Source organism: Pholcus phalangioides, unplaced genomic scaffold (assembly GCF_987345545.1).
Source record: "Pholcus phalangioides strain wild (caught in Gottingen) unplaced genomic scaffold, Ppha-v1.0 ptg000042l_1, whole genome shotgun sequence".
In the NCBI taxonomy this organism is placed as follows: domain Eukaryota; kingdom Metazoa; phylum Arthropoda; class Arachnida; order Araneae; family Pholcidae; genus Pholcus; species Pholcus phalangioides.
Window position 1 is genome coordinate 11,784,887 of NW_028301628.1, and position 124,147 is coordinate 11,909,033.

At 36.6% G+C, this 124,147-nt stretch overlaps 2 protein-coding genes across 3 annotated transcripts; both read left to right on the top strand.

The window, feature by feature from the left end:
- Positions 1-31,061: 31,061 nt before the first annotated feature.
- LOC149064477 (galectin-6-like) lies at positions 31,062-111,318 on the top strand. Of its 2 annotated transcripts, none has more exons than XM_089255364.1 (9): positions 31,062-31,310; positions 97,519-97,607; positions 101,749-101,959; positions 104,149-104,277; positions 104,435-104,523; positions 105,859-106,183; positions 107,089-107,163; positions 108,069-108,157; positions 110,454-111,318. In XM_089255364.1, exons 1-9 carry the CDS (start codon positions 31,245-31,247, stop codon positions 110,779-110,781), a joined length of 1,401 nt encoding a protein of 466 aa, XP_089111490.1. In that variant the 5' UTR covers positions 31,062-31,244; the 3' UTR covers positions 110,782-111,318. The 2 variants fall into 2 exon arrangements, with proteins under 2 accessions (XP_089111490.1, XP_089111491.1); XM_089255365.1 differs by lacking the exon at positions 31,062-31,310 and adding an exon at positions 90,865-91,408.
- A 905-nt stretch (positions 111,319-112,223) lies between these two features.
- On the top strand, positions 112,224-120,981 carry LOC149064478 (uncharacterized). The gene is made up of 5 exons (XM_089255329.1): positions 112,224-112,351; positions 118,451-118,623; positions 119,127-119,276; positions 120,504-120,620; positions 120,733-120,981. The coding sequence occupies exons 2-5, from the start codon at positions 118,501-118,503 to the stop codon at positions 120,979-120,981; spliced, it is 639 nt and encodes a 212-aa protein (XP_089111455.1). The 5' UTR covers positions 112,224-112,351; positions 118,451-118,500.
- The last annotated feature ends 3,166 nt before the right edge of the window (positions 120,982-124,147 follow it).

Sequence of the window (124,147 nt, forward strand, 5' to 3'; positions counted from 1 at the left end):
GATCACAACGCTTTGCGACATGTACTGATTCGTTAGAAATTCTGCAGAGGAATGTGTACGAGGTGCGTTTACGGTTGAGTGGTAGTGCAAATATGCTAGCAGTAAGCTATGGGCCACACTCCTATCAAGGCTGGCCCGATACTCTCCATGAGCAAATGGTGTGGCCGCTCCACCATTTGCAATGATCGTCAAATGTTGGAGGCTGGAAGGTATAGGAAGGCTATTCGGGTTGCTTCTAGCTGCTGACCCAACACAAAGGTGCGGCCTTTTTCCCGCCGTCTGGCCACACATGCAGTAGGTCGAAGAACACCAACAGTCACACCGCTAAGATTGTTCTGAAGAAACCGATTCTGTTCTTGTTCTTGACAAATATTGCAAGCCGGGCCAGTGTGTAGTCAGCCTATGCCGCTGCTGCTTCTTTGCATCAGGAAAAGGCAAATATTGGAAGAAAATATTTGTGAATTACTATTGGGCCAATCTAGACACGAGTGTGACCCTGGCTTCAGACGATTCTCATCACTACCCGACATATGTTCCACTATTCGTTAGAAGTTTCTTCAAAGTGGAGCATGTCCATTGCAATACGTAATTGTTTCAATAATAAACGTACCCGTAAGGAGATGCAAAATCTCTTCAAAACCCTGGATTGAGAGCAACTTTTAATACCGATTTCTCGCAAACGAAAATTGAGTCACCGTGAGAATGGCGTAACTCAAACCAAACCACTACTCTACTCCACGTGTTCATGCCCCATTGGCACGTTTATCTCTGGATCTAAATTACACGGGAGGAAAAATCTGATATTTTTCCACGTCCGTGATCTCATAACTAAACTCACTGACGTTTATCAAACATGCACACACTACACGACGCAAGAAATTAGTGAACAACGTCAAGGGAAACGTTGGGGGGGGGGGGGGTTGAAAGCACTATTAAGTTATAAAGTAATTTCTGTAGATAATGGTCTTGATGAGAGCTTAAATATTAAACCTCCCTCACTCACTCACTGAGCACAGTCGGCAGAATCAACGAAAAGTAATGGCTTTGGAAAACAGCGCCTCATCTCTTTCCGCCTTACGCCTCATCACTTCTTTTTTGGTTCCCGTTAATAAACCAAAAGCAGCGGACTTGGCCCCGAGGATTCTCTCAACATCACCAAGTATGCGATTTCTCTTCAAATGGCGCTCGTTAGCGGCTAAAAGAGATAGATGGATGCCGTTCATTGTTGGAAGGAGTATGAAAGAGGGGGCATCCAAATTTACTAAGTAAGCTGTTAAACATCATCGTAATTTTCATAGTAATCGCATTAATGCGATTACTATGAAAATTACGATTAAACGTGGAGTTTTGACGGTCGAGCGGCAAGAATAAGAAAAAAGATTATGATGGTGATGAGAGAGAGAGTTTAATTCTTGTATCTTTTGTTATGAAGCGCTGAAAAGAGATTGAGAGAGAGAGTGTGTGCAATCATTATGCTCCGTTTGTTTACAACAAAAAATGATGTTAAAACTCTTGAAAAAACGAACAAAAATCGTTAAAAAAAATTGCTTCGCTGTTCTGATAATAATCTACTTTTTATTTTCTTTTGATGACGAAAAAAAAATGGAAACTTAGTTTAAGGCCACTTAATTTCAACAATATAGTGCCATTACTTCTCTCCCCTTTTTAAATTACTGCCCGTTTTAGAAATTACTTTCATCGCGATTACGTAATTAGTGGTACAATCGTGTTGGTTTAATGTGATTTTTTTTACCCTTTACTTGCGAAAAATATTCACTAACTAATCGAGGTGCTTTTTAACAACCCCTAAACTAAGTATTTTCTGATGGAATTCCTTAAAAAATGTATGTACATTATTTTTACGAAAGAAAAAATGCATCGCGTGAAAATGAGCTTTTATAAGCTCTTATAATCATGTAAATTATTTATGTATTTTAATTCATTAAATACTATTCAGACAAAGTTCTATGTTACACTTAAGAACCACCATGTTTTTTGCCAAAAAAAGTACGCTAACCAATTCTAGTTCATTTGGAAGTTTTATTCCTGTTATATCTCTGTTGCTATGAGTACCTCAGAGGTATAGAATAACATGCCTAAAAAATGTAGATTTTACAAAAAATCAGCTTTTTTTCGATGATGGTTCCTTCGGCTCAGTATAAATAGCATCAATTCCATGTGTTATTGAGAGCCTGAAAACACTTTTTTAGTCTAAAGCTCAAAGGAGAGAGTAATTATAATTCTTTCAGTGACTAGAAATACTCAGTTACTCATATTTAAGCTTAATCTTTCATGGCATTGATATAATATGTGAAACTAAACTATTTAATATGAAATATTTAAATAGCAGATAAATATTCTAAAATAATTGGAAATGACCATGGTTTGAAAAATCGAGAAAAAATTTTTAAAAAAATTTACTAAAAAAATTATGAAAAAAAGGAAAAAACATTATGAAAAGAAGAAAAGGAAATTATGGAAATAAGAAAGGAAAATTATCGAAATTAGAAATTAAAACTATCGAAATGAGAAATTAAAACTATCGAAATGAGAAATTAAAACTATCGAAATGAGAAATTAAAACTATGAAAATAAGAAATGAAATTATGAAAATAAGAAATGAAATTATGAAAATAAGAAATGAAATTATGAAAATAAGAAATGAAATTATGAAAATAAGAAATAGAAACCACAAAAATAAGAAAAGAAAATTAAAATAAATATAAAAGTAAATTATGAAAAAAAGAAAACTATGCTCTAATAAGAAAACTAAGGTTTTTCTTTTATATTTCGTCTCTGAAAACTTGATCCGAGTCTTTTGCTTTCTTCGACGTTCCATCAACCATATTGCAGAAAACAGGCAGTCGTCAGTCATTTAACTCAAATATTTGTCTCTCATCAATTTCCTTTTTTTCACCTTCATTAAAAACTCGCGTCTTATTCGAAAAATCTTTTTCTTTTATTATGAATCAATTTTTTTAACAGGTTTTTTCTTATCTGGTTGTTTCCCTGGAATTAAACTTGAAATAATGTTTTTCTACTACTTATGTACGAAAAAACTTCAATAAACAGGAATAGTTTTCATTTCTGAAACGCAGATACTTTATTCGTATGGTTGTTGAATTCCAATTATACGTCAGCTATATTCATATTCAGCAATACAGTCTTATACAAGAGTTATACAAATTTCAAATTCTAGTCACACTACAAAACCCTCGAGTTTGGTGAAATAATTTATTATTTGGTGACAAGGGAATAATGTGTCAGTAGAAATTGAATTAATTTTGATAAATATCAACATCAAGTGCCATGAATTCGGGGACAAAAGCTCTCTTAAGTCCCACCATAAATTCCATTCGAGGACGGAGAAAGGGCAATTTCTTCTTACTTAAAAGTATCATTGAAAACATAATACACATGCTGGAAGTAAGGACACATCATTATTTTCTTTTCGCAAACACCTAGGAAAAGGAGGCGGTGAAAACAGTAAACCTTGGCGAGAGAGAGGTAGTGCGGATGGGACAAGACAGCAAACAAGAAGCAAAAGACTGAATTATGTTACGGTCTTCAGAAAATGCTTCGGAATGACGACAGGGCTTAACATATAACGTCAGTGAACGTAACATATGAACTCGGGGTATGGCTGTCAAATCTATCCCCGTGGACTCTTCGGTAGGTGGTTGAAGACATTACTGGAAGAAAAATCGTAAAATACCAAGAAAGAGAGATGCGCCAGAAAAAATGGTCCCTGGGACGTTAAAAGGACATGCTTTTATAAAATATCACCGGAGCTAAAGTCAAAAGCGCAAATGGGTTATTCTTTTTGTGTTTTGCTGTATTTTCTATTTTTATCTCCATCTAAAACTGAGAGAATTATTTACCATTGTTTGCGTTGTTATACAGTTCTCACATCTCAAGTACTATTCCCCGTGAATAGTACAGTAATAGACTTCTGTCACTTTTGAACATTTCTATAAGAACTATAATTTCTATAAGGCATCATCATGCAATGATTAGATCAACGTCATTCTATCTCCAGTCCGCAACATTTCGGCAAATTCTCAAAGCCACTACAAGATTCGGGAGCTGCAAGTGAGAAGGATGTTTCTGAAATGCATATTCACGTGGGAAAAAAATAGTGCAGCCCTGTTCGTAGTACAACCAAACAGAGGAATCAAATGGAAGTTGGTACTATGCTTGGTATCACAGAGAGAACGCTGAAGCTTGGTATATAAATTTCTTCAACAAATAAGTGGCAGATATCCAACTATTGAAATATTGTAAATGGCACACCAAAAAGAATTGTCGAAATTATGCAGCAAACATAAAAACATGGTAAATAATGTTGCGGCAAATTTTAACACCGGTGTGCAGCATAAAAATGAACAATGTATGGTATTATATCATTTATTCCTCAATTCACACTGCGCATCTTTTAAAAACTAAAAACCAGTTTTTCCCTTCACTATTATATAAAGTGGTTTTGTTTTCATTTGATAGGTAGCAGCAGGGAATCGTAGCGAAAAGCTCAGCATATTAATGTTACACTCCTCCTCTTAGCCAGATCATGGCCCACCGCTCTATCTCAACGAAGAGATATAAGCAGGTGGTCGAAGAATATCTGTGCCATACTGGGAACTGCCATCTACAAAAAATAATAAGTTTTTTAATGCGCATCGCAATGGATTGTCTGCCGAAAATATCTGCTTCCGTAATAATTCCAGGTTTAACTGAGAAGAAGTATTCGGATATTATACAGGGTGGTAACTATCGACCGCCCAATAATTACACACGTGATTCCTTGTGAAAAACTAATATGGAAAAGTGTTTTCCGTTTTTTGATCTGACCCATAATCAATGAGTTATAACGCTTTAAAAATTCATGACGGCACTTAAAAATCCGGCCAAATTCACCAAACGTACACCAAATGTATAACTTGGCGTTTTAGACAATGCTAAAAATGTATTAATCCTACTATATACAGAAAACGAAAGAGATATAAAAACCAGTTTTTTCCCCTCGCACTTTCCAGGAAAAAAAGAAAAAACTTTTTTTTACAAGTTTTGAACAGGTTGTTTACATCTCACAAAGCTAGCTTCTCAGAAGTTATAGATAAGCGTTAGTCGTTCCGTTTTATTCTCCAGGAAGTACTGCGTCTAATTATTTATTGTTATAATTTCTAATTTGATGGCATTTAGCACACAAGAATATTTTGACATGCACCTTATATTAGGTGAGCGCCACGGATCAGCCTTGCAAGCAGCAAGGTTTTACAGTCAACAGTATCCAACGCGAAAGCACCCAGACCATACAGTTATTTTGCGACTGGACCGCCGATTGTGCGAGTCAGGGTGTGTATTACCACAACCAAACGTAGACGCTGGGCCAGTATCGTCCGTAAGAACACCGTCTTTCGTAGATAACGGGTTGTCGTTGGTTGAATCGGATCCAACGACCAGCAGTCGAGCGATCGCACGAGAATTAAATTAAAGTCACGTCACGATGAGTTTTTGCATCCATATCATCGTTACACACGGGTAGAAGCACTTTCATCAGAAGATTATCCGCGAAGGAAAGAATTCTGTCAATCTCTGCTTCAACAACATTCCAATGACAGCACTTTCCTAAATAGGATTCTATAGACTGACGAAGCAACATTTACTCTTGAAGGTGTCTTTAACAACCATAACAGCCATACCTGGGATTTTTCAAATCCCTATGCAACACGTCCAAATGCTCATCAGGTTCGTTGGGGAATTAAAGTTTTGTGCGGCATTATAAACAACAATCTTCTGGGACTTCCTAGTACTTCCTAGAGATAGAAGGCCTCTGCACTGTTTGCCACAAACGTCATTCAGACTACCTAGCAAGTTTGCCACATTTTGAAACACAGCACCCTATTTCGTTTCTTCTTATTTTGGCGTAGAATCTTCATGATTGGCTTACAAATACCGCATAGTGATTGGATGGGGGGCATAGAAATCACCAATTCTGAGCCCGATCATTTCTTTCCTGACAACAATTATACTGGCACGAGCAGGGAATTTTTTTTCCCTGAATATTCTGAGGGAAAATGGACTACTTACTGACGTCATAAGCTGAGTGCGGTGGCCTTCTATCTATAGGAGGTGCTGGTTCAGCTCTCCATCCCACGCCGTGCTTCTTCATGTATCTCAATGGACGGAGCACATTTTGAGCACATACTAATGTAAGATGCAATCTTCCTTTTAGCCACTGTGGTGGTTGAGTGATCAAAGTGACGGACTCGCATCACGAGTTCTCGGGTTCAAACCCCACCGTCGCCACAGTGGTGGTCGCCTGTAGTTAGTTTTCTGTGGTTCCCAACTTCGAGGTGCGAATGCGAGCCGATCTCCCGTTAAAAAGTCTCGCAAAAGATAGCAACAGACCTAAAACGGTACAAATATTCAATCATTACACTTCACTCACAATTTGAAATATAGATGACAGCATCGAAACGTCAGACACAACGCTAGATACTCAATCAGACTGTCAGGCACGCACACTCACATTCCCGGCAAAACTAACTCGATAGTAAATTGGCCATAGCGATAGATCGAAGTTTAGATCGAAGATACGCGTTTTGCTTATGGTATTACCATCGAAATTCAACTTTCATTCACTCAAAAACTGGAGCCAATCTGATAAAACCAATGTCAGATTCAGAATCAGTGCTCCAAAAACACCCTAAAATCACTGAAATATCCTTGAGAAAAAAATTAGAGTTGAATAGCGTGAATCAACAGAAAAATTCGAAACCAAAAATTATTTTGAATACGTCAATTCGTAACGTAATAAGTTTGATTAAAAGTTACTGATTGAGTCGTTGTTATTATTTTACTGTTTCCACTATGTCACACCTTCGTCAAGCTACCATTTTTACATCCCTCGTTGAAGCTTTTTATAAGCAACAGTTTCGATGAAAGTTCAAAAAAACCAAAAAAAAAAATTACTGTCGTTTTATTGATCAATATTGTAATCTGACTAAAACGAAAACATAAAATAATGATCGCGCACGTACGCACTGTATGCACCTTCCCTCAGAAAATTAGACCTAATAGTGAAGGTAAAAAAATTTCACATTTTGGCAAAAAAAGTGTTGATTTGGCTAAAAAAAATTTCAAACAGATCTCATTTGGCTAGCATAGTGCAAATCTTGCGATAAATTTGCCAACATAGAAGACGAACCTAACACGTAAGTGATACGTAATACCAAGGTTATAGGATAACACTACATGCAGAGAAAAAGTGCCAATCGTGAAGGAAGAAGGCCGAACTTGGCTTCTAATGGAATTGAATATTTCAGTTCATTTTTAAGAAGTGACAACCCGCTGCTGGCAGTGAAAAAATTCACTTTGGTTCTGTGTTTGGCATATAACTGATCGTTAGAAAAATGACGTCACAAAATTTTAAAAGCTTATAACTCACTTAATATTCGTCCGTTCGGAAAACGGAAAACACTTTTCACAAGGAATCACGTGTGTAAGTATTGGGCCGTCGATAGTTACCACTCCGTACATATATATATCAAATATTCGAAATACAAATATGCAATTTCTTAATTCTAAGTAATTGCTAAAGACCTGCGGGAAACATAAAAACACAGTAACCGATATAACGGCACGCATAAGATTCACGCCGCTATGCAGCGTAAAAATGGAAAAATGTATGATATCATACCTGGTGATTGTTTTTATTTCATGCTGCACACATCGGTGAATAACCAAGAAACAATTTTGCTTGAACAATTATAATAAATAGTTTTGTGTTTATTTAAGAAGTGGCAGAGTAAGGATCACACACGGCTCAAGGTTATTCATCGTATATATAATGTAAGTAGAAGACTAGCGATGGAATAGTAGAATGAATGATCAGGGCACCTTCCTCGTCTTATTTTTTTCCCGCGTGTTCGCAAATTATTTTTCTTATTTATGCCGAAATTGTTCACTTGAAGCAAAGCAGAAAAAACGTGGAAGGACATTGGACTAGATTTGTATGGAATGATGCTTTTAGATGCAACGATGCAAGTATATAAAATGTCCTCTAATCTGAAAACAGTAAGTTGAAAAAAAAAACTGTTTTGTTTCGTGCAATAAAGCTAACGTGCAATAAATTTTGTCTACTACCTTGAAACCTTCTATTTCATTCCATAGTATGAATGGACATGTCACCGATGTTAACGTAGATCTATCAACGATGGGGCAACATGTGCTTCAGAGACATACACAGAGTAATTACAGTTCATTTAGTCTACATGCTTGAAATTTATATTGATTCAGATGCATTCAGATAAATATTGTGACACAATAAAGTGTTGCAGCTCTTACTGTTTTGATGCATTCGATGGAGTGAATTTTGGCCTGATACATAATTAAACTTGATCTAGTACTGCAACTACTCAATTTTTGTAGAATTAAGAGGAAAAATTACTGGGCAAAGTTTAAAAACTGCCAAAATATTGACACAAAGTTAACATGACTCGTATTATGAAAATAGATAATTGTAAAAAAAATTATAAAACATTATCCGAGAGAGAGAAGTCCCGATATTAAAAAACGAATTTTTTCCCATGCTATTATATTGGTCCGTTTTGTTCTTTGTAACGAAGTAACAACACCCGCAGAAGAACGTGGGTTGTTAATTGTTAGATTGTAATAAGCTGCATCGCGACTGTATTTTGTGAGAATTGCCTGGATGTCACAGTTTCTTCCATATTGAAACTCGTCACTCAAAGAAAATAAGATTTTTTCCAAAGTTTTATCGACCGTATTTTCCTGTGAAAAAAACATCCGAACTTCTAAGTGCAGATTATTTACCGCTGCGTTTTACCTAACTAAACTGCACATGCACCTCGCAAACACCATCTATAGCAGAAAGCCTCCACGCGAAGCTCCTGACGTAACTGAAGGAGTTATTTCACGTATATTGTCATTGGAAATACTGCAAAAAAATGGTAAAGATATCTCATGCGTCGGCCTGCTATATCCAATGACTACGGGTGAAATTACTTCTTCAGTGACATTATGGGGTTCGGGCGGAGGCCCTCTGCTATAGATGTGTTGAGCTCGCCTACTCATGTATGGGATTTCTAATGAATGGGTACATGTTGAATGTGCGTGGTTTGTTTCCGTTCAGTGCTTGTTATGTGTTACTTGTCAAGTGCTACCATCTGTCTTCCGAATTCAGAAGCAGATGAATTGACTAGCGTTTTGCTTGTCTCTTGCGTGAAATATTTAAATGTTGTTCTGATTACTGTCCATGGAGAAACTTTCTTAAATGGGAGATCGGTTAGCATTCGCTCCTCAAAATTGAAAAACCAACCACTATTATGCCGTCAGTGGGATTCGAATCTGCGAATCCTCGACGAGGCCCAGTATAGCAGCGAGCGTTGCTCGTAATGTAATAACATTCCGGATACCCCCACCCCCCTCATTTGATTAACAACGCTTCGGAAATTCTTCTCCTCCCAATATTGCAATGCTTGCAAATTAAAGTGCTAAACAAAATCACTGCAAAACCAACATAATTAAAATTCACCTTCATTAGATTGTAAATTGCTCACAACTAATTTGAAATACAGATGGTAGGAAGCAAACTTATAACACGATATGCGCACATTAACCAGGTGCATTAAAGGTTCTTTAAAACTTTACAAATTGATTATAAAAGAAACAAATGGTGATTAAAAACTGCGGTTTGAATGAATAGGATCAGAGTAAAAATTTGATTTTTTTTTTGTAAAAAATCAAAGAAAAATCGGTTCTAAAATTCCACAGCAGATTGCGTAGAGATGCAATAACCGATGTATATAAATTTATACAAATCAGGCCGTCAATAAATAGGATGGGTGCATCCTTCATCCGAAACCTGCAGCTTGATATACAACCTCTGACAATAAAGTTCGGTGAATAGTCCTGTAATATTAACGTAGATGAAATGTTAGCGAAGTTACCTTACTGTCCTTCGAAATAGTCACCTCCCATTACTATGCACCGCTGAGATCTCCTATACATGTCCTGGAAACTTTGCAAGAAGTCTTCTTTTGGGATGGAGTTCAAAAGCCTCGTCACGTTTCGTTGGATGTCAGGAATATCGTCAAATCTCTTTCCTTTCAAAGCGAGTTTGAGTTGAGGGAATAGGAAGAAGTCTGGAAGATTGAGATCTGTGGTATGTATGGTGGGGCTTTTGAGTATGGTGAATGTTCAATTTGCACCACCCCCTTTTTTGCCAGGAACTGTTTGACGATATTGGCTGTGTGAGGGCGAGCATTGTCGTGAACAAAAAACCATGAACCTTGTTGCGCGTACTGAGTAGACGTTTCATGAAACGGATCAAAATTTCAATGTACCTTGCAGCATTCATCGTCGTTCACTCAGGTACTTTAAATTGATCTTTTGTTCGTTCATTTTCCTGTTCTCAGTTAAGAACCAACGCACTCAACAAGCACTTTGTAAAACACGTATTTCACGGAACACAAACGACGCTCAACTGAACAACGGTGGCGGCAGATGGTCAATACCTGCCGCTACGCATGTGCAGCGTTTTGCTTCGCCACTGTTGCCAGATGACTTCATTCACCGAACTTTATTGTCAGAAGTTGTATGTATAGTCTGCTGTGTATGTTAATTCCATCTATAAATGACTCCATTGAAACTAATTTTTTTTTCTTATCGACAAAAAAATTACGATGTCTTTTTCATTTCACGCATGTGAACCACAACTTTCTGCCTTCATTTGTGTGCGTCCTTTTTAATTAGTTTTTTTAGTTTTAATAAGCTTTTCATGCACCCGATGCTATTTATTTTTTTAAATAAAGTATTTATATACGAGTTATATCATTACAAAAAAATTATAGATATGCAAGGGTTGCGGCGTATTGTTACTTACGGTACGTAACCGTACATGCACACACATCACGTACATATTTCCCCCGGAATTTCTTTCGATTCGGTACGTGCCGGAACGTATTTATGTTGTAAAAATTGATCGTTTTTCCCCTGTGTTTTCGCTAATACTGCCATCTGTCTTCCATATTACGAAGTGAAGATTGTAAATGCTTGAATTTGCTGCGTTTTGTATGCAGATATTTTTGAGAGAAGTTAGAATAGAAATAAGCATTATGTACATAGTAAAAAGTCATCTCTTAATGGTTTATAGATGGTACATACAAACACACAAACGAAAATTTCCCAACGAGGTGGCTGAAAAAGATGGCCGTAAAAAATGTAGATGTGAAATGTAACCAAAATACACAGCAACCCATTATGAAGGCATACAGTATATCACGAAAGAAGAAACTAATCTAATTTATACTATAAAAAATATACTGTCCATAAAAGTGTTATCGTTGTCTAAGTATGAATAGCTTTTCGATTTATCCCACTATGTTCATCATACTTCTTTCCAAGGTCTCCGGCTACGTTGAGAAAGTCATTTTAGAAGAAAATATCGATTTTCATTTTTTATGAAAACCTTGTTTGTTGTAACTCCAAAACGTCCTTGTTGACGAATAGAATATGACGCATAGAATCAAAGTTACGTCCACTTTAGTGTTTTGTCTTTACACACAAGTAATGCGTGAATAAAACTTTAAACGTGCTCTACGAAGAATACTAATTAAAACATTTTACTCGAGTTTAAAACATGACTTCTAAAAATGCTTTTTCATTGTATCATTACGAAAGTTTAATATGATATTCTTCTAATCGTGTTCCCATGCATTTTGCTCGAAGTTTGACATAAAAATAGATTTTTCACAGAAAATGACATAGCCAGTCCAAAATTTGTTATTGTTATCAACATTTTGGAACACTTTATATCAAAAAATATTTCTAAAGTTCCCTTCCAGTACTATTTCAAAGAAAAGTGACAAGGTAGTCGGATACCTCAAACTGCGTAAGAATTCACGACCCCCGAAAGTAATGTATTCCATTTATTAACAACCCTAGTAAAGAAAAACTCCCGGCGACATCGCAACCTGGAATGCCAGTAATAAATCAACACATTTTCTACTAAAACATCACAAACAACTCCTTCCATTCCTAAAGATTTCATGATGAATGTGAATTTTGCAAATACGGATTATACGAAAGAAATTACGGCAACAACTTAGAAATTCCAACAGTTGGTCTAAAATTTCACGTCCAAATGACGTGCCTCACACCCACCCATCTTAATGAAACTGGCATTTCTATAGCTTAGTAATATTAATAAACAATTACTCTCTCACGCTAGCAAACTTTTACGGCATTTCTGCACCACTTGTATCGCTCAGACAAAAATGAAACGGTAGCAGAGATTCAGAAGAAGGTGAAAAATAGGGTGTCTCGGACTGAATTATGTTACGGGCCTCACCTTTAGCTCCAGATGACGACAGACTAAACATAATGCCGGTGAAGTAGGGGCTGCGATATGCAGCATATGGTGGACCAAATGAGATTGTCAAATGTCTCCCTTGAGGAAGATACTTGCCTGCGAGGGAAAACATTACAGCGGGACCATAAAACCGGGACACATTACTTGGAATGGCTGTGATATCGTTGCTGAAAGATTAGTTTCGAAAATGAAACAGCGAAAAAAACAAGTTGCTTTTATTCTGTTCACGATACGTTTAGCTGCTGTCCAGAAAAATATTTAATAGCAACAAAAATATCTAAGTATAATACAGTAAAACCTCTCTTTTGCGGACACCAGTGAGACAAAAAAAAACTCGCCCTGACCGACAGAGGTTTTTTTTAAATGCATACTTTTATTACACGAGGAAAATTATTTTTCGGCCGTAAAAGAGGAGTGACCGCATCGGAGGGGCATCCGTTAAGAGGGGGATTTACTGTACAATTACAACAGCGTACATTTTCGATGCATTTGTTTCTTTTTTTAACGAACTAAAATCACGCAATAATAATATAACCCCGCTGTTTTCATTATTTTTCAGATATTTCTTAGTATTACGGTATACAAAGGTTTTTAACAACTAGCTGTTGCGAAGATGAATTTCTGGAAAGAGAAAATTCAACTGCCTTTGCGGTGAATCGAACCCACGTCCTTTCATTTTCCGGGTGAACGCCATAGGCTACAAACGCAACGAATCGCTGAATCTTTCCTTGGAACTCGTGTACACTGAAAGGGACCGTACATGGACGGCCGGACCTGACTCAGGCCAAGCTCACAACTGTTGACGCTGCCACCAGATGGCGACTTATGAAAGGACGACGTCACTCTCCGTTATCCATACAAAGGTTTTTAACAACTAGCTGTTAACAACCTTTGTTATAACAATATACATACAATTTAGTCCGTTTAGAATCTGTTGCTGATTGTGCCCCTGTATTTTACATTATTCCCCGCTATTTAACATGGCCAGCTGTAATATAATCTTCGCTCCCTGCCACTAAAAGAAAAAAAACCTAATGTCTCAAATACAGTGAAAAATGTAATATTCGAGTTCATGTGCTCTAGCAAACCAATTTAATGCATTGATTAAATACATTACATTTTCCTGTAAACGCAATGAAGGAAGGTCATTATATTCAGTCTTTCGGCTTGAATTACATTTTGAAGGAGTTGAAATGCTCAGCAAAACCACAACAAACTGTTTTTCCATAACATGTGAATTCAGTATGTAAAACTTGTATAATATTTCTTTAATTTTAATTCCGTATCTATGCAGTAAATATGTATTTTCATCGCATTATACGCATTTCTTATTGTCAGAATTTCATTCATATTCAAATAAAGAACCATTTCAGTAACTGTTAATACCATATAATACAATTAATACGGAAAACCCTCCTTCCCCTGATACGGCCACTTCTCTTTAACGGACATTTTTTTCTTTGTTTTGTCCCGTGAGGATGCGCATAAAGGGAGTTTTACTGTATTAGGACAGCTGCAACTGGTAATGTCTTCATTCAGAATTTCCAAGTATTCTTCACAAGCATCAACAATATTCTTCGAGACTGTATGTACTATTTGACCTCAGATCATGATCTCCAGTGTCGCACACAGATCGATGGTCCAGAAAACAAAGGATAACCCCCGAGAGTGTGTGTTTATCCTATCAGATTCATCCCATCTATTTCAGAGGTGTTTTTTTTTCTGTTTGTTTGTTTCTTTCGTACCATTGTTTTTAGCTACTGAAGCAGATCCTCCCACAATCTAATAGCGATCGATCAAAGTAACTAGTTTTCCGCACGTCCGCTTATTGATTAATTATATTCCCTGGAGTACCATTTTTTATCTCTTCTATCTCCAGCAGAAAAGAAAAGGTTTGTTTCCCGATCCACATTCAGCGAATTGTTTTCCCCCCGTCTGCAAGTATGTTTGTTCTGTCGCATAGAAGTGGAAAATATTTACTATTTGGCTTACAAAAACTGTCATTGGAGATTCGAGTAAATAAAAGATATTAGTCATATATGATAGTATTTTGCTTGAGAGAGATATATATGTCATATATTACTCGAGATTTTCCATAAAGATTTGATATGTGTCATTTATATCAAATATTTTTGATAGTTATCAGCCAAATAACTTTGTTGGAATCAAGGATAATATTTTCGAAACGAATATTTTATTTTATGCTATAGTACAATAATGTACAGAATGTCCCATAAATTTGATTCAAAATTTCATAAAAGTTGGAGGAATTATTACAGATGAGTCCGATTTGTGAAAAAATTATTCTCACGAAGGGAGGTTTTTGTTCTAATTTTTGTGGATAGAGGACGTGTTAAACCAGATCGGCAGAAGTTATTTGACCTAAACCTTTCTTCAGTCTCTTCTGTGTGCGGAAGGTCGTAAAATTTCAGCCGGTGATCCGTGGCCGAGGTAAAACAACTTCACCAACAGTGCATTATCCACCATTTTTCAACATCACAATGAGAACATTAATTAAGCGCGGTGACAGGAAAATTCAGCTATGAGCTCTCAATCATACAACCTAAATTTTGTACGACTCTGATTTGAATATTTCCAGTGATTTGGTTCTGTGCGGCGCCCTTTAACGACATTAATTTGAACAAAATTTTTTTTCTGTACAAAAGAAATTACCCTCGTGAGAATGAACTTTTTTTAGCAAACCGCATTCAAATCCACCAATTCCTCCAATTTTTTAGGAATTTTTAAACTATTTAAGAATTTATGGGACACCTTGTATATTACGGTAGAAGCCCAATTCCGGTAAAACTTATAATTTAAAGAAGAGGACTAGTATAATCCGAGAAACGCTCATAAAAATGACATGACATTATTACATAATGCACAGGAATGCTGAAAGTTATCTACAGGGTGTCCTGTAAGTGATATCACAGCCTTTATCTCATCAACCGTGTGACGTAGAGGTATGATTTCAGTTTAAAAAATGCTCAGCAGGTGTTCAGAAATTACCCTGTACCAGTTTTGAGAGTGAAAATATAGTGTCTGTATTTAACAAAATAAAAAAATCGAAATTTTCATATGCCCCCCCCCCGTGCCCAACTTCCAGATACAAAGTTGTTTCCCGGTCTCTCCTGATGCCAACAAAAAACATTCCAATTTCTTGAGTGCAACATTGACAGGGGTATTCGAATTCGAAAAACGGAGGAAAAATTTGGGAAAGAGCAGCATTAAATCTGGAATAACCGTTTTACCAATATTAGACGCGGTTCTTTCCCAAATTTCCTCCGTTTTTCGTATTTGAATATCTCAGTGAATGATGCACTTGAAAACATGGAATATTTTTGTTGGTATCAGGAGAGACAGGGCTACAACTTTCTGGTTGGATGTTAGGGCTTGATTATTTTGTGTGCCACACTGTATTTTCACTCTCAAAACTGGTACAGTCTAGTTTTTTGAACGCCTGTTGAGCATTTTTTAAACTGGAATCCTACCATGTGCTGGTCATGCCAAGACCGTGCTGGCACTCACAGGACACCCTGTATAAAAAATCTATAAATATATTAAACAAAAATCGATGAAAATCTAGATGTGAATTGGATTCCAGAATTGACAACATGATTCAGGAATTGATGAAAAATAGTTCCGTTGATTAATGAAAATTATTGTAAATTTTTGGAAAACTTTGTTTTTCAAATTTATGAAAATTATTCTAAAATTGATGGAAAATAATTTGAAATCAATTCAAGAAAAATTTCAGAATTCACGAAAGAAATGACTTCAGGACTTAGTACAAGCTTTTTCAATATTTTGGTAGCCCCTGTTTGATTCGGGGTCCTCTTGGTCCATCTGTTAAGATGCCAAAGACCGGTTACTAATTTCGAAAAATAAACATTTTGTTAATCAGAAATATTTAAAAAGACTTATAAATTGAAAATAAAAACATAGGTGGCCATGTTGATCGTGTTGATTTTGGGTTGCAACTTGCAAAAAGTTTAAAAACCCCCTGCGCTACAACGATCTACAAAGTATCGGTATTTCGGGATTTCGCTGTATGTTTTGCGGGAGAGAATCAAATCAAAAAATTGAACAATACGCCTTGAAAAAAAAATTGTCCTCAAAACTGAAAGGGAAACATATGAAAACATGATGAAAATAAGGATATATAAAAGAAAAATTCCGAAATTATATCATATAATCATGAAAAGCTAACATGATAATCGATGCGTAAACAGCTAAAATATTTGGTGTCAAGATTCGCTGTCACCATTTTCTTTCTCCGACTCGGAGTCGCCGCTTGTCTATTCTGATTTGGATGTTGAGACTTTTTTTTCTTTTTAACTCTGGCAAATCTCTTAAGTCAGTCAGTCGGAGAACTTGGAAATCGGGAAAAGAGAAGCAGGTCACGGAGTCCAGTGAATCCCTGGAAATGTCTAGTAATTGTGAATGACAGGATTCTCCGATACAAAAATAGCAACAAACAGGAATAAGTAATAATACTCTCAGGATTTGCTTGACATGTTCACTTTCAATGTAGGAATCAATCATTCAATACAGATATTTCAAGATAACATCATTATATTTTACCGATAATTTCTCAATAATGGGATTTTTGAGTGAAATAAATGAAATATTTTTTAATGAAAGTTTTAAATGTAACGCTTATTATTCCGCTGAATGTTCTTTCTGCTCTGCGACGTGTCATTTCTCGTTATATTTGTGTAGAACCTAAACAGTACATTCATGCAAGTGTCGTGAATTTTATGTGTGCAGGTGTTGCCATCTCTGTTCTAAGTTGGAAACTGAAGATGATAAATATTCTTATGTGTGTGCATTTAAATGTTAAAACCTGAATGCTTACTGTGGAGAAACTTCTTTGCAAGGAAGACAATTTCAAAAAGTTGAGATAGAACACAGCTTCGGCCAAGTAACGATTGATCGATTCACAAGTTTTTTGGGTTTCGGGCGCATGGTCTAAATGGGAATCATGCGTTTGGATCATAGATGTATCGTGGGCCCCTGGTAGGAAATGTCAGCATGCCAATTCATATACAGTAAAACCCACTCTTAACGGACACCCCTCAGATGTAGTCACCCCTGTTTTACGGCCAAATAATATAATTTCTCCTTTTATAATAAAAATATGCATTTCAAACCCCTGATTAACGGTCTCCTCTCTTTTACGGACGAATTGTTTTGCCCGCCGGTCACCGCAAAAGAGAGATTTCACTGTACTTACTCTAGAACAGTGTTCTCACCTTTATTGATATCGTGGAATCCCCTGTAGCGATGGTGGGTTTCGAATGACTCCCCCCCCCCCCGCATAAAATTCAAAAATGTATTGTTTTCTTTTTATAATTTTCATATCATAAAAATGAAGTAAATTTCACAGCCTTAAATGTGTCATTCGTGCGATTGTAATGAATGAAAATGATCCCGTGGACCTCTTACAAACTTGCAAATTACTCATGAACCCCCAGGGATTTGCGGACTAGGCCACAGTCAGCAAAACACTGCTATGGAAAATCATAGTTCAAAATGTCATTACCACTCCCCCTGCACCTGTACGCGGAACGAATCTTGTTCGTAAATCGGGAATCACGGTTTTTCCTTTTTATTTTCAACACAAACTGCAGCTCAAAATTATTATATTGATAGGAACCTATAATCAATGCCTGGATGATATTGTTCTAAAAATATCGTAGACAGAATTTTTAAAAATAGTTTAAATATTTTAAAAAATGCCCGGAAAATTCGGAATAATGCCCTAAAAATTACAAAACCGTGCATGAAAAATATCCTAAAAATTAGAAAAAATGCCCAAAGAATTAAGAAAAAAGTGCGCTAAAAATTAGGGGGAAATGAATGTGAAGAAATTATATAAATGCTATCAAAACAAAATTCTTAAAAAACGATCCTGCTCGAAAGCCGAAAGTAAACATTTTAGATAGCATCAAAATCAGTTGTAAATTTTTCAATCAATAAAATTGAGATTTAATCAAAATGGCCAATGCAATTTTTACCAATAAACAGTTTATAATTTATAAATTTTAATTGTACATTTTTAAATTAAGATTGAATCTAGGTTTACTACACTACTCAGTCTTTCCAATGCAGTCCGAAACTGGTACATGCGATGCTTCCGGAATATTGTTACGTCTCTAAGCTTCCTTAACGTTGAAAATCCACTTTTTATTCGACCAAAAATCACGCTTGTAATTCATCATACAAAGCCCATCATTGGTTATCCGATACATCACAGAGACTTTTGTCTTCAAAAGATCACGGCAAAAGCGTCACGGTGCACAGAAAAGAAGAAAATGAACTCAATACCCACCAGAGCCACGCTTAGGTCGGCAAATCAATGTCCAGGAAATTGAAAGCTATTGTCACAGAGAATTCTTTCAGAAAAGAAAAAGGAAATTGTCGTATTCACAAAATTAGTTGCTAAGACATCATTTTCATACATTTCCGTCCGAATATTTCATTATTCACGATTTTTTTTTCCTTGGACGATGATATTCAGGGTGTGGTTCACACTTGACTCTTTTTCTTCAAGTACATTAGGCACGAACAATAGGGGGAAATGAAAAAGAAACGCACACATCATTAGAATTTGCCTTCCAATTCAAAATATAAAAAAAATACATGAAACATAAAAAGAGAAATAAAATGAGACTTTCTTGAAATAAAATGGAAAAAATATATTTTTAACTAACCGTGTCTTTCAAAGAATTTCCATAGACCATAAGAAATGAAAGAATTATGTTCCTACTTCTTTCGGTGAATTTCAATTGCACGGAAACTTTTAAAGCTTTTTATTTTGAGAAGAAAAGAAATGCATTATTTTTTCGAAATTTAAACGAATAATGTTAGTTTTATTTTTGTTGCAAATTTTTTTTTCCTTTAAAGGAAAAGTTGGAATTAAGCAAACTGTGAAGAACATTTTCCCGCCAATGATGAAATTCCATCAACTGAGCACGAGCTGATGAAAAAGAAAAATTAAAAATACGTTCGATTCTCTTTGGCATTTTAATGTAAAAGATAAAAAGATCAAAGGATTCTGATGCTAGGCATCATCGGTGAATCAACTATGGTATAAAAATTGTATAGTAATTAACAATTAATGATTAATATTTATAAAGAGTTACAAATAACTCAAGAGGTAATGTAAAAAATTAAGTGATAATAAATAGCTAATAATTAATAGTTATTAATAGTTTATGTAAATACTTTTTTATAATTTACTTAATTGGTATATATTTATATATTAGGTTAATGATAACAATACATTTTTTTGATTGATACAATCCACCGAGGAGTACAATAATTTGCATTAGGTGGATTGAATTTTCATATGGATTCCGGCCTGGGAATTCTAGGATAGGCCTAATATATACACTTTTTTTATTTTTACGCAATATATTAACCAGAAAATCAATATAAGGAGTAAGCTAATATTTTGGCTTGGGTGCCCACTAAAAGGCTTGGACTATGAACCTTGGAGTGGGGCTATGTCAAGTTCATTACTATGAATTTCTATTGGGAGCATAGATAATTATTTGCCAGTTCTAATTCATAAAGGGAACATAGCAGTAAAAGGAGAAGATAAAAGTTTTATTGAGAAAAAAATCTACGCTCCGGCAAGGTTTTCGCAGCTATGTGTGCATCAATTACGGCGGGTGCTCGGATCGAATGAAAACATGGATTAAAAGTGAATAATTTCATGAAAGAGAACGATATTAGAAAAAAATTTGTCTGCTCAGTTCAGAGAGCTTGACAAGTTTTCTAAAGCGTCGTTCCATACGCCACCATTTTCACAATTAAACAAAGCGAAAAATAGTGACACCATAGAAGAAAGTGCAAATTCACTTGTGAAAGTGTTGGCTCTCATCGACGATGAGAATGATTTCCTATCCAGGATAATTTCTTTTTTTTTCAAATGTGGGCTAAATTTGTGTTCAACAGGGTTGATATATAATTACAATAAAGTATTAAATTATTAGAATTACCGTATTTGTGGGGTCAGAAAATCCGAATTTTCAACTTTTGGAGACAAAAGAAACATTCCCAAATCAATGCGTTTTGTGCGCTTTCACGCGAAATGTGTAGTCATAAGATGTATATGTATATATGTTATATGTATTTTGTGTATATGTATTTTTTGAATGAACAAGTAACCAGCACTAGCGCTTTCGTCATTTAATAAGTTATTTTAGCTATTTCTTCACTTTTTATCTTCATATATATATATAAACAAAAATTGTGGTGCGAAAAATCTAGAGATATGAAGATAAAGAATGAAGAAATATCTATATAAATAACTTTTTAAATGACAAAAGCGCTAGTGCCGCTCACTTGTTCATTCAAAGAATACATATACACAAAAGGAAAAAATAACCTTTTTGTATTATAATATATAATACAAACATTTACTTCGATATGCTGTATTTGAAAAATGCAGTACCAAAAATGTCACATTTCGGGTCTAGTGTTTTCATCCATCAAGGTGGGGCACCTGCACACTGAGGCAGCGACATTCGATCACTTTTGGACCCAACTTCCCCCAATCGGAAGCAATGCACCAATGACCTTTCCACCCAGATCACCAGATAGTCACTTTACTAGATTTCTGAAGATATGCTAAAGATTGCGTTTACAGTAAATAGATCCCTGATTTGTGCAAGATCTTGGCACCAGAATAGCAGATATTATTGTCGCTGTCAATCCGCAAACGATTCAGAGTTTATGTGTAAAATGGTTTGAATATCGTATATTCCTAGCGTCTTTCCCAAAGCGTATGTCAAGAAGCGTATGCACGTGTAGCTAACGCTCATGTGGTATCGGCTTTAGATGAACAAGCACCACGTCAGCAATCCGATACGCTTTCCAAATTCGAGGCGCATATGCGGGCTGATCCCCCCGTTAAAAAGTCTCGCCACAGCCAGCACAACAGGCCTGCAACGAAACAAGTATTCAATTACACTTCACTCACACTTAGAAAAACTGATGGCAGATGGCGGCTCTACACATAACAAGCATTACAGAGAAACATCACGTCAGATTCACAACACGTACATGCACATTCCAGCATGTTTTGATTCGTTAGAAGTTCCGCAAAGGCATTTGGACGAGTTGCATGTGTGGTATACTAGTAGCAGTCCAATATGCTATTGGCGACTTTTGTAGTAAGTTAATCTTCGCAGTTGATCCCGTTCATAACATTCACGCCGATCGTTTACCCGCTTGGTACGATTTATTTTCATGGTCTCTCAACTTTTACTAATATTCATCGAGATTTTCCGTTTGAAGCATTTTCCCGCTTGTAACGTTTTATGGCGGTTTTTTAAAAACATTATGTTAAATAGTAAGCGGAGTATACACAGTATTTCACCAAAACTAAGGCACCTACAAAGGCAGGTCAGAATCGTCGTCCTCTATCTTTGGAATGGCAAAACCAGTTACCCGTTCCAAGTGACGTCTAATCTTTAAAAATATCAGGATAGGGAACAGCGATTGGCTATAGTCATAACACTGACATCACACTTCGCTCAAAGATTGAAGACCAATCGTTCTGAGGTTTGAATGAGCTCTAATCAAAACGATACCGCTCGGGTATAAAAGGCAAAAAATATCAAGAATTTTCCAACTCTATCTTATGAATGTATTTCACAGAAACTAACAAAACCCTCGATACAAAAAAGCAAAAAAAATTACTGTTATGATATTTAAACGGACTCAAATACATGTATTCTTTCGTAAGTGCAAGAAAAAATGAGACAAGATCATGTAGTTTGAGTAACAAGAAAATTATTAGCATAATGAGGTTTTTTTCATTGCTGCTCATTATTTTTTTACCAGTAAAATCTCTTGCTTTCATTTTTTTGTTCTTGTAACGGATGATAACGTAACACAAGCAACAATCATTAATCTTATGTAATTTTTTCTATGTTTTCTCTGTGCCCATCGATTAAGCCGTTTAGTGAAGCGTTTTGAAAATTTACTTGCTGGTTAGTCATTTCAGCAAATATATTTTTTTCCCCTTATGCAAACAATTTGACAAAAACTTCTAAAAAAACTTCTAGTTTTTTTTTCCTTCACATATTTATTTAAGAGTAATTACAGAAAAAAAAACGCGTTTTTTATTGCCAGAATTTTTTTTCTCTACGATGTTTCAAGTAAAAACAGACATTATTCTTGGCTGCTTATAAATACTGCGGAAGAAATATGAGGTATCATACTTTGAATGTGACATAAATTATATTATGTTATATTAGTGGTTAGCAACTTGTACTATGTGGCCCTTCTTGCTGGCCTGGGATATTCTACGGTGGATGGTGCTGAAAATTAATTGGATAGGAAGCTACAACAAGTGGTAGAGGAGGTCCTACAGAGAGCTGTGAAGAAATAAAGCTTTCAAGTGAAATACGATAGGAATAAAATCCAAAAATATTACTTTAAGAATCCAATGGCAGTCCATAGAACCGAAGCCCATCTTAAAAAAAATGTGGCTATAGATCTTTCTTTCTTTTTTTTACTTTCAAACCGAGCACAACTCTGCGTATGAACAAACCTTACATTCCTAGATACATTATAAGGAATTTACCGCATCGTGATTGGTTGCAATGAGTAATGAACCATTGTGTCACTCATAGTGAAATAAATAAACATTTAGCGAAGTTGAGCGGTGTTTTGTTTTTTTTTTTCTCTTTCGATTAACTTTCTCACGTGGTTGCAGGTAATTTTTTCGAGTCTCGTTTTAAATTTCATTGTTTTATTTCGTTAATTTCAAATAAAACAATGAAACTGAAGGAAGTGAAACCCGGCTCACAGTGTCACGTTTAACGCATTTTAAACAGACTGTTGTACACGTGCCAGAGGTTTTTTTTCAGTATCTCTAAAAAAAAGGTTCTAGTACCCTATAAAAAAGCACAGTAGATAAAAATTTACGTACGATATTTTTTATTAGATTTTGTTCTGTTAGTTTTTATATTTGTAAGGGGAGTGGCCTTTGTAACATACTGAATTCGTAATAAATTTTTTGTAATTACCACCGCGCATTTAACACTAATTTACTTTTCAACTGCTCATTTGATCATTTTTGTCGCACCACGGTCATTTTCTGCACACGAGGGCTAATTAGACCGGGACCTACAATTTATTGCCGATTCCGAACGGCAGGCTTGTTTTTCATACTCATCGAGAGGTTGGTGCGCTAATCCCTCGATGGGGGACTCCCTGCGGTAGCAATTTTTGCTGCGGTCAAATCGCCGTTTTTTGTTGTACCCCTGTGTCAGGAAAGCTTTCGGACAAGGACGAACTGGGTATCGAACTCGCGACACCTCTAAACATCCTTTGGTACTTTAGGCGAGCATCTTATCGACCGGGCTACCGCGCCCCTTCAACTGCAGCGTTATCATTTTCTTAAATAACTGAAATTCGAAACGAAAATATATTTCAATTATTTTTCCCTATCATTTTTCCCAATAAAATTTTCGTTTGTGTGTGTGCGTATCCTCTGCGAAAATTTTAGAAAAGAACGAGTATATATATAAATAAATAAGTACATTAGAAAAGCATTGGATTCGGATATAACGAACTTTTAGCGACATCTATTGGATTTTATCAAAAGTACAATCTGTGACTAAATGTCTATTTTTATTATTCGTATTTCTGTTCACACATGATTTTGTCATATTTTTTCATCTCATTATGTATAATAAAAATTCAACTTTTTTTTCACTATTGCAAAGAAAAAGCATATTTTTTAAGTCGTTTATTAGTTTCATTACTTTTGTTACATTTTGTGGTTGCGTATGAAATGCGTTCTTGAATTTTCATACTTCACCTCCTTCAGACATAGGTTTACAAATTCCAAATTTCTGTGATAAGTATGCCACAACTTACCGAATTCATATTTTCTGAAACGATCTCAATTAATTTGACATATACTAACTCTAAGTACAGCATAGGCTGTAAATTTTATTATATTTTATTTACACGCCTCTTATACACGTTTACACTCTCAACTATCACATACAACAGTTTCCTAACTTCTTCATCCAGCTCGTATGGAGCAGCATCGAACAGGGAAGCTTATGGGAGTCGTAAAGACTCGGTACGCCCTGAGAAAATGTATCTATCTACCCCAGTCAGTCAGTTTATAATATTTATAAATCAAGTGTAACCGTTATCAAATCGATTGCATCATCTTACAGTCAGCGATTAAGCTGTATATTCTAATTCCGGTGAATTGTTTCGAGAACGAGTGCTACAATTTATAACGCTACAAACACATACACAGGCTGTCCAAATTGTGTGCACAGTATGTACTCTCTACGGCTGTTGACTTCAGAAACGGTACACTTTCGATTAAAAAAAGTTTCCAAATGGCATTTAGTTACTTAAAAATCTCAATTTTTGTTGGGGGGGGGGGGGTCGTATACATAAAAAAAATATTTCATTCACTACCTGTGTGTGCTAAAATTTCCACTTACTAAATGTAGATCTCACTCTGAAAAGTCATTTGCCAAAAATTTCCTATTTTTAAATGCAATATTTAAATATACAGTATAAAATGTTATATATTATAGAGAGAGATATATAGATGGCTTTTTCTCAGCCCAAGATATCAAGGAAACAGTTATATTCCGGATATTATGCTGAGGTGAACTCGGAAAGAAAAGTCATCATGTTTCCGCCGGGACTCGCACCCATGCCCTCTTGCATACCGGGCAAGCATGCTACCATCTACACCACTGGAGACATGACCCTGCCTTCCTTATTTCACGCACTGTAGCGTGAGGAGGTGAAGCACAGACTACTAGCCTCTCTTAACTTCAGGAAATGGGCTACCCCATAAGGGCGGGTATCGTGTTGGAGGTTTTCCTACTCTCTGCGGAGATACTTTTTCAAATGGTAGAAAACCACAGATAGCCAACTTCTGCCACCCACCAGTCAGGGCCGTCTTAAGAGCATCATGGACCCCCGGGCCATGTGGTTTTTCTGAGGCCCTACCTTGGATATTATAGAAAATTTCAACCGTATCTCATTTTTTGTGAGGCCCCTCTTCTCCTGAGGCCCCCGGGCCGTGCCCGGGTGGGCCCATGCGTTAAGACGGCACTGCCACCAGTGTGCCGCCAATGGGATTCGAGCCTGGATCCACACACGCCATGAGATTCAGGTAAAATGCCCACAAGATCGCAACGGGCAGCTCAGTCGCTATGATACAGAGCAGGGCCATAACAAGGAAGTTTGGGGGAGGGAGTAAAATAATTTTGCTGTGCTCACTCCTAAAATTTCATGGTATGATTTTATAACAGCATTTTGTACCCTCCTAAAATTTTCCGCCTCCAAAGTTTACCACCAGAGGCAGTTCTCCGCCCCCCCCCCCATTCCGGCTCTGATTCGTAGGCATTTCTGAGTAAAAAAACGTAAAAAATAAAAACACAGTTATTAATCATTTATTTCTCGGGGCATCTGGCCCGACGTCGTCGATGATCCATCGTTAAAGGGAAGGGGAGTAATCGATATAACTGAAAGAGAGAGAATCAATCGATGTATTTATCCGTCTGTGAACCAGAACGTTATGAAGTTTAATTGCTTACAACCCACCGCAGGTTTTAATAATTGTCCCTAAACTAGATAATAGATCGTTTCCATTGATTTATCTTTACCGAGGAGCAAATGAGATTTCATGTGCAAACCCTTTTTTTTTCTTATTCCATTCCAGTCCCTTTCCTTCAGTAAATCGCAAATAGTTCGAAAAATGCTTCGAATAGTTTGCACTTTAACTGATTGCCCGGCTAAAATCCTTGCTTCTCTAGCCTCATCCGCCCGCTCGATGATGAATCGCTCATCGATATACCGGAGGAAAACCGATTTCTATATCTTTTTAACTGCAAGAAATGAATCGATTATTCCCCCGCATTTAATTATTCAAAGGCTCGTTTTATTTCTGTAGTTCGCGTGACGCATTAGCGGTATTAAAGAACGTTTTACATAATGTTTAAATTGTAGTATCAAGATGTAAATTACTTTATTTCAAACTGTGAATAGGTGTCTTTATTCCAGTTACTCCGAATCAGCCGGGTTTTCTTTTTCCAGATTTCTTTCGTTCGGCCTCTGGCACAACATGATTTTCTTCTTTTTTTTTCAAATAAAGGCATCGTATATTTTGAAGCTCGTTCCTTCATTGCTGCTTCTAAGCGACTCTTATACATTCGATTTTTACTTGTGAGCTGTTCATGAAGTTTCTATGCTTACCAGCCAAACGGCTCAAACGTATACGTGCCTTCAATTTCTTGAAAAGCGAAGCAAGAACGATTTCTGACCTTTGCATTTTGGAGTAAAATACCATATGTGGAGAAGTCATATTGCTGTGAATTCTCCAACAATGATAAGAGAACAAGTTCGCAAACAATGAATGACGTGTAATCGATAGGATTTCTGGATATTATTCCGAGGTGAGCAGGACAAAAAAGTGCCGTTTCTCTTCACTGGGGAGGAGAAAAACTACACTTTTTTTTCTTTTCACCTCGGCATAATATCCAGAAAGCATGTATCTTATCCGAGAGAAAAATCATGATCCATCTCTAGTAAATGGCATCTTTAAACTATTCAAATATATATAAATCATATAAATACAGTGTGTTCCCTGAAGTGCAGCATCCCACATATTATTTTAAATATTGAATTTTTTTAAATATTCATGTAATAGCATTCAGGATACCCCTCATTTGCTCAATAAGACCTCTCAAAATTTTTGTGGAAATCTTAATGCATGCCAATCAAATGGTTAAAAACAATTACGGCAAAGCCAATAAAAAATTAACATTGATATTCATTATATTGTAAATTTCTCACTTATTATTTCAAGAGTTCGTCATTGTCCGCCGGATCGACTAGTCGCAACGGTTTTCGCTCCGTGAATAGCATTATTTCAAATCATCATTACAATGACGTGTGTTTTCACCTAATAGTTACGAGATTTTGCGTATCGTCACGGATCAACGTTCTTGCTACTTGAACAAACAGTCGTTGTCTTCAAGTTTCTGAAAGCTTTTCCCGGGGTTTGTTTTGGCTGTATGGTCTTGCCCAGATTAAAGACCTGGCCCTGACCATAGATGTGGCTCGTCAAGGGTAAGTTCTAGACTTTTCCAACTGCGTCATGCCACTCTGCTGTATCTGTTCCAATCCCATTGACAGAGCCCAAATTTTGGGGGTTCGCAGGCTTGCGGAAAGGGCTCACGATGACAAAGGGAGGGATCTCGAAACCTTGGCAGAAAATGTCTTTCCCTGGATTCGAGCTCAATATGATGCAGGCAATGATGGTTTTGTTGAGGGCTGTGAAGTTATTAGAGAGTTATTGGATGTAATTTCAGTGTATGTCAAGTATCTGGTAGAGCCATCGAATGAAGAAATATGCCGTAAACTAGTAATTGAAGCTGTCAGATTTTTTTTAATAATTTGAATGATTTGGATTGTATACATAAACTGGCTAGTGATTTCAAAAAAATCTTTCGCTTTGAAACAGATGGTAAATTGCCAGTAATTAGTAAAAATAGTACACATAAAGCAAAATGTGTTAAGAAAGATCAAAATGTTTTAGATGAAAATAGTGTTTTTTTTGTTCCAAATTCAAATAGTGAAACTAATGGTTGAAATTTGGTGTGTCATGCTCAAACCTCAGTAATTACTAACGGTTGTGCCTCTCTGACATGGTGGGCACTCCTTAAAATTCTGATGCTAATGTCAGTAATATCATAAGTAATGTTGAGTGCAAATCTGGCTCCTTATCTGAGATGCAAAATAGTGTGTAAAAAAATAAAACGAATAAAACTAGAAAAAATAAGAAAACAAAGAAAAATTCTAAAAATAATTTTTGTGATGAAAATCTAGCTAATGAATCTGTAATTGATTTTATGAACAGTCAAGATGTAAGCGCTGACTTGTTGGTCATAATGCGACATTTAAAGCAAATAAAAAGAAAAAAGGGAAGAAGAAAAAGATCCTACTTATAATTCCGCTGTCCCTGGTACTAGTGGACTTTCAACAGATGAGCTAAAAGCGACAGAGAGGAAAGGACAGATGGAGCTTATAAATTCTAAAAAAATATGACAATAAGAACAAACTGACAAACTCAACCCAGCTCTCTCAGGTGAAGTCTTCCAATAAACAGGATGTATCTACGACCCATCAGCTTGACAAACATAGGATACAGCTTGCTACCAAGGCTGCACTCATTTAAATGAATTTTCTGAAAAATATCATAGCACGGTTACTAAGTACCTAAATAAAAAGAATCTGGAATACCACATCTACCGACTAGACAGTGAGAGATCTCTAAAATTCGTCATCAGCGGCCTTCCGGCCAACACGAGCTTTGAATACATTAAATAAGACTTGATCAGCAAGGGTTTTGAGATCAAAAAAATCTCCAATATGAGAAATTATTCCACTGGACGTATTCTACCACTGTTCTTGATAGAAGCGCCTATCAGCAGCAAAGACATTGCTAACTTACTTGATATTCAAGACGTACGAATTGAAATAGACCGTTACATAGGTAATGAATTCCCTGTACAGTGTAGAAATTTTTATTGTTTGGACATTCATCACACTACTGTTTTAATTCACCAAACTGTGCCTTTTGTGCTCTTGGACGACAGCACCAGAGATTGCCCCTCAAAAGGGAATCAATCTAAAATGAAATGTATTATGTGTGGTGGTCCACACACTGGAACTTTCCCAGGCTATCCACAGAGACCTTCGAGTAGAGGTGACGGGGCAAGAACTTTCCTTCCCAAGCTACCTCGCAGCTTAAGGGGCTTTCCTTCCTTGAGGAAGAGTTCTAACAAGTCTGAAACAAGTCAACTACTTCACATCTTTCGTCCACCAACCCTCTGTGGGAATAACAAGGAAAGAACTACACATTTTGGGGAAAGGCAAGCCACAGCTCTCCATGGAAGAATTATCAGCGTAACTGCAGAATAAATTCTCAGAGACAGAGCGTGAAAAACTAGTTAAAGTCAAAGCCAGCAAAACAGGAATTGAGATATAAAGAAGTCTTAGATCTCATAACCCATCATGCTGTACAGGGCAAACTCGAACTGGAGTTAGACATGATGAATCAGGATAAAAATGTGCCTTCAACAAACTTCTCCCTTCTACGGCCATCACTTTTCCGGAAATATGACCACAACAAATGTTATCAAACTTACACCATAGTCGAAAGTGCAGAAGAGTATATAGACAGAGACTTACCAAATAATGACAACACACAAAATAATGTTTTTGTCCAGATGTTGTTTGGCAGATGGCAGCACTACACATAACAAGCAGTACAGAAAAACAACAAAAACTTCACGTCAGGTTTCACTACACGTACACGCACATTCCCGCATGTACCGATTCGGCGGGGTGCATGTGTGGTGTAGCAGTAGTAGGTAGGGCCTCCAAAACATAGCTCGGGGATCCATGATGTTCTTAAGTCAGCCACCTCGTTGGGCAATTTGCCTGTTGTGGCGTTGTATTTGTATTTGTATTATTTGTATCCATTGTGGATCAACTCTATTGCATTGAGTAACATTTTGATGAAGTACAGTATACATGGCTGACCTTTGATTATTGTAGCATTCTGATGGTAGCATTTACCGGACCGTATGTTTGTGTGTTTCGTTTTGTTTTTTTTTTCTTTCTATTAACTTACAAGCACGTCACGTCTACACAAATTTGTCTATAACCCCCTTCATTCATAGCCAGCAAGGGCAGTCTGTAAGTCGCGAGGCAGTCCCCTCTGGCGAAAAAATTAAATTCTGTCTGTCTGTCTGTAACCACTGGTTCAGAAGCACACAATCCAAACTGGGGGTTACAGAAAGTAACCTCCTAACAACTGCCACTAACGGAACCGTGCAATTGTGGTAGTTTTTGGGAGGTTACCACTAATATAGGAAATTCTCCTCTTACTATTATCACTTTTTTTTTGCCGGGTTGGCAAATTATTTCTCCCATTTATGCTGGGCCACGACATTGCTCATTTAATATCACCGGCCCGCTAGTAAAATAATGTTGAATAGGACAGCAATATACGACATCCACTCAAGGTTTAACGAACCTGGACAACATAAATTCCAGATCAAACTAGAAAACAAACAAATCCCAAAGAGTTGTCTCGACGAACGAACAACTTCCAGAAAGTCAACATCTTCCTTAATCTAAACGCATATAAACATGCCTTCATCTTTTTTTTTGCTTTAATTACTACCTCAACGAGAAAACAAACGCTTCGGATGCCTGGGATTGTTTCAGAGACTCGGGCTAACGTCCTGTTAGGAGCGGGTCATGACAGGAATTGAACAGCTAGAAGATATATATACGCACTCACGTATACATACATCAAGGGAGCTCCAACAAATAATGGGCCCAGCGTTAATACCATCTTTCTTGCCGAGTCCGCCACCACCACCGTCAGACACCACATAAGAGAAATAAAAAGGGCTCTTGGCAAACATTCGGTAGCGCTCTCTTTTCGGCAATGCGTAGGCTTTTCACGCGTCTGTTTTCCTTTTCTCTTGTCTCAAGATTTTTCTTTTTTTTTCTACTGTTAAAACACATTTCTCCAAACTCCCTCATCCTCCGTGTTCCAATTCCTGGGCCATGCCAAAAAAGCACGATGATTCCTCACTCGCTACACCGAGCACGTGGCACAGCCGGGTTTCGGCCTGCTTCTTTTAAAATTCCCATTTTTTTTCTCATATCACGGGTGTGAATCCGTAACTATTAGTAAGAAGTCGTTTTGCATGTAACTATAATTTGATATTTGTTTGCATAATTAGTGTTATTTATTGCGATCATGGCTCTTCTAAACAAGCTTGTGGCTCAAGCTGAAGGTACGCCGGGTTTGCATTACCGTAATCCAGTAAGTAATGGATGTTTTCCTTATTATTTGGCATGGACTGTGCATCATCCAATATATCCTCCGGTTTTGACTAATATTACGACTAATTTCAGCCTATGAGGATTTTCGTATAAACGTCGTTATCATCATTACTCTGAGGAACAAACACAGAATGATCACTATGAAAATCAATGTTAAAAATCTGAATTTACTGCGTAAATGCGGTAATTCAAAAATTTGCATATATTTTGCGAAAGTGGTTTTCCGCAATAATAATAATTTTATAAATCTAATCTAATTCTTCATTTTCGAAATACTGATTTCATTCAGGTCTCAGGGGTTTTTTACGCATCTCTCGTGGGCCAATTGTGGAAGTAGAATTTTTTTTAGTGGGGCCCGCCGACGTTTTCGTTTATGGCTTACATAGCTACAGAGTTTATAGAAATGCTGAAAAATTACTTTCAGCGGTAAGATGTATTCCACAATTGGGGAAGAAGTAACTTCAAATTTGCTTTTGAAAACATTTCAGTACTAATGAGAGAAATAATTTTAAAATTAATGAAAAAATACTTTTTGAGGTTTTGAGAAATAATTTTATAATTAATAAAAAATATTTGCTAGAATAAATATTAAATATTTTTTTAGAATTTAAAAGAAGTAATTTTAGAATTAATGGGAGAATTTTATAAATGAGGAAAGAAATGATTTTTCATAATTATTGAAAGAATGTTTTTCATAATGATTGAAAGAAAGTATTTTTACTTATACTTATTTATTTTTACTTATTTTCTTTCAATAATGAAAGAAATGGTTCCATAACTGTTGAAAGAAAGTTAGATAAATTGATAAGGGAAATGATCTTATTATCTTTATTGAAAGAAATAATTTCAGAATTCGTAGAAAAATATGTATTTAACAATTCTGGGGAATTCATAAAAAATATCTCCAGAATCATTGATAGAAATATTTTTTTCAGAATTAGTGAAGATTCATATTTAATGGAAGTTTCGGAATTGGTGGAAATTCATATTCAATAATAAAGGAATATTACAGGATGAATGAATATTCATATTTCATAAAAAATTATTTCAGAGTTGATGAAAATCCGCATTCAATGAAAAAGCAATTTAAAAAAACTGTCAAAAATATAGAAGCCCCTGTTTGACAGGCCATGGATGGGCCTCGTTGCACCCATCCGTTAAGACGCCACTGTGTCAATCTAGGTAATGAAGTATTGTGGGCCCTTGGGCTTCAAGGAAATTTTTTTTGGGCCGCAATGTCTGTCAGGGTTGAAAAACCCCGGGTTATAGAGATTAGAAGCTGAGAAAATACGATATGACATAATAAGCCGGATCTATATACGTTTGAGTTGGATATACATGCAATAAAATTTGTTTGGATTTTTTATTTATTTTTATCAAGTAGGAAACTTTATCTCTGTTTTATATTTCCATATTCAACGGTATCAATTCATATAGTTCATAACTTTATAAAACTCATGCAAATACAAATACAACGCCACAATAAGAAAAATGCCCAACGAGGTGACTGAGGAAAAGATTCCCATAACAAATATGGATGTCATATATTTCAAAAATACAGCAACCCAATTAAAAATGCAATTACAAACAATACATATACATGATAAAATATTATACAATGCCCATAAAAAATATTATGGTTGTCTTATTCTAAGTATAGATAAATTCTCGATTTACCCCAACATGTTTATCGTATTTTTTTTTTTAACGTGTCAATTGTGATAGAATGTACTATCTCCGGGAGTAAGCTATTCCATTTATTAACAACCCTATTAGAAAAAAATTCCCTGCGACACCATAACCTAGAATCAGTCGATTGACGGTGTATTAATAATTCTGGCTCATCCTATCTATCCCGTTGAAAATTTCGAACACTTCTATCATATCTCCCCGACACCTGTGTTCATCCAATATAAACATATTCAAAAAATGAAGTCTCTTCACTATGACGCAAAAAAACGGAAGAATGACTATGTGACCATGCACTTGTCAACGCTAAATGTCACGCTTTATTCATTTGCCCATGCTGCAATCCTGTTTAAGTTGGTCTAAAGCAACTCCGTATCACTTTGATTCCCGATTACCGCTATTAGATTCACGTCATCTGCGAATTTACTAGCAATTCCGTCTATACTCTGATCGAGTTTATCGATAAAAAATGAAAAGTATGGGGGCCAAGGACACTTCCTTCAGGAACTCCATTTGTGACGCCTGTCCAACCAGAGAATTCCCCGTTCACCATAACTCGTTGTGAACTATCTCTTAACCACGATTCTATCCAATTCAACAAGTTGCCCCCAATTCCAATCTCATGTAAACGCTTCAAGAGTTTACCATGTTGAACCCGATCGAATGCTTTCTGGAAATCTAAGTAAACAACATCTACATTTTTGCCCTTTATCAAAACCTTCATCACGTGATCATAAAAGCAAAGGAGGTTAGTCACACGACTTCCCCTTCCTGAACACATGCTGATTATTCGACAATATATTTATTATTCTCAGACATTTAATTATTCTCGTCTATCCACTGCACCAACTGCCTTTTGATAATAATTTCCAAAATTTTCGAGAGGGAACTCGTCAAACTCACTGGTCGATAATTGGGCACAGCTTCTCTACTATACTTCTTAAATATCGCAACAACATTGGCAAGTTTCCAATCCCTTGAGATAACACTACTCCTGTGTATCTGTGCAAAACTGGTCCCAACAATTCATTAGCGCATTCCCTGAGTACCCTGTGATGGATATCATCTGGGATGGATATCCTGGTGCTTTGCTTGCGCATATATTTTTTAGAATATTTAAGACTTTCACGTCTTCCACTTCAATATCGTTGGAATATATACTTACATAGGGGAAATTCTACTGTTAATTGAGTCATTTAAATTGAAGCAATTTTTCTTTTTTTCAATTTTCCATTTTTTTCATTTTTAACAAAAACTACTACTCTTTTATCCTTTACTAAAATTTTTTATTCTTCATTCAGTCGTTATTTATTTTCAATGAATTTTTATTTATTGCTGAAATCGGGATGAAGATTACTTCCCTAACTTATAAATTGTGTTATGATAATTTATATGATAAAATGACTATAATTGCAATCAATTATAGTAATAAAAATATTCTTTTCAATTCAAAATAAATGTTTATTTCGTGCATCGCAATTTAACCCACTTCAATTGGAATAGCACAGCATTTCCCATTATTAAGGATTTTTCAGTGATAAATGACAACTTAGCTTACTTTTTAACTTACAATTCTTAACCGTAGGGATAACCGTTAACTCATATTTTTCTCGATGAAATATGGTGAGTCAAAGTATACGCAGTCAAACTCAGTACGGCATCGAAGATTTCTTAAAATCTTGCGTTTACGGGGAAAATACGGTGATCATAAACACTAACCCATATACGGGGCATCAATAATTTTTGCCAAAAATCGGCAACATCTTAAGCAAAATTGTCAATTATTGCCTATAAATGTCTCTTAGCCGGAGATACAGTTACTACAACAAGTTAACAAAAAGTTTAATTATTATTTTTGAAATTATTTTACATCAAAAACAAAGTTGCACATGACAAATATCCGAGAACTCTTTTATTTATAGTCATATCCGAAATCCCAATTCTTTGACGGGCAATGGGGTAGCGCAACGTAGTGAGTTTTGTCTGAACTAGTGTGTATGAAAAACACTTCAGTAAGGGATGCCATCATCTTCCAAATAAGAAAGATTAAATGTTTAAATAGGCAATTTCGTTAAATATCGAGTACATTCGGTTAATCTTTCTCCCACTTGGTGACTTTTTTGAAAAATCTAACTCAAAGACCCTTCCACATGATGTGAGAGACTTTTTTTTTGTGACGACGACAACACCTACGAGTATTACTCGCATCAAAGTTGGATAACCTCAGAAAACCAATTTCAGTCGATTTTTGCATTTCAACCGCTGATATCAAAAACTCACGTAAAAGCGTCTCGGCTCCAATAACACTGCTATTCTGGCATAATATACACATAATTCTTGCAAATTTTAAAAAAAAACTACAATTTTCAATTAAATTCAAACGAAATATCTACGGTGATTAATACGGCCGAAAAAACAGAATCAATATACATTTCATCCAATAATTTTTAATTAAAATTCAATTTTTTTTTCAACTTCTCGCGAAACTTGGTATTTCGTGATTCCCTATTTAAAAAAAATAATAATAAATTAGAAGCGTGTATTTCGATTCGAATTTCGTTTCACTGAAATTAATACTGGCATGTAGAAATCTAATAAAACAAATATAATTCGAGTAGATGATTGTATAAGAGTATAGATTCGGACATTTTCCAAAATAAAATGCTTGAGGCTTAGAAAGAAAAGTCACAAAGAAATAAGTGAAATTTTTAACAGAGAGGAAAAGAAATGTATAAATGAAAAGTTCCTGTCAATAAAAGATTTCAGACAAACTTCAGCAGAAAAAAAATCACTGAAAACTACAAAAAAAGGGATTAAACTGAGGAACAAAAAAAAACCCTGAAATTACTGTCTAATGATTAACCGGCCCCGAAGCTCTTTAAAACATATGATGTTGAAAATGAGAGAAAAGAAGTGCTTTTTTTTTTAAAGAAAAAAATAGATATTCTTTTATTTTTCCGTATGATTTATTTTTTTAAGTAGTATATAATGTCTGTTCGGGCTTTTCCGAGACACAAAATAGCAGCAAAGGGTAGATGGATCTAAAGTCGAAACAACGTGGACATTGGGATATAAAAGGGAAAATGAAATGAAAGGAATTTTAGAAGGGAATTAGTGATGTGATAAAGAACGAATTCCCAAAGTAAATCGAAATAGACTTTTCTATAGAAATCATAAATCTACCAGGGTAGATCTAATGAAAAGATGATGAAATATACGAGTGAGTTAGAAAATATGTCCCATTGTTTCGACGGCAAGTATAAATCTTTCTGAAAAAGCCTATGGTCTGTGAGAGCAACTAATCCTTCCCAATGCCCTTCACTTAAGTATACGAGAATATCGCCATCATTCCGGATATTTTGAGGGGGGGGGGGGGCAGTGAGAGCAACAACTTCAAGTCATGTGGTGATATGTTCAGACTAGAGGATGAATGTTCCGGTACTTTCTGATGAAAATTTAGATTCTGTTATGTTTTTATGACACGTATGTGCAAGCATCATCCAGAGGCGTATTTATGGTCTTGCCTCGTGGGGACTATACAATTTTTGCCACCCTTCTCCCATTCTTGTCTAATTTTCTTGAGTTCATCCATTCCTCAAAATTGCCGCCCGGGGAAGGGGTATAGCCCGCTTCGTACCACACCTGTTTTAAAAGTCTCTGTAACAAGCCACTCTTTTGTGACTCTCACATGCGTGCACGCTGTTTTAGTCGTTCACCGATCAGTTCACCTTCAGTCTCCAGGTAACTCTTTTTTGGTTATTCACATGCTGGTGTACTGTTTTGGTCACTAACATGCTCATTTTTTGTCCCTCATCGACCTGGTTTCTCACTCTCCAAGTCACGCTTTTGATAACTCGCTGACCTAATCCTTCATTTTGTAGTTCGATTTTTTGTTCATTCACATGTTTCCACACGCTCTGTGTTACACTTTTGGTCACTCACTGACTTGGTCCATCATTCTCTAGATCACTCTTTTGGAAATCCACATGCTCGCACAAGCTCTAGATCACTCTTTTGATAACTCACTGGTCTGGTCCTTCATGCTCTAAATGGTTTAAGGAAAATTCACCACCGCAAAATTAACCGCCGGAAAATTCACAGCTAGGAAAATTCATTGAAAATTCCTGAAAATGATTCATCATCGCCGAGCCAAAACCGCTGAAGCTATAAATATCAAATTTTGTGATTAGTTTTGTTTCACGACGTGAAGACTCACTGAGAAATGTTTCTCCATATTCGACCCATAAGGTGGTCATAAGGGGGGGGGGGGTTCAATAATGGAGGGGGGTCATTCGTTGGAATCGCGCCGAGCCGAAACCGCTGAAGCTATGAATATGCCATTAGGTCGAATTGTAATATAGACAATATAATATCGAACAATCGCATTTTTTAATCATTTGTGACATTACCAGGTCAAAACTAACCAATTCACTCACTCACTCACTAGGTTACTCACTCACTCACATACTCACTAGGTTACTCACTCACTCACATACTCACTAGGTCACTCACTCACATACTCACTAGGTCACTCACTCACATACTCATTAGGTCACTCACTCACATACTCACTAGGTCACTCACTCACATACTCATTAGGTCACTCACTAACTGGATCACTCACTAATTGGATCACTCACTCACTGGGTCACTCACTCACTCACTGGGTCACTCACTCACTCACTGGGTCACTCACTCACTCACTAGGTCACTCACTCACTCCTCTCTCACTGACTCAATAACCCAATCGCTCACTCCCTCGCTAACTGACTCGCATCGAACTGTTGCCGGTGAATTTTCCTAGCGGTGAATTTTCCGGCGATGAATTTTCCGATGGTGAATTGTTGTGGGATATTGCTGGCGGTGAATTTTCCGGGCACGGCTCTAAATAACTCTTTTAGTCATTCACATACTCGCACGCTGTTTTGTCACTTACATGCTTGACCAAGCTCTAGGTCACTTTTTTAGTCACTCACTGATCTGGTTCCTCATTCTCTAGGTCACTCACTGACCTGTTTTCTGGCTGTCTAGGTGACTCATCTACTCATTCACTGACCTGGTGATCTCTCACTTTCTAGGTCATTCACTGACCTGCTGGTCCCTCACTTTCTAGGTAATTCACTGACCTGGTGGTCCCTCACTTTCTAGGTCATTCACTGACTTAGTCCCTCACTCTCTGGATGACTCTTTTGGTCATTCACTGGCCTGGTCCTTTGATCACTTGGTAACTCTTTTGGTTACTGACATGCTTGCAAACTCTTTATGTCACTCGTTTGGTCAGTTACTGATTTAGTCAATCGCCACTCCAGGCAAAGAGGGATTTATGGTTTTACCGTCTGTGGGAAAACTTTTCCGTCTTTCTCCCATTCTACTAATTTTCTAGATCACTAATTTGTCAAATTTGCCGTCCCACTGAACTTGCCACCCTGCGCTTTAGCCAACACCACCTATAGAAGAAGGCCTATAGAAGTTACCTACGGCACTAAGAAGTTCATATCACCTATATCCATTGGATATAGCAGGCCTACGCATGCGCCATCTTTAACCTTTTTGTAGTATATCCAATGGCTATAGGTGTGATGGCCTCCTTCAGTGACGACACAAGGTTCTTGCGGAGGACCTTTTCTATAGGTGGTGTTGCTATCGCCCGCTTAAACACGCCCCCCCCCCTCCCTCTTGCTCGTAAATACGATGCTAGCATCACCGTGTTATAGCTCTACGCCCACATTCAATTTTCCGGAACGAGTGAACCGAGGAAGTTAAGTAAAAAATTTTCGCGGGCCGGTATGAATGGACGAAGTAATTTTCAAGAGAACCGACGCGAAAAAACAATAGTATACAAATTTCCTATCCTTTTCGGTCTTATTACAACGTTGAGTTTACCAACCCCTCCCCTGCTGGTACCTATAAAATGAAAATAAAACTACCTGTTGTATTTTATTTCTTAGAGTGGAATTGGTTGCTGGTGTTCAAAACGGGTGTGCAGTATGAAAATGGCAAATGGGATGATAATGCCCTAAAACTTTTATGCTTCATAGCACTCGTTATTTTTTAACGTGAAACAAATAAGCAATAGGATATCTGCGACAGATAACCCACTACGATGTGCATTTTTTTTTAACATTTTGCAGGAGCTTTTAGGATAGCATTAATACTGTCTATTATTACACGAGGGAAAAAACGTTGCACCGAGACCCTGCTACTACCTATCAAATAAAAACAAACTAGTTGTTGTAAGACTTCTAGTAAAATTACGTTAGTTTTGGATATTTGTATGCAGCATGAAAATGATCAATACATGGTTCATACTATACATTGTTTATTTTCATCATTCCCTGTGGTACGAATTTTATGCTGGCAATAATAATGCTAATACCGGCAATATTTTTTTAGCCGTTAAACATCAGCTGCTTCTTGTTTAAAAAAACAGGATGTTATGAATATATATGAAAAATAAATCATAGGCATATTGTTAAAGCTGACGTTTTTAATAGCTTATATCAGGAGTTTCAAAACTGTAAGCTTTCGAAAAAATTGAATACATTATAAAAATTGTCAATATTTCTATACAGAAGTCATAGTTAAATTGTAAGCTTAGCTGAGAACGAGCAAAGTACTTGGTCATTGGCTAGCTAAAATAGATAACGCTATAAGTTTTAAAAATGCAATTTTTGAATCTTTTTGGATATTAGCTTTTTCTTAAACTTCTGATCGTAAAAACAAAGCTTGAGGAAGGTCGGTTCATTTCTATACATTTTTCTGAAATAAACACCATGGGGAAGGAGAATAATTTCAAATATGTGAGAAAATTCGACTTGTTTTCAAAAGCTTCAAAACATTGTAAAATATATATATTTACTTATTTCGAAAAGTATTTCGGGCAAAACTGTCCTCGTTAGGGATACTTCTTTTTTTATAAAGGTCAATCTGGATAAACCACACGTGGTTTTGGTTCTGCACACAGATTAATTGTACAGAATTGTGACAGTTTTCTGTGCAATGAACGTTTAGAAGATTATGAAAACTTTTTGAGATATAATTATATTCCTGACAAAATACACATTTTTTTCGTTAAAAATACTTGATATTCTCAATTCAAAGTCACGTAAATTCAAAAGTTTTGAACATGTATTAACTTAGTTTTCAGTTCATTGCACATTCAAAACTGTTTGAAATACAGTGGGAAAGTGTCATACACATATATTTAAAAATTCTTGACATATCAAGTTTTTCGTGAAGGGGAAAAGCAAAAAACAATTCCTTAGAAAACGCATTCAAAGATTTTATTTTCAAACTGAGATCACAATAAAGTCATTTTACCTAATTGGCAATAACTTTGCGTCTAGTTATTGTAGAGAGAAAAATGAAACAGTTTCGGGGATTCTAGAATAACTGTTCTTTTAAAATGAACAAATAAAACCAATTTCGAAAATTTTGACGAAATTCATCATTTGAAGGAGAATAGTTACCTTAAACATTTATACAAACAATCAAGACTAATTCTGACTACTCAATTCCATTCAATTTCCGAAAATTGATTATCGGAAACAAGATGGTAATTTAAATTTGAGAAATCACAGCCTGTTATCGAACGGAGTCACCGGTAAAGTGCTTATCACTATCATTTATTTAAACTCACGGCCACGTGGCACTATACATTCTTCATAATCATTAGCTTCTTGAAGGAAAGTACCTTCAAAGATAAAAATTGTACTACAAATCAAACATCCTTTTTTTACACTCACGAATAATTTTTTTTTTCCTCTTTATCAGAATGATTAAAAGAGGTTTTGGCATTCGAAGCAATTTCTAGATTATCTATAATGAACCCAATAGACAACTCATTGAATTTCGTATTTAAAAAAAATGTTTCCTTCGTTAACGAGAGGAAACTAATTAAAAACGTTAAGACCAGATAGGAACGTGAAAACAGCAAAGATGTCCATTGGGAACGAGGAAAAACAAATAAAAATAATAACAATCACGGGGATAAGCGATAAAAACTTAAGAAATCAAAAACACAAGTTAAATTAAAATTCCCGATCATCCAAATTTGAATACAAACTGGAGAGGGAAAAGTTGATTATTATTTTTTTTTATTTTTTTGTGATAAATATACAACAGTAAATGAATCAGAAGAGAAACAACGCAAATTTCATTTAAATTCCCTTGTGAAGTGAAACTTTTTCCTTTCAAAAATTAACATCCTAGACGATATCTTTAACATACAAAGAAGGAAGAAGAAATAATTTATGGGATATGCAGATAAATCCAGAATTTCACAATAAAAAAACCAAAAGATATCTTTTGTTACAAAACTCTCCTGAGCTCGAAAATGATGCAACTACTCTCGCAAATAATTCTTTTTTCCAGTTTTTGAAGAATTGTTTCGCGGATTTCGCAGTTTTTTCTCTCATCTTCTATTTCTCGGCTTATGTAATTGAAATTGGAAAGAAACTGTTCGAATTTCCAAAAAAAAAAAATTTGTAAAAAAATTGAATTGCCTGCGTAAATGAGATATAGGTAGTAAGATCGACAAGAATTTTGTTATCTCTTGGGTTTTTCTTGATCAGAGAATTTTTCTTTTTCTTTTTTCTAATATTTGAATCCAATTTCCATATTTGCTGAAAATTTTCTTTTCAAAAACCAATTTTAATACTTTTTTTTTTCTTTTCAGAAGAGAAAATTTTATTCTGTTGTTTGATTTTTTTTCTAATTCACGTGGAATAAGTTTACACCTTTAGGAAAGAAAATATTCCACCTTAAATTCATTTTCTATCGATATTTAAATGTTAGATGTGAGAAATCTCCAGATGAAATAAAATATTCAATGTCATTCGTGGATTTTTATCTAAGTAATTTTAAAATGCTATTATAATTATAATTAATATTTTAGGGTACCAAATGCAGTGAGACCTCGGCTAACGAAGATTTTCCTCGTGATTTTTTGCATCTGCTAACGAACGTTTTCGTTGATATAGATGCACGTGTTAACATGTAACAGCCGCGTCGTCAGCTGAATCGTATAGCGCCAAACATCATCGGAATTACTATAACTCGAGCCCGATTATCCCATGTGCGACTCATAATCTTTTGAAGATGTACCTGCACTTCTCTTTCTGAAAGTTTTTGAATCATTTCATGTAAAAAGAAAGATTCGGCTAGTAGAAAATGCATTGAAAAACAAAAAAAAATAATTCTGATTTCAGAGCACGCGTTTTTTCAGTGAAAGACGTATCAAATTCGACAGACTGAGCATTCTAGGAGCTTATGTTTTCCATCTGGATGCACAATAAAACCTGCGTAATTTGGACATCTATGGTTCCATTAAAATCTGTCCAAGTTAATGTGGTGTCCAAGATATTAAGGTGCCATATTGTGACACACTGTGTTATAGGATCAGTGGTTATTCGGTTTCATTCAAAACCGTCCAATGTAGGGAGTTGTTCAAGATACAGATGTGTGTCTAAACTGACAGGTTTCATCAAACACAGAAATGAGCTGTCCAAATCACAAATGGATGGGGACATCTATGAACTCGATTGTGTTGTGTCAACAATAGCTTTAGCAGACTAATGAGAGCTGGTGTCGGTTGTGTATATAGCGTGAAATAGAAATATCTTCAGTATCCCATCTTCTTATAAATTCTCGTTTATCCAATTTTGAAGCTGTTCAGGCCGGCCTTCAGTAAGATTTTTTTTTTCCAGCAATCCTTTGTGTTTTAAAAAAACGTATCTATAAATTTCCAGTCATATAACTGGAACAAATTAAATTATTTTACATAGAAACATACGGGACAAATCATCTTCGTTAGGCGATGTATCACTGTAATATATACAAGTATTTTATGTAATGTATAGCAATTGTAAGATATAATTAATAATAAGGAAATACTTTTGTTTTTGTTAAGGTATCAAACTACGTTGAAATCCTATCGTATCCCTCTTATGTATTTAAAATTGGAAAGAAAATTTTTAATTTCCAAAAAAATGTTTGAAAAGTATTGAATCGCCTCTTATTAAAGATATAGGTAGTAAGATCGACAGGAATTCAGTTATCTCTTGGGTAAGAGAATAAAGTATTTTTACTCACAAAGTTTAGTATTTACACAAATAAAGTATTTTTTTTTATTTAAATTCAGCTTCAACCATTTACTGATTTTTTTTTTGATAAACACATCTTTTTGCAATCGTTTCTTTTTTTCATAACAGAAAATTTTATTCTATTCTTTGAATTTTTTCGATTTAAATATATTCCTCTAGAGAAGAAAATATTCTGCGTAGAATTAATTTTCTAACGACATTTAAATGTTAGATGACAGGAAATAAGAAAATAAGAATCTTCATCTTCATATAACATACATATATATAATATCATCTTTGTAAGTTTGATAAATTTATCACTTATACCGGTGAATATGCATAATGCCCAAGCGTCGTTGGTGAATTGAACAAATACTGAAAACATTATCACTTTTACTGGAGATTATGCATAACAAACCAGTGCCGTTGATAAATTTGATAAACACTTGAAATTTATCGCCTTTATCTGTGATTATGCATAATACCCTAGTGTAATTGGGGAATTTGGTAAATATGGAAAAAATTTGCAAATGTATCTAGCATGTGTGATTAATATAGTCAGACCCGATATATATAATGATGACAAATTTTACAATCCCACCCCGCGTAAATTCACTTTCTTACAACTACTTTCTCTCTTTATGAGAATAATTTATAGGATATTCAAGTGAATATAAAATTTCGCAATAAAGCAAAACAAGAAAATCTCATGTTATGAAATTCTCTTGAGCTTGAAAATGGTGGAACTACTCGCGCAAATAATTATTATTATTTTTAATCTCCAAATAATAATTATGCTGATTCCGCCATTTTTTTCTTTCATCTCTTACCCTTCTGGTTATGTAATTGAAATTGGAAAGAAAAGTTTCAATTCTCAACAAAAAAAAATGTTTCAAAAAATTGAATTTCGCTTTCTTAAATGAAATATAGGCAGTAAAATCAACAAGAATTTGGTTACCTCTTCCTTTTTTTTCTCCTTTGATTAATTTTTTCCCCCTTTTTTCTGATATTTGAATCCAGTTTCCACATTTTCTGAAAATTTTCGTTTCATAAACACATTTTTTTTACATTGTTCTTTTCTATCTTTCCTATGAGAGAGAACCTTTTATTCTATTCTTTCTGAATATTTTCTCTTTAAATCCCCATGGAATAAGTTTATTCCTCTAGAAAAGAAAATATTCTACCTGGAATTATTTTTCTATTGGCATTCAAATTTTATGTGAAATAAAATAAGAAATCTTGTGAAAATGCCATATATTTTATGTCATTTGCAAATTCTTCATTTAAACAATTTTGAATGTTATTATTAGCTATAATTAATATTTTTGAATTCCGAAAACTACGCACAACAAATATATTATGTTTCTCTGTAGTAATTGTAAGGCATAATTAATTTTTATTTAATGCATAAGATATGTATAATATATTTTATGTATCGTTATATATATATTTTATATATGTTCGTTCTTATGCAATCACTTTCTCCCTTTAACAATCCTAGACGATATCTTTGATATATAGGACAGCGTTCGAAATCATTGGTGGTCCGAGACCACTGATTAAACAATCGGACGACCGAGAAAAGTACTGTGGTGGTCCGCGGGACCGGTAGCAAAAAAAAAACTTCGCTCCCCCGCGGTTGAATTGATCACGGAAGAATCTCCAATGGGAAAATCACCAATCCACAATGGACTATTTTATGACTTTTTCACTCCCTTGGTAATATATCACTCTTCTAAATGCTAATATATGAGAAAATTATTTTTTTAGTATTTATAACAGATTTTGTTTAGCGAAACAGCTGTGATAAGTATCCCGAGTGGCGTAGTGGTAAGATGCTCGTCTTCCACTATTAAGGTTACCGTCAACGTCCTTGGGTTCGAATCCAGCCAAAAGAGCATCAGAAAAAGTTCTTTACCTATCGAGCCTGGGGCGACCACCTATAGATGGTGCGTTCATTTCCCAACCAACTCCACCAGTTGGAAATTGTCATATGGTGATATATGACTGGAGTTGGTTCGCGGTAGAGTAGTGTGTGATAAGTAAGTGCTAGCGCTGCCTTTATCTCATCAATTGTTTGTCGTGGATGTATGGTTTCAATTTAAAAAATGCTCAAAATAATGAGTTAAGAAATTATTCTGTAGCAGTTTTGAGGGTGAAAATGCAGTGTGTGAATAAAATAAAAATCTAAATTTTTATACGTTCCCCTCCTGTCCTCTAATTTCCAATGAGAACGTTTTTTCCCTGTATCTCCTGTTTTTTCTAATCTTTTCATTTCTAAATTCTAATTTTAGATGATAAAAAAATGATATTCTATACTATGGAATATAATGCAATTGACGTCATATGTAAAATCTGTATCTAAGTAACTTGTAACAATTCTATTATAAATTTAGATGTTCTAAATACGAAATAGGTTGCGTTAAATATTTATGTTACACCGCAACTACTGTAAAATATTATTATTCTTTCATTATTAATTGTACTTTTATAATGTGTGCACTAATTATTGTGCACTAAAATTTGTCAGTTTGGACAACTCTGAATGCTTGACATCTCCTTATATCGGACAGTTTTATTTGGAACCGAACATTATCCTATAACACAGAATGTCCACAAAATAATGCACTGCTATATTTTAACACTTAAAACTTGGACAGATTTGAATGGATGAATAGGTGTCAAACTTGGACAGATTTTATTGCATAATACTATGCTCGGACAAACATCATATGTATCTTATAAGATATATCACTTATTGTTTCATTTCTGGTCAATTTTTTTCGAATTTCACTCTCAAGCATTCTCCACGCGTATTTATCATGAATACATAGGTAAACAGAGGTATGAGTGTTGATGTGTCTCGTTTCAGCATAACGGGATTTTCGCATGGTTCTATTTACAGAAAAAAATCACGCTTTTTTTCCTGTGTCAAACGCAGATGTAGGGAGTCATCTTGGCAAAATAACTGCGTTTGAAACTTGGCGAGATTTCTAAAATAGTTCTGATGTGAATAGGCTTTTTATATGCGTTGCGAAAGACACTCAAAATATGTTGCTACGCGGCATGTAAGCACGTGGCAGCAATAAGCATGCCTTTGCAATTCAGACTGAATGAATGTTATCTCTATGTCGAATCTAGAAGAATTATTCTAGATACCGTGTGTAAAGTGGAAATTCTAAATAATTAGAATTAATTAATTATTCTAATTAAATTTTAATGTAAAGCATATGTACGGTAAATGTGATGAATAGGTGACTTTATGCGTAATAACCGGTAATTATGCATGATCATCTCCGTAATTTGATAAATTTTACTACATTTATCACTTTTACCGTTGATTAAGTTGGTAAGTACGGTAAATATAGAACAAAGTCACGCGGAAATATCATTCAAATTTACTCACATCAATATCTTCCGTACGTGATGGATACACCGCGCACATTTTGTCATAAAAATTAAATTAAATGTTATAATCGTGAAGACGCTAAAATATCATATCTTGTGTATAACATTATATACACTCATTGCCATAAAAATTTGCGCACCCCGAAGAAATCGTCAAAATGAAACGAAATTTTACACATGTAAGTACTACGTCGATATAAGTAAGTGATTAGAAAATCCAAGAAAAAGGATCATTTATTGCAGAAAAAAAATACAGATGAACAGAAGTTTTAGTACTCTGTTGGACCCCCTCTAGCGCGAATGCACGATGCGATACGAGCGGGCATTGAGGCATACAAGTTCCGTATGATGTCCTGAGACATCTCGTTCCACAGTTGCTGTAAATGCGCCTCTAGTTCGACCAACCTCGTAGGGTGTCCAACTTGCCGTCCCAAATGATCCCAGATATGCTCGATTGGTGACAAATCTGGGAATAGAGCAGGCCAGGGAAGGGTGGTAATGTGGCGTAGGCAGTCTTGTGACATCCTTGCTGTGTGTGGCCTAGCATTGTCTTGTTGAAAAACGGCTCCTGGGAGCCCTGCCATGAGTGGCAACACATGTGGCTGATGGATGTTATGGACGTACCGCTGGGCTGTCATTGTGCCATGGATCAATATTAGGGGTGACCGTGTATCGTAAGCAATGGCACCCCATACCATGACACCAGCTGTGGGAGCGGTGTGTCGCTGTAAAGCGAAGGCAGGATTGAAGCGTTCATCACGGGGCCTCCACACACGAACACGATTGTCATCACTGCTCAAGTTGAATCTCGATTCGTCGCTGAAGACGACCTGGTTCCATTCCGTTGCAGTCCAATCCCGTCGTGCTCGACACCACTCCAAACGGAGGCGTTGGTGGGTGGGTGTCATTGGCAGCTCACGTAATGGGCGCCGCGATACCAGATGTCCTTCAGCCAGGCGCCTTGCGATGGTTCGGGAAGACACAGGGGCCCGTAGTGAAGCTGCTGCCTGTGTCTGGATAGCGGCCAATGAGGCAGTTGGCTCTACGCGTGCGTTTCGGATGATGTGACGGTCTTCTCGACGACTGGTCTGTCGAGGGCGTCCTGAACCTGGTCGCCGTGTAAATGACGTCTCTTCTGTCCACTGGTCCCAACACCTCCTCACAGTAAAATCAGAACGGCCTAGTTGACGAGCTACTCGCCGAGCTGACCACCCAGCTTCCATCATCCCGATGATTCTTCCCCTATCGAACTATGACAACTGCTCATATGGTCTTCGACGGCGGCGTAACGGCATGTCTACCTCAGCATTTCCTTTGCAAACGATTAAATACGCTCCAGCAAGCTCTGCTTACCTGTTTTATACTCCAAGGAGAACGAAGTTCAACGCCCTCTAGTGGCATTACGCAATGCGCAATCACGCTGCATTTCTAATCATTTGCATATCTGCCCGACATGTACCTTCAGGCCAACTTTCGTTTCGATCCCACAATTATTTCTTGGTGCGCAAATTTTTATGGCAATGAGTGTATATAGCTTTCATTTATCATTTTCAAACACTTTTAAGCATTATCAACATCACTGATCAAATCCATCATCTTAGACTGAAGTTTGTGTAAAATGTCGGGTAAATTTTAGTAATTCGTTGAAGATCTATCCTGTATACCAATTCGAGCTTGGGGATTATACATAATCACACTGGTAAATGTGATAAATTCGCGAAATTTATCAACTAGTGGGTGATTATGCATAATCACCGGATTTATTATAACATATCTTATAAATGAATATGATTTGAAAATATTTGGTGCTTTATTTACAAAAATTACGAATGAAGTAATTATAATGTTGACTTAGCATCAAGTTTTTATTTTCTCATAGTTTTCACTTTAATCAATCGGGAATTTTTTCTAACACTGTCAAGTTTTTATGGATTATTTATTCAAATAAAAAAACTATTCATTCCATATTCCCATTTTTTTACACCTTCGTATCCGTATGTAAGGTAAGTGCGAGCGAGAGCAAGAGCGAACTCTGCTCATGGCCCCTACAATGGGGGGGCTGACAGGGCCCGGAACAGGTCTCATCATTTTTTGCTTTTTCACGCTATAAATTAACCACAGATGAGGCCCGTGAAAAGTCTGACCGGGGGGCCCGCAAAAGATCTCAGCCTAGGGCCTCTGCTATAGCGAATTCAATTTATACCGATGTATTAGCTCCAAACAAAATCGAAGTTTTTTCAAAATCTTGTTCAATTCTATGTTCTTTTTGACAAGAGTGTTGACATTTGACATTTTTATTTTATTTATTTTTTTTTTTTTCAATTTTGTCAAATTTATTTCAAATACGATGCAAAATGAATGATTTAAGATTATAGAATGCCTGCTGCCATCTATCGACTGAGTGATAAAATTCAAGAGTTAATGCAGTTACGTGTCAAGAGATGGCGACATCATGGCATAAATTTTGAATCCGCATCGACGTACAATGTCCGTTTCGAATAAAAAAAACTGAAATGTCGAAAGAAAATGTCATTTATATAGTGTTTTAATCAATTTCTATTAGCTTAAATGCTTTTTGAATGTTGGAAACTCTAAATTTCCCCAGGGAGAAAATTCTTGTGCATTCCCCCCTCCACCCCAAGGCTTTTGTACCCACTCGAAAAGTCGATGTTGGGTACGCTCCTGCTCCCCAGAATAGTATAACAAAGATCCGCGTCACGTGTATTGAATAGGTATACATTAGATACAGGTACCATTTATGTGTTGCCGAAGGGAGTTTTTCTCTAATAGAGTTGTCGATTAATGAAATAGGAAATAGCTTACCTTCCGGGGGTCGTGACTTCCAACACAATTAACACGTTTAAAAAGAAGTACGATCAAGAGATATAGCGATATAAATCGAGAAGCTACCCATACTTAAAGGCATATATCCTAATGGATGTGTCGGGCGTATGATGTTTTGTACTTGAAGGCAACCACATAATCTTTTTCATGGGCTAGTTGTATAGCATTGTATAGTATTTACTACTAGTTCTTTTTTCTTTCGTGTTTTTGTATTGGATAGCTGTATTTTAGTTATATTTGACATCCATATTTTTCATTTACATATTTTTTCAGCCATCTCGCTGGGCATTCTGCCTGTTGTGGCCTTTGTGTTCACATTTGTATTAATAAAGACAGCTCAACGCAGCACCCCTGACAATGGTTAGCAGCACCCTAAGGAGCCGCGATGAGCAGTCTGAGAACCACTGTTCGAGTAGATTATCTTTTCCATCCACATGTATGAGAATTGACCACATATAACGTAGAGGGATACCAATGAACCCGACTGAAGAGCATGTGTATATGATTTAAAATAATAAGATCATTTTCTCATCTTCTCCTTTAAATTATCCTTGATTCGATTCTGAAGCCTTCAGTCAGTTCGTCTTTTCTTATAGCGCTACTTAGTGTTTTATAAAAATTATAATAAAAAACACATCTGCAAATTTTGGGCCTATTTCTAAAACGAATTAAATGGTTTTCATACAGTGGTGGAAAAACTAAAACGCCGTATGAAAAATGACGAAAAATAAAAAAATACTAGACGGTGAATTTTTCAAAAAAAAAAATTCACAGATGATGAACAGGATAAGAAATATATTTTGAAAACTCATTCCAAAATTACCAATACATAATTTTCAGTATATATTTATATCGACTTTTTTTTTAAGTGTATGCAACGAATTGCAGGATATGCAAATAAGGTGAGTGCCGTAAGAAAAGTGAAGTCGCATTATAGTTTTTTCCGACTGTATTATACTGCGAGTCGAAAAAATATATATATTTAATGAAAAAAGAGAGCGAGAGAGTACGGCTAATTTTTTTGATCGAGTTCTTTTAAGACATTATTTTTCATGATATTCATCATCTGTAAAGAAAAATTCTCCGACTTGTGCTTTTTTCATTGATCACCATTTTTGATTCGGCTTTATAGTTTTCTCCAACCACTTTAGAAATCTATGGGGAATCGCGGTTTGACTGACGAATGTTATTTTAAAACGAATAACAAATCATCTTCGTTAGCCGAGGATTGATATGTTAGGCATTTCAGAGCAATTACTGAAGAAAAGAACACTAACAACACAAAATTATCACTTGGTATACCGAGTTACTAAAAATAGTCATCGACTTTGCACAGTCAAAATAAGATTGAACGATACAATAAGATACATATGCGTGCTTTCAATGATACATATCATGTAAGAGACACCAATGTCTACAAGAGCGAAACGACTTCTCAGAAGAGATTCCAATAATGTATCTAGAAAAACGTAGCATTTATGTAAATACACAGTACCAATTCAAATCGGTTTTTTTAAGTGGTTATTATTAGTTTTTGTTGAAAACGGGTTTGTTTATTAGTATGAGAGACTCCGCTTCGTGCGTGTGATCAGCTGATAGTTTCTTCATACTAATTATGCAGAATCAAAAGCAATAGTACGCCACTAAATAGTTTGATAGAGCGAAATGGGTTTTAAAAAATTACGTACATGTACCCGAAGTTTTTTAATTGAAAATATTACAAACTAATAATAAATTACACATTCAATATTATGCGACCTAACTTTGTTCCATTACATACACAAATATCACTTCCTTTTTTTTTTTTGCTGCTTATAATCCGCAGTTGCAAATTTTGCCACTGTTTGAAGAAAATATCATTATATGAGCGGTTCAAGTCAGAATAGTGTAAGTCACATTTTCAACAATTCTGACTCAAGTATAGGAATGCGATCTAGAACTGCTAAATTTTTGAAAGGAAAAATTAACCAAAATTCTTAAAACTTTAAAAACTTCAAAAACTTTAGATTATGAAATTACAAACTTTTTAACGAGAGAACGTCTGACAACAATTCAAGTTGAACGTTTGTTTTCAAAATGAGGATTTATCGACTTACATCGCTCTGATTTCCTCATATATCTTAGAAGTGACGTATAAACCGCGCGAGAACATATCATTCATCAATAATTAAATAACAAGAATAGAATGGGATGTTTATCACGTTTTTATAGATAAAAGTGCATCTTTTTTTCTCATATCCATACGCCATCAATGCATGTTCAAATCTTCAGGTTTTTAAATTTAAGTTCAAAAATTTATATTTCTACTCGTCTCTCAGAAACAAAAATCTACTGATAAGATGCAGAGCGGTATATATTATCCACGCTGAGAAAAACTGCGATATTTTTTAACGTATAATGATACGCAGGGAAATACCATTATTTTAATCTTCTGATGTATATATATTAGGTGCTATTAAATGCAGTGGAAACAAAAACAGGACAGTCAATTGTGTTCAACTGCAGTATAAGTAAAGAATACGTCATCATGGTTCCTATAGAAGCCAATATGAAGCTTCTCGTGAAACGAAAAGTTTTCCAACCGGTGAATGAGAAGTCGTGATTCTCGATGGCATCGTAAACCAAATCTGTTGATTCCTCTCTAGAAAAACTGCTGATTTTGTTTCCCACCGTCAGTCGCCGTTTCTCAACCGCGTATTTCAGATTCTGGCCTTGTTCGTGAAACTCCGCTGCAGGTGAGGTCACGGCTAAATAAAACAAAACACGGAGAACAAAGTAAAAGACTGATCCAAAACAAGTCGGTACATCTCCGCAAATTTTAGTGACACCGATGAAAGCTGACATTCCCATGAGTATAACAACAGAGGACTGAATAGCGTAGCACATTACAGGAAAACACAAAGCACACTCTGCATTTTCATGCACTGCGATGAACAACTGGTAGTCACTCAATCTTATAACTCCCTCACAACCTGCCCCCATGCTTTTTGTGGAAACTTTCTGTTCAAAATTCTTCAGTATTTTCCTTGCGGAGATGCACACCGACAAGTAATATACAACGAATGCGATGCTCAAGAGCATGTGGGAAAGATATACTACGATCAAAAAAAGCAGCAGAACAGCGTATACTTGGAAACTTTTTCCTGGCAAAACTTCACCAAACGTCATTGAGATTTCTTCAAAAAATAGTGCATTGCCATCTATTTGTGATTCCAGGATAACTATGATTGCGGGATGCAGTACAGGAGACAAAAACATAAATACACAAAAAAAGTTGAATAAAAATTCCCATTTTGCTGCTTGAACATCAAGATTCATCCGTTTCTCTGCTTTACGTATGATTTCAATCAGATAACGCATTTGTTTCCATCTCGATGTCGTGCTGCACCACAACACAATGAGCATCCCAGATTGCAATAATCGAATGCGCATAGTTGTAGATGAACCGCTGTGATCACCGTACAACATATCACCTTTCACGAACTTGTACAGAAGCAAAAACGACTCGATATTATACACCAAAAAATTCAAACCCATCACCAGAACTCGAATAACTTTGCGGTGAGCACGGATATTGTAATAGCCAAAGTCCAAGAAAAACATCGACAAGGCCAAAAACTTTGGAGAAAATTCTCTGGCCATTTGAATGTAGATTGCTTTTTTTTCTGACCGATCGAGATTGAAAACCTCGAATAAATGTATAATTTTACTCTAATGCCATCACCTGATAATTATTCGGTTGGAATATGCTGCCGACTAATAATAACAGGAAAGACTTTTTAACAAAAAAGACACGATTTTGTGTTTCTTTTGAGCTTGATTCAATTATGAAAAAGACACATCATTGATCATACGTGTCTTTCATTGTCAAAGCATTAGATGTAGCATCAAACATTGCTCTGATCGACCTTAAGCATGAAATACTTGAAACGGAAGTGACTGCTTTTCTTCAAACCTGCATTACTAGATATAATATTTGTCGATGATTCCCTCCCACCCCTACAGCTTTCCGATCATATATATATACCTTTAATAATTTTTATTCGCGGATATCGATTCCTCAGACGGATCATTGTTTGCGTAAGAAAGTGGTGCTTTTATCTTCAGAGAAAATCTATTTGCGATCTTCGGACCTTTCAATTATTGTTTTTTAATCCCAAGATACATCAGTTTCAAGGGCATATAAGTACTAAGCTCAGATAACGTATCATGAAGTAACCCCTTACCACTATAAATTTTTTTTTTTTTTTTTTTTTTGCTGTTTTTAATATTATTCACACGAAAGTTATATTGGAATATTTCGTATTAAGCATTGAACGTTATGAAATGATCGTAAAAACATATGCAAGATATACAGAAAACTGGATGTTACGAAGATTTGAGATGTTGATTTTTTAAGGAAGGAAAAATCTCATGTCTGCCCCTACCGGGAGTCGAACCCGTATCCCTCATTTGCCGGACGAGTGCACTCACCACTAAGCTGAGTAAACAAGTGGCGAGTGCACTCGTCCTCAAAACGGGACCCGGGTTCAACTCCCGGTAGAGGCAGAGGTTTTTTTTTCTTCCTTAAAAAATCAACATCTCAAAAAATAAATATCTTCGCAACATCATGTTTTCTCTATATCTTGCATTAGCAAGTGGAGAGCGACATCATGTCATACATAAAAATGTAGTTAAACTGGCTTAACGACCTCTGATATAACGACATTAATCGGTGTTCTCGGTATATCCTCGTTGTTAATAATGTTGATGAACTTCCCTTTCACTTCAGATCTCAAACAGACATAAAATATCGAATGAAAAACAACAACCGACCAAATAGCAATTTTATAGAATGTAATGTAATGCATTGTGTAATTTTCAGTATCAGACACGATGATGACAATCTTCGTGTGTATAATCGTATCATATCTCAATAGAAGATCATTTAAAGCATTTTGTTTCCTAATACGTACAAAACAGAAACACGTGAGACTAACGGAAATATACGGTAAAAATCCATTATATCCAGTACAGCTAATAAGAATCTCGTAATGGCGAGTGATTGGCAAGTGATTGTCAAGTAGCTAATGTTAAACATACAAAAAATACACGATTAAGGTGAAAATTAGAAAAAGCATTCGTTATTACGTCAAACGAATTCTAAAAATGTGTGTGTGGTAACTTTTCCTTCCTTTCTTCAAGAATTTAACATGTTGACTCTCATCATGACTCATGCTTCACGTAGAAATTGCTCTGAGGTACTTCCAGCAAAGAATAGACACAGAAAAGTCAAAAATTTTTAACCTCTTCCTGTTTTTGGGAATCTCCTTTGTACATATGAATTATGTGATGTGATTTTATTCGATTTTTAGTCTCTTCCAGATTCGTATATTGAATGGAAATGCGCATCCACTTAGAGGCCCCATATCAGTCTTTGTTTGCACCATCATACTTTAGTGTTCTTTTGTTTGCATTAAATGGAGCGGCTTCCTCTTGCACACTTTTGATAGAACTCCATGATGACTGAGTCACTTCAGTGTGGTGTAGTAGGATGGCACATTCATACTAGGTGTCCCCCACTTCTATGAATGAACCTCACTATGCGAAAACGATTTTGTCTCACGATGCTTTCCAAAAGTCTGTCCTGTCTTGCAATAGTTATTGGCTTACGACCAGATTCACCCCGCCTCACATCTTGTACACGATATCGAAGTATTGCTTACGACCACTATTTGAGCGTTTTCTCTAAAAATTGCTGTCATTTCAATGATGGAATTCAACGCACATTTTCATCAGAGCATTTTGCTTCCTGAGTTATCAACTGCTGAGAAAATCCTTCTTTGCAGAAATTCTAGAGCTTCCCTTAGAACACAGTTGATTCCATTAGTTGCGCTATTTTAGCTCGAACAACCCACGTTTCCCCTTACGAATCGAATGGTGTCACTATCCCGTATGCAACTAGGGTGACCGATTTGGGAATTCTCATTGACGAGCGGCTCAGGTTTTCTGAACGTTCTTCAGCGGTGGTTAAAAAAGCGAATAGAATGCTTGGTTTTATTTTCAAAAAGGTATTTTCGCGTTCTCCTAAAGTCATTCTTCCGCTTTTCCAAGGCTTAGCTCGTCCTGGACTGGAGTATGTTTTAAGGTTTTGGAGATCATACGTACAGAGGGACGTAGACTTGGTTGGAGGGGTGCAAAGAAGAGCTACCGTGTCCTTAGTGACACGCTGGATGAAGGGAGAAATAGGTTTTTTTGGAAGAAAGCGTTTTTTTGGAACAAAAGGCAATTACAAAAACTAGAAACAGTATATATGTAATAATATAGGTAAATTTACCTATATTATTACATATATACTGTTTCTAGTTTTTGTAATTGCCTTTTGTTGCGGTATTTTTGGAACATATGACATCCATATTTGTTATGGGCATATATTCCAAAACAGCCACCTCATTGGACATTTTGCCTGTTGTGGTATTTGTATTCCTTTTGGACCTCATTTTCAGCACATGACTGAATGAAGAATCTTATTTCCAAAAGTCTGCATTGATATGTGTAACAGTGCAGCAATATCGTGATTTTTGGTACTAAGGCTTATTCAATCAGAAACACTGTCATTATTCTTATATTGTAAACCATACTTTTCCAAACTTTTTGTTCCATCAACCCCTTCTTCTCAATTTTTTTTTTTTCTCTCATCGCCCCCGACACATGTGGACCCATCCTATGATGTTATACTCGTAGCTTCTATCGCCTTTCCCCCCACCCCGGATCGTTCCATCGCCCACCGGGGGGGATATTGCCGACTTTATGGGAAACACTGTTCTAAACCATCTCTTCTGGCTATTCCAATTTTGTGAATATAGCTTGAATATTTTTTTAAATAAATAATTACTAGTGATACGTAATTTTTGTACTTACGAAATGAGTGCGATAAATACGAAATTCGTCATTTTTGATAAAATTAACGCGAAAATTTGATTCTACCACTTTTCCGGGAAATATTGATCACAATGCTTTTGAAGCGAAAATAAGTAGTAATTTTGTTGGATACTTGAATTGTAGACCTTTCAACCAAGTACAGTACTTCAATACTTAACCTCGAAAAATTAAACTATAAAAAAGTTTTATTCTATTTTTTATTCCTCATTAAATATTTTCTTTTATTTATTTATTTGTTTTTTTTGGGAATATATGCAAAATTTTCGACTTCGCATTTCTATTACCAAACTTTACGTATCTCTAATCAATTCTGAACATATATTACAATTTTGAACACGTTATGACTGTCACACACAAAAGTACCTTTGAACTTCCTAACTGTCTACTTTTTTCTCATTCACTTCCATTCTTCATTTTCCGGTCATCCTTCTTTTTCAGAAAAGAATACGACGGCATTTTGGGTTGTTCGAATTTCTTGAATCGGAGTAGTAAAATACAAAGTAATTTAAAAAATCAAATGAAACATTCAACTAAAATCACAATATGCTGCTCCCCAAGTCCAGAAAAGGAAATTTTTGATTTACGTAACTAAATTTCCGTCTGCTGCCATGTTGAAAATTTTATCTCTTTTCTTCTGTTGTGGTGAATGTTAAGTACTATTAGATGCAACAAAAGCACGATCAGGGCAATCAATAGTTTTTATTTGCAGTATGAGTAAAGCATACGTCATCATGGTGCCTGTAGAAGCCAATATAAAACTTCTCGTGAAACGGAAAAATTTCCAACCAGTGAATGAAAAGTCGTGCATCAAGATGGCGTCGTCGTTCAAATACGATATTTCACCACCTACATGATTGCTACTTTGGTTCTTCTTCATAAACCTTCGTCTCTCAATCGCATACTTCAGATTCTTGCCTTCTTCGTGGAACAATGCTGCAGGTGAAGTTACTGCTAGATAAAACATAACTCGGAGCACAAAGTAAAAGACGGTTCCAAAGCAAGTTGGTACATCATCGCATACTTTAAAGAATCCCAATAAAAATGACATTCCCAAGAGTAAAACAATGAATGATTGTACGACGTAACACATCACGGGAAAGTTCAAGACACTCTCTGCTGTTCGATGGATGTCGAGAAATAACTGGTAATCACTCAATCTTATCATTTCGACACAACCTGTCCCAAAGCTGCTTGTCGCAACTCTCAGTCGGAAACTCTTCAGTATCTTCCGCGTATAAATGCACACTGACAAATAATAAACAACGAAGGCTACGCTCAACAGCATATGACTCAGAGATACCAGGATCATCAGAAGCAGAAGAACGACATAAGCTTGGAAAGTGTTTCGCGACACTATGCTACCAAATATCATCGAGAATTCTTCCAAAAATTTCCCATCCACATCGAATTGTGAGTGCAAGATTAACATTAGCACGGGATGCAATACAATAGACATAAACATCAACAAACAAAAACAGTTCAGTAAACAACCCCATCTCACAACTTGAACATCAAGATTCATCTGTTTCTCTGCTTTATGTACGGTTTCAATCAGTTCATGCATTCGCTTCCAGCGAAATGCCAAGCTGAACCATAACACAATGAGTATCACCGCCTGCAATGATCTGATATACATAGTCGTGTTTGCAGCATTGGACTCGCCTTTCATCTCACGACCTTTAATGGCTGTATTCAAAGATAATAACGTATCAATGTTATACACCAAAAAGTTCAGACCAATCACAAGAACCCTGATTACTGTGCGGTCTGCTCGAAGGTTGCCGTAACCAAAGTCCAAGAAGAACATGGACACGGTCAAAAACTTTGAAGAGAAATCCCTGACCATTTTCACGTGTGTAGTATTTCCCGCTAGTCTTTCACTAATGAAAACAGAAATTTGATGAGATTGCTATCCTAACATCAGTGGAAAATGGTTGCTTGAACCATTTCAGAAATCGAAATAACTTTTTTTGCGGTATGTAATCAATGATTTCAGCCCCTTGATTGAAATCAATAAAGGTTGTTTTTTGTTTCATTTTTAAGAGAAAAACCCACGTAATGCATCGACTAGTTCTTTTCGTTGTGTACGGACTGTATTTCTGCTCCCTAATCAATGGACCTCTGAAAGGAAATCGGTTGCTTTCATGAAACGAAAATTAGCGAATGATGCTTTCGTTGGATATTTTTCGGATCGATAGCCCCGTGGTGATTGTCATTCATTCTCTAACGTACTCTTGTTTGACTAAGAAAGTGCTCTTCTCATGTTTATGGAGGAAATCCATCCATGAAATCGTCTTTCCTTTCAACGTGTTGCGTGCACGTTAGCGTCAATATTGGTAGATGTATTTCCAATATCATTTTTTCATCCATTATTACAATTCACGTACAATGAGTCTGGTAATGTGATTTTGTTTAGTGGAGATCTTCATCCACGATGTTAACAAAACATGCACATAAATTGGATGTATAAATTGAAGAGATATTCTAATTATTTATTTTTTTCAACATGAATAAATATCTGTATTTTACGTATTGCTTAAAATGTAAAATTCCGTAATTTCTAATAGAGCTGGCGTGTATGCCTGTAGGTTCAAAAGGTAATTTTTGTGGCTGATTCAAAGCCACAACCAACCCCATAACATTTTTCTGCAATTCTAGCTATTTCTTTCTTTTTTTCTTGCTTTCAAACCGAGCACAACTCAGGTCTATCATCATCTATGGGCGATTTACTAGTGAGTTGTGCCGGAAGTGTAACTGCGCGTGTACCTAACAGTCCGAGTGCGTATGTAGTGTTGTGTTTGATTTTTCACTGCTGCCATCTATAATTCAGAAGTGAAGTGAGTGATGTGTTATGATTGAATTACATTTGTACTGTTTGTAGGTCTGTTGCTCTCTATGGCGTGACTTTTTAAAGGGGAGATCGGCTCGCATTCGCGTCTTGAAGTTGGGAACCACAGAAAATGCAATTCTAGCTGCTATATACTGTAGATGGCAGCACTATAAATTAGCACGACACTACATAACTCCCCTTGACACGTTTTACTAACGAACCGTTAATTCTAGAGGCATACTTCCAATTAAAAAAATTATCCAAATTTCGAGTGGAACTCAGATGCGTCATTTATGATGCAAGGGGTTTATAGTTATAAAAAAAATTAACGTTTTTTGTATACAGACACTCCGTCTTCAAATCTCAATCAGAAATTTGTTGCCCTGTCTCTTCTGCGGCAAACAAAAATATTTTCACGTGTTCAAGTGCAATATTCATAGAGATATTATAATTCAGAAATCGGAGGAAAGTTGGGGAAGAGAAGCATAGTTAAGGGAAAGAAGCGTGGTCTGTTAGTTTTTACGGTTCTTCATCGACCTTTCTCCGATATTTGAAATCAAATATCTCAGTGAATATCACTTGGACACGTGAAAGTTTTAACTTTGGCCTCAGGAGAGACAGGGCAACAACATTCTAATTTGGTTTTCAGCGCAGGGTGTTCGTGAAAAGAAATTAACTCATTTTTATTTTAGTAACTACACAACCCCTTACAACATGAATTACATGTGTTAGTATTGCACGTTATTTGGATACTTTTTTTAGCTGGAAGTATGCCTCCGTGATCAACGGTTTGCCAGTAAAATGCCATGCTCCCATATGCACCTTATGTACAGGGTGTCCTATAAGTGCTGATGCCGCCTTTATCTACCATAAGTGAATCATACCTCTATGACGGATCTTTTGGAGATAAAGGCCGTGCATATACTTACAGGACACCCTGTATATTATAATTCATGTAAAACCTTATTGAATTGGGACTACTGCTGTCACTTATCATGTAAAAAAAACAACTGTTTTTACAGTTATTGGGAGAGAAATTGAACTTCTATTATTCAACTGTAATACTACGTTTTCTAATAAAGGAAAAATGAGTTCCGATTGGTCGGTTCGGGGAATTTTCTGTTGATACCAAAAAAAGTTAAATCTCAGATGAGAAGAAGCACCGGTGCTGCAACGCTAGCCGTTGTAAAGGCATCACAATCCATAACAGAGAAAAGCAAACAATGCTTGTTTTCCACGTGTTTAGCATTTTATAGCTCAATGGTAACTTCAATATTTTAAGTTTAATTATGTCCTCTCGAACTTATTTATCTGGCTCTGCAAAGAGAAAATTGAAAAAACAGAAAGATGAGGGGGGAAAAAAATTGCTAGTTCATTAAAAAATTATTTTGCAGCAGATGCAAAAGTCAATGCACCATGTAATGAACGATCTAAAGCTGAATCTGATGATGATGATGAAACAATAATTAATGAATGTGATAATTCCAGAGCATGTTTGAGGAATGGTGAGATTCAAGATGATGATGATAGTAAGCCTAGTTGCTACTGAGAAAAATTAAAATTTTCTTTCTTCAGACCCAGCAATGTGGACTGTTATCAAAAATGAAATGGTGGAATATTTTATATGTAATCCCCCTCCTCAAAATACCGATTTGCTGTCGGAGACTGAAAGAGAAGTCTCACCATTTCTCAATTTTATCATACCAAAAAAATTGGTAAAAAACTTTTAAGGAAATGGTTGGTTTTGTCGGCTTCATCGAAAATGTTATTTTGTTGGGTGTGCAATTTGCTACATGCCAATAGCAACAGCTCATGTAAAGGTCAGCTAATTGAAGGATTTTGGGACTGGAAGCATGCTGCTACCAGATTAAAAGAGCATGAAAACTCTTCTTCACATAAGCAAGCCATGATGGATCTGTCACTCCGGGCAAATGTCTCACAAAGAGTTGATTTATCTTTGGTACAGCAATATGAAGAGGAGATGAAGTATTGGATGTCTGTGCTTAAACGAGTTGTTGCTGTTGTGAAATTTTTGGCTATACGGGGTCTACCTTTTTTTGGTGATAATGAAACTGTTGGATCAAGGCACAATGGAAATTTTTTAGGCTGTTTAGAAGTGATAGCCGAATTTGATCCATTTCTTTCAAAACATTTGGAGAGATATGGGAATCCTGGCAAAGGAAATGTAAGCTATTTGTCCTCAACATGTATAGATCAGTTTATTCATATAATGGCTAAACAAGTGGAAAAACAAATCATTGATGAAATTCTGCTTGCCAAATACTACTCAATTATTATTGATTCTACCCCAGATATTACTCATCTTGATCAGTTGTGTTTTGTGATTCGATATCTTGTCGGAGCTGAACCTGTAGAAAAATTTCTGAAATTTGTTCCAATGTACAGCTATAAATCAGAAACCCTAGCAGAAATTGTTTTAACAACTCTAAAAGATGCTGGAATCAATGTATTAAATTGTCGTGGCCAAAGCTATGACAATGCGTCAAATATGGCCGGCAAATATTCTGGGTTACAAGCCCGAATAAAAAGCATAAATCCTGCCGCTGATTTTGTTCCTTGTGCAGCTCATTCTCTTAACTTGGTTGGTGTCAATGCTGTTGAGTCATGCAGTGGTGCAATGCAGTTTTTTTTGTCTTGTGCAACAAATATATACTTTCTTTTCTTCATCAACACACAGGTGGCATATACTAAATGAAGAACTGAAAACACGTGACGATTTTTCAACATTGAAGAACCGCAGTACTACTAGGTGGTGTGCTGATGCTCATGCCGTTAAATCATTAAAGAAGAACTATAATGCTATTGTACTTACTCTTAACAGATTAGGTACAGAAGAAAAGGAAACTGCATATACAAAATTGCAAGCACAAGCCCTTTTGAAAAAGTTGGAAACTGTACTGAACATCGTTGTATGGGATACCCTTTTACAAAGGCTTAATCAAACCAGTGTGGAACTTCAAAAATCATCTATGAATTTAACGCGCGTCAAACTTTTGTACCAATCTTTAATTGAATTAAATTGACTCAATATGTGAGAGACAATTTTGAGGAGTATGAAAAATTAGCAAGAGATATGTGTGAGCCGGATGTAGATTACGATGTAGAAAGAAAAAAATTAAAGCCAAGAAGCAAAGATCCTCATGCAGTACATAGCTGTGAAGTTGACCTGACACCTCGTGAAGCTTATAAATCAAGTATTTATTATGCTGTTTGTGATGCTTTAATTTCACACCTTTCTTTTCGTAAAGAGCCGTATAATAGCACAGCGAAAAAGTTTGCTTGCCTGAGTGAAATGAAGTTGAAATCAAAACTTATGGATAAAGCGATTTCTTTGCAAAAATCCTACCCTCAGGATTTAGATGATTCTTTTCCTGAAGAGCTACAGAAATTTTCTTCACTTGTGGAAGATGGATATAATATTGCAGATATGTTTAAAAAACTGAAATGTTTAGAGCTGGAAGAGACATTTTCCAATGATGATAGTGCCGTAAGAATTTTTTTAACATTGCCAGTAACAAATTGTTCTGGTGAAAGATCCTTTTCTTTGTTAAAGCGGCTAAAGTCTCCCATACGCTCTAGTATTCTGCAGGAAAAACTAAGCTCTTTAGCATTACTCTGCATTGAAGGAGAAGTAACAAAAAAATTGTATTTCAGTAATGTAATTCTTGATTTTGCGAAAATGAAAAGCAGAAAAAAAAGTGAATTACTTCACAGTAAAACATTTTTGTGATGCGTTAGCCATACAACTGGTGATTTTATTGATGTGGTTAGTAATTGTCTCTTACTTTATTATTTCTTGATAACTAAAGGGTACACGTGAAACAAAATGGTTTAAATTTTCAATTTCATGTTCAAAAGTTTTTGATCAGACAAAAAATTCTAAAAATATGCAATTTATATCGTTTTACACCCGAGAAATTTATTTTAGATTAGAGGGGGGGGGGCCCAAAAGTGTCCTTGCCCAGGGCCCCGATTTGTCATGATCGGGCCCTGCGCCTGATAGAAAAATTCGAAACACTATAATATTGATAAATATTTTTTCAGCAACAATATTAGTTGAATTTTCGAATTTTCTTCAAAATTTAAACAGTTGTTGTTCGTGGGTGATAAACTATTGTTATTGAGGTGGGCAAGAGAACACCGAACATTCTCCTTAGTTTTTTGAAACTGTGGTCATGGAGAATATAGACGAGATTCTGGTTTATATCTCTTTGGATTACAATTACTAAAACATCTTGCGCACCTTGCCGATATTATCATCAGTTGTTGTCATGGCTCATAAGGCAATAACAGGGCTCTGGCCCTGCGGCCCATGTTATTTTTATTTGATTTTTTTCACACTATAAATGCGCTGCAAACAACCATGGCTATTCTTTTTCGGTACATATTCAGTATGCGATTAAATCAACTAGAGACGCTCTCAGAGATGTGTGACAGGTACGGTAGCAATGGGTCCCCCACACTTGAAGGAGTCTGGCGTATGGGGCATTATAAATGAAAAAAAGTTGACTTTTTGTAACAATAAAGCAAGATGGCAGGTTTTCAGAATTGCGATGAATATACCAAATAATACAACAAATGAACGGGAAATATTTGAAATTCGAAGCAGCCCCATGATCACTTTCTCTACGGGCTTCGTATCTGATAACGGTGGTCCTTGAATCGACCTGGAATTCTGAGGGACCACAAATACTTTATTTTTGGCATGAAATCAAATAAATTTATAATAACTGCATTGTTATGCAAATTAAATTATAATTGAAAAACTGGGCCACACACACAGGTTAGTGTAACTAATGTTTTAGCCAGTTTTCCGGAATAAGTAATAACCTTGCATTTAGTTTATTTCCTTTGTTCGATTAATGATAAATACATTTTTTTAGTGCCTATTTTAAGCAATTTAGGTCCTAAACTTCCAGGTTCTAGCAATTGATTACAAAAATCTAAATTTTATAACAAAAACAAAACTCATTATCCACGAGGGTGTGAAATGGGAAAGAATTTAAGAACCACTACACGTTGGATGCTAAGCGTAGTGAGTAGGGGAGACCGGGGCAAGTTGGCATACGGCTTCTCTTCTCTATCGTAGTGAGCACTGAGTGCTGGTATGGTCCAGTGATTGTGCTAGTGAGCTCCCAGAGATGAAGAACAGAATGGACCGAGCACGACCAGACTCTGTCGCTTACGCGATATAAGCTCATTGTCCCGGAGGGCGTAGTCCTGCCGGACTACGAGTTCCAATGAGTTCCAAGGAAAATGAATAATAATAATTAGGGGGTCCTATCACATGGGATGTAAAGAGAGGCAGGGCAGCAAGTTTTCTGATTTCCTGTGACAAAAAAGTTTTTTTTTTCACTCAAAATTTTTTTTATTGTTTATTGTATGAAGCCCACGAATATATTGATGCGATTCCAACAGTTGTCATGTTTAGAGCTGTCAATAACAATTGTATTTTAAGTGCTAGAATGCTTCATAAAACGTTTTTGTAACAGTGAAACAGCCCTCTTGTCTAAAGAAACGTGTTGGGGCATGTTAGCATGGAAAACGTGCCGTATTCGAACATACCGATTTGGTGCAACCGTAACAAAATTGTGCTAAAATTGCAACCACCAGTTCAAATGAGAGATCTACTCCCTTTTCTGGTAGCCATGAAGCTGTGAATGATAACTGCCTTCTTCTTTTTGATTTTCTGTAGGCTTTTCTTTTAACATGCGCAATATTTCTTCTGTATTTTTGTATTGAAATAAAAATTTTGTAGTTACTGACTTACGTTTATTCCCAGATCCTATAAGCTATACTGCTACGCCAACTTGCCCTCATATCTGGGGTAAGTTGGCATTGTTGGAACAATTTTTTAAACAACGTTTGACGTGAATCGAGTATACAATTCTACGTGACATATTCATCAGTAATTTGTATCCAAGGAGTGCCGCTATCCGCAGCATCTGTCACATTTGCTGCAAATATTACAGTAAGAAATAGAAAAACCAAAACTAAAAACTATGTCAATTAGCACCGATCTACCCTACTGTTAGATTCATGGTAAATGGGAGCAGGGCAATCGCTGTTGTCCAACTTGTTACTCAGTGCATTAGGTACTATTAAAGGCATTGGAATCAGAAACAGAACAATCAATTGTTTTCAACTGCAGTAAGACTAACGAAAACGTCATCATGGTCCCTATGGAAGCCAATATGAAGCTTCTCGTGAAACGAAAAGTTTTCCAGCCAGTGAACGAGAATTCGTGATTTTCTATGGCATCGTAAACTGAATGGAGCGATTCCTCCAATATATAACTCCTGCTTTTGCTCCTCATTGTGAGACGCTTTCTTTCGATAGCATATTTAAGATTTTGACCTTCTTCATGGAACTCCGCTGCAGGTGAAGTCACGGCTAAATATAACAAACCGCGGATTAAAAAATACGTGAACGATCCAGCGCAAATTGCTACATCTTCGCATATATTGGTGAAACCCATGAAAGTTGACATTCCCATAAGTATAACAACGAATAACTGTACGACGTAGCACATTACAGGAAAACTTAAAGCACTCTCCGCTCTTTCATGGACATCGAGGAATAATTGATAATCACTTGATCTTATCGTTTCACCAAGGCCTGTTGGCGTGCTTCTGGTGGAAACTCTGCATCTGAAATTCTTCAATATCCTCCTTGCGGAAATGCACACTGACAAATAATACACAACAAATGCTATGCTCAAGAGGATGTGACAAAGAGTCGTCACGATCATTAGAAGCAGCAGGAACGCGTAGACTCGTAATTTGTTTCCTCTTAACATAAAACCAAAAGTCATCGAAAACTCTTTAAAAATCACTCCAGGCACATCTTTTTGTGAATCCAAGACGACTATAATTATAGACTGCAATACAGGAGACAGGAACAAAAACAAACAGAAACAGTTCGCCAAACATCCCCATCTGATCGCCTTCACATCAAGAACAATTTGTCTCTCCACTTTACGAATGGTAACAATCAGATCACGCATTCTCTTCCATTTCGATGTCACGCTGAACCATAGCACAATAAGCATCATCGATTGTACCAATCTGATATACATAGTCACGTATGAACCATTTGGATCACTGTGCATCGAATCATCGTTCATAAATCTATAGAAAAGCAACAGTGACTCGATGTTATATACTAAAAAGTTCATTCCCAGCATAAGAACTCGAATCGCTCTACGGTCTGATCGAATTTCGCAGTAGCCGAAGTCCAGTAAAAACATTGACACGGTCAAAAACTTTGAAGAGAAATCTCTGGCCATTTCTTTGTGAATTGTTTTGCTGACTTTTTAACACTAAACAACTAGCGTTTACAAGGTACTCGTATGGTCATTTCCACGTGAATACCTTTTTGTGACTACCAAGATTATCAGCCATTTCACTCAAGGGGGTGAATCACGTTGAACCCCTCCCTATTGCCATAAGTGTACTCCCATGGCAATACTACCGAGAAATGATTGGTTTGTCAATATGTTTCGAAAAACGAATGCTTTCAATTAGTTTATAAAGATAGTAGCTACACGATCTATCTTGTAATTGAAATCAGCGAACGATTTCGCTTTGATCACAACTCGGTTCAGATTAAACAGAGCATCATTCATCAACTCTTTCTTCTCCTGTCACAAGTATTACATCAACTTAGAATAATCTCCGAGTAACCTCGAGTACGGGACGGGATTGTGAGGAAGTGATTGTTTTTCTTTGAAACCTACATTAATGAATGGTATCTGTAGGATACCATCTGATGTTTTCCAATCAATATGTCCCTCTAAAAAAAATTTATTCTCGGGTATCGATTCCACGAAGCCATTTTTATGTTTGTCAAGGAAAGTGCCATTGTGTATCTTCAAGGAAAATCCATTAATGATCCTGTCATTCTGTCCGTTTTTTACTTTCCAGTGTAATGCGTGATTTCAACTAAAAGGCTCTAGTATCTTTTTGCTCGTTAGCTTCGTTAATGCAATTATTATTTTCTAGGCTCAGATGAGACATGGTACAGCTTTTGCTCTTTTCAAACTGTCCATCCTCTAATTTAGACCTATATCAGAATACCTCAATATTTCTTTGTTGTTGTTGTACGTCTGATATAAGACGTGTTTCACGTCTGATATAAGAGAATTGTCATTAAAACAGTTTAGCCTCTGATAATATTACTATTAATACAAGTACCTTTAAAACTTCTGAAATCGTACGTATGCGTACCTGAGCTACAACGACCCTCCCCTCAAACACTCTTTGATTTACTTTTTGGAAAATTAACGCTTTTTCAATGAGCCCAAGAAATATATAATGCTAAATACGAGAAAGCACTTTTTTGGATTTAAGTGAGTAGATTTTCTGAGTCCCTTCCGTAGAAAACGGAAAAATCAAGTTCTGTGACCGTGCTGGACCGTCTTAACGGTATCACAGGTCCCCGGCAAAGTGGTTGCTCTGGGTAGAAATGCCTGCACATTACATTGCCATTTACAGTCTCGCTGTTGGAAATTTCACCAGATCTCATTTTCATGAGGCGTTTTTTGTACTTTTTATCTTTTAAATATGAAATATACCGTGATTCCGGTAATAAATCAATGGTTTATACAGGGTGTCTAAGTCATCAAATAACTTTGACGATATACGAACCCCTAGCGGCCGCCAAAATCATCGAATTTGAATAAAATTTGAGTTATAGGCGTTTCAAAGTATGTGAAGAAAAATGAAACCTTAGTTCTTGCGTTTACGGCCAAAACCAAAAGCTTCCTAAAAATTCGAATACCGTTACCCACTTTTATGGATTACAAAATGATCGGCGTATCAAAAAAAACATAAATAGCTTTAGTATGGTACCTGTAGCACCATAATTGCGAGAAAAGGACGCCGACAATGAAAGAAGAGATCACCGAGGGTTTGGTGCACTAGATGCTCGCTCAGGGGTTTCCGCAAAATTTTAAAAAATTCCCCGATGGAGCGTCTAACGCACCAACCCCTTGGCGAAATCTGAGTCCTGCGCCAGCATTTATGGTTCTACAGGTGCCGTTCAAACGCCATTCATGTTTCTTCAATCATCACCTCCTAGAGATAGAAGGCCTCTGCAGTGTTTGCCATAAACGTCATTCAGACTACCTAGCAAGTTTGCCACGCAGCATCGTATTTCGCTTCTTCTTATTTTGGCGTCTAATCTTCCTGATTGCCTCACAAAAGCCGCATAGTGATTGGATGTGGGGCATAGAAATCGCCAATTCTGAGCTCGATCATTTCTTTTCCTCACAATATTGATACTGACACGAACAGGGAATTTTTTTCCCTGAATATTCTGAGGGAAAATAGACTGCTTACTGACGTCACAGGCAGAGTGCGGAGGCCTTCTATCTCTAGGAGGTGATGCTTCAATACGCTGATCATTTTTCAATGCGTCAAAGTGGTGGTTGCCAATTGAATTTTTCGAAATTTCTTCGTTCTGGCCGTAGCAGCAAAAGCTAGGGTTTTAGTTTGTTATTTTACATTTTCGAGCACATACTCTGAAACACCTATATCTCGAATTTCATCCAAATTCGTTGATTTTTGCGGCCACTAGAGGTACGTATATGGGCAAAGTTGGTTTATGACCACCCTGTATTAAGGTACAAGCTTGTTCTGTGCTATATATATGTTCATGTTTCTTTCTTTCCACTGATTTCAAGAGTTTTCACACGATCTTGCACATATCTCGTCTAATATTGCATTTAGAAACGTGGATTTGTTTTCGGGGTTGGGGGGGGGATGCGCACGGGAGAGACAATATTATAATTGAAAGTTATAGATCGAAGGGACCATACACAAAATTAAATTTCTTATTCATAATAAAATCAATGTGCTCGTTATTTGGATATTTTTTCTAATTGAGAAAGTAGGTTTCTATCACCATGATTCAAAAGATAAAGTGTTTATAAAGATACTCACTCCTCTGTCCCATTTATACGATCTAATTGAATGTAACGTGCATAAGTGAATATATAAATAAGGTTCTTTTTTTTTATTTCAAAAATATTATGTTTGTGTTCCAAATTTTACGTTCATTGATCGTTAATTTTTTATCTTATTTAAATTCTAGGTATGGACACCTGAAATTTAGTACAAAACTCGTGGATATCTAATTGAAGTTTTGGAAATTTTTCAAATTATTGAAATAAAGAAAATAATTAAGAGATGGTATTTTTCGGCCTGAAATATATTGAGAAATTGAATTATCTGGATGTTATGCCGAAACTGATATTTGGAAAAGTGATTTGCCTCCTCCGGGAATCAAAACCGGGTCCTCTTGTATACCGTGCAAGTGCGCTAACCAATACACCAGAGGCACACTTTCCAATTCCTTATAACAGGCAATAGTAGTGTGATGCGCTGGGTGGAGTCAGCACACACACACACACACAGCCTCTCTTTACAGCAATGTTCGCTCTAGTTGGCGTTTAACAGCGCATCACGCTACTAATGCGTGTTATAAGGAATTGAAAATTGTGTCTCTGGTGTATTGGTTAGCGCACTCTTCCCGGCATGCAAGGGACCCTGTTTCGATTCCCGGAGGAGGCAAATCACTTTTCTTTCCAAATATCAGTTTCGGCATAACACATCCAGAAAATTCAATTTCTCAGTAAAGAAAATAATATTCCTTATCAATTCAAATCAAAAATCGAGATGAATTTAATAAATGTGTAAAACTATATTATGAGAACGAATAACTCTTTATTTTTCATTAAAGAATGAAAAATCGAGACAATGCACAAACAAATTTTAGATGAATGTATTTGAGAAGCAGTAGTCGTCACTATATATAAAACAGTGGTATACAATGTATACATAACATAATGTATACATACATAACACTGATAAAAGCGAACTGAAATAATCAAAAATTACACGAAAAATTCACGATTAAAATCATATGCTAATCAAAATGCCCAACGAGGTGGCTGAGAAAAAGATGCCCATAATAAATATGAATGCCATATAGTCGTAAGAGAACCATGGGCTGTTCGAACCAAATGAGCGACATGCCCATGCTGCAATCCTGTTTAAGTTGGTCTGGAGCAACTCTCTATCGCTTTGATTCCCGATTACCCCCATTAACTTCACGTCATCTGCGAATTTGCTAGCAATCCCATCGATACCCTGATCGAGTTTATCGATAAAAAGTGAAAAAGTATGGGGCCGAGGACACTTCCTTGAGGAACTCTACTTGTGACACCTGTCCAAACAGAGAATTACAGGTGGACACCTGTCCACCATAACTCGTTGTGACCTATCTCTTAACCACGATTCTATCCAATTCAGCAAGAGAGAGAGACTTGCCCCAATCCTGATTTCATGTAAACGCTTTAAGAGTTTACCATGTTGGACCCAATCGAATGCCTTGTGGAAATCAAGGTAAACAACATCTATATTTTTGCCCTTGCCCAGATCCTTCGTCACGCGAAATAACAGTATATGAGAATCATCACTTTCGATTTCAATTAGTACGATATGTTTCACTTCACAAGAGATTATTAAATCCCTATGAAGCACATGCACTCGAACGCAGATGGACAACCGGAAAAAAAAACATAAAATAAAAATTAGGATATAAATACCCATGTTATGAGAAAGAAACGATAAAATTACTTTTGTTCCCGCTTACCATAAAATTACATGGAAAAAAATTTACACTTGTAAATAAAATATGCTGATAAATTTTGTTGTTTGTAATATTTTATCATGTGTATACATTTTACAATTTTTGTTAATTGCATTTTTAATTGGGTTGCTGTATTTTTGAAATATACGGCATCCATATTTTTATGGACATCTTTTTCTCAGCCACCTCGTTGGGCATTTTGCCTGTTGTAGCGTTGTATATGTATTTGTATTTGTTTTTCGTGGGCATTCTTTTCTCAATCGCATATTTCAGGCGCTGTCCTTCCACGTATAACTTCGCTGCAGGTAATGTTATAGCTAAATGATCAAGAACTCAGAGAACTAAAAACTGTTCCAAAGCAAGTAGGCAAATCGTCGCATACTCCAAAGAACCTCAAGAAAACCGACATATCCATTAACCAGAAACTACTGTGCTATTAAATTTAAGAGGATCGTGACCTAGGCATTCAGGTGTTTTCAACTGCAATAAGAGTAATGCATATGTGAACATCGTTCCTATGGAAACGAGTATAAAGCTTCTAGTAAAACGAAAAAATTTCCAGCCGGTGAATGAGAAGTCATGCTTCAAGATGGCTTCTTCGTTTAAGTAAGGTGATTTACTAACGATGCGATCAATTTTGTTGTTGTTGTTCGTGAGCATTCTTCTCTCAATCGCATATTTCAGACACTGTCCTTCCTCATGGAACTTCGCTGCAGATAATGTTATGGCTAAATAAACAAGAACTCGGAAAACTAAATAAGAAACTGTTCCAATGCAAGTAGGTACATCGTCGCATGCTCTAAAAAAGCCAAAGAAAACCGACATATTCATGAGTAAGACAAAGAATGATTGTACGACGTAACACATTACGGGAAAGCTCAAGACACTCTCCGCTCTTTCATGGACTTCGAGGAATAACCAGTAATCCCTCAATCTTATCATTTCACCAAAGCATGTCCCCATGCTTCTTGTGGAGACTCGAACTCGAAAACTCTTCAATATCTTTCGTGCAGAAATGCACACAGACACATAATAAACAACGAAAGCTACGCTGAGTAGCAGGTTGCCGAGAAACGTCAGGATCGTCACAAGCAGCAGAATGACATACGCTTGGAAGGTGTTTCCCGACAACATGCTTCCAAAAGTCTTCGATAAATCTTTCAAAAACTTTCCATCGACATCGAATTGTGATTGCAGTATTATCATTAGTGTGGGTAGAAGAACAGGGAGGAGAAACATGAAAAAACAAAAGCAGTTCAATAAACATCTCCGTCTCACCGCTTGCACATCAAGATTCATCTGTTTTTCAGCTTCATGCACGGTTTCAATCAGATCCCGCATTTGCTTCCAGCGTGATGCTAAACTGAACCATATCACAATGAGCATCCCAGAGTGCAATAAGCTTATATATTTACTCACGTGTGAAGTATCATACAGCGAATCACCGTTTCTGAGTTTATGCAAAAGAAAAAGAGGTTCAATGTTATACAATAAAGCATTTATACCCAACACAAGAACTCGAATTACTTTACGATCTGCACGAAGATTACCGTAGCCAAAGTCCAGGAAAAACATGGACGCATTCAAAAACTTGGAATAAAGATCTCTGGTTATTCCCATACACATTGCTGTTTTTGCTGATTTTCTAACGCTAGCTAACAAGCAGATAAATTGAGGAACAGAGTGTGATTTGAGTCATTACATGAGTGAAATATGGTCCGTCGTGCTCGGATCATTCCATGAAATGAACACGTGTTCATTTATGTAACAACATTGAATAAACGGTATATTTTTTAATTGAAATCGATGAACGTATTTTTTGTTACATTTTCAGTTATGTTTAGCTACAGAAAAAATGCACGTAATCGATTTCAAGACACGTAGTTTGCACGAAGTGGCAACTTAAAGAAGATACTTCTGGAAAAAAAAAACTTTTTTCATGAAATCTACATTAGTGGATGAAATCCATGGGTGGTTCTTTAGTGTTTTGAGATCAATAACCAACTGATAACTGTCATTCGCAAGGTCAATTTCACTAATATACTTTTGTTTGCTCAGATATAACTACTATTTCCTTGTGTATATGGATGTTCCTTCCACTTATGATATCGTCTTTCTTTTCAACGTGTTGCGTGCCCATTAGCGTGTAATATTTGTAGATGACTCTTCAATTCTATTTGTGATCGATATCCGAAAATTGTTATTCGCGTGTATGAATTTATTCGAGAGGGAAAAAATGCTTTCTCAATTCAGGGTATTGCCATACAAAAAAGGCGCTACAATAATCAATTAATAAGACACATCAATAATAAGACACATCTTTATATAAAAATCAAACGAGACGAAGTATGTATTTATTTATTCAATCGTTATGAAATAATCAATGATAATGATAAATTTATTTCTCTTTCATTTGTGAAACAACGCGGTGCAAGGCCTTATCGATACGAATGAGAGTTGTTTGAGAATGATGAAATAACTTATGAATGTTGAGATTCTCAAAACGCTATGTGTAACATACACTCGCACTCAGATTGAGAACTAGAAACAAAAAGAATTTGGGGATTAGGGATGTAAAATAACCCAAGTAATAATCTCCGACAAATGAAACAATTTCGTTTATGAGCGAAAAATTCAAGATTAAAACACTATTACAAATCGCAAATATAAACATAAGACGCAAAGCTACATAGCCACATAAATTACTCCTGCTTCAAAAAAAAATTAGTCAAGAAATCTGATAGGATCGTTGAAAGAATTAGCAGTCTGATGTATGATATCCACTGATAGTGTCGAATTCTTTACCACATTAAGATTTGTACGCAGAGATTTGAATTTTTAAGATTAATAATGATAAGAATCACCACTTTTGATTTCAATTACTGCGTTATGTATCAGTTTACAAGAGATTCTCAAAACTCTATGTAGGACATACACTCGCACTAAGATGGATAACCAGAAACAAATTAAAAATAAAAATTGGGGAGTTGGGGTGTAAAAAACCCAAGTTATATAAGAACCAAAAAACTACTTTTGTTTCCCCTTGCCATAAAATTACATGAAAAAAATTTCCACTTGTTATTTTCTTCTTTTATTAACCAGAAACTACTGTGCTGTTAAATTTAAGAGCATCATGATTATCGTTAGTGGGATGAAGCTAAGGACAGAGGAACATAAAAACACAGAAACAGTTCACCAAACGGATATTTGATAGCTCGAACACCCATTTGATAGCTCGAACATCAAGATTCATCTGCTTCTCTGCTTTATGCACGGTTTCAACCAGATCACGCATTGCTAAGCGTAAAATTTCCAGCGCAATGCTAAGCTGTATCATATATTCTGAAAATATTATCTAATAAAATTAATATCGCAGACTGCAATAAGTTAATATACATAGTCGCGTGTGAGCCATTGGAACCATCGGACATTGAATAATTTTTTATGAATTTATACAAAATTATGACAGATTCGATGTTATACAGTAAATCGTTTATACCCAATACAAGAATCCAAATTACTTTACGTTCCGCTCGAAGATTACCATAGCCAAAATCCAAGAAAAACATGAACATGGTCAAAAACGTGGAATTAAAATATGTGGACATTCCCATGTGCATGTTGTTTTTGCTGATCTTTCAAAGCTTGGATAAGAAACAGATAAATAGAGGACTAACACGTGATTCGCGTCGTGAAAATATGAGCGAAAAAAGGTCGGTCGCACTCGGATCATTCCATCAAATGAACTTTTTTTTTACTTTCGTGAAAAAAACAGTTAATTTTCTAATTGAAATCGATGAACGTATTTTTTTATTCATTTTCTGTTACGTTTAGCTATAGAAAAAATTTCATATAATCCATCAACTGCTTCTTTTCACTGCGTATACTTTGCACGAAGTGGCAACCTAAAGAAAAGTGAATTATTTCACTTTTCTGAAAGGAAAATGATTATTTCGGTAAAATTTACATTAGTTGATTATATCCATAGGTGGTTCTTTAACGTTTTGTAGATCTATATTCAAATGGTAATTGTGTGCCATTCACAAATGTCCATTCCACTAATATACTTTTGTTTGCTTAGTAAACTACAGTTTTCATGTACCTATATGGGTACTTCATTTATAGGATGTCGTCCATCATTTCAACGTGTTTCGTGTACATAAACGTGTAACATTTGTTACATGACTCTTCAATGCCTTTTTGATCAATATCTGTTATTCACGTGTATTGAATTATCCCAGAAGAAATGCTCTTCTCCATTCGGCATACTATCGAAACATGCGCAGGAATAAAACACGTGTTAATTTAAAAATCAAACGAGACGAAGTATGCATTTATTTTTTTAACCGTAATGAAATATCAATGATAATGATATGCATCATTATATGTAATGGCGTTATAACGATGTTCAACTGTATATCGACTTTATTATGGCAATTATGGTTAGCTTGGGGAAAGTGTGAGCTTCATCCAGGGTTTTTACGAACACATGCACTCAATTCAGACACACAACATGACAGAGTTTGTATTAGTTTTGTGTTTGTAATGGAAATAACTCTGAATTTTTAACGTGTTTTCTTTCAAATATGAAGTATGCCAGAAGTAGCCAATCCGTGGCGCGCCATGTAACTAGGAGTGGCACGTGAGTGCTTTCCAAAAATTAAATAAATTCTGTTTCCTTTTCAATCGCAGAAATTCTCTGTGGTATTCGAACAATCCTTTTTTTATGAATTATAGATCTGTAGGCTACAAAACCTATATTTAGAATGGTAGACACTCTTAATAATAATTATGTGATGACTTTCAATTAAATGCGTTTCATTTTTGTTTTCATCTTTGAGGCCGGAATGGCTGAATGTCCCACACGAACGAGATTCAGGTATCAGATACGTCCGCATGGGAGACACGCATTGTATAAAACACAACTCATTGCATTTAATTGCATTGGAATGCAGCAATTGCATTGCATGTCCATGAATTCTTGAAGAGGGGGGCTCAGCCCTCTTACAAATGGCAACAGCCCTTTACTTATTGGGAAGGGTCCCAAGCATCCTGAGAACTCAAATTGTGGTGCCTATGCTCAATATGGTATAGGTTAGATAAACTTCTATCGATATAGTACTTACTCAATCTGCATTGCGTAAATTGAGTTTACGACTCAAAAGAGTGCCAAAAAAAAAATCTGTACGAAAATAAGAGGACTGCATTACAAAATTTTGCGTGAAGCGATGGAAATGATCATGTCCCGTAAAAACGGTCTGTATAGCCTGCGTGTCAATATTTGTAGCGTAGCACGCGCATCTTAATTGTAGCATGGCTTGGAAAAGGTTTGGTCGCCAACCGCTGAAATATATCATTATTTATCAAAGTGATTTTCCTGGACAATTAGAGCAGAGATGAACTTCGGAAAGAAGGAAAAAAGTATAACTTTTCTTTCCGAATTTCATCTCGGAACTTGATATCCAGAAAATCTCTTTCGTTGCAATTCTTCCTTCTTATATGTTGCAGGCCGGAAAAGTAACATCTTTCTATACCGTAATTTCCGTAATAAATCAGCGGCTTATATAGTGTCTCAACAAATCAAGAACAGAACATATCCAAGAACAAGCTTGTTCTATGCTTTTTATTAGCTTCATGTGCTGTTCTTCTCCTCACTTTCTATATTTTTTAAACTCAAATATCTCGGCTAACATTGCATTTAGAAACATAGAATTTTCTTTTCGCGCTCAAGAGACGCGGCTGAAGCATTTAAATTAAAAGCACAAAGCACCCGTATGAAAAATTAAATTCCGCATCTCCGTACGCGGCCCATTGCAAAATGAATGACATACTATCAAATATCTATTTATATACTTATTTTTAATTGAAAGTGCTTTCTATCCCCAAAGGTTCAAAAGATGGAGGGTGTATAATAATATGGATTTACACCATATGTACGATCTAATTCAATGCAACGCGTACATATATATGCAAGTATAAATAAGTGTGAAACACTTGTTTTCACCACCTTCATTAATCGTGAATTGCCGATCTCAAAACTTAAACTTTGGTTTTGAACAAAAAATATGTACGAAAATTTGAGGATATGTTATTGAAGATTTTAAAAGTATTAAAATATTGTAAAAGCAATACCTTTTCAAATCGAAAATAGGTAAGCATTTAACAAATGCGTAAACTATATTAACTTTTTAACCGGCATAGCAAAAACCGCTAAATAACCCTACTAAAATGCCATATTTTTTTTTTCAATAAAGTGCACGCTTTCTTTTAATTTTCAGCAGGTACAAAGTAAAGAGGATGAGAAAATGTACTTTATTGAGAAATGAGATTTACGAAATATCTGATCTTATTATTGCTAAAATGTAAGTTTTGAAAAGGTATTAAAAAAGAGGTTTTCTTGATCTGATATATATGCGGCCTCACCCATTGAAGAAATCGAAAAACTTTACCTCTGCTAATGGATAAAAAATCGAGACAACACCATTATATTTTATGAGAATGTATTTATTTGTTTTTAGAGACCGCACACTCTTCACCTTCAATAATAATAACACTGAAAAAGTTGTTAACAAATGCGTTAATTATATTAACCTTTTAACCGGCATCGTAGAAATCACTGAAACCCCTGTAAAATGCGACATCTTTTTTCAATAAAATAGGCTTTCTTCCGATTTTCAACAGATGCAAAGTGGGGTGGGGGGGAGGGATGAGGAAAATTTGCTTTGAGAAAAATCTGATTTACAAAATATCTAGATTTGGCATTCGTAAAATAAAAAGGCTGTTCTTGACCGGATATATGCGGCCCCGCTTATTGAAGAGATCGCGTAGCTTTATTTACATTAAAGGATAAAAATTGAGACAACATCATTATATTTTAGGCAAGTGAATTTATTTATTTATTTGCAGAGACCGCAGACCTCACCCTGGAAAGGTGGTATACATAGCTAACACTAAAAAAATCGAATGAAATCATCAGGAATTGCACGCAAAATTTAAAATTAAAGACACTATAACAAATCACAAATATAAATATTAAAAATAAAACTAACCATAGTCAAAGAAAGCACTTCTGCTTAAAAAAAATAAATTTAGTCCCGAAATACGATAAGATGGCCGAAAGAGCGAGAAAATGGGGCAGTCTTCACACCATTGCATTCATTGACAATGACAAATTCTTTGCAAGAGAAGATTTACTCACTGTACAGGGTGCATAGGTAACAGGACGAACCGCAAATTATTGGCGAATTGTGGATCCTAGAAACATACTTGCAATGACAAAGAGTATCCAAATAACGTGTAGACCTCACAAAAAGATGTTGCAATAGCCTGTATACTAATTAAATTTAAAAAATTAACTTTTTATACCGCCACAATGTGCTCAAAAACATAATTAAAAAAGTTGCTGCCCCGTCTTTCCTGAGGCCAACAAAAAATTTCCACTTTCTAAGTGCAATATTTACTGAGGTATTTCAATTCAAACGACGGAATAATGTTGGAAAAGAACAGCATAGATAAGGAAGAAACGTGGACCGTTAGTTTATGCTGATTCTTCTCCATTTTTTAAAAATCTCACATCTGTGCAAATGGTACTTAGAAATGTAGAATTTCTTTTGTTGACCACGCAGAGAAGCATAACAACAACTGTCTAGTTGGGTTTTTGAGCACAGGGTGTCCGTACAAAAAGCTTTTTTTAATAACTATGCAACTCCTTGCAATGTGAATGAATAACTTATCTGAGGTGTACGCGTTATTTGGATACTTTTTCAAATTGGAAGCATGCTCTTTGGATCAACGGTTCGCCATTAATTTGCGGTTCATGCTGTTAGCTATGCACCCTGTATATTGATATTTTTAAGAAGATTGATAACCGTATACAAAACAAAACAAAAAAAAATTGATTTGAATAAGTACACTATATCTTTTAGTGTACTAAAGATTCTCAAAGTGCTATATAGAACATACAGTCCCACTATGATGGATAACTAGAAAGAAATACAAAATAAAAATTGGGGACTTCGTAAAAATAAGAAGTACAAATCTCCGACAAGCAAAAAAAAAATTTTTTCCCCATCACATCATCTCTAAAATTACATGAATTACTTTCTCCACTTCTGATTATTTTTCTTAGTGGGGCTTATTTACAAGAAATTACTGTGCTGTTAGACACAAGATGATCATTAGCGGAGCAGTCAGATGTTTTCAACTGCAATAACAGTAATGCATACGTAAACATCGTTCCCATTGAACTGAGTATGAAGCTCTTAGTCAAACGAAAAAATTTCCAACCGGTGAATGAAAAGTCATGCTTCAAGATGGCTTCTTCGTTTAAATAAGATGATTCATTAACGATTGGATCAATTTTGTTGTTCTTCGTAAGCATACTTTTCTCAATCGCATATTTTAGACACTGTCCTTCCTCGTGGAAATTCGCTGCAGATAAAGTTACGACCAAATAAAAAAGAACTCGGAGAACCAAATAAAAAGTTACTCCAAAGCAAATTGATACATCGTCGCATGCTCTAAAGAAGCCCAAGAAAATCGACATACCTATGAGTAAGACAAGGAATGATTGTACGACGTAAAACATTATGGGAAAGCTCAAGACTTTCTCCTCTTTCTCATGGACTTCGAGGAATAATCGGTAATCTTTCAATCTTATCATTTCACCAAAGCATGTCCCCATGCTTCTTGTGGAGACTCTAACTCGAAAACTCTTCAATATCTTTCGAGCAGTAATGCACACAGACATATAATAAACAACTAGAGCTACGGTCAGTAGCATGTGACCAAGAAATATCAGGTTCATTAGAAGCAGAAAAACGACATACGCTTGCAAAGTGTTTCCCGACAAAATGCTACTATAAATCGTCGATGATTCTTTTACAAATTTTTCATCCGCATCGAATTGTGAGTGTAAGATAACCATTAGTGTGGGTCGAAGCGCAGAAGAGAGAAACATAAACAAACAGAAATAGTTCAATAAACATGCGCATCTCCCAGTTTGCACATCAAGATTCATCTGTTTCTCGGCTTTATGTATGGTTTCAATCAGATCACGCATTTGCTTCCAGCGCGATGCCAAGCTGAGCCACAACACAATGGACATAGCAGACTGCAATAAAATTATATACGTCATCGCGTGGGAACCATAGAACATCGAATCACCTTTTATGGATTTATACCAAACTAAAAGAGGTTCGATGTTATACAGCAAAGCGTTTATACTCAACACAAGAACTCGAATTACTTTACGGTCTTCACGAAGATTACCGTAGCCAAAGTCCAAGAAAAACATGGACATGGTCAAAAACTTGGAATTAAAATCTCTGGTTATTCCCGTATGCATTTTGCTGTTTTTGCCGATTTTTCAACGTTAGCTAACAAACAGATAAATTGAGGAACAGAACGTGATTCGCGTCGTAATATGAGTGAAAAATGGTCGGTCATGCTCGGATCATTGCATAGAACGAATAAGTATTTACTTACGTAATAACATCTTGAATAAACAGTTTATTTCCTAATTGGAATCGATAAACGTATTTTTTGTTTCCTTTTCAATCATGTTTATATACAGAAAAACAGCACGTAATCCATCAATTGGTTTTTTTCTCTTTTTTCATGACACGTAGTTTCCACGAAGTGGCAACTTGAAGATCTTCTGAAAAGGAAAACATTGTTTTTCCTGAATCCTACATTAGTTGATTATATCCATGGGTGGTCCTTTGGTGTTTTGAGATCGATATCCAAGTGGTAATTGTCATTCACTAAGGTCAATTTTAGCAATATACTTTTTGTATGCCTAGCAAACTACTGTTTTCATGGGTATGTGTATGCTCTATATTCACGAACACCGTGTTGCATGGGCATTAGCGTGTAATGTTTGTAGAGGATTCTTCGATATCTTTTTTTGATCGATATCAGTAATCGTCTCATTCGCGTGTATTGATTTTATTAGTATGTGTATCTCAGAGGAAATTCTCTTCTCCATTAAAGGTACTATCGAAACATGCACAGCAATAAAACGCATTTTTACTTAAAAATCAAACGATACGGGGTATGTATTTTCTTTTTAACACTAATGAAATATCAATGATAATGATAATTTTACGTGTTCTTTTATTTGTGAAATAACGATCTACGAGACCTCTTCGATATGGATGAGTATTATTCAAAAATAATTAATAATTTATATTATGAATATGAAAATTATCGATTACAACAAATATCTATCGCGTTCTTGCGGGATTAACCATATAAAATTTATCAATAATAATTTCATGTGAAATACACGTCGGAAGTGTTTCGGAATATGTTTACTGAAGCTTTTTGTACTGCTTGAATGCGAACGTTTCATGCATGCTTTTCCCCTTTTCACACATGGGTTTTTCTATACGGTAGTACATATGGTCATGCTAAGCTTCATTTTGTTTTCCTGAAGTCATTTTCGGAGCCTTAAAAAAAGAGCTAGTGGTAAATATTATCCGGAAATAGAAATGTCGTAGAACGAAGCAAATAAAAGGGTTCAAAGGGTTCAAGGATCGTCTTAAACGTAAGGTATAAGAACACAAAAAATTTCAATATTAAAAATAGTGATGGAAATATAGTCAGTCGAGTAACGGGTTTCTTTAGCTCACTTGAATTTCAGCTAACTAACAATCTTTTAAATATTACTTTTTCAATGAATGGACTATATTAACCATTAAATGCCTAGCCTTGTATTTTGAAAGTTGGTTACTGCAGCCAGTTTAAACATAAAAATACAGAATCGTTTTTGCACACAAGGTGAGGTCATATTTTTTTTTCCATTTTATATTTAGCATGTGAGACTGTGATTTCGCTAAATTTGTTAAAATGTTTTGTTTCCCTTTATTTTTCTTCCAATTTGAAGCATGGGCGGAGATACGGGGGGGGGCGTGGGGGGCATTGCCCCTCCCCCCAGCGTCAAAAGTGGAGTGGGCAGATCTAATGTATATGTGTATATATGAATTGACATCATCATCATCGTGCCCCCCCCCCAGACTTCCAAGTCAATCTCCGCCTATGACTTGAAGTTTTCAACCCGAATATGTTTTTACTACAGTTCGAATCAAGTAGAAGATAGTTACGTATGATTTTTGAGGCTGTGTACGTTTTCTTTAACACCCTGTACGAGCAGTATAATTTTAGAAATAGGTTTTAAATGATTTTTCTAGTGTTCTGTCACGTATCAGTAACTAGGAAAAAACTTACCGCATCAGCTCGAGAAAAAATCATGCATTTAAGGGTCTAATTAAACTAACTTTTATTGAATAATGTATTGAAAGATGTAGTTTCGTAAATTCAGGACCGACATTGAATCATAGAACAAAAATCTGATTATTTTGGTTTCATTATCGTTATTATTTTATAAGTAAACAAACAAAAGATTGATGAAAAGTGATATTGAATATGATATGAATAGGAAAAAAGGGATTCACGGAACTCTTGGCTCCTGCACGTACTGTATAAAAAAACGTTGATATTCACAAGTGTGCATCAAAAATGACAATCATGTTAATAGAACCACCCACTCGAAAGCCACCAACTTCAACCATAAAAATCTACGTTACAAAACCCAGTTTCTGTATCGAACCAAGTTGCGATAAATGCATATGAGTTGGAAAACAATCGCACTTGCAGCAATTAAGAAATTGAAATTGAAATCCACCATAACCTGGAAAGGGCGACAAAAGCTGCACATTATAACGAATTTTCTAAACGTTGCTTCCTTATATACATTATGGTGACTGCACCGAAATATGCATCCTCGCACCCATAACAAATTAAGTTACACGTCAAAGCATTGAGCTGCAACAAATATGTTTACCTTCCGCTAGATTCCGAATAAGAATAAAAAACAATTGATAAAAATTACTTATAAAAATAAATAAATAAATTGACTATTTTACCAACTTGACCCAATATCGAGAACTTCATAATATAGCCAACATGTACCGGTAGCGATCTGGTTCAACCCTTTAAGCGGCATTGACGAGATATCTCGCCCCTTATATCAGCATTGACAAGCCCAGATATTTTGTGAGGTTGATTTCTCGAGTGGAAACGCTTTCCTATTCTCCCTGCTGAATACTAGAGGAAAGCCTACTTCATTAAAGAAGATATGTCATTTTAAAAGGGGGATAACGCATGAAGAGTTAATACCAGAGTTGGTGTTTTAAACGGGACACGCGGGATAAGCTGTCCAAACTGTCTAAAACTCTCAAAAAGCTCCAAGTTTCAAAATGCTATGTGGAATGTGCGTGCGTCCCGCAAGTCATGCATCAACTGAAAGAATATTTTCAAATTTCGTTATCTTAAAAAGCATCTTGGCACAAATAGGGCAGATAAATTAGCTATGTGTTAGCGAATGTTAAGAGGTGCAGCTGAACTTGATTATTAGTGTTCGGTTATTACATAAGTTTAATTTCATTTTGTAGCCATATCTAATGTTTTTTCTAATTTTCATGTGACAAATTTCTATCCCATTTTTGTATATCTTTCATGTTTCAATAAATCTAATTTTTAACCTCAAGACAGTTCAGTTTTCAACTACAATATGATGTCAGTCGTACAACTCTTTACATTTCTGAATTTCACAATTTTATTATATTTAATGTAATGAGTAATATAATATGATTTATATAGTATAAAGTTTAGTATTTGATTATAGAAGTTACTTCTTCATAAAATTGTAAAGTTTTTCACACTTGTAGTTATAAATAGGACGTTTTGGACAGTTTAGGACAATTTTGGCCAGTGCGGTAAAAACCGTGGTATTTACTGTGGTTTTTACCGTACTGTCCAATACCTTGCCAACCCTGCCTGGTTAATACGTTTTTATCACCATAACCAAATATTTAAGGATACCAAAAACATTTCCAGTACCTTTCTTGTCGTACAAAATGAATTTATTTCGCTTTCTGTGATATATTAAAAACAATAAGTACGCTATTTTATAGTAGTAGTAACAATCAAGTAGTGTTTTTAACTGCAATATTAGCGTCATCATTGTTCCTATAGAAGCAAGTATGAAACTTCTCGAGAAACTGAACAATTTCCAACCTGTGAATAAAAAGTCGTGCTTAACGATGGCATCGTCGTCTAAGTAAACTGATTCAATGCCGATATGGTTGCCATTTTGTCTGTTTTACGTGAGCCTGCGTCTCTCAACAGCACTTTTCAGATTCTCGCCTTCTTCGTGGAACTCCGCAGAGAGATATGGCAATCATTAGAAATAACAGAATGGTGTATGCTTGAATTTTGTTTCCAGACAACCATTGACCACCAACGAATTCCGAGACCTCTTTCGAAAATCTTCCATCGACATCAATTTGCATGCGTTAAGACGGTCATTATTGTGGGATGCAGTAGTGGAAACAGAAACATAAAAATACAGAAACAGTTCCATAAACATCCCCATTTGACTGCTTCTTGCTCACCAAGGCGCATCTGTTTCTCCGCCTTGTGTATGATTTCAATGAGATCACGCATTCGCTTCCATCGCAATCTTACGCTAAACCAAAACCCAACGAGCATCATTGCTTGTGCTAGTCTGATGTAGAAAGCCGTACGGTAAGCACTAGAATCACCTTTATAAGCATCATCCTTTACGAATTTATACAAAAGCACGAGTTTTTCGATGTTATGCACTAAAAAGTTCGTACCCAACACAAGAACTCGAATCGCTGTGGGTTTCGGCCGGAGGTTGCAGTAACCGAAGTCCAAGAAAAACATGGACACGGTCAAAAACTTTGAAGAGAAATCTCTAGCCATCAATACTTTAAACTTTTAAACCCATAGTTATGCATATATACAGGATGGATTTAGATACAATCACTTCGGTAGCATCAAAACTGGTCGGTTGCCCTCATGTCGTACCGTGAATTTCAGTGCAATTATAATTTATCTAGGCCTGCAATCGAAACCAGTAATTGTATTTTTCTATTTCTTTCTCACCTTGGTTTGCCAGAAAAACGAATATTACCAAAAATCAATAATCACAAAAAAATATTCAACATAACCAATGTAACACCGTTCAACATAACACTACTTCTATCTGTGACAATGATTTTGTATGAGAGTAACCTTCTCCGAGCAACCTAACTTACGAATCGATCGTTTTCATGAAATCCATAAAAAAACAGAATAATATTTGTGGGAGATTTTTTGTTTTTCCTGATCAATATTCTCGTGGTAATTGTCGTGGAATTTTTCATGTAATAAAAGAATTGACTGCATCAAATACCCTTTTCCCATGTCCTTTCAAAATGAAACATTGTGCCATATCAGACGCCATATCGAAATTGGTTTATTAAATTGCAGGTGAAATATGTATCTCGCGTGTACCTATTCATGTTCAAAGTGTGCTATAAGGCACATGTTCCAGAACGGTAAGTCACTTTGCGTGCCTTAAAGATACCATAATCGCATATTACATATCCAGCGTACACGGAAGGTATTGAGCTACAAGCAATACTTACGAGGGACTGCTACTATTGGTGATCAACTGTTTACTGTACGTCGCTATGGAATCAAAGGAGGCAAAGTCATGTGCAAAAACATTTTCAAATAAACGAAAATTTCATTTAAAAAAATGTATCTAAGGGTTGTTGCTGCCTCTGAGGCTTCAATGTTTCTCGAGACAGGGCAATAACATTCTCATTGGGTTTCCGAGCACACGGGGACACTTCACAGAAAGTAAATTTCTTTATTTTCTTCACTTTATTATATTCACTCATTGGTTAGTTTTGTTTTTTTTTCAGTTGAACTTTTCCACTGGTTCTCCTACCGAAAGACTTTTTCAAAGTATCTATGTATGTACGTTTTTAAAGGTGCCCTAATCCACATTAAACAACTTTAACATTCACAAATGCTGAAAAAGGAAGCAATATTTTCAAAAAATTGAAGAACGAAACGTTTTAGAAATTTCTGTCCTTTTTTTTTAGCAAAATCTTTTTTTTTCGGTTATTTACTTATCTAAAACGTGTTAGCGAAATGTATCAGCACGAACATTCTAAAACAAGTTTTGTGCAAAAAAGAAAAGACTGTCCCGTTTCATACATAAAACGAGGTGTATGGTCATGTAATTAGCATCTGTATTTCTTCCATTTGTAAACTACCGCACAAGATATATTACTGTAGTTTCAATAATACATAGGCTTATATATAGGCAATACTGATAGCGAAGGATGGACACAGAAAAAGTCACATTTTTTTTACCAACTTTTCGTATTCGTGATCCAGCATTACACTGTGAAAATTTTAAAAGTTCTAAAGTTTATAAAACTTGAAAATGCAACCGATAATTGTTTTGGTTACATTCGATGCCTATTGGTTGGGGTTTTTTTTTAAGTTTTATTTAAGAATTTTTTTTTTAATCTCTTACAGTGCAATCGCGGCCTTGAGTTTTACGAATTTACAAACGGGACATGTAATTTTCAGCTTTTGTTACTGGAATTTTTTAATGACCATAAATACTCTAAAATTCAATGTCCAGCCTTCCGGAATTAGCTGCAGGTCACGATCTAATTACCTGTGGTACCTAAAACATAGTGGTAGTATGAAAGTCACAGAAAGTGATACAAATCGATTCGTAGGCTGACCATATTTTCCAGAGAAAATAATGGTTTGGTTTCCACCAAAAATAATGCAAAGTTGCCAATTATATTGCATAAATCACCAAAACAAAATCTCCAATGGAGGAAAATAAAGGGCTACTCCAAATCGCAGTGGATTAAAATGAATTCTTCTGGATAAAAAGAAAATGTAAAGAAGAAATTGGGCAAATATATTTAAGATGAATGTTCTAGTTATAGTATAAGTATCATAATATAATTTATAAAGAGTAGGGGGAAGAATAATTTTAATTATGATTTTATAAAAGAATAATAATTCCAGTACGCTTCATTGAAAATACGGGAAAACGGGATATTATTATTAAAAAAAAGTCGGGCCGGTCAAAATACGGGAATTTATTGGGAAATATGGTCCCTAATCATGACAAAAATTCCACTGTTTTTCCAAATATAATGTTTTTTATAATATTAATCAATATTATTTGATTTTTGTGCCGGTGATGATTGTCCTTAACAGTAACCGCATTTTTATTACCGAGAAAAGTAAAATCCTTACTATAAAATATGAATTCTTTTATTCGTTCATTTCAAATCTTTGTAGTTTCTTCGACTCGAGAACGTGAAGTGCGGATTGTTATGCTGTGTTTCATGTTTATGTTACGTTGAATCTTGCGTAACCGCAGTGGAATTTTCTCTCTTAAAAAAGAAAAATCATTGCACGAATAAGAAAATAAAAGAGAAGTCGGAACTCCTCTCTTCTATCTTCTATTGTGTGTGTATTGCGTCAAGGAATAATTCCTTTGCTGAGACATTGCGTGTGTGAATCAAGCTCCCATTGGAGTCACGGTGCTAAAATTTGCTTCTCCACCAAGGTCATATACTCTCCCTCTCAGAGCTCGTGAGTGTGTTGTGTGCAAATGCTGCATGTTTGGCCCTAGTCCCTGACATTGAAGTTGGTTTTAGAATATCAGTAGAGGACGCACAAGTTCTCTCTTCCATGCAGGAATCAAGGTCGGTTTTTTGAGAATTGTGATGGCTTCTGTCTTCGGAGATGAAGCATCGTTATAGCGTATATTAAAGACAGCAGTCACGCTGATATTTTTCGCTCCACACAGAGACAGAATGAGCATCGATGGCAGCTGTTTGAGCACAGAATGCACCCCATTCATTTCGATGTTCCCCCCCCCCCCCCGAGCGAAATATTACGTGCCAGATACCACAAGAAAATATTCGGCAGCGAAACAACACGAATTCTTGGTCATTCGCCAGAAAAGTGATGATGTAGGGAGAAATTGGTTGCCATCGCTGTTGAATCGGCACATTTCATTGATGTTTTTATCGATGCTGTGCTCTGAGCGACGAAGTCCTTCTCCGTTCTTCACTTGTATGTGACTTGAGATTCTTTCTTCATTACTTTCCATTCTTACTTTCCATCCCTTCACATCAAAAGCAGAACTTGACTTTGTAATAACTTAATTTAATTTTGAATATCAAAGTTCAATTGAAGACTCCACTGCAAAACAACCCGATCTCTAATCACCCTAATTAGAAACGCGTGACACATGTGATTACCTGTAATAGATACTTATTGGCTATAATATATATGTTACGTCAAAATTCCCAAGTCCGGCCAGTTCGCGAGTTAGCCGAGAGTTTCAGCCAGATAATTTGCGAACTGGCCAATCGAACAGAGCACGTATTTCAATTTCCGTTGGTCACTCACAGTACGACAATGATTATCTTAGCCGAACAGAGCACAACGATATTTGTCTTGGGGGTCATTCAAGTATTACGTCAGCATCGAGGATGGGAGGGGGTTTCGGATTTGCTGACTTTTGATGACAAGGGGGGGGGGTGTTGAGGGAGGTTGAAGGTTGCTTACGTCATCAACCACCCTTTTTTGAAGATATGAAATATTCTAAGCTGCTGACGAAATTTTGCTGACGGGGGGGGGGGGTCAGTGTTTTGCTGGCTTTTACTGACAAGAGGGACGAGAGGGGGTCAAAAATGGCTGAAAAATCTGCTTACGTAATACTTGAATGGCCCTTGGTTGAAAAAGAGACCAGTTTTTTTTCCCCTTTTCCTTGGTCACTCAGAGCAAAACGATATTTATCTTAGTCGAACAGAGCAAATTTTTCCCCTTGATCGCACTGAGCACATTTTGTCCTCTGGATCGCACACAGCACATTTTTTTCTCTGCACCCCCCCCCCCTCCCCGGTCGCTCACAGCACGATGATATTTATCTCGATCGAAGTCGAAGACAGCATGTTTTTTCTTCTCTTTTTTGTACGCTCAGAGCACGATTGTACAGAACACGTGACCTTTTCAACAGAGGCCCGCAAAGCCTTGTAAAATCTGCCAATCTTTCATTTTTGAAGGGCACAAAACCACACTCAAATTCAATGAAAAATTATTTGACGTTGATAGATTTTTTTTCCTTTTTTTGTGTTCTTATTTGAACAACTTTTTTGATAAATGAGAACGCGTGTATTTTGTCTGAATTGCCTGGCACTTCTATGGGGTATTTTCCCTTCCATTTTCTATGGGGTATTTGAAAGAGCTTCGATGAAAATGTTCTTCAATTCGCTTTTTGTTTTGTTTTTTTATTCACACAAGACACCCACTCCCAACGAGTGTTAGTCAGAAAATAGCATTGGAATCAGATTTTGAGGTCACGGTTCGTAGTTTGCTTAACAGGTTCTGCTTCGAACTGCGCTATTTTTAAGGAAACTTCTCCTGATGTAAACATTCGTCTCCTTCGAAAACGAGAGCTTTTGTCATCTGAATGGTGGTTTTCGTTGTAGTTTTTTTTTTAATTCTAATTCACTTTTTGATACACAATCTCTCACAGTCGCAATGTGAATTGACTAAAATATTGGCCGGGATTCGTGATTGGCGTCTTCTTTAAAAATGAATAACATTATGTATTTGGGATGGGAGTAATTTTTTGGCAAGATCCTGAATGTGCTTGTATGCTGCAGGTATATCACTCTACAGCAAAAAAAACCACACTAAGTGAAACTATTGCAGCGCCATCTATCGTAAAAATGTGTTACGACATGATTTTGTCAATTCAATCCAGCTGAGCTGACTGTTTCTTCAACCTCTTTTTTCTTCACCGCGAAGCTTTGTTGTATATTGTAGCCCTATGAAACAAAATTGTGTGTGTGTGTGTGTGTGTGTGTGTGTGTGTGTGTGTGTGTGTGTGTGTGTGTGTGTGTGTGTGTGTGTGTGTGTGTGTGTGTGTGTGTGTGTGTGTGTGTGTGTGTGTGTGTGTGTGTGTTCCTTTCTTTCTTCCTTTTTTTTTTTTTTTTTTTTGCTTGCAAACATTCAAACAAGGCTACCATATTTATCGCCTATACATCTGATACATATCATTCAAATTTATCGCCAACTGCTTGTACACGAAGGGATTGAAAGTGCTGCGTTACACAGCTTTGTACGTTCAAGATGATTTTGTCTACAAAATATTTCGCTTCTCGCATCAATTCTTATTATCTCCCCAGATTGGTCACACCGTTTGGAAATCGCTGTCCTACCGTCCTATCAATTCGTAAATAGTTTAAAAATTCACAAAATTGACGGAATTGGTATATTTGGATGCGGTTTGAAAAAAAAGTTGTTCTCATGACGAAGAATTTTTTTTTTCTTGTAGAGAAAACAATTTTGTTCCGAATTTTTGTCGGTATGGTGTCCTGCAATAAAGCAAATCACTGGAAATATGCAAATCATAGTCTTATAAAATGCAGGGTGGACGATAAACAGCTCATTTATGAATTTTCCTTTCACGTATGCTTACATGAGGTTTTCGTTGTGATGTTGACATTCGTGGATAAAGCACTATTGGTGAAGTTGTTTTACCTCAATATACCAATTACCGGCTAAAACTTCACAAATGCTTCTGACACAAAAGATTTAAGAAAGATTCAGGTCCAATCACTGCCGCCAAACTATCGTGCAGTGCCTTTTATCGTCAAAAATTCGAACTAAATCTTTTTCTGTACCAAAAAAATACCCTTTCGTGAGAATAAATTTTACCATACCTCATATAAATACGCCAATTCGTTTTTAACTTTTGCACTACGTATTTACAAATTTTCAGGACACCCTGTATATTACTTCCTTTTGAATAAAAGTTAAAAGTATTATGTCATTGCTGCTAATAAATCATATTTCATAAAAATTCAATGTAGTTTTTTCAAAGTTTTTCTTTTAGCCATGAAGCTAAATGTTTCACCCGTTCTAAATTATTTTCCGTGACAAAAAATATTACGTTGTGGTTGTATGAAATCACGTAAAGGTGTGATGTTTCTAAAAAAGCACTTTTCTGATTTTATTCGTCTTCATTAAATTGGAGAGAACATTCACAAAACATTCTAGAACACTCATTTGGGTGGACGGACGATTTCTCTCCTCGGATTCGAGACTACCCTTGGAAGGTGCATGGTCTCAACCCGAAGGCTTAATTCCTTGACGGTCGTGTCGTAACTGCCGTCAAGATACCAACAGCCACTTCTCGATCTCTTTCCCCTCTGCCCTAGAAACAGAACTAAAAACTGAAATTTGGCAGTTGTTGATCACATTTGCTTTCTCGGGGAGGCATACTTGTTCCTCCCCGACTTGGAAGATCACTACCAAGAACGTTGCCATCTGGACCGAGTCCAACACGGAAGGGAGCCCGAGAGCCTACCCACCCACATCATCTCTGAGCCTTCCGCAGGTACTGATTCTTCGAGGAACTCTCTCTAGGACAGACACCCACATCCTGCAGAGACTTTGCTGACATCTCATCCTCGTTTTTGGTGTTCTCTTGGTCTCAGACGTGCAATACATCTTCTCACTCCACATTTATCTTTTCCCCTCTCTCTCTTTTTTTTTTTGTTCACTCTCTCGTGGTGTGTGGCTCACACTCCATCTTTACTGAAGTTGATAACAGACCGTTGTGTAACGACTGACGAGCACTAGTTCGAGAAATAAACGAGCTTCTACGAAACTTGAAAGTTTCTTCGATTCTTTTTAAAAGATACACATCAAGTAAGTTTAACCAAACTCTTTCTTTGATAATTTTCACTGATTATTTTGTGATGAGGAACAGGACTAAGATTTTTCTTCTAGAACTTACATATTGGATGACTGAACTACCCTGTAACGGCATCGTCAATCGAGTGTTTGAGACGTTCGAAGTCTTAACTCACTCCAGACGCACGAGCTCTAATTGAGTTTTTTGGTACGTGAAGTACCGTGAATACCTCAAGTCTTTAGGAAATGAATCAGAACCGTAAAGGAATTTTAATTACAATTCAAAGGTGTTTTATAATATAAGCACGTTAATAATCGTGATTTTCCGTGCTTAAAATTTTGCTAAATGATTCGCCTTATTTCTAATAAATACTTGAAGGAAAACAAGCATCAGTTTGATCGAAAGTAGTTTCAAAATCAAGGAATAACCTAAACTAATCGATTTAAAAAATAAAAATGGCGAGATCCAAGTGTGAAGAAATTCCAGGTTTTGACAAAATATATATATATATATATATAAGTTTATTTATATTAAATTTTCTTCAAGCGGGCAACCTTAATTCCTCAATGTATTCCTTTATTTATTTACATCTAGCGAATAAGTGCGTGAAAGGAATAATATATGTTTTTAAAGTATCAATTAATATTATATAGTTACACAAAAAATATTCGATTAAAATTCGAATCGATTAAAAATTTTGATTGGCCAGTTCAAAATTTTAATCGAATCCTAGCCCCAGTAAATACATACCTTCAGAGTTCGGTTCTTACGAGTTTTATGGTGTCGGAATTTTATATGATATTATCAGCATATATTTTTATCACGAACATTCAATTCTCGGTGATGCCCTAAAAAAAATTGGTTAGTTTGAATCAGTTATAGCTTCATTCAGTTATTAAAAAATATTCCGTTTTATTTGTGTGTCATGCTCTAAATTTACTGATTTACTGTTGAATAAGAAAAAAATCAGCGTATTAATTAGCTTCGTAAATACGTTTATATATGAGCAGTTTTAATAATGGATTTAAGTTATGAATGTGGCCATCATAACAGACATCATTTTATTGAATAATGATGAACAATATCATCCGAAATAATCAGAAATTACTGTAGGAGCTCTCTGAAACCTTGCATGTCTTCTTTTTATGTATCGTAGGCAAGTTGAAAAATCTGGCTTATTGTAAATAGCTTGGTCGTTTTGCAATGCACCCGACTATTAGGAAAATTATCTAACGCTTTCTAATCAGCCTAATATTTTTTCAGAAATATTTTAATGGGCCCTTACACCTTTAGGCTGATTATAAAATTTTCATTTTTCTGCTCAGACATTTGGGTTTCATCCAGGCTCTTTGCAATGATCCTGACTTTTCAATTAGCCTACGTAGTTTGCCATAAAACAGCTTTGTTTCATCTGGAACAATTCTTTGCAAAATTAGCATAAAAACAATGTAGTTATATAATACGGTATAATATTATTGCAGTCGAACGTCGTTCAAACGAGCTGAAATATCAAAAGCATTTCGTACTAACCGTGTTCCATACCAGTCGACAAAACAGCAATTTCACTATGGCCAACGAGAAAATTGTTCTATTCGTATTAAACGTGTTCGTCTTAACGAGGTTCGACTGTATAATTGTAACCAAATATCTGTGATATTTCGAAAAAAAGCGCAGGTTTTCTCTTCATGGAAAATTTAAGGTTACATTTTATGACTTTATTATTACATTTAAAAAAATTGGTTCATTTACATGTGTCTACATAGTAGTAGCATTGGAGCCGTAGGCGCTCTGAGTGCTCCAGCAACAACATAATTTTTTATCAGAACAATTCTGAAAGTAAAAACTCCCAGAATTGATTCAAAGATTCAATCGCTTACGTGAAGCTCATGATGAGCAACTGCAGGTCTAAAACACATCCGGCGCTACTGTGTACTTATATGAGTTATGGATACAGAGCAGGTTAATTTTTCTAGTGAAAATGGGTGTCAAGTGAATCACTGCGTAAATTATATTACAAATGCTTTATGAAATGAAACAAAATGATGCATATCAAGTTTTTTATGAAAGCTCCGCATTATTCAGGGCATATTTTGATTATACCTAAAATCGCGAAATAGTCCCGATACGTCGTGAATGGTCGTGATAAGTCCTCTCGCATCTGTTTAATGGGAGGTGAAACGAATGAAAATCGGGTTTTTTTAAGTTTTTTTCGTGCTGAAAAGTTTTCATTCATATGAAAAAGTAAAGACGAGAAATCATCTATTCTAAAATACGTATATAGTCGACGCCCGTGCTAGCTATAGCGTAACCACATTATAACGAACCTCCACCAAATTAAATTTCGTTCTCTGTCAGACGTTCTATGCCTGTAATTTTATTTATATTGCTATACCGAACCTCACGGGTTATGAAAATCGAATATAATACTTCATATATAATCCTTTGTACAAAACCGGAACATCCTGGGTGTTTAACGAGGAGTGTCCGAAATTAACGTAAATTTCACGGTTGATTCTAAGACTTAAATAAAATGCGACCAAAAAAAAAACATCAGCAAAGAAACAGGACATTAATCTGCAATAGAAACTTCTGTAAAGTAATAATAATGAGAATTATATAAAAATTCAAAGTTTTATACTGTCTCCAGTCAAAAAAAAATGGGGCGTGATAGCCCAGGTCAATAAGATACTCGCCTGAGGCTGGGAGCACACCAGTTAGACACGAAAAGACAAGACAGCTTTAGACAAACTTGGTCATTTTTGTTCACATTGATTTGTATGACGCAACGTTTCAAACTTTCTGACTATACGCTGCGTCATACAAATCAACGTATTACAAATCTTGTCAAGTGTCTAACCGGTGTGCGCCCAGCCTAAAGTACCAAAGTATGTTTAAAGGTGTCGCGGGTTCGATATTCTATTCGTCCTTGTCAGAATCTTTTCTGATGCGAAGTAGTACAACAGAAACGGCGGTAACATGATCACAGAAAAAGATTGCTACCACAAAGAGTTCCCCTGCGAGGGGTTTGCGCACCAACCTCTCAGTGAACAAAATGTCGAACGCTGCCGTTCCGAACCGGGAAATAAAATTTAGGTCTCGGTCAAATTAGCTCTCGGGTGCAGAAAATAACCATGGTGCGACAAAAATGGTCAACGATAAAAAAAATACCGATTAGTAAAAATTTATTCAGCGCTCAGTTACTGAAAATATTTTACATTGAATTTCAATAGACGATGATACCTGTTGAATTGCCCATTAGGGGGGTATGACTTCTTTCGCTTGAACATGAAAAAGAGCAATGGGAAGCAAAGCTAGTTTTTTCTTTTCTGTTCTTCTTCTTCTTCTTCTTCTTAACTCCTTCTTCTCCTCAACCGAAGCGGAAATGATGAATCCTCATCTTCTACTTTTGACGTCTAAGTTAAAAATAACTTCAACCACATACTGTCGAGAGTTGCGCAAAAGTCATTTTAAATGTAGCTTTTTTTTTTATTCCACTCCATCACCAAGAACAGGATTCATATTCTGCAAATAACCAGACCTCCATCAATGTCTTAAGTGAATTGGGCGGTTCTGTTGGATCTAAAAAAAAATTGAATTCATTAAATTTCTTACCGAATGATTTTCACATTAATACACTTGATATTAATAAAAATAAATTTCTGTTTTTCTGCATACGTGCAAGCCGATAATAGTACAATATACGGCATAAACTGGTTGAAGTACGAGGTGTCCCATAATTTCGTAAATAGTTTAAAAACTCATAAAAATTGGAGGAATTTGAATGTGAAGTGCAAAAACGATATTCTTAAGAACGCGGATTTTTTTGGTAGAGGAAAAAAAAAATTTTGTCACAACTTTTGTCGATAGAGAGCACTGCACGAAAACAAATCAAAATAACAGCTCATTTCTAAATTTTTCTGTTACTGGTGGATACATAAAGTTTCCATCGTAATGTTGACATTAGTGGATAAAGCACTACTGGTCAACTTGTTTTACCTCAGCCACGAAGCGCTGGCTGAAGCTTCACTAACATTACTTTCCAGCCGGACTGATTTTTAGCGCACTCTATTAACAAAAACTTCAACTAATTTTTTTTCTGTACCAAAAAATCAATCATCGTCGTGAGAGTAACTTTTTCACACATGCCACATCCAAATATTTCAACTAAAAATTATTTTTTAATTTTTTGCACTGTTCGCGAATTTATGAACACCCTTTACTTTCTACGTGCTCTATACTTATACTAATTTATTTAATGGAAAAAAATAATATTTCATATAAGCAGTGCTCAGTACTTCGCATCAACTAGCAAAGGCAACATTTGGAAAGTTTTTCTTTTTCGCAGATTCTGATATCTACAGTTGCTGTTCTAATTCTATTGACGATTGATATTTACGGAAGAGTGGACAAGCTTCGGTAGAACCGTGTCATAGAAGACAGGATAAGCATCCGTTAACCGTTGTTTCACTTCTTTGGAAACACTTGAAAGAGAAGAATTTTCACAGGGTTTTTCCAGCGAGCTTCATGGCACAAAGAATCAATAATAAACGACGCTACATTGTCAGACTTGAGCACGCACTTCAAAGTAAACTCTTGGACATGCTGTACACCGAGTCGTGTTGCTTTATGACAATGCGAAGTCTCATACTGCTACTCAAATGCAACCTTTAATCAAATGTTTGTTTGGCTGGCAGGAATTGGATCACCAGCGTCCCTCTCGTTCCTTCCAGCCCAAACCCAGAAAGACAGCCTACCACGTCTTTCCAGCCACAATTGTTAAACCAAGAAGGAAGTGAAAACAATGGTTTAGGAATGTTCAATTTCGTTAAGTCAGTTGGTTGCACACCCCGTGATGGCATGCATTGTCCCACTTCGACAATCATTTTTAACAACGGAAAATATGGGCAAATGGGGCTGAAGATGAATAAAATCTGAGAACAGAGAAAGTACCTGACTAGTTAACCTTCGCAGTGGCATTTACGAGACCTCACGCCTGACTCAATGCTTTGTATTTTGGCAATTACGAGATATATCTTTTCCTTGAAACCTTTTTTCGACAATGACGAGCGCCTAAGAGTTTTTTTTCTCCTAGAAACATGTCTTCCACTCCCCACCAACCTGTCAGATCAACTGCCTGTAGGCTGAGCCAGCTTTTTGATTTCACTTTCAATATCAGAAGGAAAGAGGCTGTGATTGAGCCATTTCCCTTTTCTCCCCCTTTCCTTTGGGGAGTATGAGAATATGCGCATAATATAAGTATGACGATCCATGTTCGAATACCGTTGATATCGCAGTGGTGGTCTCGGCTGAAGTTGATTTTCTGCGGGTTTTTTCCTAACTTTGATGCGCGAATGCCAGCCGGTCTCACTTTTGAAAAAGTCACTCCGCGGAGAACAGGCAAACTATCAACATGATACTTACATAACATGAAAATTCAAGCATTTACTATCTCACTTCTAAAGTTGTCACTTTCAAGTTGTGTGTGTGTGTGTGTGTGTGTGTGTGTGTGTGTGTGTGTGTGTGTGTGTGTGTGTGTGTGTGTGTGTGTGTGTGTGTGTGTGTGTGAGTGAGTGCGTGCGTGCGTGCGTGTGCTCGCGCGCATCTCTGTTGCTGAATAAAGTTAATCAATATGGGAGACAGGTGGCAGCACCAGTAAGAACACGAAACAATTTCGATTCATAAAATTCGAAAGAAAATCTCGCAGTATTGCACCGGCATCCCACATTGTAAAACTCAGATAAAAGATGGCAGCACTTGTTAAACAACTATTACACTCTCCCGACAAAATATTCTGACGCAACTCACCTCATCGGGGGATAGGACTGCGGCAAATTTCACTAACGGTGATAGATCGGATTAGTGGGTGGAAACCAGAAAAAATCCTGATTTTGGTTAACACTTGAATTGATCTTCCTTACCTAGATTTCTAACATCTAATAATAATTCACTAAAAAAAGTCTTCACCAGCACTCACCTTTGACCAGTTGGTCTATAACATCTGTTTCTATAATTCAATTGATGGGGCTTGAGTACTAAAAAAAGCAAATGTCCTTTTCCCCCTAATCTACCCTTTTTCTGTTCCAATCACCATTATTATTTTATTTATTTTTTTTATTTGCCACAGAAGCTGCCTCATGCCTGCAGTATTCCCGGAGGGCTCAGCTGTGGGAGTAAGGTCTACATACACGGGATGGTACCCAAGGATGCGGCCGGGTAAATAGAAACATTATTATGATTTACGTATAAAAAAGACAAAAAATTGTAGTACGTACTCTTTACTGAAGTAGAAACACTACTACAGTGAATTGAATCGGGAACCCTTCATACTTCCTTACAATCAGGGCCGCAACTGGAAGGGGGGAGGGGTACATGCGGTACTGTGTACACCGTGCACCGAATTCACCCTGTGATCACTCATCCGACGTTACAGGAGAGGAGCTGAAATTCATTTGAGCCTGATACTCTGAGCACTGAATTCACCATCCGACGTTATAGGAGAGGAGCTGAAATGAATTTGAGTCTGATACTCTGAGCACTGAATTCACCATTTAATCACTCATACGACATTATGGGGAGGAGCTAAAACGCCCGGGGGTCTGACATTCTAGGCACTGCACCTTTACATTTCAATCACTCATCTGATGTTGTGAGAGGAGGGCTAAAATGCATGCGGAAAATGCAATAGTAATTTATCGTTTAGGCCGGAGACCCAGAATTTGTACAAAAATTTACATTGCAAATAAATACATAGTTTCAAGGCAACATCGAAGAGAAGAAAAAAAAATTACAAAGGTGAGTACAAAGAGGAAAAAAAACAACCAAGGGTGGCAAAGGGCGTAGGGAGGGGGGAAAAAGTATTTTGTGCAAAAGAAAGACTAAGCTAATTAAAAAGAAAATGTCACATGCAATAATATGACAAATATGCAGTTAAAAAAACCAATTATGAATCAAAATACTTATACCAATAGATAACATTTAAAAAAGTCAGAAGTATTGTAATAGTTTACAAAAAAAAATAAAAAAATATATATACCCATAAATGACTTGCTCTCTTTCTCTAGTATTCTCAGCTTATGGGGGGGGAAAAATCAGGGTTTCAAAACCATCATCGCGTTAAGAAGCGGGGCAACTTTTTTCAACTTTTCCGGAAGGGGGGGCAAACATTTTCCGGGGGGGGGGGGGCAAAGCACATGTACTCAGTGTACGTATATGTGTGTGTGTGTGTGTATATATATATATATATTTGCATATATATATACCATTTTTAGTGTATTTTCAAAAGCCCCCCCCCCCCAAATGACGGGCCTGTTAAGAAGATCTAAAAATCTAATGATCTTATGTGGTTCATTTTCTATCAAATATGCCTCCTCTGAAATCGAGATATATTGAACATTGAGCGATGACAAAATCTTATTCCCTGTAATGATTCACAAGAGCAAAAAACATGTAAAATGTCGTATACTACGTGTTTACAACAAAAAATACAGGAATCTCTGAAGCCATTACAAAGACAGATCAAATTCAGTCTTGCATGTAGTCAATTTCTGTTGTAGCGAAAACTGTATACAGAATTCAAGTAAAACTTTGGAAAAAAAAATAGTATCCAGATATTCAAAATATGGGTTAAATTTGCTGTTATATATATATATATTTATTTATTTTAATTTTTTTTTTTTTTAAGTCAAAAATACTCTTACAAGTGAATCCCCCAAAACGACAAACTACAGTTCCCAGATCGGGGCGAGATCCACTAAAGATTATACGTCGCAGGGAGAATTCAATGTTATACTCCTCAAAGAGTGAATGAATTCTCTCACCTCATCCAATTTTCTGTTCCAGACTGTATTTGATGCAAGTTTTCAAAGCATAACTTTTTAAGGAGCTAAATACTCTATTTATCCAAGACAGTGATCTTTTAAGCATAGTGAAAATTAAGGATAATCGTCCAAATTCTGTGTAAATTAAATATGTGGTACTCTTGACACTAAATTCAACCTTTAATCACTCAACCGACGTTATTCGGGAAGAGCTATAACGCATGAGGGCCTGATACTCTGGGCACGAAATTACCCTTTTAACATGCATTTTGCATTATGGGAATAGAATTCATGCGGTGGGAGGTCTGGTGCTCAGAACAGTGAATTTGGCCTTTAATCACTCCTCCGACGTTATGGAGGGGGGGGGGGGCACTAAAACGCATCCTTGCCCCGGTTGAACGAAACTGTAGTTTCTTACCGGCCTATAATTCTTCTTCTCGAAGCTATGGTATTTCATCCAATAAATACCGCTGTGGTGGTCGTGTGTTTATAGTGACGGACTCGCAATGCGAGGATCCGGGTTCGAATCCCACAGTGATGGTCGGCTGAAGTTGGTTTTCTGTGGTTCCCAACTTCAAGGCGCAAATGCGAGCCGATCTCCCCGTTAAAAAGTCTCGCCACAGAGAGCAACAGTCCTACAACGATAAATCATTCAATCATAACACTTCACTCATAGTTAGAAAAACTGGTGGCAGATGGCAGCACTACACATAAGAAGTATTACAGAAAAACAAAAAAACTTCACGTCAGGTTTCACTACACGCACATTCCCGCATGTACCAATTCGTTGGGGGTTCCGCGGGGGGAGGGGGATGTGGTGTAGCAGTAGTAGGTAGGGCCTCCAAAAAATGGCTCGGGGATCCATGATGTTCTTAAGTCAGCCACCTCGTTGGGCAATTTGCCTGTTGTGGCGTTGTATTTGTATAAATACGTAAATCGGTCCATCATGATCATTGAAATGTTGTTTATGGCCAATATTTTGACCAAAATCATTTCTCCAAGACCTAATACATATTAATGTGTACATATTGAGAGTTCGAAAGTGATTCGACTAAACAGGATGTAACGGATGATGAATTTATTTTCTGATATAATTTGATGTATCTTGGGATGTACTTCCTCGTTGTTAACGAAAGTTAGTCATTAACTTTTTGGTTGCTCCTTAACGAAGGGCAAAAAATATCTAATTACATCGAGAGCTGTTCCTTTATTTTTATTTTATTTTGTTTTCTGCCTGGTTTCGGTGGGTTTGTGTTTGCGCAGACCGATGGGAAGCAATACCATCTATAGCAGAATGCATCCGCACGAAGCTCGTGACGTCACTGAAGAATTTGTTTCACCTATATTCATTGGATATACTGCAAAAAAAGTTAAAGGTATCGCATGCGTCTGTCTGCTATATCCAATGGCTACAAGTAAAATAATTTCTTCAGTGACGTCAGGAGATTCGCGTGAAGGCTTTCTGCTATAAATGGTGTTGTGGAAAGAAGCAGGGTGTGTCTAGTCTTCCAAGGAATTTCCACAATGGCTCACCTTGAGCCTTCACCCGTATATCGGAGGTGCCGTAGATGAGAATTTAACGGCTCATACCCCCCGCCCCTTACATCATCGCCCTGCAAATTAAATGCAGTAGTACATTGAAGCCATGGGTGGTATAAGAGAATAGGGATGATGACAACATATTTAAGATTCATCTCATTACCCGGAGTATTGGGTCTGGACATCTCGAAAACATTTTTAGGCTTTTTGAGTCTTATCTTATCTTTTGAGTCTTAAGTATCAGTGCTATTATAATTGCAAATTTCACGAAGATGTTCTCTCTCACAGTCAGAGTAGTGTAGAGAAAAAAGCAGTTTTTCTGGAGAGCCTTTTGGCCTATTCCATGATACAGATTCAATCTTGGTATCTCTGCGCATATGCTTATTTCTGATGAAGCAGGGGGACCTGTGGTGAAACTTCGGAGTGTTACGTTTCGGAAACGTTCAAGAGCAATAATATAAGGATTTCTAGCATGCATCCAGGAAGGAGCTGCGTAAAGTAATGTAGGACGTATGATCAATTTATACAAAATGAATTTGTTCTTGATTGAAAGAGCCGTATTAAGCCTGCAAATTTTGCCAATCGTGGCTCACACCCTTTGTGGTAGCAAGCTTATATCCCCCGAGGGGGACCGGGGGGGGGGGGGTTGGTTTTTTCGGTTTGATCCTTTTTTTTACTCTTTCATCCTTTTCTTTTGATCCTTTCTCCTTATCATTGGACAGCGTCCAATGGTACGAGGTGGCACACCCTCTTGATGACTATGACTTTTTTCTACGCATTTATACCTTATCTCGCATTTTCCGATTCATGGTCTGGCTGTAATGGTAAGTGAGCGATTGCACCATTCACTTACTGTAATGGTAAGTGAATGGTAATAAAGCATAAAAATATCAATTGAATGTGTGTATGTGAATGAAATTTATTAGTAATATTGTATCGTATTGCTATCATTCCTGTAATTAGTCAAACCGAGATATTAATTGTTTTTCTGTCTTCAGTTTCTCCGTTAGGTTCCAGAGGGGGGCTGACTTGGAGCACGCCGATGTATACTTTCACCTCAGTGCCAGTTTCGGACACTCTCCCGTGGTGGTATACAATGCGAGAAGATCCTCTGTATGGGGCGTGGAGGAGCACCCCGGATCGGTATCACCGTTCCCCGTCTCCACTCCCTTCTTACTCGTCATATGCGTATCCTTGGACTGCTTCGAGGTAATTACTGTGTATACGTATTCATTACGATTGAGCTCATGGGGCGTACACAGGACTGACATTTGGAGGGGGCACAAAGAACCTCTAGTTACTAACGTTCAAAAATCTTTTTATTATTTATATATATAAATAATATTTATAGATATAATAATATAATAATCTTTATCTATATATATATATATATATATATATATATATATATATATATATATATATATACAGGGTGTCCTGTAAGTGCTTGCACGGCCTTTATCTCATCAACCATCCTCGTAGAGGTATCATTTCAATTACAAAAATGCTTGAAAAGACGTTACCTTGTACCAGTTTTGAGAGTGAAAATGCAGTGTCACAAAATAAAAAAAAAACTAATTTTTATACAGTCCCTTGTGCTCTAACTTCCAATTAGATTGTTGCTGCACTGTCTCTCCTGATATCAACAAAATAATTCCACGTTTCTGAGTGCAATATTCACAGAGATATTCGAATTCGTAAAACGGAGGAAACTTGGGAAGAAACGGTTCCACATGCGAATAAAACAGTTTTTCCGTATTTAAGGCAGTTCTTTCCCAAATTTCCTCCGTTTTACAAATTCGAATAAATGGAATTTTTTTGTTAACATCTGAAAAGACAGGGCAACAACTTTTTAATTAGTAGTTAGAACACAGGGGGACTGTATAAAAATTTAGATTTTTTGATTTTGTTGCACACTGTATTTTCACCCTGAAAACTGGTACAGGGTAATTTTTTTAACGCATTTTAAGCATTTTTTAAATTGGAATCATACCTCTACGACGGACGGTTGTTGAGGCCGTGCTAGCACTTTCAAGACACCCTGTATATACCGTATATAGAATTTACCGAAATGCTCAAATAAAATCAAGAATTCTTGAAAGAAAGAAATTCAAAATTATTGAAAGAAATTATTTCGTACTTGATGAAAATTCATATACTAGTTTATAATAATTGAAGAAAATTAGTTTCAGTATTATCGAAAATGGTTTTAGAACTAAGAAATAATTAGACAATTCATTTTTTCCAGAATTTATGAAAGAAATAATTTACAGGGAAAAAAATCGAAAATTTCGTATGCAATAAAAGAAACGATTTTATGAATACCCATATTTAATGAAAGAAATTATCTGATGGAAATTCATATGTACGAGAGAAATATTTTCAAAATGAATCTAGGTCTTCAATAATTCCCCTATATAAGTCGAGGCTTGTTGGCTCATCCGTTGAGACGTCACTCCACATAACTACATGAAGTCTGGATACCCATCTTGCAATTCCAGATACCGAAGTTTCAGTGCCGTCTTGACGCATGGGCCCACCCGGGCACGGCCGGGGGCCTCAAGAGAAGAGGGGCCTCACAAAAATGAGATCCAGTTGAAATTTTCTAGGATTTACCAAGTAGGTTAGTCCCTCATCACCTATGCGAGGAACAAAAACAACAGTGAATGGTGTCGTGCGGCAACTTCCTCGATACAGCAGATGAAGATGCCACGTTTTTGCACTCAATTGTTACTGAAGACGAAATCAGATGTTTTCAGTACGACCCACAAGCTGAAATACTGTCTTGAGAGATAACAGCTTCATCTCCGATCACATTTCACAGCATTTCGTGAGTTTCTCGAGTTTCTCTTGCAGTTTTACCCACACACAATTTGATACAGAATTTCATATTTATACTCTGCTCCTTCAACCAATGGAATAATAACTTTTTACGTTACAGTTACTGCGTGAACAAACACTTGCTGAGAAATTTAGAGAAAAAAGCACACATGCGGCGCGTCGTGCTGTTCGCACTTTCGGAAGGAGTAGTGGTTCCTCTGAATTACCAGTCACGCCTTGTATATTGATTCACTCATTTCAACGTTTACCAATCTTCTAGATTTTTTCCAATCAATTAAAATTGAAAGAGAGATACTGGGTACTTTATTCTACAACTTTGAAAACATTAGGTCATCCCAAAATTTCATTTTCAAGTCAAATTATTACTTAAGTTTCAAACTTGTTTACTATTAAAATTACTCTTTTAAACTTAGCTTAAAATTTACAAAAAAAAAACAATAAAAACTTACAGATAGATATACAACTATAAGGAAAAATAAATTAATTAATTGACAGATTTTCAGATAGGTGAGAAATTTTCTCTATTAATGTGTAAATATTTAATTTCTCACATTCAGATCGAGATTACTGGATCTCCCTACGAGTCGTTCAAGATACGAGACGGACTCCCGATATCTTCCATCACCCACTTGGCGATCCAGGGTAGCATCACCGTTCGGGCGATACATATACCAGTGGAGAACATGGTAAGATACTTCCTTAATAAAAATCCCGAGCATCCATTACTTTCGTGTGTGTATGTGATTACATAACTTCCTCTCTCACCTACATGCTTAACAGTACTTACAAAATTACGATGAAACTTACGGTACGCGTTAATTATGAGTTTTTTCTGATTCGCAGCCGAGGAACCATCGTCTAAGCATTCCAGGGCAGGCGAAGGTGGGCGATATGCTGTTTTTAAAAGGTGCCCCATCACCTGGAGCCCAAAGGTATGGTAAATCTTTATTTGGTTATGCAGTATATTGTAAACTTGTTTTAATCCCTTCGCTTACAAGCGAATCGACAAGAAATTCGGATGCTCCCTATTTGACGAATCAGCAATAGACATACAGTAACATTGTCCTAACCTAACCCCACTTTAGAAAAAGGGAAGAAAAAAACACAAATATATATATATATATATATATATATATATATATATATAAAAGATAAAGGTGATAAGAATAAAGGTACAAAGTTATGTTTTATTTCACACTCACCCTATACCTGTTCTCTTTCATTCGTATAAGAAAGATACATCATATGTGAGGGGAAAAAATCACTATCAGGGTGTACAAAAAAACGAAAAGAAAAAAAAATTGTAAGGTTGCAACAAAGCTTCGGGATCATCAGGAGAAATTGAAGAAAAGAGAGTGAACTCACTTGTTTGAATACATTCCACTTGTGTTTGAACGCGATATTACGTCCTTCGATCTTAAAGTGGTTAAATAAACAACTCATTTATGGCTGATCACTTTATGAATTGCAAACGAGTATTTTTTGTTGTGAACTTCATGTCGTCGCCATAGACTTGAAGTAAAAGTGATTTACTTCACACACACACAAAACAATACAATTTACATTGAAATATAGACATTCATTAATTTTTTTCAGTCTGCGGTCGTCACCTCGACACGATGCCTGCATAACATGAAAATTCAATCATTTGGCATTTTCACTCCAAAATATGGAAGACCGAGTGCAGCGCCAGTAGAACACGAAATGTTTTGGGCCTGATGGGCGCGGTTGCACTTAGCTCGTCTGCCACTATGGAAACTGCCGTCAGGTCCGCTTGTTCGATCCTGGGGAAGAACACGAATAACAAGTTCTTCCCCTACCATACTTGAGATTATCACCGATAGATGGCGCCTTCATTTCCTACCCAACTCGATCGGTAGTAAATTGCTGTATAGCGATATGACCGGAGTTGGTGTGCGGTAAAGGAGTAAAAGAGCACGAAGCCACACAACCCTAACACATACACATTAAGACCACACATACATACATTTCGGCATGTGAAGATTTGTCAGAAATTCCTCAGTTCACGAGTTGCTTGTACGGTTAAGTGGAAGTAGTAGTCTGTGGTCGTACTACTAATAAGTGATTCACGTGAAGCCTCCCCCTTTATCAATTTTACAAGAGGGCGGAGGTTTTAACCTCCCCCCCCCCCCAGCAATGTTTCTTTCGTTTTGGCGCGTCTGATTCATGGTCCGTTAAAATACCAGTGAATTCTTGATAAGATAACGACAGTATGTTTTTATTCATTTATTTATTTTTCGTTTCAGTTTTGTAGTTAATGTCCAAAGTGGCCCGGGTAAATCGGACGACGTGATGCTCCATTTTAGTCCCCGCCTGTCGGAGAATAAAATAGCGTTGAACAGTCGTCTCGACGAAGAATGGGGTAAGGAAGAAATCGCAGAATCGATGCCGATCGCAGAAAACAAAACTTTCAACTTGATCGTCGCCTCGTCCTCGCTCGGATTCGACACGTGGGTCGATGGTAAAGAGCTGCTGCCGTCATTCAGCCATCGACAAGACCTCAAGACTGCCTCGACCATTTTCATCGAAGGAGATCTTCAAACAGAAAATATCATCATCGACTCAGCCCAAGTAAGTTTTGATCTGCTTCATTCACTTAAGGCGGCAGCACTCGTGACTGTAAGCATGCATGCATGTGCAATCTTTTTTTCTACAAGCAATACTGAAACGTCTGTCATCGCAAACATGAGATCACTAGGACGAGGGAAATGAAAATTGGAGAGCGGCTGCTTTATTGCTGGATGCGAAATTAAATAGGACTGCAAAACTGGGCGGAACTGTAGCGCTAGTTAGCTTGGTCTCACTCACTCTCTCTCACCAGGTCCCACACTCAGTCACCCGACCACTCATTTTCTCATTCACTCATACATTTGCTTACTTGGTCACTCACTCACTCACTCATTTACTCACTAGATCACTCACTCATTCACTTGCTAATTCACTCGTTCATTTGTTCATTTGGTCACTCCTTTGCTCATTTGGTCACTCCTTTGCTCATTTGGTCACTCATTTGCTCATTCACTCACTCATTTGCTCATTCACACACTCAATTGCTTACTTAGTCATTCACTTGCCCATTCACTCATCATTTGCTGCCTTGTTCACTCACTTGCTCAATCACTCACTTGTTCAATCATGTGCACAGTTAACCACGCACTCGCTCACTTAGTCACTGACTTGCTCACTCACTCATTCAATTGTGCCAAATTGTCTGTCGGTGAATTTTTGTAAATTGCATCAGCGTACAAACTGTCACTTATGAAAGCATGCTTGTACTTTGTTTTGGCAAGAATGGAGTTGTGCATGCTTGTGCAAAAAGATTGAACATGTCAAATTTTCAGTTACGTGCCTAGCCGCCTTCCGTTTAGGTACAGTACAGTTGGATATTTTCATCCGGGAAATCTTTTCTTTGATGGTATTTTTATTAATGCATCAATCAATATATGGTCAGAATTTGTTTTCGTTTTCATATATAGTCTATAATGCCAACTGAATGGATGGATGGTTTCAAGGTCAACAGCAGAACATCGAGATTGGAACAATTTTTACCCGTAAGTATAGACGTGGTTAATGATGAAGTGAAATCGATATCATGAAGTTTACAAGTCATTTAGTACACTAGGCATCTCCAACTTGGTTACTTTCGAGCACCATGGAGCTCATTAAAGCACCCAAGAGTGCTCGTTTCGATTTCGTGCTCCCGAGATCTTAACTGTGTCACTCGAATTACTCATATTCAAATTGCATTTAAGATTTTTGGTGCAATTCTAGGCACAAAAAAACAAACGGCGCGGTAGCCCAGGTTGATAAGATACTCGCCTAACGTACCAAACGATGTTTAGAGGTGTCGCGAGTTCGATACCCGATTCGTCCTTGTCAGAAAACGTTTCTGACGCAGGGGTAAAACAGAAACGACGACATGACCGCAGGAAAAATTGCTACCGTAGGGAGTACCCTTCTCGAGGGGTTGGTGCGCCAACCCCTCGATGAGTGTAAAAACAATCCTGCCGTTCGGAATCGGCAATAAATTGTAGGTCCCGGGCTAAAAAATATTATCCCTCGTGTGCAGAAAGTGACTGTGGTGCGACAAAAATGATCATTCTAGGCACAATTTGAAGCCATGCTATCGATGTTATGCATCGGAAATAATGGATCAAAGCCAGAGAAAAAAATCGTTTTTTCAAGTTAAAAAAAATCCTATATCCACAGTTAATCAAAAAAATGAAAGCACATTGTATAAGTCTTCTTTTTGTGTTCCCTTTTTTATCTTTTTTAATTTCTCGGGAAACACGTCAGAGTTGCATAGTAAGTGCTCTTCTGAAACTAAGCATAAGCGGCGCTCACGATTGAAAAATAAAATGTTTATATAATGTGTTGTACAATTACAAATCGCAAACTACCGATTCATTCTGTATCAATCTATGACTAAGATTTATTTTTCTATCTCTGTTGATAGGAGCTCCCACTTATTTCTAGAATCACTGGAGGATTAGACAAGGGCTGTCTTCTTCGAATGTCCGGTGAAGTTCCCAAAGAACCCAAAAGGTAACCGAAAAGATTAATATTAACATCTGTCTAGATGACTTGTGTTTCAACAATTTTCACAAAATATGAGATGAAATATAAAAGTAAAATGCAGTAAATGGAAAAGGTAGAATGCTGCTGTTCCGACATCTAATTGTGACAGTGAATACGCATTGAAATAAATAAATGAAAAAGAGCTCATATGGCAGAAAAGCGATTGCCGCAGCAATCACTGCTATTAATGGACAATGACCCGCCATATCCCTTTTGTGAACTCAAAAGTGATGATGTCAAAATTACATGCCTCTTTCTCCCAGCGAATACAACTCTACTTATCCAGTCCATGGACCAGGGAGTAATTGAAAACAAATATGAAGCGACGTCGTTACAGAGAAGCTTTTATCGAAGGCTTGCTTTCATCTTATAATGCCATGACTGTCAAAGGATTTTAGAAAAGATACAACATAAATGACGCTATTTTCAATATCCTTATTCTGACCTTATTTTGAAGTTCATATGAATCGCGTTTTGTGTAAAATTAAATACGATATGTACGTATTATTCACTTTTAAAGGATTTTATTTTCATCCCAAGCCCGCAGTGAAATCACGTTACCGTATTAAGATATTTTTGTTATCCGTCTATTCGGTTATCCGTCAGAGCCCTGGTTCGGACGGTGACGGTTAATCGAAGTTTTACTGTGTATTATTTTAGTTTTTCATATTGCAGCGCCATCTGTTGGGGAAAAACTTTTAACTAGTTTTTAAATTCTCGCTCTGTCTGACAAAAAATCTGCTGCTTTCCTTCAGCAAAACGGGCATTTCTATCACTTTAGCCCCCGTTTACACGGGAAATGGAAAAAACCAGTTTAAAACCTGCTTCAAGGATTTTCATCAAAACCCGTTTACGTGGATCCGCACTTCAACCCCACTTTTCAGATGTCGTCAGAGGTCACGTGGGTCGGCCGGTTCAGTTCGCGATGCAAAGGAGATTATAGGGAAGGAGGTTTCACACCCCAAGTACACCCAACAAAGAAGGGACAATTCCTGCTCCTCATTTTTTTCCCTAAAAGAGAAAACGTCGTCTAAAGGCGGGTGCTAGAACTCACAATGCTACAGCAATATTGTATATTTAGACGAAGCTTTTCTGTTCTTTTTTATACTCATTTTTAAAATGAATCTCTCGATTTCAGGACACCCTGTGTGTCGCAACAGGCCTACAACGATACAATTATTCAATTATTACACTTCACTCATAGTTGAAAAAATTTACAGCACGTGGCAGCCCCCGCACACACATAATAAGCATTGCATAGAAACAGACCACGTTGGTTTCACAACACATGCATGCACAGCTTCCAACATGATTCAGGTATTCTTTGACCACACTGATAATTTTTTTTTTAACTAAGACAGAGCGGCGGGACATGATCTCGATAAGAGGAGAAGGATACCTTGTGTCTGGTCAAATCAAATGTAGAGCTTACTACACACATTTGGACATACCGGTGCAGTATCATCTATCGCTGAAATTTTCAACTCAACTCTTTAAGATACAGGGTGTCCCATAAATTCATAAGTAGTTTAAAAATCAATTAAATTTGAATTGAAAAATTTTAATGAGGTTTGCGAAAAGCTTATTTTTAAGAAGGGGGATCTTTTTTTCATACTGCAAAAAAATTATTTCAAATGTTTTTCAATAGAGGACGCTGCAAGAAAGCGAATTACACCTGAACCTTTCTTCGATCTCTTGTGTGTCCTAAACGTTCATAAAGCTTCAGCCAGTGATTCATGTCTAAAGTGAAACAACTTCACCACAATTTTATCCACCAATCTCAATATCACTATGAAAACCTCATGTAAGCACTAGTAACAGGGAATATTCAGAAATGAGCTGTTAATCGCACACCTTGTATTTTACAGGACCCTGATTTTTGGAAATTTCCAATTATTTTTTTACGTTCAGCTCCCACTATCAACAGAAATAAATTTTTTACTGAATTTAAAAAAATCCGTCTTTCCTGAGAATAACTTTTTTGCAAACACATTTAGACACTTCAATTTTCGTGAATTTTTGAAACATTTTACGTCTTTATGGACACCCTGTATTTAATCTTAAAGATAGTATGTACTTTTCCGGACAGCTTGTATATATTTAATCAGAATAAATTCAACAAGCTGCCAAATGAAATGGATGAAAAGACTTTTTTCGATCAAAACCTATTAATTTACAGACTGTGTCAAAAAAAAAAAGAGTGCTGCACAAATGCTGATGAATTCTTTGCATAAATGTAGATTTTTATTTTTCCTTCGCGCAGGTTCTGCTTGACTCTTCAGTGTGATTCTTCAGATGATGCGGACATCGCAATGCAGTACAGTCATGAATGGGACGGTAAAGATCCCGTCCTTATCTTGAACTCCAGGGACGAAGACGAGTGGGGATCAGAGATTCGAGTAAAAGACGAGCGGCTTTTGCTGCCCCCGGGATTGCATTTCGACTTGGTCATCCTCTACACGGGTGAACAATTCCGGATCGCAATCAACGGGCTCCATCAGGGAGATTTCCCGATGAGGCTGGATGGTGCCAAACCAGACTACGTCACTGTCAGCGGAGACGTAATCGTCCACCGTACACTAATAGCATAAATATGCCATCAAGACTCGAAAGAAAAAAATGTCTTTGGATCATCGTGGGCGGCTGAGGTCAAGCGGAGGACAAGTTTATCCCGATCAAAACCCAAAACAATCAAATTCAAATTATTAATACAACTAATATTCGTGTGTTTCGTTAGAAGCCAAATGTCCGTTGAGTTCGCGTCCTGACGCCATAAAACGAAAATTCTTTATATATTTACCTGCAGGAAAAAATCATCGTTAATGGCATCATCAAGTGCACTCATCGAATATTTTGCTTGTAATGAAGTGCTATACATCACCCCACCTCGAAAATACATTCTCACAATTTCCAAATCAAGAGAGAAGGAAAAATTTCTAACCGATGATTAATATGTAGTGGATTATGTGAATCGAATCTGCGTTTATCTTCCAAAACCCCATGTTCAGTTGTTTTTAGCGTTAGATTTTAAGCGATGAGTTTTTAACCTTGTTGCAGTTGTTGTGTTTTTTTTTTTCTTTCCAATTTGTAACCTCATATATTTTGGCTGTAAATAAAATGAAAACAAATCCGCTTTTGTTTGAAAAAAAATGTCTTGTGTGTGTTTTTTGTTGAATCTCGGCTCATTTTAGAACATGTTTGTTGACTTTTTTGTCTTTAAGGCCGGATTACACTACAAAAGTTTGATAAAAGCTCTTTTATAAAACTTGAGAAATCCATCCAATAAGCACATCGGTTACATTCGAAAAAATTCAACTGATGATCTTATTGGTTGCATTTTGTAAGTTTTATAAAATAACTTTTATCAAACTTTTATAGTGTAATCCCGGCCTAAAAGGCACATTTTTACACTTATCAAGGCCACTCCCCCCCCCTCCCACAATCAATGCGCACTAGGCGAACGTCAAACTTGGGAAGACCCGCTGACGGAGGATTCATCAAAGAGACTTGTTGTGTTGCGATCGCAACCGGTTTGTGCGTAGGCGGGGAAAGAAGAGGAGAAAAAAGAAGAGAAAAATCTGAAAGTATATTAATTGATCATATTCCACACAGTTGAAGCGAACAAGTAGGATATGTAGACACGCCTTTAAAAAAAAAGAAGAAATATACGCGCACATTTTACGTCATCCTCGCTAGTGAGTACGACATAGCGATGGGACTCTATGGTTCCCTCTGTTTTTGAGCAAACGGCCCTCGGGTTGCACCTTGCGGCCCACCTAAGGCGGTGTACGAACGAAATTGCAGAAGGTCGAACGACGCAATCTTGCCAGTATTTGATCTGACGAGGCGAGACGGGGATAAAACCCACAAACCGATAGTCAACAGTGTCGATTCGAGATATGGTATCTATATCTTATTTTGCACAGACACCTCCTGTTTAGACACAAATTTTATACCTTGCAGCAAACCTGTGAGCACCAGCAGTTTAGCATTATTGATCTCGGGTCAGCACCCAGGAGCGGCAACTTCACGTACCATATCCTGAACTTTATTAGGGCAAAGTTACCAGGGGACATCACTGGGAGGTAGACATGGTTGATTTGACCTTTGGTGGTGCGGCACCCTCTGAGCCGTAGCCCCACCTCCCCCAAGGGTCCTCAGGTGAGTGTTAACTCTAAAAACACCACTCTAGAAAATATTGTATTCTTTAGAAAGTAATTTTTGAAAAATAGGCTCTCATATTTCTCATAAATCGGTTTAATATATCCATCTCTCTCTCTCTCTCTCTCTCTCTCTCTCTCTCTCTCTCTCTCTCTCTCATTCCGTTTCCGTTGTCAATTTTTTTTTTTAGAAGCTTTCTTGTAAGATGGTATTTACAAATTTTATCGACAGATGGCACTACTGCTACTTAACAGTACATGCACCTCGTACACATTCCTCTGTGGAATTTCTAATGAATCCAGTACATGCCGGAATGTGTTTTCTGAGTGCATGCGTGGCCTTTAACACATTTCGTTGTCAGTGTTGTGCTTGTTCCGCGTTTTAATCACTACTACTTTTATTAAACCGCACATGCACCTCGTACACGTTCCTCTGTGGAACTTCTTGTGCATGTCGGCATGTATTGTGTACCAAAGTGATGTTTGTTTCCGTCGAATGCTTGTTATATGCTCACGAATTGTCACACCATCTGTCTTCCAAATTTGGAAGCAACAACGTGGCATATTGTTCCGCGTGAATTTCGAATTATAATTATTATACAAGCATATGGGATTAGCAGTTGAAGCAGTCTCATCATGAAGTTTCCGAACCGCCCTCATTAAAGTGCTGTAGGATGATTTTTAAATCTGCAATGACAACATCAATGTCATAGACTATATATATGTCCGTTACCGATCATTTATCCTAGTGTTTCTTGAAGTACGCGCGGCTCAAAGGCTGTCACCAAATTTTGTCAAGGGCTTCATGGGGGTGAGCTATATATATATACAGCAACCTTAATGTTTTCCAATTCAGTGTTTTGAAGTGGTTATTTTTCGGGTTGGTGACGGGGATAGCCGTTATTATGGCAAATGAGCCGCGGATAGCAAAAATTTGAGATTCACTGATTCAGCCAGTCTAATCTACTCTCTTCAAAATTTCGGTTTTTTTTCCAGAATTGAATCCCCGATATAAATTTTATAGGTGGACCTTTTTTCTTAATCATTTTAGAGTAAGTTTATTCACACGTTTATAATTTGCGTCGACCAAAAAATTAATTCAGTGTATTTTACAGATGAACTGCTTTTCACAGAAAATCATACCATGTGTTAATTAAGTTCTTAGGGGAAGAAACTCTTGGACTATCCCGCGTTAAGAAAGTATTTAGACTGGCAAAATTGATCACAGAAATACCCGCGATGACTACATCAGTGGAAGCAACTTGTTCAGCTCTGAAAAGAATACCTACACACGTACAAAAAATTCCACCTAGAGCAAAGATCATATATCTAGTCCATACATGCTCAAGATATTGTCCACCTGCCAAATGTGGCCCTCCGAGTCATCTGATGTGGCCAACGACCGCAAACCTAATTTGGAAAAAATGAACCAAGTGCACATCCCCAGATCACTTAAGTGATCCATGATGCACTTCCACGTCACTTGAGTGGCTCGCGGAACGTTTCCAGATCACTTCAGTGACCCGTGACATATTTAGAGATTACTTAAGTGACCCTGCGGCGCAGTTCCGGATCACTCAAGTGACCCGCGACACATTTACAAATCACGTAAGTTAGTGTTTCTTAAAGTGGACGTCGTCAACTTTCGTCAAAGGCATCGCGGCGAGACGAGCTAGGGATATTCATTTTTGTACCTGTGTGTGTGTGCGTGCACGCTCGCGTGTGTTTGTGTATTTGAATATCTACAAAATTATTCTGAGGAGCCGCACATGGACCATGAATTGAGAAAAGGAGCAGCGAGTGACAAAAGTTTGAGAACCACTCACTTAAGTGATCCACGGTGCAATTCTTCATCATTCAAGTTGAATCTTTACACATCACTTCAGTGACCCGCGGCACACTTCCAAATTACTCAAGCGGCGCATTTACAGCTCACTTAAGAGGCCCACGGTACATTCACAGACCACTCCAGTAATATACGGTACATTCACAGACCACTCCAGTAATATACGGTACATTCACAGACCACTCCAGTAATATACGGTACATTCACAGACCACTCTAGTAATATACGGTACATTCACAGACCACTCCAGTAATATACGGTGCTATTCCAGATCACTTAATTAAGTGGCCCGCGACACACTTCCTAATCAATGAAGTTGCTCACACTTCATTCAAGGTGTAACATCCTTCATATCGTCTTTAATATCAATTAAAAAAAGAGGAACTATTGGCATCTTTCAGGGAGAAATATAATTTTCAGTAATGTATATATTATAATAATAAATGCTTCCGAAGGAAGTCGAAAATTACGCTTCATCCACAATTAACATATAACTACACAATGTCTCAACTAAAATTTGTATTTCTGAAGTTCTCAACACATGTCAATTTCGTTCAACTTTGAAAAAAGAAATACGTTTGAAAGAATGACGATTCGGGGTTTTTTGTTTGAGGCGCTGGAGAAAAAACCGTATAGTCAGGCTGGCGCAATAATTTTGTAAAAATGCAAACAAACCTCCGTTAATATTGAAATGGACTTCTGGGGCTATCATTCAAAGTTACAGTTCACTTTTCAACATCCGTTCAATTTACGTTGGTATCGAACCACAAGTTATACATTTCACGTACTCGTTAGAACATCTAAGAAGATAATCATGCCTGTAGAATTTAGAAGTTGATACACCAGTCACTGGAATATCTCTGGTGTGTCCACATCCATTAAGATCTTCTCGTAAGACTTTATTAGTGATCCAAGGCTAAAATTAGACAAGGTTTTGGACATGGCCAGTAAAACGGAAAAATCGCCGGGGTCACGGACTGAATCAAAGCGAGATTCTTCTGGTCTAGAGAAGAATATTCCGATGCACAGACTGTCCAGCGATCAGAGACGAGCGTCGCTAAAGGCCGTCGACTCCAAAATCGAGCATTGCGTGGAGACACACCGTGATGCGTCGCATCCGAAGTCGGTGAACGTGGCTAGTGCGGAGGACGATAAAGCAGCCAAAGGTAAATCGAATTATTGATACGTCAGTGCGAAGCGTTCGAAACAAGCAACTTTACCAAGTTTCCACAGTCAGGAAACTTATAAGGCGGATTTATATACACAAACACTCACCGTGGCAGAGACACAGACATTTCCCAATAATTAGTCACAGGCTTGACGGCAGGGCCACTGTAGTAGTCGGATCGTCATTGTGACGGACTCGCATCGCGAGTACCTGGGTTCAAACTCTACTTTTGCCATAGTGGTGGTAGGCTGAAGTTGCGAAGTTGGTTTTCTGTGTTTCCTAACTTCGAGGCATGAATGGGAGCCCATCTCTTGTTATAAAGTCTCGCCATAGAGCGCAGCAGAGCTCCAATGGTACAGATATTCAATAGTCACCCTTCACTCAATTTCAAATGTAGATGACAGCACTGAAAAAATCAGACACAACACTACGTACGCACTCAGACTGTTAGGTACACACACATCTCGACATCCACTCGACATCACACATACAGACTCTGCCACGAAGATGGGCTGGAAGAGATCTCGATAACTGAATAAAGCCATGGCCACAATTGTGTCAAACCTGGCCCAATAGTCATTCGCAAATATTTTCTTCTAATGTCTGCATTTCCCTGATACAAAGAAGTGGCACAAGCTGGCTACACGCTGGCCTAAATTGGCCCCAATATTCATTGGCGAATATTTGCCAGGAACGGGACCGATTTTTCCAGAACACTCTCATGTTGTGACTGTTAGCGTTCTTTCACCAATGTGTGGCGAAAACGAATGGAAGATCGGCAAGGAAAGGTGGCACCTCTCTCTCTCTCTCTCTCTCTCTCTCTCTCTTTGACTTTGGCTGGAAGCTGGAAAGTACTCGACCAGCTTTGCAACACCTTCCAGCCTCCAGAATTTGACGATCATTGCCAATGGTGGAGTGGCCACACTACTTGCCCATGACCAACTTTGCGATGTATTGGGCCAGCCTTGCACGAGTGTGGCCATGGCTTAAGTCTGGTGGCAGAGTCCTGGTCTTCATTCATTCAGACTGAACGACACGGCAGTCACAGACAAACTTCGGGAAAAAACGTGCGATCATTTTTAAGTCAGAGGAAAATTTGTTTTGTACGTGTTTTTCTGTATCTTCGTGGTCACGATAGGATAGATAGATATGGGTACGTTATAAGTGAATATTATTTGCCATGTCTGCGACGGTGATTGGCTGTAGATATAAATTCACCTTTATATAAGCGCTGAACATTTATTCTTTTATTTTTCAGTGGGCATATGAAAATTGTGAAATCGCCATTATTCTATTTACTGTAGTATACTTATGATAGCGATAGAAACCGAGAGACAGCCAGGCTCTGTCACACTAGGTAATGTAAGCACATTGTTCCAAGGGGACTTGGGTACCACCTGGTAGGATACATATGGACAACTATCGAGAAATATATATGCATGCGATATTTATTTTATTTATTCATCACTCCAACAACAGATAATCTAATTACAGTTGGAGGAAAAAACAAAATATATAAAAAATATATTAAATATGTCAAAGCACATATATACATACAAAAAAAACCAAATAAGAACAGAAGAACGCTTAAAATTAAATGAAATAATCGCGTAAAAACAATGCATTACATCCGATGTACGAAAAAAATAGAACAGAAAAATTAGTTAAAATTACGAAAAAAAATTTAAAATAAAATGCAAAAAAAAAATAAAAAATTAATGTAAAAAAAAATAAAAAATTAATGTAAAAAAATAAAAAATTAATGTAAAAAAATTAAAAATTAATGTAAAAAATTTAAAATAAATATATATAAAACAAAGTAAAAGTATATAAAATTATTACAGTTGAAAAAGGTGATATTTAAAATTCTTTAAAGGAGTATGAAATATATCCAAGTGCCCTGTCCGACAATTGTATAGCTTGCGGAATCGATGAATAGGATCGTAATTACATATATTTGATCGATAATTTTTAATTGGAAATAAATTATAAGATCTGGTGCGATACATTGGTACATTGATGTGAATTTCCTGTAAAATTTGCATACAATAAATCTTATTATGAAATAATTTATAGAAAAAAAATGATACCAATAAAAAATTTCTACGATTATCCAAACTACAACATTAAATAAATTACGTAAAAACGTACCAGTAAGAACATAGAAATTGACACCGAATTTCTTTAAATACAGATGTTTGAGAAATCTATATTGTACAGATTCTAACAGTCTTATTTGGTAATCGTGAATCCAAATAATACAGGCATATTCAAGTTTTGATCGAATTAAAGAATTAAACAACACTATTAGAACATTAAAGTCCTCACAAAATCTTTGGTGATTCTCATAATATAACCAAGTTTTTTGGAAGACGTAAAAACGATATCATTAATATGGTTTGAAAAATTAAAATCAGAAGAATATCGAACACCAAGGCCAGTTGTTGAATCGGTCCTTGGCAAAGGGTATTGTTTATGTAGTATGAATAGATTATAGGTGAAATTTTGTCGACCAGACTCTCGCTTACGCGACCCTTAGTCATGTGTAGGTGCATTCAGACACAATTTCAAAAAGCATGTACGGCATATACGAAAATAATTAGATTATACGAGGTGTTCTTGGGACCCTATTTTAAGGCAAGAGAACCCTTTGACAATATGCATTCAAGTCTTTATTCGAGACCAGGACCTAAAGGACCTCGAGTCATGTGCATTCAAATAAAAGCCATGTCGTCAGTGGCTCGGCGTATGTTCCAGCTCCTCTCCTTCTGACTGGATTTCTGTGTAAACGCGTCTTGTGGTCAGTATGGTTGATAAGCAATATTGCATACCATACTACAGCCTCTTGTCTCGTTTGAGGTGTCCCATGGAAAAGTCAGGCGTTTTCTGAAACCGGCCGCGAATATCAATTGCTTTACCCTCTAAAAAGTTTTAATATACAGTTCATATATGCACGATTCAGACTGGTAGATGAGACAGGCACCAAACTTATTATTTTAATCCATTGGTCCTTCATGGTAAAATACTTGGTTTCGACATTTCTATTGGATAAATTCATTCATATGTAGGTGAATGTTTTTTTGCAGATGAAAATACATTCCCCGCATTCCAGAACAAAAAAGCAGGAGAAGATGAAATGGACTACGAAGATAGGGCATCCTATACGTCCGCAGTATCAAACAGGAAAAGAACGATGTCATGGTTTGGTTACCACAAGCACGAAAGCAGAAAAAGCCATGCGGAGCTCAAAATAGCACAGGTATGACATTGAATAAGAAATAATATTTTCCATGAAAATAGAACTTTAAAATAGCCAAACTTTCCGAAACATGCTTCGTCTATTACCCTACGCCACTTCCTTCCCCCCCCCCCACTTGAATGAACCCATTATGGTGGTAAAAGAAAGTTTAAGGACAAGTGAAAAATCGCCACATCGCGTCGGAAAAGATCGTTTCTAGTGATGACGACGGTCTTTTCTATGCAACGGAATCAGTCTTGCGAATACAGAAACTGCATGCGACTTGCTTATCATTTCAAGTCGCTTCCAATGGACGACCGTCATAAAAGAATGGTTATTCGACGGAGACGCATAATTAGTGCATGTATGTGAAATCAATAATTTTCATACCATTTTCAGAATTTTTTCCAGTTCAAATAAGAATCAGTTGTTTCATTCAAAATATCAAAACAATCTGTGTACAATTGCTTAATCTATTTCATTGAAAGAATTGAATTTTTTTTTTCCTTATTTCTTACGTCCAGGCGATGAGCACTGTGCCGGATTATTATGACGATAGCCACCAGAAAAAAAAAGGCACTACCGATGCAACTGAAAAAGACAAAAGAAAACTTTCGGAAGGGAAAATATTCGAATATAGACAAATGCAGTCCAGTCGAAGGCTCACCCGCTTGGTATGACATATTTAGCCCATACCAAAGTATAAGTAGTTTTTTTAATACCGATAAATTAATAATTTAGATTAGGGTGCATAACCTTCTCAGTCCGCGGGCCACATCTGTGATATTTCTGCCGCTCGCGCTCCAGAAACCTGTATATAAAGATATGAGCCGTATTTTACCCGTCCCAATTTTTGTACAAAATGACCCGTTTCTTCCCTACTTTTAACACGGCCAAGTTGAATTTCGAAAATCAAGAATTAAGATTATTTTCATGACCTATAAATTATATTATGATATAATTTTGACCTCTAATTATCACAATTAATAATGGTTGTACAAATGTATATTCATCTCACATATTTATCAAATACGTATATGTTTCTTTTTTTTGTTGAACTACATTCTGACAAGGAGTGCCATCATTTTCCGCCACTGGCAATTTTTAAGCAATTTTAGCGATAGTTGAGTGGCCATTGACCCACTTTTTTTTTGGCTGTAAATCACAATTTCACTTGCCTTTGACAAATTTTTTTAGCTGCAATCGGCAACTTTACTGGCTTTTGACAATATTTTGGCTGTAAATGAGAACTTCACTTTCGACAATTTTTTGTGGCTGAACGAACGCCAGAACTTTACTATTGGACTTACCCTGTTGCTGAGATATTTTCAATTTTTTGGCTGTAATTGGCAACTTTACTGGCTTTTGACAATATTTTGGCTGTAAATGAGAACTTCACTTTCGACAATTTTTTGTGGCTGAACGAACGCCAGAACTTTACTATTGGACTTACCCTGTTGCTGAGATATTTTCAATTTTTTGGCTGTAATTGGCAACTTTACTTGCTTTTGACAAACATTTTTGGTTGTAATTGGCCACATTACTTGTCTTGTCAGTTTTTACTGTCCTAACAGTTTTTTTTTTTTTCGCTGTAAATAACAACTTAAATAGCCTTTGATACTTTTTCGGGTTGTAACTAGCAACTTTACTTGTGTTTGATAATTTTTTCGGCTGCTATTAGCAACTTTTTGTGGTAATATCCCGTATTTTTCTTAAAGAAATATGGTCAGATGAGGTATTTATCGTGTTGTGTATATTGATACTTTTCTACCGGAACAACTTTTGCGAGCCAGATGGGACCCCTTGGTGAGCCAAAGGTTATGCACACCCCTACTTTAGATAATACAATGTAAAATACCTATCATATTCACACATCTTGTCTTTTTTAACTTTTTTTGAAGCATTCGTATCCTTCCATTCTGTTCTCCGAGCTGAAACTTGAAGAACTCTATTTCCGTAAGAGAAGCAAGGACGATTCTATAATACCCGATGTGAACAGAGAACCTACAATCATGGTGGTAAGTAGTACCTACTCTGCCAGAAAAAGGATTATCGATTAATAAATATTCTGCCTGCACAAGTCATTGCAACGATTATATTTCTTTTTCTTTTTTTCCCCCCCTAATTTAGGGGAATTTCGAAATTCCCGAAGAATTCTTATGCCGGTTCAAAGAGTTCTCCTCATCACTGTTGTCCGAGCCGGAACTGCCATTGGCTTTCTGGGAAATGCGTGATGATCCTCAGTTCTGCGAGACCAACATCCCCATCGTCTGTGCTGATCGATGGCTGGAGATGGCTAACATTCTACATCGCGCGAACCTCGGTTTCATCCATACCGGCTTATTCTACAATGCTGTTATATCCGAGAAGAAAAGGTAAGTATCGAATGTACTTAGAGAGTTTTCATCGGATTGCCTGCACCTCAACTCTATTGGGCAAGTGGTCGAGATGCCTTTTTATAGTACATCTTGTGTTTCGACAGTGCCTCAAATTTATCATTTTATCTGAATCAATCATTCCTCCGAAATGGTTCGCCCAGCACCCCTCCCCCCCCCCCTCCTTGTGCGGAAAATTTTCCGACAAACAATTCATCCACAAAGTGACATAGTTAGTGAGTGGATGAATAGGTGAAACAAGTGAGTCTGTGGGTCAGGGAGCTGGTGAGTAAGCAAATGAGGGAGTTAATGAGTGAGTTAATGAGCAAATGCGCGAGTTAATGAGCAGGTGAGAAAATAATCGAGTGAGTGAGTCCTTCATACGATCACTCCCTCATTCACACATACGGGCAGTGGTCACTCACTCAATCCCTCACTCACTTGGTAACTCACCCACTCACTCACTCGTGGCGAACTGTTGTCGGTGAATTTTTCGTAAATCAGACCATCTCCCCCCCCCCCGCATGAAAATCTGCCACTGACCTTGTGCAGAACAGAACAGACCGAGCACGGCCAGTCTCTGTTACTTATGCGATTTTAACTCATTGTCCCGGAGGGCACGGTCGTGCCGGAGAAAAGTCTGAAAGTCAAGGAGGGAGATTGCACCCCCCTCCCTTTCGTATGGGAAAATATGCATTCGTTGATCTTTCGTTATACATCGTATAATTCTGACCTTGTACAGTCAAAATCGGTTGCAAAGACCCCTCTGTTAGAGCGTCGATAATTGGTTGCCCTCCTTGATTCTCTATGAAGAATAATGTTTATGAATCTTGCGTCTAACGTTGATGAAAATGTTTCACGCTCACCGACACTTAATGCAACGTCACTTTTTTCGTCGTTTTGTCGCTTTTGCTTCCGTTTTTATGGCGTTCTATTCGAAGGAATTTTATTCGAAGGTATTCCTAAAATTAGAACTTATCACATTGAAGGAATATTTGTCTGTTATAATTATTGATATCCGATGCTGAAAAAATACAGTCAGGCCTCGGTATAACGTTACCGCTGGAAACCGAATACAAATGACTTCATAAGCGGGGTGACTTTATAGCAAACAAGACCAATATGTTTATTAATATAGGGAAGTCTTTCAAAAACTGACACTATAAAAGGGATGAGAGAGAGAAAGAGAGACGTTGAAAATGACTGACGTCATACCGAGTTCTTACTGTATTTATTACACTTTTCAAGCTCCGACTTGTTCATCGACATTACGGACATTTTCCCCTTCCCGACTTATTTTTTTCATAAAAATGTCCCGTTTTCTAAAGAAACTTACTTCACAATACTTACTAGAATCTAGGACAAAGGTAGGCATGGAATTGTATAATTTATATAAATTACTTATATTGAAATATGGCTATGAATATAAATATTCATCTTACATAGTTTAAATGATTTTTTTTTAATCAAAAGCATACTTGGTATCTTCGAGCGCGTCCGGGAATCATTTTTACGTCATTGTAGACTGTGCAATAACGTCAGCGGCCGCCACTTCCAACAACTCTTGTAATAATTAATGAAATAAATCTTTTTGTAGTTATCATTGTACTTTTCGTCATCCCAGCGTGACGTCGAAACCTGCATGCGTTTTTCGTGATTTGCACCCTCTCATCGTGGTTTGCGACACGATGTTCCATTGCAATTTTTGTTCCTCTTGATGCCTACTAACAACCCTCTGAGTTTGTCGGTCCATTAACAGAACACCCTGTATATATAAATGAATTATTTTAACATTAAAATGCATATAGAATCCATTACGACTGAATGTCGTATAAATGTTAAAGTCGTATAGCTGAGTGGCATATAAATGAGGTGTCAACTTGCTATAACCGAGTATTTCTTGTATCTTTAACATTAGCTATTCGACAATCACTTTAAAATCACAGCTGCCTAGCAGTCGAGTGGTTAGGGGATCTAATCTCTGACTGTGCAAGTCTAGATTAGAATCCCGGTTTGGGCATGAATGTTTACCAACACTAACAAATTTCTTGGACACAGATCATACTCATCTCTTAAGAATACGTGAAGATCAAGTTTTAATTTTGAAAACAAATCACTCCTTATATACAAAGAGATTCTCGTTATAAGCAGTGTTCGCTGTGTAACGGGACTTTCACCGTATTTATCTTTTAATTGGCTTTTTTTTTTTTAGGAAGACTATGACTTTGAAAGAGTTCCTCAAAGCTTTGAGTTTGATCTCGAATCATATCAAAATCTCCGTTGATATCGTTATCAGGCTTTTGACCGTATGTCCAGGTTTCCAGAACGTCGAATTCAGCTCTCGCTGAATTTATCAGTGAGTTTCACCGTTTGTATCTTTTTTTTTTTCAATAAAATTCTGTGCACGTATTTGATTTCTTGTTTTTGCCTGAGAAGTATACATGATACAGTATTTATCTTCAAATTTTCTTTTCAGTGAAATTGATCGGTTCAAACTCTGCCTACATCAAGAACAATGATGACCCAAAACGAGCGAAAAAAAGAGTCAATGAAGTCTAAAGAAATGATGCGCAAGCCTTTGCCATTATTAAATCGAACTTAAACGAAATGAATACGATGAAGCCCCGCTTCAACCGTTTCCGAAGTGACAGTGAAAATTATTGGTTAGTTGAGTTGGTCGAGGATGTGTCCGTTGTATCTAACTAGTAATAAATATGATACTATTTAGTGCTCAACCTGTTGGAGATTGCGGGTCACTTCATTAGTTTCAAAACGTGTCGCGGGCCACCTTAGTGATCTGTATGTGTGCAGCTGTCTCTGGAGCGATCTGTAAATGTGACGTGGGCTGCTTGAGTGATCTCTAATATTTATGGATGCACCCATCCTTCGGAAATGCTTTGATATCTCTCCCAGATGAGAAGCGGGGTCCTTCAATGTTCATTGCTTAAGTGATTTGGATCTATGCCACGGGTAACATAAGTGATCTGTGAATATACAGCGGGTCACTGAAGGGATCTGTAAACGTACCGCGGGCTGTTTAACGGATGCGGAAGTGTACTGTGGGTCTCTTAAGTGATGTGAAACATGTCGAGGACTTCTTAAGCGATCAGGAAATTCGCCGCGGACTACTTAACTGAAGCAAGAAAGTGACGCGGGCTACTTGAGTGATC

Excerpts from the sequence above, each read along its gene's own strand:
- LOC149064477 (XM_089255364.1), top strand. The coding sequence starts at position 31,245 with ATGGCTCTTCTAAACAAGCTTGTGGCTCAAGCTGAAGGTACGCCGGGT. Across the intron at positions 31,311-97,518 it reads GTTTGCATTACCGTAATCCA|AAGCTGCCTCATGCCTGCAG; the intron begins GTAAGTAATGGA and ends TATTTGCCACAG. Across the intron at positions 106,184-107,088 it reads TCATCATCGACTCAGCCCAA|TCTATAATGCCAACTGAATG; the intron begins GTAAGTTTTGAT and ends TTTCATATATAG.
- LOC149064478 (XM_089255329.1), top strand. The coding sequence starts at position 118,501 with ATGGACTACGAAGATAGGGCATCCTATACGTCCGCAGTATCAAACAGG. Across the intron at positions 118,624-119,126 it reads CGGAGCTCAAAATAGCACAG|GCGATGAGCACTGTGCCGGA; the intron begins GTATGACATTGA and ends TCTTACGTCCAG. Across the intron at positions 119,277-120,503 it reads GTCGAAGGCTCACCCGCTTG|CATTCGTATCCTTCCATTCT; the intron begins GTATGACATATT and ends CTTTTTTTGAAG.